Source organism: Triticum urartu, chromosome 7A, assembly GCF_056163025.1.
Source record: "Triticum urartu cultivar PI428250 chromosome 7A, HENAU_Tu73, whole genome shotgun sequence".
NCBI lineage: Eukaryota > Viridiplantae > Streptophyta > Magnoliopsida > Poales > Poaceae > Triticum > Triticum urartu.
The window spans coordinates 719,897,625-720,041,803 of record NC_141879.1 but is presented as its reverse complement, the minus strand read 5'-3'; the positions used below and the strand labels follow the sequence as shown (position 1 = coordinate 720,041,803).

General features: G+C 43.4%; 5 protein-coding genes, 2 long non-coding RNA genes and 2 pseudogenes across 13 annotated transcripts; 5 read left to right on the top strand and 4 right to left on the bottom strand.

Moving 5' to 3' along the window:
- Window positions 1–35,001: 35,001 nt before the first annotated feature.
- LOC147962200 (uncharacterized) lies at window positions 35,002–75,450 on the bottom strand (annotated as a pseudogene).
- Window positions 75,451–75,616: 166 nt separating this feature from the next.
- On the bottom strand, window positions 75,617–76,774 carry LOC147962199 (uncharacterized). Its single transcript, XM_087534083.1, has one exon. The coding sequence runs from the start codon at window positions 76,772–76,774 to the stop codon at window positions 75,617–75,619; it is 1,158 nt and encodes a 385-aa protein (XP_087390209.1).
- Window positions 76,775–78,932: 2,158 nt separating this feature from the next.
- On the top strand, window positions 78,933–79,840 carry LOC125521302 (basic leucine zipper 19). The gene has a single exon (XM_048686354.2). The coding sequence runs from the start codon at window positions 79,002–79,004 to the stop codon at window positions 79,587–79,589; it is 588 nt and encodes a 195-aa protein (XP_048542311.1). The 5' UTR covers window positions 78,933–79,001; the 3' UTR covers window positions 79,590–79,840.
- A 1,819-nt stretch (window positions 79,841–81,659) lies between these two features.
- Window positions 81,660–83,311, top strand: LOC125521188 (F-box protein PP2-B11-like). The gene is made up of 3 exons (XM_048686241.2): window positions 81,660–82,077; window positions 82,173–82,297; window positions 82,668–83,311. The coding sequence occupies exons 1-3, from the start codon at window positions 81,802–81,804 to the stop codon at window positions 83,212–83,214; spliced, it is 948 nt and encodes a 315-aa protein (XP_048542198.2). The 5' UTR covers window positions 81,660–81,801; the 3' UTR covers window positions 83,215–83,311.
- An 11,258-nt stretch (window positions 83,312–94,569) lies between these two features.
- LOC125523558 (DNA (cytosine-5)-methyltransferase 1A) lies at window positions 94,570–106,971 on the top strand. Of its 6 annotated transcripts, XM_087535360.1 has the most exons (15): window positions 94,570–94,740; window positions 95,441–95,582; window positions 96,809–96,892; window positions 97,581–97,621; window positions 100,459–101,908; window positions 102,084–103,569; window positions 103,737–103,901; window positions 104,011–104,203; window positions 104,301–104,412; window positions 104,500–104,647; window positions 104,738–104,935; window positions 105,027–105,305; window positions 105,403–105,564; window positions 105,691–105,909; window positions 106,433–106,970. In XM_087535360.1, the coding sequence occupies exons 4-15, from the start codon at window positions 97,588–97,590 to the stop codon at window positions 106,562–106,564; spliced, it is 4,578 nt and encodes a 1,525-aa protein (XP_087391486.1). In that variant the 5' UTR covers window positions 94,570–94,740; window positions 95,441–95,582; window positions 96,809–96,892; window positions 97,581–97,587; the 3' UTR covers window positions 106,565–106,970. The 6 variants fall into 6 exon arrangements, with proteins under 6 accessions (XP_087391486.1, XP_087391484.1, XP_087391485.1 ...); XM_087535358.1 differs by having other exon boundaries at window positions 95,441–95,497; window positions 104,301–104,647; window positions 106,433–106,971; XM_087535359.1 differs by having other exon boundaries at window positions 95,441–95,502; window positions 96,809–96,887; window positions 104,301–104,647; window positions 106,433–106,971.
- Window positions 106,972–110,703: 3,732 nt separating this feature from the next.
- Window positions 110,704–111,161, top strand: LOC125521990 (chaperone protein dnaJ 11, chloroplastic pseudogene; annotated as a pseudogene).
- A 4,539-nt stretch (window positions 111,162–115,700) lies between these two features.
- On the bottom strand, window positions 115,701–117,296 carry LOC125523667 (uncharacterized). Its single transcript, XR_007290339.1, has 3 exons — window positions 117,010–117,296; window positions 116,429–116,604; window positions 115,701–115,868 (listed from the first exon to the last, which is right to left on the bottom strand). It is a non-coding gene; the product is annotated as an uncharacterized LOC125523667 (long non-coding RNA).
- Window positions 117,297–117,582: 286 nt separating this feature from the next.
- LOC125545886 (uncharacterized) lies at window positions 117,583–123,124 on the bottom strand. Of its 2 annotated transcripts, none has more exons than XR_015611929.1 (6): window positions 122,483–123,124; window positions 120,050–122,336; window positions 119,767–119,966; window positions 118,785–118,813; window positions 118,508–118,662; window positions 117,583–118,001 (listed from the first exon to the last, which is right to left on the bottom strand). It is a non-coding gene; the product is annotated as an uncharacterized LOC125545886 (long non-coding RNA). The 2 variants fall into 2 exon arrangements; XR_015611928.1 differs by having other exon boundaries at window positions 117,584–118,001; window positions 120,082–122,336.
- Window positions 123,125–130,413: 7,289 nt separating this feature from the next.
- LOC125519439 (uncharacterized) lies at window positions 130,414–142,620 on the top strand. The gene is made up of 5 exons (XM_048684248.2): window positions 130,414–131,566; window positions 132,376–132,918; window positions 133,242–133,928; window positions 138,682–139,305; window positions 140,446–142,620. Exons 1-5 carry the CDS (start codon window positions 130,469–130,471, stop codon window positions 142,525–142,527), a joined length of 5,034 nt encoding a protein of 1,677 aa, XP_048540205.2. The 5' UTR covers window positions 130,414–130,468; the 3' UTR covers window positions 142,528–142,620.
- The last annotated feature ends 1,559 nt before the right edge of the window (window positions 142,621–144,179 follow it).

The following is a 144,179-nucleotide window of genomic DNA, read 5'->3' as shown; positions in this document are numbered from 1 at the left end:
TCCATGGATTATACGCACTCTCACCCTTCCATCATTGCTAGCCTCTTCGGTACCGTGCATTGCCCTTTCTCACCTCGAGAGTTGGTGCAAACTTCGCCGGTGCATCCAAACCCCGTGATATGATACTCTCTATCACACATAAGCCTCCTTATATCTTCCTCAAAAGAGCCACCATACCTACCTATTATGGCATTTCCATAGCCATTCCGAGATATATTACCATGCAACTTTCCACCGTTCCGTTTATTATGACATGCTCCATCATTGTCATATTGCCTTGCATGATCATGTAGTTGACATCGTATTTGTGGCAAGGCCACCATTCATTTTTCATACATGTCACTCTTGATTCATTGCATATCCTGGTACACTGCCGGAGGCATTCACATAGAGTCATATTTTGTTCTAAGTATCGAGTTGTAATCCTTGAGTTGTAAGTAAATAAAAGTGTGATGATCTTCATTATTAGAGCATTGTCCCATGCGAGGAAAGGATAATGGAGACTATGATTCCCCCATAAGTCGGAATGAGACTCCCGATGAAAAAATAATAATAAAAAAGGCCAAAGAAGCCCACCAAAAAAGGAGAAAAAGAGAGAAGGGACAATGTTACTATCCATTTCCCGCACTTGTGCTTCAAAGTAGCACCATGATCTTCATAATAGAGAGTCTCCTATTTTGTCACTTTCATATACTAGTGGGAATTTTTCATTATAGAACTTGGCTTGTATATTCCAAAGATGGGCTTCCTCAAAATTCCCTAGGTCTTCGTGAGCAAGCGAGTTGGATACACACCCACTTAGTTTCTTTCGTTGAGCTTTCATACATTTATAGCTCTAGTGCATCCGTTGCATGGCAATCCCTACTCCTTGCATTGACATCAATTGATGGGCATCTCCATAGCCCGTTGATTAGCCGTGTCAATGTGAGACTTTCTCCTTTTTGTCTTCTCCACACAACCTCATCATGTTCTATTCCACCCATAGTGTTATGTCCATGGCTCGCGCTCATATATTGCGTGAAAGTTGAAAAAGTTCGAGAATACTAAAGTACGAAACAATTGCTTGGCTTGTCATCGGGGTTGTGCATGATGAGAGCATTTTATGTGACGAAAATGAAGCATGGCCAAACTATATGATTTTGTAGGGATAAGCTTCCTTTGGCTATGTTATTTTGAGAAGACATAATTGCTTGGTTAGTATGCTTGAAGTATTATTATTTTTATGTCAATATTAAACTTTTTTCTTGAATCTTTCGGATCTGAACATTCATGCCACAATAAAGAAAATTACATTGACAATTATGTTAGGTAGCATTCCACATCAAAAATTCTGTTTTTTATCATTTACCTACTCGAGGACCAGCAGGAATTAAGCTTGGGGATGCTGATACGTCTCCAACGTATCTATAATTTTTTTATTGTTCCATGCCATTATATTATCTGTTTTGGATGTTTAATGGGCTTTAATATGCACTTTTATATTATTTTTGGGACTAACCTATTAACCAAAGGCCCAGTGCAAATTGTTGTTTTTTTGCCTATTTTGGTGTTTCGCAGAAAAGGAATATCAAACGGAATCCAAACGGAAAGAAACCTTCGCGAGGATCTTTCTTGGAACAAACGTCATCCAGGAGACTTGTAGTGGAAGTCAAAGACGCAACGAGGAGGCCACGAAGCAGTAGGGTGCGCCCAGGGGGTAGGCACGCCCCCACCCTCGTGGGCCCCTCGTAGCTCCACCGACCTACTTCTTTCGCCTGTATATACTCTTATACCCTGAAAACATCCGGGGGAGCCACGAAACCACTTTTCCACCGCCGCAACCTTCTATACCCGTGAGATCCCATTTTGGGGCCTTTTCCGGTGATCTACCGGAGGGGGATTCGACCACGGAGGGCTTCTACATCAACACCATAGCCTCTCCGATGTTGTGTGAGTAGTTTACCAGAGACCTTCGGGTCCATAGTTATTAGCTAGATGGCTTCTTCTCTCTCTCTTTGGTTCTCAATACAAAGTTCTCCTCGATGTTCTTGGAGATCTATTCGATGTAATACTCTTTTGCGGCGTGTTTGCCGAGATCCGATGAATTGTGGGTTTATGAACTTGATTATCTTTGAATATTATTTCGTTCTTCCCTGAATTCTTATATGCATGATTTGATATCTTTGCAAGTCCCTTCGAATTATCGATTTAGTTTGGCCTACTAGATTGATCTTTCTTGCAATGGGAAAAGTGCTTAGCTTTGGCTTCAATCTTGCGGTGTCTTTTCCCAGTGGCAGCAGGGGCAGCAAGGCACGTATTGTATTGTTGCCATCAAGGATAAAAAGATGGGGTTTATATCATATTGCTTGAGTTTATCCCTCTACATCATGTCATGTTGCCTAATGTGATACTCTGTTCTTATCAACTTAATACTCTAGATGCATGCTGGATAGCGGTCGATGTGTGGAGTAATAGTAGTAGATGCATAATCGTTTCGGTCTACTTGACACGGACATGATGCCTATGTTCATGATCATGCCTAGGTATTCTCATAACTATGCGCTTTTCTATCAATTGCTCGGCAGTCATTTGTTCACCCACCGTAATATATGCTATCATGACAGAAGCCACTAGTGAAACCTATGGCCCCCAGGTCTATTTTACATCATATTAGTTTCCTGTCAACTTGCCACCATTTATTTTACAATCTTTACTTTCCAATCTATACAACAAAAAAACCAAAAATATCTATCTTATTATCTCTATCAGATCTCACTTCTGCAAGTGGTCGTGACGGGATTGACAACCCATTATCGCGTTGGTTGCAAGGTTCTTGATTGTTTGTGCAGGTACTAGGTGATTTGCGTGTAGTCTCCTACTGGATTGATACCTTGGTTCTCAAAAACCGAGGGAAATACTTACGCTACTTTCCTGCATCACCCTTTCCTCTTCAAGGGAAAACCAATGCATGCTCAAGAGGTAGCACTTTCCTCCTCCCCTTTCCTTTCCCTCCCCTTAGGCCAACCCTATAGGGGGCGCACCAGCCCTTGTGGGCTGGTGTGTTCCCTCGCTTGGCCCATAAGGCCCATATCTTTGCCGGGGATGCCCAAAACTCCTTTCGGTGACCCGATAAATATCAGGTACCCTATGAAACACTTCCGGTGTCCGAATACAATCGTACTATATATCAATCTTTACCTCTCAACCATTTAGAGACTCCTCGTCATGTCTGTGATCTGATCCGTGACTCCAAACAAAATTCGGTCACCAAATCATATAATACTATAAGGTCAAGGAACGTTAAGCGTGCGGACCCTACGGGTTCGAGAACTATGTAGACATGACCGAGACACCTCTCTAGTCAATAACCAATAGCGGAACCTGGACAGGGCCGGCCCTGGGCCATGGTGAAGAGTGCGGTCTCCTAGAGCCCAGGCCAAGCAGGGGCCCATACCATGTGCTTATATGCGATGTAAAGCATAGGCAAAAAAACAAAGGATAGAAGCAGGCCCAGCCAATTAGGATAGACGCACCCAATCAGCCTATCACGCCGAGAAGGAATTGTAAGTCCTTAATTGCTTTGTTGTCTTCCCCAAAAAAGCACGCCGTTGTTGCCTCCTCTCGTATTTCTCCCAGTCTCCTTCATGTTTTTCTCGATTCATTGACCCAAGTCCCAAAAGGTCAGCACTCCAAGCGTTGCCAATCCATGGATTTTTTTTTCATTGTATTAATGAATTAATCTCTTTGTAATCTATGGGTTCTTCCATCCTATAATTCCGGATGGGCAAGGACCAGGAACACAACACCTCTGAGCTCTGATGTGTAAGGGCAGCGACCGAGCGGGCGGATCGGTGAGCTCGATAGGCCTGTAACATGCACCGGCGACACACCGATCGTGGTCGTGTGCCTTAAAATGAGGTTAGGAGTTTTCAATCTACAGCTGCAAGTCATCCATGCATATATTTCTTAACCAAATTCCTTGACAATTCTTTGTCTATTTCTATTCTGATGAAGTGATGATTGGCTTTTCTGTTTTTCGGGCAGCCGGGAGGGGGATAAGTTGATTGCTTTAAGCATTGCTTGAATTATGACTCAATAGTTTAAGTTTCTATTCCTTCTCTTGATAAAATGCTGCCCAAAAAATATTTCTCGTTGAGATAAATGTAGAAAAAGAAGACGTCTAGCTTTATTCATTTGGAGAAATGTCATTGCCCATGAGGAGTTAGATATTCATAGTGATGAACAGAGATTTCTTTGTTTATTTAGCCAGGGGCCCATTTTACCAAGTTTGCACAGGGGCCTTACAAATGCCAGGGCCGGCCCTGAACCTAGATGCCCATATTGGCTCCTACATATTCTACGAATATTTTTATCGATCGAACCATTATGACAACATACGTTATTCCCTTTGTTCATCAGTATGTTACTTGCCCGAGATTCGATCATCGGTATCTTCATACCTAGTTCAATCTTGTTAGCGGCAAGTCTCTTTACTCGTTCTGTAATACATCACCTCGTGACTAACTCCTTAGTCGTTTGCTTGCAAGCTTATGATGTGTATTACCGAGAGGGCCCAGAGATACCTCTCCGATACTCGGAGTGACAAATCCTAATCTCGAAATATGCCAACTCAACAAACACCTTCGGAGATACCTATAGAGCATCTTTATGATCACTCAATTACGTTGTGACGTTTGATAGCACACAAGGCATCCCTCCGGTATCCGGGAGTTCCATAATCTCATAGTCAAAGGAATATGTATTTGACATGAATAAAATAATAGTAATAAAATTGAACGATCATTATGCTAAGCTAACGGATGGGTCTTGTCCATCACATCATTCTCCTAATTATGTGATCATGTTATCAAATGACAACTCATGTCCGTGGTTAGGAAATCTTAACCATCTTTGATCAACGAGCTAGTCTAGTAGAGGCTTACTAGGGACATGGTATTTGTTTATGTATTCACACATGTATTTAAGTTTCCGCTAAATACAATTATAGCATGAATAATAAACCTTTATCATGAATAAGGAAATATAAAATAACAAATTTATTATTGCCTCTAGGGCATATTTCCTTCAGCTCTGACTCCACATTGAGTAGTCCGAGCGAGAGGCGATGAGGGTGGCAAAGCTGAAGCAGAAGAAGGATTGCATCATCCGGTGCTTGAAGGGCTAATTTGTCATCTCTTCTTCCTTCTCCGATGACGGTGACGACAACGATGGCTCTGACGATGGTGCACCTCTTGCCGCGGATGTCTACAGCAGTGCCGATGACCGAAAGGGCAAAGGACCGATGACCTAGCTTGGTCCTTTTTCCGTTTATATAATCTAGCTCCTACTAGCAAGTTAGAATTTGCCGGAGGGTTGAACTTTGTGAATTATGCCCGTTTGGTGATGTTTATGCAAATTATGCCCGTTTGGTTATATGTCCGGTTCCTATTGATTTTGGTTATTTGATGATCCACATAGTATGTTGCATGATCTTATATGGATATAGGTGGCGGATACGAGATATGTGGTTGTGGACATGTCAATTTGGGGAGTCACTGTCCGCAGACGCAGCTGAAACGCGCCGCGGGTGTATAGGGTGCCGGATTTGACAAGTCCAGTTGTAGATGTTCTAACTGTGTAGGATTTTTATTTCACAAAAAAACTGTGTAGGATTTTTGCCCCAGGACTCCACTCCGCCTCCTCGGCTCCTTGCCCGGGCGAAGTACAGTTGCATCAGGTGCTTCTTTTTGACAATAGAAAAATTCACTCCAGGTCTTCATACTCGTTGTGTTGGCTGATTTAGTCCTCGTACTTACAAATACCCAAAATACAGTCCTCGAACTTGTCTCAGGTGGTCATCTATAGTCCAATGTACATTTTCTTTGATGTACGTGCTGATTTGGCGGTTGACTGGCATGTCCACGCAGGCTTTGACCGCCAACTCATCACCAAATGCTCGGGGCCGATCGATTCAGGAAAATGTGGGTTTTTTTGCAAAATCGCCGAATTTACGTTCCTCCCCCCGCCTGGTCGGACCGCGCCTCACCTGGCTGCCAGACCTGGTTGGACCAAACCACACCTGGTCGGACCGCACATCTCCACACCGCACCACACCACACCTCTCCCCTCTCCTCTCCCGTCTCAAACCCTAGTCGTCGTCACCGCGTCCGCCTCCGCCGCCGTCGCCGCAACCACCACCGCCTAGATCTACTGCCACCTCACCGACGGCGTCGTTGACATGTCATCTGCGAGATCCTCCCGCTCTGGTCTGCGCTCTGGTCGACGTCGATCGGGAGGTTCTGATCACCCTCCTTCATGTCAAGGACTGGCGCCACCATCTGGACCTCCGGCTCCTCCGCCTCCTCTGGCTCGTCGATCTCATCGTCAGAGAAGACAACCACCGATATGTCCGCCTCGCCAGACGACCAAGACGAGTCGGCTGCGTAGCCAGAGTCGTCGTCGGAGCCAGAGTCGGACAACTCGGCGTCGGAGAAGTCGTCGTGCACAAGGATATCAGGCGGGAAGCGGTCCCAGTAGGCTGTGTTGATAGGGGACGGCCAGGACAACGTTGTCGGCGCGCTCCGTTCGCGAGCCAACATGGAGCGGATCCGGCTGCTGCGGCACGGTGGCGGACCGGTACATCTGTTGGGGAACGCAGTATTTCAAAATTTTCCTATGATCACGCAAGATCTATCTAGGAGATGCATAGAAACGAGAGGGGAGAGTGTGTCTACGTACCCTCATAGACCGAAAGCGGAAGCGTTAAGTAACGCGGTTGATGTAGTCGGACGTCTTCGTGATCCAACCAATCAAGTATCGAATGCACGACACCTCCGCGATCTGCACACGTTCAGCTCGGTGACGTCCCTCGTACTCTTGATCCAGTTGAGGCTGAGCGTGAGTTGCGTCAGCATGACGACTTGTTGACGGTGATTGAGGGAGTCCTGGATTAGGGGGTGTTCGGATAGCCGAACTATACCTTCAGCCGGACTCCTGGACTATGAAGATACAAGATTAAAGACTCCGTCCTCTCTCTGGAAGGGACTTTCCTTGGCGTGGAAGGCAAGCTAGGCGATACGGATGTTCAGATCTCCTACCATTGTAACCGACTCTATGTAACCCTAACCCTCTCCGGTGTCTATATAAACCGGAGGGTTTTAGTCCGTAGGACAACATACACATCAACAATCATACCATAGGATAGCTTCTAGGGTTTAGCCTCTCTGATCTCGTGGTAGATCTACTCTTGTACTACCCATATCATCAATATTAATCAAGCGGGACGTAGGGTTTTACCTCCATCGAGAGGGCCCGAACCTGGGTAAAACTTTGTGTCCCTTGCCTCCTGTTACCATCCGGCCTAGACGCATAGTTCGGGACCCCCTACCCGAGATCCGTCGGTTTTGACACCGACATTGGTGCTTTCATTGAGAGTTCCTCTGTGTCGTCGCCGTCAGGATCGATGGCTCCTACGATCATCGATAGCGATGCAGTCTAGGGTGAGACCTTCCTCCCCGGACAGATCTTCGTCTTCGGCGGCTTCGCACTGCGGGCCAATTCACTTGGCCACCTGGAGCAGATCAAAAGCTACGCCCCTGGCCGTCAGGTCAGATTTGGAAGTTTAAACTACACGGCTGACATCCACGGGGACTTGATCCTCGGCGGATTCGAGCCACTTCCGAGCGCGCGCACTGTCCCGATGAGCATGATCTAGCTCTGCCGCCGAACAGTGCCCTGGAGGCCGCACCCGCATCGGCTCTGATCCTTAATTCGGAGCCAATTGCGCCGATCGAGGATGGGCGGTTGGACGCCACCTCGGGGATGTGATCCCAATGGCGATTGAGCCGAACATCAGCCCCGCACTCCGCGAGACTCATGACTCCAAGGAGCCGGACCCCTTTCCGGACTCCGAACCCTCCGCGCCCCGGCCAATTGAATCCGATTCGGCGCCGATCGTGGAGTTTACTGCCGCGGACATCTTTTAGCACTCGCCTTTTGGCGGTATTCTGAAGTCACTGAAGTCTCTCTCTTTATCAGGAAAGCCCTGGACGGATTGCGGCCAGCAAGGAGGGGATTCGGACGATGAAGAAATTCAAAGCCCACCCACCACCCACTTTGTAGCCACTATCGACGATTTAACCGACATGCTCGACTTCGGCTCAGAAGACATCGACGATATGGACGCCGATGAAGGAGACGGTGAAGAACCAGCGCCTATTGGGCCCTGGAACGTCACCTCGTCATATGACATATACATGGTGGACGCACCAAAAGATGACGACGAGGAGCGGAAGGACGCACCGAAGGCTTGTTCCCTCAAAAAGCAGTCAAAGCGGCGACGCAAGCGCCGCCCCAAATCCCGCCTCGACAGAAATAGCGATCACACAGACCCAGCATTGGAGCAGGGCAAACCGCTGCCGGACAATGGCAATCCGGATAACCAAACCAAACAAACAAATCCTATCAAGGATAATGGTCCGGACGACATAACGCCGGACAGACACCCGGAGCAGCAGACTGCCCGTAAAAGGCTTGTTGCCACCGCGAGGAGTCTGAAAAAACAGAAGCAAAGGCTCAAGGCTGCGCAAGACACACTCCACATTAGATGGAGCAAAATACTCAACACAGCAGCGAGGTACGGCGACAATCGCCCCTCCAAGAGCTACCCAAAGCGGAAGCTGCTACCCGAATTCGATGAGGAGGCCCCAGACCCCCCACAACCAAATATCAAAGCAGCCACCTGGTCGGATAGACGACCCCTCTACCAAATGAAAGTGCGTTATATCAACTAGAGGGGGGGTGAATAGGCGATTTTTATGAAAGTCTTCAAAATGTGGAAGTTATGAAGACAAACGATAGAAATAAACCCATTACCATGCATCGGAAGGTAGACTACACTAAGCAAACCATAGTCAAGTATTCAATGGAGTGAAAGCACAATGACTAATAGCAGCAATGTAGTAAGGATCAGGTAGGAAGATATTATGAAGCCAAACAGAGCACGCAGTCACTCAGTGAAGACAAAAGATAGTGCAATCATACAATGATGTCACAAGGACCAACAGTAAGTAAAGGGAAGGGAAGGATGAAACCAGTGATTCGTTGAAGACAATGATTTGTTGGACCAGTTCCAGTTGCTGTGACAACTGTACGTCTGGTTAGGGCGGCTAGGTATTTAAACCTGAGGACACACAGTCCCGGACACGCAGTCCTGAACACGCAGCTTAGGACACCCAGTCCTCACCGTATTCCCCTTGAGCTAAGGTCACACAGACCTCTCCCAATCACTCTGGTAAGTCTTCAAGGTAGACTCCCAAACCTTCACAGACTTCGTTCACCGGCAATCCACAATGTCTCTTGGATGCTCAGAATGCGACGCCTAACCGGCTGGAGGATTCACAGTCCTCAAGTGTAATAAGTCTTCAGATCACACAGACAAGAAGACTTAAGTGATGCCTAACACTCTTAGGCTCTGGGTGGTTAGGGCTTTATCCTCGCAAGGAATTCTCTCTCAAAGGCTTCGAGGTGGGTTGCTCTCAAACGACAAAAGCCGTACTCTAACTCTGAGCAGCCAACCGTTTATGGTTGTAGGGGGTGGGCTATTTATAGCCACTAGGCAACCCGACCTGATTTGTCCGAAATGACCCTGGGTCACTAAGGAACTGACACGTGTTCGAACGGTCAGATTTCAAACTCACGCGGCAGCTTTACTTGGGCTACAAGCAAAGCTGACTTGTACGACTCTGGACAAGTTTCGCTCTCATAGTCTTCACTCGAAGACATAGGTTTTGGTTAAGCATCACTTCATTCATTCTGACTGGTTCACTTGGACCCCACTTAACAGTACGGTGGTTCCTATGACTCAACAAAGAAGAAAAAGAACTACGAAAGATCTAAGTCTTCGAGCTCCATAGGCTTCATGCGATGTCTTCTCTTGTCATAGTCTTCAATGTGAATATATTCATATACCACCTTTGACATCAATGTCTTCATACATTTTTAGGGGTCATCTCTGGTAGGAAAACCGAATCAATGAGGGACTTCTACCTGTGTTATCCTGCAGTTCTCACAAACACATTAGTCCCTCAACTAGCTTTGTCGTCAATACTCCAAAACCAACTAGGGTGGCACTAGATGCACTTACACCAACACAGAGCGGCATACAACGCTGCTCACAATACAACACGCGACCCAGGCGAGGGTTCGTACCCAAAGGACGGCGCAACAAGATCCATCTATGGACCATGCAAGCGCCCCCCGACATACAATGCAACACAACAAGTATCCGAACAACGCGGCACACCCAGCTACAGGGGTGCCGCACACCCCCTGTGTTTCACCGATGAGGTGCTGGACCATGAATTTCTAGAGGGATTCAAACCCGTAAACATAGAGGCATACGACGGAACAACAGACCCTGGGGTTTGGATTGAGGACTATATCCTTCATATCCATATGGCTCGAGGAGATGATCTCCACGCAATCAAATACTTACCCCTCAAGCTCAAAGGGCCAGCTCGTCACTGGCTCAAAGGCCTCCCCGAAAGCTCCATTGGAAGTTGGGAAGAGCTCGAAGACGCCTTTCGGGCAAATTTTCAAGGGACTTATGTCCGACCTCCGGATGCGGATGATTTGAGCCAGCAGCCCAGAGAGTCAGCCCGAAAGCTTTGGAATAGGTTTCTTACTAAAAAGAACTAGATTGTCGACTGTCCGGACACCGAAGCCTTAGCGGCTTTCAAGCATAGCGTCCGTGACGAATGGCTCGCCAGACACCTCGGCCAAAATAAGCTGCGAATGATGGCCGCATTAACAAACCTCATGACCCGCTTTTGTGCGGGTGAGGACAGCTGGCTAGCCAGATGCAGCACCAACGACCCTAGTACATCGGAAGTTAGAGATGGAAACGGGAAATCACGGCGCAACAGCAATAACAAAAGCCGGAATAAAGAAGACAGCACGAAGGGCACGGTAGTAAACGCCGGATTCAAAAGCTCTCGGCCAGGTCAAAAGCCACCCACTAAAGGCACCAGGGATGAACTGCCCAGCCTCAACAAAATTCTGGACCAAGTATGTCAGATCCACAGTACCCCGGGTAAACCTGCTAATCATACCCACAGAGAATGTTGGGTCTTCAAGCAGTCCGGCAAGCTCAACACCGTACACAAAGGGGAGGACACACCAAGTGAAGACGAGGACGAGCCCCCCAAGGAAGACACGGGGGGACAAAAGAAATTCCCACCAGAAGTCAAAACAGTAAACGTACTACACATGATCAAGGGAAAAAACAATGCGGCACCCCCAGGAAATATACCCAAGTGCCTGTCACCTCGAAGTCCTGCCAATGGTCGTCTCAACTGATCACTTTCGACCATCGTGATTACTCAGCAAGTATCCGACACGCAGGATGGGCTGCCTTGGTATTAGACCCAGTAATTAGCGGATATCACTTCACACGAGTCTTGATGGACGGCGGCAGCAGCCTAAACCTAATATACCAAGATACAATCCGCGGGATGGGGTTAGACCCAACACAAATTCGCCATAGCAATACTACCTTTAAAGGAGTAACGCCAGGCCCAGGGGCTCGTTGTACGGGCTCCCTCCTACTACAAGTTATATTCGGCTCCCCCGATAACTTCCGTCGCGAGCATTTAACTTTCCACATCGCTCCGTTTCAAAGTGGCTATCAAGCACTGCTAGGACGCGAAGCTTTCGCTCGCTTTAATGCAATACCACACTACGCCTCCCTCACACTCAAGATGCCCGGTCCACGTGGCATCATTACAGTGCACGGAGATATCAAGCGCTCTCTGCGCGCCGAAGAGAGTGAGGCTGCCTTGGCAGCCGAACATTAAAGACGTCCGGACCAGCGATCGAGTCTGGCGCCGCTATTTACACTGAATAAGTGATCACACCCCTATTCGTCAATACAAGGGGCTCAACGCGCGCAGACAAGTGGCAATTTCTTATCATCTTCAATTATACATGGTTTCTTTAAAAACTATCTTTTTGCACGACAACTCTTTCACTTAACTTCCTCTCTTTTACAGACAATCATCGTGCTACACCCGTCCAGGATACGGCACAACGGAGACACAGGCGCAGACGTGCAGCAGGGACCCGCTCAAAGGATTCTTTTTAGATTAAGATCATGTGTAAACCTTTTTTACTGTCTCTTGTTGATACATATCCACCGTTGTGAAGGATGCTGACGTCTTGGCATGTGGCCATGCCAGAACAATGCATGTACCTGGACACAAGGGGCTTCTTACAAAGGCCATTATTTAGGCCTGGTTTATACCACAAAGACCGAATACCTTAGGGAGTGTTCGGCGTCGTGAGTTTGGCCCTATATGCATCAGCTTCGAATCATTGTCTTTGGTCAAATGTTGGGTTTGCCCGGCTCCTGTGTTTTGGTGCCTTACGTTCCGCTTTACCGGCTAAGGTAGCACCAGGAGAACTACTGCGATTGTGCCCTAGTTCATCCGGATGAGCACCTTAGTAGAGAAAGACGAAAACTGACTGTCATGATATAGCGTGAGACTGGTCAACCACTCGATGACCTGTGGGAATGTTAGAATTCCTCTGCCTTAACGAAGGGCCGTTTTCCGGCCAGGCATATACGCACCCCGAGATCGAGAGAGTGCGGAGCCACCAGGGGCTATCTAGTATCCCCACTGTCAAACTCCTATGGCTAAGTGAAAGTGTTAAAGCATTATAGTCCGGTTGCCTCGCTCGCTCCGCTATCACCTCCTTAATAGGACCAAGACGTTGGGTTAAGTGTGAACGCGTGTTTTTGCTAGCACCTCCGCATTATATGCGTGGGGGTTGAAGCCGACGACTGCAATCTTTCAGGTTATACACACGTGTACAAAAACGGCCGCCCAGGAGGCATCATATTACTTTCAGGCAAAAGTATAAAAATAGCCTTATAAAACTCTATAAAAGCATTTCGCTTACAATGAGATTACATATCACTCAAACATAATATTTTTTGAGCACTGGGTCTCTATCAAACGGGCACCCTCAAGAACTTCTTCAAAGTAGTGCTCAGCAGCCTTTTAACCTATGGCCGAATCCCGCGCTGCAACACTGGTAGCATCCATCTCCGCCCAGTATGCCTTGACACGGGCAAAGGCCATCCGTGCACCCTCTATGCACGCCGACCTCTTCACCGCATCAATGCGCGGCATCACATCGAGTAACTGCTACACCAAGCTGAAATAGCTGTTCGGTTTTGACCCTTCCGGCCATAACTGATCCACAACAGACCTCATGGAGAGTCCGGACAACCTATTTAGTTTGGCCCATTCGGCTAATTGGTCAGTCAATGAAAAAGTGGATGCTCGGGAGTATGGAATTGTCTCCAAAACAGCTGGTCTACTCCACGGTCCGTCTGACCCTGGAAGTACTTGGCCGCATCGGCAGCGCTCGCCGCCAAATCCATATACACATCCTCCGAGCTCCACAGCCGATCCAGGGGGGCATACCGTGGATCTCTGAACTTCCTCCGCAACATAAAGGTTTTCCCAGCTACAATATCCTCGGCTTCCCGCAGCTCCTCCTTCTTTGCCCTCATAGCAGAGCGGAGGTCCTTCCTCGTCGCAGCAGCCTTCTCAAGGTCCGATGCCTTCGCCTGGTTTTCCTTTTCAAGAACCCGGCAACGGTCGGCGGCGGCTTTTAATTCTATAGCCATCTTGGCCATCTTATCTCGGCTCTCGCCATGTGCGGCCTTCTCGGCTTGCAACTCTTCGGCCGCCTTTAAAGCAGACGCATTACCCAACCTCGCTTGTTCCTTGGCTCGGGCAAGTTCTGCCCGCAAGGCTTCAACATTGGCAGCCCCATCTGCAGTCACAACAAATTAAAGATACTGGCATCATGCTACTCTTCCTATGTGACGTTCACCAGATAATGACACTTACCCTGTGCCTCGTCAAGCCTTTTGTTAACAAGCTCGATGTCGGCGTCTGCCGCATCCAACTACCGTTCTAAATGGGCAAAGTTGCTAGTCCGGCTCGCCACCGGAGCTTCCATCACCTGCACATCGAGGCAGTATGGTTATTACCTGGGAATATGATCCTCTCGTCAAGCCTTTTGTTAACAAGCTCGATGTCGGCGTCTGCCGCATCCAACTACCGTTCTAAATGGGCAAAGTTGCTAGTCCGGCTCGCCACCGGAGCTTCCATCACCTGCACATCGAGGCAGTATGGTTAATACTTGGGAATATGATCCTCTGTTCATCATCGTTTTCGACGACAACCAGTCTCAGGGGCTACTATCTTCACAGGGCACACCTAGTATGTGCAGGACTATCATACATTATTTTACGTACCTCAAACCCTGTCAGTAGACTCATAAAAGCTTTATGCAATCCGCTTTCGGTGGACGAGATTCTCTCCATCACCGTATTCATCAGCACACGGTGTTCATCTGAGATGGCCGCTCGCCCCACCAACTCCCTCAGAACATCCGACCGCACACTAGACGGTGTCAGACTCGTTTGTCTGCTCTCTTCGGGAGCTGGACACTGGGAACTTCGGGGGTCGACAGGCTTATCTTCTGGCCTTGCCGGACTCAGAGAGGCCCTCCGCGACGACACTTCAGGGTCGCCCGCTTCCGGAGCGGAGGAGTCCGGAGGGGGCGTTTCGCTCTCCATCATCTCTGGAAGAAGATCCCCCGAAGACGAGCTCATTTGAGAGGGGCTAAGGCCCGCACTGCAAAGATACATGCAGCGGTTATCTTCTCAGAAGAAAAGACGACATAACTGTACTATTAAGGTATTTTGGGTCACTTACGACTCGTGGGAGAATTGATCCCCTCGCGGACTTTGTGCGGCAACGGCGCCCCCCGAGGTAGGACCCTCTGTGGGAGACTTCTTCCCTCGTTTGGAAGTTTCGGCTTCTGAATCCCCGGGCGCAGTTCTTTTCATCTTCTGGTCGTCTTCCTTCATCGAGACGCTCGCTCCCTCGGCTAGAATGGGCAGCGTTGAGGGCCCGCGTCCGCCCGCATTACCATCCATAGTATTTTCCTTTAAAGGCTCCGGGCAGGGTGCGGTCTGGAGCATCTTCTCCAATACCGGATTTTCCAAACCCTCAGGGAGGGGGGCCGAACACCGAATCAACTTCGCCTTTGTTAGCCAGTCCTGGTCAAAAAGCAAACTCTCAGAAATAACTTCATAACAAAGGAGAGATAGTATGTTCGGTCGAAAGATGCCTTACCTGTTCGACGGTGCGGTTGCTACTCAGGCCCGCGTCCTCGGTGATTTCCGGACACTCCACCTGAGGTCCGAAGAACGACTTGTACATCTCCTCGTGCGTCAGGCCGAGGAAATTTTGAATGGCGCGCGGTCCCTCGTGATTAAACTCCCACAAGCGAAGAGGCTGGCGTTTGCAAGGCTGGACTTGGCGAACCAGCATAACTTGTGCTACCGCAACCAAACTGAAATCTCCATTAAAGAGATCTTGAATGCGGCTCTGCAGTATAGGCACGTCCTTGGCCGGACCCCAGCTCAATCCTCTGCTAATCCATGACATCAGTTGTGGTGGAGGGCCCGGGCGAAAGACAGGGGCGGCCGCCCACTTGGCACTTCTAGGAGCCATGATGTAGAACCACTCCTGTTGCCACAATTCAGGCACCTCTGGAATGGAACCTTTGGGCCATGCATCTCCCGTCATCTTGCGTATTGAGGCACCTTCACACTCCGCATGTTGCCCCTCGATCATCTTCGGTTTTACTTCAAAGGTCTTGAGCCATAGGCCAAAGTGAGGGGTAACCCGGAGGAAGGCCTCGCACACAACAATAAATGCCGTGATATGAAGAAAGGAGTCCGGAGCTAGATCATGGAAATCTAGCCCGTAGTAAAACATCAAGCCCCTGACGAAAGGATCCAGTGCAAGGCCTAGACCTCGGAGGAAGTGGGAGATGAACACGACGCTCACGTTGGGTTCAGGGGAGGGGACGGCCTGCCCCCGGGGAGGCAGCCGATGCAGAATCTCAACGGTCAGATATCTGGCCTCCCTCAACTTTTTGACGTCTTCTTCCGTGATGGAAGAAGGCACCCATCGGCCTTGAAGGCTAGATCCGGACATGACTGAAGGTTCGGAGCACCTGACCTGAACTTTGGGCGCTTGAGCTTGAGGTGGGGGAAGGATTCGATTGAGCATGGGAGGGGAAAATAAAAGGCCTCGTCCCTTTATAAAGAGGGTGGATATCGAGCGTCCTCCCCGTGTCCGTTTGGACTTGCCTATGATCTAGGAGTCCTAGAAGCGGTTGGGTTACCCACGCCCGTATTGATGAGAATCCTGGAATAAGGGGACACGATCTCTGCTTTGACAAGACGTGCCAAGGAAACCGCCTCGCATAACGCGCTAAGATGGGACAGTAAAACGGTTCGAATAAAAGCTTGGCCGTGGTGTGATGTCACACTATGGAATACGTCAACAGATTAGATTTGTATAAATATTATTCTCTCTATGGCAATATGTGGAAACTTATTTTGCAGAGCCGGACACTATCTTTGTGTTCAAAATCTTCTATGAAGTACTTGGAGGAGGAACCCGCCTTGCAATGCCGAAGACAATCTGCGTGCCGAGCTCGTCGTCATTGAAGCCTGGTTCAGGGGCTACTGAGGGAGTCCTGGATTAGGGGGTGTTCGGATAGCCGAACTATACCTTCAGCCGGACTCCTGGACTATGAAGATACAAGATTAAAGACTCCGTCCCGTGTCCGGAAGGGAGTTTCCTTGGTGTGGAAGGCAAGCTAGGCGATACGGATGTTCAGATCTCCTACCATTGTAACCGACTCTATGTAACCCTAAACCTCTCCCGTGTCTATATAAACCGGAGGGTTTTAGTCCGTAGGACAACATACACATCAACAATCATACCATAGGCTAGCTTCTAGGGTTTAGCCTCTCTGATCTCGTGGTAGATCTACTCTTGTACTACCCATATCATCAATATTAATCAAGCAGGACGTAGGGTTTTACCTCCATCGAGAGGGCCCGAACCTGGGTAAAACTTCGTGTCCCTTGCCTCCTGTTACCATCCGGCCTAGACGCACAGTTCGGGACCCCCTACCCGAGATCCGCCGGTTTTGTCACCGACAGTGATGATGAAGTTACCGACGCAGGGCTTCGCCTAAGCACTAGGACAATATGACTGAGGTGGAAAACTGTGGAGGGGGCACCACACACGGCTAAAGATAAACTTATGTGTCTATGGGGTGCCCCCCTCCCCCATATATAAAGGAGGGGAGGAGGAGGGCCGGCCACAAGGGGCGCGCCCAAAGGGGGGATTCCTAGTCCTAGTAGGAGTAGGTTCCCCCCTTTCCTAGTCCAAGTAGAAGAAGAAGGAAGGAGAGGAGAGGGAGAAGGAAAGAGGGGGGCGCCGCCCCTCCTAGTCCAATTTGGACCAGCCCATCGGGGGGTGCTACCTCTTGAGCACTTGCGTTGGTTTTCCCTTGAAGAGGAAAGGGTGATGCAGCAAAGTAGCATAAGTATTTCCCTCAGTTTTTGAGAACCAAGGTATCAATCCAGTAGGAGGCCACGCACGAGTCTCTCGCACCTACACACACAAATAAATCCTCGCAACCAACGCAATAAGGGGTTGTCAATCCCTACACGGTCACTTACGAGAGTGAGATCTGAAAGATATGATAAGATAATATTTTTGGTATTTTTATGATAAAGATGCAAAGTAAAATAAAAGGCAATAAAAATAACTAAGTGTTGGAAGATTAATATGATGGAAGATAGACCCGGGGGCCATAGGTTTCACTAGTGGCTTCTCTCAAGAGCAAAAGTATTCACGGTGGGTAAACAAATTACTATTGAGTAATTGACTGAATTGAGCATAGTTATGAGAATATCTAGGTATGATCATGTATATAGGCATCACGTCCGAGACAAGTAGACCAACTCCTGCATGCATCTACTACTATTACTCCACACATCGACCGCTATCCAGCATGCATCTAGAGTATTAAGTTCATAAGAACAAAGCAACACTTTAAGCAAGATGACATGATGTAGAGGGATAAACTCATGCAATATGAAATAAACCCCATCTTGTTATCCTCGATGGCAACAATATAATACGTGCCTTGCTGCCCCTACTGTCACTGGGAAAGGACACCGCAAGATTGAACCCAAAGCTAAGCACTTCTCTCATTGCAAGAAAGATCAATCTAGTAGGCCAAACCAAAATGATAATTCAAAGAGACTTGCAAAGATAACCAATCATACATAAAAGAATCCAGAGAAGATTCAAATATTGTTCATAGATAAACTTGATCATAAACCCACAATTCATCGGTCTCAACAAACACACCGCAAAAGAAGATTACATCGAATAGATCTCCACAAGAGAGGGGAGAACTTTGTATTGAGATCCAAAAAGAGAGAAGAAGCCATCTAGCTAATAACTATGGACCCATAGGTCTCAGGTAAACTACTCACACTTCATCGGAGAGGCTATGGTGTTGATGTAGAAGCCCTCCGTGATCGATGCCCCCTCCAGCGGAGCTCCAGAAAAGGCCCCTAGATGGGATCTCGTGGATATAGAAAGTTACGGCGGTGGAATTAGGGTTTTGGCTCCGTATCTGGTAGTTTGGGGGTACGTAGGTATATATAGGAGGAAGGAGTACGTCGGTGGAGCAACAGGGGGCTACGAGGGTGGAAGGCGCGCCCCCCTACCTCATGGCCTCCTGGTTGATGTCTTGACGTAGGGTCCAAGTCCTGTGGATCATGTTCGTTGCAAAAATCACGTTCCCGAAGGTTTCATTCCGTTTGGACTCCGTTTGATATTCTTTTTCTGCGAAACCCTAAAATAGGCAAAACCAACAATTCTGGGCTGGGCCTCCGGTTAATAGGTTAGTCCCAAAAATAATATAGAAGTGTATAATAAAGCCCAATAATGTCCAAAACAGAATATAATATAGCATGGAACAATCAAAAATTATAGATACGTTGGAGACGTATCAGGGGCGCGGCCTCCCCTTGTGGCCCTTCTCTCCATTCCACTAAGGCCCATGAAGGCCCAATACTTCCCCCTGGCCAATTCATGTAACTCTCCGGTACTCCGAAAAATACCCGAACCACTCAAAACCTTTCCGATGTCCGAATATAGCCTTCCAATATATCGATCTTTATGTCTCGACCATTTCGAGACTCCTCGTCATGTCCATGATCTCATCCGAGACTCCAAACAAACTTCGGTCATCAAATCACATAACTCATAATACAAATCGTCATCAAACATTTAAGCGTGCGGACCCTACGGGTTCGAGAACTACGTAGACATGACCGAGACATATCTCCGGTCAATAACCAATAGCGAAACCTGGATGCTCATATTGTCTCCTACATATTCTATGAAGATCTTTATCGATCAAACCGCATAACAACATATGTTGTTCCCTTTGTCATTGGTATCATCATACCTAGTTCAATCTCGTTACCGGCAAGTCTCTTTACTCATTCCATAATGCATCACCCCGTGACTAACTCATTAGTCACATTGCTTGCAAGGCTCATAGTGATGTGCATTACCGAGAGGGCCCAGAGATACCTCTCCGATACACGGAGTGACAAATCCTAATCTTGATCTATGCCAACTCAACAAACACCATCGGAGACACGTGTAGAGCATCTTTATAATCACCCAGTTACGTTGTGACGTTTGATAGCACACTAAGTGTTCCTCTGGAATTCGGGAGTTGCATAATCTCATAGTCATAGGAACATGTATAAGTCATGAAGAAAGCAATAGCAATAAACTAAATGATCATATTGCTAAGCTAACGGATGGGTCTAGTCCATCACATCATTCTCTAATGATGTGATACTATTCATCAAATGAGAACACATGTCTATGGCTAGGAAACTTAACCATCTTTGATTAACGAGCTAGTCAAGTAGAGGCATACTAGGGACACTCTGTTTGTCTATGTATTCACACATGTACTAAGTTTCCGGTTAATATAATTCTAGCATGAATAATAAACATTTATCGTGGTATAAGGAAATATAAATAACAACTTTATTATTGCCTCTAGGGCATATTTCCTTCAGTCTCCCACTTGCACTAGAGTCAATAATCTAGTTCACATCGTCATGTGATTTCACACCAATAGTTCACATCTTTATGTGATTAGTTCACATCTTCATGTGACTAATACCCTAAGGGTTTACTAGAGTCAATAATCTAGTTCACATCACTATGTGATTAACACCCAAAGAGTGATCATGTTTTGCTTGTGAGAGAAGTTTTGTCCATGGGTCTGCAAGATTCAGATCCGTATGTATTTTGATTTCTATGTCTACAATACTCTGCACGGAGCTACTCTAGCTAATTGCTCCCACTTTCAATATGTATCTATATCGAGACTTAGAGTCATTTAGATCGGTGTAAAAAGCTTGCATCAACATAACTCTTTACGACGAACTCTTTTATCACCTCCATAACTAAGAAATATTTCCTTAGTCCTCTAAGGATAATTTTGACCGTTGTCGAGTGATCTACTCCTAGATCACAATTGTACTCCCTTGCCAAAATCATGCTAAGGTATACAATAGGTCTGGTACACAGCATAGCATACTTTATAGAACCTATGACTGAGGCATGGGGAATGAATTTTCATTCTATTTCTATTTTCTGCCGTGGCCGGCTTTGAGTCTTTACTCAATTTCACACCTCACAACTCAGGAAAGAACTCCTTCTTTGACTGATCCATTTTGAACTCCTTCAAAATCTTATCAAGGTATGTACTCATCAGAAGTCTTATCAAGTGTCTTGATCTATCTTTATAGATCTTGATGCCCAATATGTGAGTAGCTTTAGGTAATTCTTTCTTTGAAAAACTCCTTTCAAATTCTCCTTTATGCTTTCCAGAAAATTCTACATCATTTTCGATCAACAATATGTCATTCACATATACTTATCAAAAAGGCTGTAGTGCTCCCCTCACTTTCTTGTAAATACAGGCTTCACCGCAAGTCTGTATAAAACTATATGCTTTGATCAACTCATCAAAGCATATATTCCAACTCTGAGATTCTTACACCAGTCCATAGATGGATCGCTGGAGCTTGCACACTTTGTTAACACTTTTAGGATTGACAAAACCTTCTGGTTGCATCATATACAACTCTTTTTTAATAAACCCATTAAGGAATGTAGTTTTGATATCCATTTGCCAGATTTCATAAAATGCGGCAATTGCTAACATGATTCGGACAGACTTTTAAGCATCGATACGAGTGAGAAAATCTCATCGTAGTCAACACCTTAAACTTGTCGAAAACCTTTCGCGACAATTCGAGATTTGTAGATAGTAACACTACTATCAGCGTCCGTCTTCCTCTTGAAGATCCATTTATTCTAAATGGCTCACCGATCATCGGGCAAGTCAATCAAAGTCCATACTTTGTTCTCATACATGGATCCCATCTCATATTTCATGGCCTTAAGCCATTTCGCGGAATATGGGCTCATCATCGCTTCCTCATAGTTCGTAGGTTCGTCATGGTCTAGTAACATGACTTCCAGAACAGGATTACCGTACCACTCTGGTGCGGAACTTACTCTGGTTGACCTACGAGGTTCGGTAGTAACTTGATATGAAGTTTCATGATCACCATCATTAACTTCCTCACTAATTGGTGTAGGCATCACTGGAACTGATTTCTGTGATGAACTACTTTCCAATTCGGGAGAAGGTACAGTTACCTCATCAAGTTCAACTTTCCTCCCACTCACTTCTTTCGAGAGAAACTCCTTCTCTAGAAAGGATCAACTCTTAGCAATGAAGATCTTGCCTTTGGATCTGTGATAGAAGGTGTACCCAACAGTTTCTTTTGGGTATCCTATGAAGACGCACTTCTCCGATTTGGGTTTGAGCTTATCAGGCTGAAACTTTTTCACATAAGCATCGCAACCCCAAACTTTAAGAAACGACAACTTAGGTTTCTTGCTAAACCACAATTCATACGGTGTCCTCTCAACGGATTTTTAGACGGTGCCCTATTTAACGTGAACGCAGCTGTCTCTAATGCATAGCCCCAAAATGATAGTGGTAAATCGGTAAGAGACATCATAGATCGCACCATATCTAATAAAGTATGGTTATGACGTTTGGACACACCATTACGCTGTGGTGTTCCAGGTGGCGTGAGTTGCGAAACTATTCGACATTGTTTCAACTAAAGGCCAAACTCGTAACTCAAATATTTCGTCTCCGCGATCAGATCGTAGAAACTTTATTTTCTTGTTATGATGATTCTCCACTTCATTCTGAAATTCTTTGAACTTTTTAAATGTTACAGACTTGTGTTTCATTAAGTATATATACTCATATCTTCTCAAATCATCTGTAAAGGTCGGAAAATAACGATACCCGCCGCGAGCCTCAACACTCATTGGACCGCATACATTGGTATGTATTATTTCCAATAAGTCAGTGGCTCGCTCCATTGTTCCGGAGAACGGAGACTTAGTCATCTTGTCCATGAGGCATGGTTCGCAAGCATGAAATGATTCATAATCAAGTGATTCCAAAAGTCCATCTGCATGGAGTTTCTTCATGCGCTTTACACCAATATGACCTAAACGGCAGTGCCACAAGTATGTTGCACTATCATTATCAACTTTGCGTCTTTTGGCATCAATATTATGAATATGTGTATCACTACGATCGAGATTCAATAAACCATTTATATTAAGTGTATGACCATAGAAGGTTTTATTCATGTAAATAGAACAACAATTATTCTTTGACTTAAATGAATAACTGTATTGCAAGAAACATGATCCAATCATATTCATGCTCAATGCAAACACCAAATAACATTTATTTTAGGTTCAACACTAATCCCAAAGGTAAAAGGAGTGTGCGATGGTGATCTTATCAACCTTGGAATCATTTCCAACACACATCGTCACCTTGCCCTTAACTAGTCTCTGTTCATTTTGCAACTCCTGTTTCAAGTTACTAATCTTAGCAACTGAACGGTATCAAATACCCTAGGGTTACTATGAACACTAGTAAAGTACACATCAATAACATGTATATCAAATATACCTTTGTTCACTTTGCCATCCTTCTTATCCGCCAAGTATTTGGGGTAGTTCTTCTTCCAGTGACCATTCCCTTTGCAGTAGAAGCACTCAGTTTCAGGCTTAGGTCTAGCTTTGGGCTTCTTCACGGGAGTGGCAACTTGCTTGCCATTCTTCTTGAAGTTCCCTTTCTTCCCCTTGCCCTTTTACTTGAAACTAGTGGTCTTTTCAACCATCAACACTTGATGCTTTTTCTTGATTTCTATCTTCACCAATTTCAGCATCGCGAAGAGCTTGGGAATTGTTTCCGTTATCCCTTGCATATTATAGTTCATCATGAAGTTCTAGTAACTTGGAGATAGTGACTAGAGAACTCTGTCAATCACTATCTTATCTGGAAGATTAACTCCCACTTGATTCAAGTGATTGTAGTACTCAGACATTCTGAGCACATGCTCACTAGCTGAGCGATTCTCCTCCACCTTGTAGGCAAAGTACTTGTCAGAGGTCTCTCATACCTCTTAACATGGGCATGAGTCTGAAATACCAATTTCAGCTCTTGGAACATCTTATATGCTCCGTGGCATTCAAAACGTTTTGAAGTCCCGATTCTAAGCCGTAAAGTATGGCGCACTAAACTATCAAGTAGTCATCATACCGAGCTTGTCAAATGTTCATAACGTCTGTATCTGCTCCTGCAAAAGGTCCGTCACCTAGTGGTGCATCAAGGACATAATTCTTCTGTGCAGCAATGAGGATAATCCTCAGATCACGGACCTAGTCCGCATCATTGCTACTAACATCTTTCAACATAGTTTTCTCTAGGAACATATCATAAATAAAACGGGGAAGCTATACGCGAGCAATTGATCTACAACATAGATATGCAAATACTATCAGGACTAAGTTCATGATAAATTTAAGTTCAATTAATCATATTACTTAAGAAATCCCACTTAGATAGACATACCTCTAGTATTCTAAATGATCACGTGATCCATATCAACTAAACCATGTCCGATCATCATGTGAGATGGAGAAGTTTTCAATGGTGAACATCACTATGTTGATCATATCTACTATATGATTCACGCTCGAACTTTCGGTCTCAGTGTTCCGAGGCCATATCTGCATATGCTAGGCTCATCAAGTTTAACCTGAGTATTTTGCTTGTGCAAAACTGGCTTGCACCTGTTGTATGTGAACATAGAGCTTATCACACCCGATCATCACGTGGTGTCTCCGCACGAAGAACTGTCGCAACAGTGCAAACTCAGGGAGAACACTTATACCTTGAAATTTTAGTAAGGGATCATCTCATAATGCTACCGTCGTACTAAGCAAAATAAGATGCATAAAAGATAAACATCACATGCAATCAAAATATGTGACATGATATGGCCATCATCATCTTGTGCCTTCGATCTCCATCTCCAAAGTACTGTCATGATCTCCATCATCACCGCATGACACCATGATCTCCATCATCTTGATCTCTATCAACATGTCGTCACATGGTCGTCTCGCCAACTATTGCTTTTGCAACTGTTGCTATCGCATAGCGATAAAGTAAAGCAATATAGCGTTTGCATCTTATGCAATAAAGAGACAACCATAAGGCTTCTGCCAGTTGCCGATAACTTTAACAAGACATGATCATCTCATACAATAATTTATATATCATCACGTCTTGACCATATCACATCACAACATGCCCTGCAAAAACAAGTTAGACGTCCTCTACTTTGTTGTTGCAAGTTTTACATGGCTGCTACGGGCTTAGCAAGAACCATTCTTACCTACGGCATAAAAACCACAAGGTGGTATAGTGATTGATTTTTTATCTTTAGAAAGAACCCTGTTCATTGAATCCGATTCAACTAAAGTTGGAGAAACATACACCCGCCAGCCACATGTGTGCAAAGCACGTCGGTAGAAACAGTCTCATGAACGCGGTCATGTAATGTCGGTCCGGGCCGCTTCATCCAACAATACCGCCGAATCAAGAAACAACTAGTGACGGCAAGCAATATGTATATACCCACGCCCACAACTCCTTTGTGTTCTACTCGTGCATAAAACATCTCTCCATAAACCTGGCTCTGATACCACTATTGGGGAACGCAGTATTTCAAAATTTTCCTACGATCACGCAAGATCTATCTAGGATATGCATAGCAACGAGAGGGGAGAGTGTGTCTACGTACCCTCGTAGACCGAAAGCGGAAGCGTTAAGTAACGCGGTTGACGTAGTCGAACGTCCTCATGATCCAACCGATCAAGTACCAAACGCACGGCACCTCCGCGATCTGCACACGTTTAGCTCGGTGATGTCCCTCGTACTCTTGATCCAGTTGAGGCCAAGGGTGAGCTGCGTCAGCACGACGGCGTGTTGACGGTGATGATGAAGTTATCAATGCAGGGCTTCGCCTAAGCACTATGACTATATGACCGAGGTGGAAAACTATGGAGGGGGGCACCGCACACGGCTAAAGATCAACATGTGTGTCTATGGGGTGCCCCCCCTCCCCCTTATATAAAGGAGGGGAGGAGGAGGAGGGCCGGTCACAAGGGGCGCGCCCAAAGGGGGAATTCCTACTCCTAGTAGGAGTAGGTTTCCCCCTTTCCTAGTCCAAGTAGGAGAAGAAGGAAGGAGAAGAGAGGGAGAAGGAAAGAGGGGGGGCGTCGCCCCCTCGTAGTCCAATTCGGACCAGCCCATGGGGGACACGGCCTCCCCTTGTGGCCCTTCTCTCCTTTCCACTAAGGCCCATGAAAGCCCAATACTTCCCCCGCGGCGAATTCCCGTAACTCTCCGGTACTCCGAAAAATACCCGAACCACTCAGAACCTTTCCGATGTCCGAATATAGCCTTCCAATATATCGATCTTTACGTCTCGACCATTTAGAGACTCCTCGTAATGTCCATGATCTCATACGGGACTCCGAACAAATTTCGGTCATCAAATCACATAACTCATAATACAAATCATCATCGAACGTTAACCGTGCGGACCCTACGGGTTCGAGAACTATGTAGACATGACCGAGACATATCTCCGGTCAATAATCAATAGCGGAACCTGGATACTCATATTGGCTCCTACATATTCTACAAAGATCTTTATCGGTCAAACCGCATAACAACATACGTTGGTCCCTTTATCATGGTATGTTACTTGCCCGAGATTCGATCGTCGGTATCATCATACCTAGTTCAATCTCGTTATCGGCAAGTCTCTTTACTCATTCCATAATGCATCACCCCGTTACTAACTCACTAGTCACATTGTTTGCAAGGCTCATGGTGATGTGCATTACCGAGAGGGCCCAGAGATACCTCTCCGATACACGGAGTGACAAATCCTAATCTTGATCTATGCCAACTCAACAAACACCATCGGAGACACCTGTAGAGCATCTTTATAATCACCCAGTTTTGTTGTGACGTTTGATAGCACACTAAGTGTTCTCCCGGTATTCGGGAGTTGCATAATCTCATAGTCATAGGAACATGTATAAGTCATGAAGAAAGAAATAGCAATAAACTAAACAATCATATTGCTAAGCTAACGGATGGGTCTAGTGCATCACATCATTCTCCAATGATGTGATCCCGTTCATCAAATGACAACACATGTCTATGGCTAGGAAACTTAACCATCTTTGATTAACAAGCTAGTCAAGTAGAGGCATACTAGGGACACTCTATTTGTCTATGTATTCACACATGTACTAAGTATCCGGTTAATACAATTCTAGCATGAATAATAAACATTTATCATGATATAAGGAAATATAAATAACAACTTTATTATTGCCTCTAGGGCATATTTCCTTCAACATCCACCACCGGGCTCGCTGCCTCGAGTCGTCGGAGTGTGTCTCTTGCATCTCGAAGCGGAGGACGAGCATAGGAGGGATACCTTTTGGGGTCGGTGATGGCCCGCTGCTTCTCATCATCGGTCATGATCTTGAGGAGGCCACGCGTGTGGTGACGCAGCATCCCAATGCTCGGGAACCACTGCCCGATCTCCTTCAGGTCCGCGCGCATCGCCTTGTCTTCGCATGTGAGGTCATCGATTACCCTCTGCCAGGCGGGGCTGTTGTCCATGTCAGCGGCGGCGGTGTGGTTGTCGGCGGTGAGGGTTTTCTTAAACGGTGCTACCTCTTGAGCACTGCGTTGGATTTCCCCGAATAGGAGAGGATGATGCAGCAAAGTAGCGTAAGTATTTCCCTCAGTTTTTGAGAACCAAGGTATCAATCCAGTAGGAGGCTACGCGCGAGTCCCTCGTACCTCCACAAAAACAATAGCTCAACGCAACTAACACGCTTAGGGGTTGTCAATCCCTTCACGGTCACTTACGAAAGTGAGATCTGATAAAGATGATAAATAATATTTTTGGTATATTTGGTATAGAGATGCAAAGTGAAAAGTAAAAGGCAAAGTAAAAAAGCAAAGCAATAATAAGAAAGAGACCCGGGGGCCATAGGTTTCACTAGTGGCTTCTCTCAAGAGCATAAGTATTCTACGGTGGGTGAACAAATTACTGTTGAGAAATTGACAGAATTGAGCATAGTTATGAGAATATCTAGGTATGATCATGTATATAGGGATCACGTCCGAGACAAGTAGACCGACTCCTGCCTTCATCTACTACTATTACTCCACTCATCGCCCGCTATCCAGCATGCATCTAGAGTATTAAGTTAAAAACAGAGTAACGCCTTAAGCAAGATGACATGATGTAGAGGGATACTTTCATGCAATATGATAAAAACCCCATCTTGTTATCCTCGATGGAAACAATACAATACGTGCCTTGCTGCCCCTTCTGTCACTGGGAAAGGACACTGCAAGATCGAACCCAAAGCTAAGCACTTCTCCCATGGCAAGAAAAACCAATCTAGTAGGCCAAACCAAACTGATATTTCAAAGAGACTTGCAAAGATAACCAATCATACATAAAAGAATCCAGAGAAGATTCAAATATTATTCATAGATAGACTGGATCATAAACCCACAATTCATCGGTCTCAACAAACACACCGCAAAAAGAAGATTACATTGAATAGATCTCCACAAGAGAGGGGAGAACTTTGTATTGAGATCAAAAAGAGAGAAGAAGCCATCTAGCTAATAACTATGGACCCGTAGGTCTGAGGTAAACTACTCACACTTCATCAGAGAGGCTATGGTGTTGATGTAGAAGCCCTCCGTGATCGATGCCCCCTCCGGCGGAGCTCCGGAACAGGGCCCAAGATGGGATCTCGTGGATACAGAAAGTTGCAGCGGTGGAATTAGGTTTTTGGCTCCGTATCTGATCGTTTGGGGGTACGTGGGTATATATAGGAGGAAGAAATACGTCGGTAGAGCAACAGGGGGCCCACGAGGGTGGAGGGCGCGCCTGGGGGGCAGGCGCGCCCCCCTACCTCGTGGCCTCCTGTTAATTGGCTTGACGTAGGGTCCAAGTCTCCTGAGTTGTATTCGGTGAGAAAATCACGATCCCGAAGGTTTCATTCCGTTTGGATTCCGTTTGATATTCCTTTTCTTCGAAACCCTAAAACAGGCAAAAAAACAGCAATTCTGGGCTGGGCCTCCGGTTAATAGGTTAGTCCCAAAAATAATATAAAAGTGGATAATAAAGCCCAATAATGTCCAAAACAGTAGATAATATAGCATGGAGCAATCAAAAATTATAGATACGTTGGAGACGTATCAAGCATCCCCAAGCGTAATTCCGCCTCGTCCTCGAGTAGGTAATTGATAAAAACAGAATTTTTGATGCGGAGTGCGACTTGGCATAATTTTAATGTAATTCTTCTTAATTGTGGTATGAATATTCAGATCCGAAAGATTCAAGACAAAAGTTCATATTGACATAAAAATGATAATACTTCAAGCATACTAACTAAGCAATTATGTCTTCTCAAAATAACATGGCCAAAGAAAGTTCATCCCTACAAAATCATATGGTTTAGTCATGTTTCATTTTCGTCACACAAGAATGCTATCATCATGCACAACCCCGATGACAAGCCAAGCAATTGATTCATACTTTAGTAATCTCAAACCTATAAACTTGCACGCAATATATGAGCGCGAGCCATGGACATAGCACTATAGGTGGAATAGAATATAATGAGGGGGTTATGTGGAGAAGACAAAAAAGGAGGAAGTCTCACATCAATGAGGCTAATCAATGGGCTATGGAGATGCCCACCGATTGATGTTAATGCAAGGAGTAGGGATTGCCATGCAACGGATGCACTAGAGCTATAAATGTATGAAAGCTCAACAAAAGAAACTAGTGGGTGTGCATCCAACTTGCTTGTTCATGAAGACCTAGGGCACTTGAGGAGGCCCATTGCTGGAATATACAAGCCAAGTTCTATAATGAAAAATTCCCACTAGTATATGAAATTTATAACATGAGAGACTCTCTACTATGAAGATCATGGTGCTACTTTGAAGCACAAGTGTGGCAAAGGATAGTAACATTGTCCCTTCTCTCTTTTTCTCTCATTTTTTTGGGCCTTTTCTCTTCTTCTTTTTATGGCCTTTCTCTTTGGGGGGGGGGGGGGTTCTCCTTTTTTATGGCCTTTCCTCTTTTTTTTATTCCTCACTTGGGACAATGCTCTAGAAAATGATGATCATCACACTTCTATTTATTTACAACTCAATGATTACAACTCGATACTAGAACAAAGATGACTCTATATGAATGCCTCTGGCGGTGTACCGGGATATGCAATGAACCAAGAATGACATGTATGAAAGAATTATGAACGGTGGCTTTGCCACAAATACTATGTCAACTACATGATCATGCTAAACAATATGACAATGATGAATGTGTCATGATGAACGGAATGATGGAAAGTTGCATGGCAATATATCTCGGAATGGCTATGGAAATGCCATAATAGGTAGGTATGGTGGCTGTTTTGAGGAAGATATAAGGAGGTTTATGTGTGAAAGAGCATATCATATCACGGGGTTTGGATGCACCGGCGAAGTTTGCGCCAACTCTCAATGTGAGAAAGGGCAATGCACGGTACCGAAGAGGCTAGCAAGGATGGAAGGGTGAGAGTGCGTATAATCCATGGACTCAACATTAGTCATAAAGAACTCACATACTTATTGCAAAAATCTACAAGTCATCAAAAACCTCGGTACTACGCGCATGCTCCTAGGGGGATAGATTGGTAGGAAAAGACCATCGCTCGTCCCCGACCGCCACTCATAAGGAAGACAATCAAATAACACCTCATGTTTCAAATTTGTTGCATAACGTTTACCATATGTGCATGCTACGGGACTTGCAAACCTCAACACTAGTATTTCTCAATTTCACAACTACTCAACTAGCACGACTTTGATATTATTACCTCCATGTCTCCAAACAATCATCAAGCATCAAACTTCTCTTAGTATTCAACACACTCATAAGAAAGTTTTATTATTAATCTTGCATACCAAGCATATTAGGATTTTAAGCAAATTACCATGCTATTAAGACTCTCAAAATAATCTAAGTGAAGCATGAGAGATCAATAGTTTCTATAAAACAAATCCACCACCGTGCTCTAAAAGATATAAGTGAAGCACATAGAGCAAAATTATAAAACTCAAAAGATATAAGCGAAGCACATAGAGTATTCTAACAAATTCCAAATCATGTACGGCTTTATCAAAAGGTGTGTAAAGCAAGGATGATTGTGGTAAACTAATAAGCAAAGACTCAAATAATACAAGACGCTCCAAGCAAAACACATATCATGTGGTGAATAAAAATATAGCTCCAAGTAAAGTTACCGATAGAAGTAGACGAAAGAGGGGATGCCTTCCGGGGCATCCCCAAGCTTTGGCTTTTAGGTGTCCTTAGATTATCTTGGGGGTGCCATGGTCATCCCCAAGCTTAGGCTGTTGCCACTCCTTGTTCCATAATCCATCAAATCTATACCCAAAACTTCAAAACTTCACAACACAAAACTTAAAGTAGAAAATTTCGTGAGCTCCGTTAGCGAAAGAAAACAAAAGATCACTTCAAGGTACTGTAATGAACTCATTATTTATTTATATGGGTGTTATACCTACTGTATTCCAACTTATCTATGGTTCATAAACTATTTTACTAGCCATAGATTCATCAAAATAAGCAAACAACACACGAAAAACAGAATCTGTCAAAAACAGAACAGTCTGTAGTAATCTGTAGCTAGCGCAAGATCTGGAACCCCAAAAATTCTAAAATAAATTTCTGGACGTGAGTAATTTATCTATTAATCATCTGAAATAAGAATTAACTAAATATCACTCTCCAAATAAAAATGACAGCAGTTCTCGTGAGCGCTAAAGTTTCTGTTTTTTACAGCAAGTTCAACAAGACTTTCCCCAAGTCTTCCCAACGGTTCTACTTGGCACAAACACTAATTAAACACAAAAAACACAACCAAAACAGAGGCTAAATAATTTATTTATTACTAATCAGGAGCAAAAGCAAGGAATAAAAATAAAATTGGGTTCCCTCCCAACAAGCGCTATCGTTTAACGCCCCTAGCTAGGCATAACAAGCAAGAATAGATCTAGGTATTGCCATCTTTGGTTTTCAACTTTTTAGCGGAATCAAGCTCGAATCCGGGAGGTTATTTACGTTTCCCTTCATATTCTGAAATTTTTAGATCTAACGAATCCAACCGCTTATTGCAAAGGGTAATCAACATGTTCATGCGGTGAATATTTCCACTAATGTTCTTAAGAGGTTCAAGAGATTTCTGCAAGATTTTAGTAACTTCACAATTTTTTTCAAAAACTTGTGTCTCTTCCTGGGTAGGATGAGGCCCCTTTTGTTGAGGTAGTGTTCCCACTATACCTTCTATATTTTCAAGCACAATATGGGGATCGATTTCAATAAAATTGCCTTTGGCAACGCAATCCAAGAGTTGTCTATGAGACATATTCAATCCAACATAAAAATTGCGAAGAAAAATTCTCACGTTTATTTCAGAGGTACAATTATGATAAGACTCCATTATTCTCAACCAGGCATCTTTTAAGTTTTCTCCTAGTCTTTGTTTAAAGTGAAAGATCTCGAACTCAGGGATCAACGGAGAAGATAAGGGACTAGCCATAATGACAAGCAAGCAAACTAACACACAAGCAAACAAAAAGAAAGCGGGCAAAAAGAGGCAAATAGAGAAAGAGAGGGAGGATAGAGAGAGAGGGGGGCGAATAAAACGGCAAGGGTGAAGTGGGGGAGAGGAAAATGAGAGGCAAATGGCAAATAATGTAATGCGGGAGATAGGGATTGTGATGGGTACTTGGTATGTTGACTTTTGCGCAGACTCCCCGGCAACGGCGCCAGAAATTCTTCTTGCTACCTCTTGAGCATTGCGTTGGATTTCCCCGAAGAGGAGAGGATGATGTAGCAAATTAGCGTAAGTATTTCCCTCAGTTTTTGAGAACCAAGGTATCAATCCAGTAGGAGGCTACGCGCGAGTCCCTCGTACCTACACAAAAACAATAGCTCAACGCAACCAACGCGCTTAGGGGTTGTCAATCCCTTCGCGGTCACTTACGAAAGTGAGATCTGATAGAGATGATAAATAATAATTTTTGGTATTTTTGGTATAGAGATGCAAAGTGAAAAGTAACAGGCAAAGTAAAAAAGCAAAGCAATAATAAAGTGATGGAGATTGATATGATGAGAAAGAGACCCGGGGGCCATAGGTTTCACTAGTGGCTTCTCTCAAGAGCATAAGTATTCTACGGTGGGTGAACAAATTACTGTTGAGCAATTGACAAAATTGATCATAGTTATGAGAATATCTAGGTATGATCATGTATATAGGCATCACGTCCGATACAAGTAGACCGACTCCTGCCTGCATCTACTACTATTACTCCACTCATTGACCGCTATCCAGCATGCATCTAGAGTATTAAGTTAAAAACAGAGTAACACCTTAAGCAAGATGACATGATGTAGAGGGATAGTTTCATGAAATATGATAAAAAAAACCCATCTTGTTATCCTCGATGGCAACAATACAATACGTGCCTTGCTACCCCTTCTGTCACTGGGAAAGGACACCGCAAGATCGAACCCAAAGCTAAGCACTTCTCCCATGGCAAGAAAAACCAATCTAGTAGGCCAAAGCAAACTGATAATTCGAAGAGACTTGCAAAGATAACCAATCATACATAAAAGAATTCAGAGAAGATTCAAATATTACTCATAGATAGACTGGATCATAAACCCACAATTCATTGGTCTCAACAAACACACCGCAAAAAGAAGATTACATCGAATAGATCTCCACGGGAGAGGGGGAGAACATTGTATTGAGATCCAAAAAGAGAGAAGAAGCCATCTAGCTACTAACTATGGACCCGTAGGTCTGAAGTAAACTACTCACACTTCATCGGAGGGGCTTGGATGATGATGTAGAAGCCCACCGTGATCGATGCCCCCTCCGGCGGAGCTCCGGAATAGGCCCCAAGATGGGATCTTGTGGATACAGAAAGTTGCGGCGGTGGAATTAGGTTTTTTGCTCCATATCTGATTGTTTGGGGGTACGTGGGTATATATAGGAGGAAGAAGTACGTCGGTGGAGGAACAGGGGGCCCATGAGGGTGGAGGGCGTGCCTGGGGGGGCAGGCGCACCCCCCTACCTCGTGGCCTCCTGTTAATTGGCTTGACGTAGGGTCCAAGTCTCCTGAGTTGTATTCGGTGAGAAAATCACATTCCCGAAGGTTTCATTCCGTTTGGACTCCGTTTGATATTCCTTTTCTTCGAAACCCTAAAACAGGCAAAAAACGGCAATTCTGGGCTTGGCCTCCGGTTAATAGGTTAGTCCCAAAAATAATATAAAAGTGGATAATAAAGCCCAATAATGTCCAAAACAGTAGATAATATCAACTGGCTGAGCGAGGAGAAACCGAGGGGACGCGGGTGGACTATGGCGAGTGGAGAGTGGAGAGCGGCGGGTGGGTGGGCTTAAAGACAGAGGAGGAGAAACCGAAAGGGCATGCAGACAATGCAGCGCACAGTCGCCGTACATAATGTGCAACGAACGCTGGACCTGAGGGCCACAACGAAATAATAAGATGATTGTTTAGTAGCATTTGGTCAGACTACTAGTACTATCCCACTGGCATTGCATGCATCTCTTAATACCAGAGGCCTGGGTTCGAGACCCAGACCAAAAAAATTTTGTTTTCTTTTTAATAAAAAAATCATTTTCACCTGGGTGCTGATCAGATCAAAACACCTAGTTACAATTCATTTGCACTGCACCTAGTTTTCAATCAAGGTATGAACTCAAACAATCAACTTGCATAAATTTCAGTCAAAACATTCAGCTGACATGAGTACTAACTTGCATAAATTTCAGTCTGCAGTTAACTGAATGAGCCAATGATTGAACTACATTTCAATAGTTTCAAACATTGAATGGCTGGTACATTTGAATAGTTTCAAACACTCGGATTTTAGTTTTTGACAAAAAATCAGATGACTACAAGTGCAACATCACTGATTCATCTAAACTCATCAAACATATTGACTCTTTTCTGCTTCTTGGGCACATGTCCACTTGGCCCTGCTTGCTTCTTCTGCTTAGCTCTTCTTCTCTTGGCCTCTTCTTGTTGTTTCCTCTTTGCTTCTTGACCTTCCTTCCTCTTCAGTGTTGCCTCGGCTCTTTGCTTCTTGTTCTTCTTTTCTTTTAAGTGATGCCTCTGCTTTAGCTGCAATTGCTTTTGCTTCCTTCTCTTGTTGCAATGCAGCTTTCCTTGCTGCTTTGTTGCTGTTTGCTCAGCCTTCTTGTCTTTTGCTACTCTTCTTCTTCTTGCTGCCTGCTCTGCTTTCCTGAGAGCAATTTCTTGCCTTTTTGCTTCTGCCTCCTCCGCTCTCCTCTTTGCCAACTCATTCATGGCCTCCGGTGTTGCATCTCTTCTGGCTGCCATCTACCTTTCTTTGTCCTTCTTCATCTTTAACAGCTTCATGGTCAGGCTCCCATTAGTTGTAGCTATCGTTGTATGTGTTGTAGCTTGAGAATTAGCTGCCATTGAGATAAATGTTGAATCCGGCACAGTAGTTTCATTGTAATCTATAGGCACTGGTCTAGCTTGTTGTATCCTGTGAAGCATTGTACATCCAAAGTCCTGCACCTGTTCAAAGACAAGAAGTGGACACAACTGATAAGCATCCTGTGAAGCATTCTACATTTTAATTGATTAGACGCAACTGATAAGAAGTGGAAACAAGATTAGCATTTGCCTGAAATAGAAATGGTGTATCATATTCTTCATCTTCTTGAGCAGCATCTTGAGCAGCATGGACCTCCTCCTGTGTGAGTTGGACATCATCTTGTGTTACATTGACCTCCTCCTGTGGTACTTGGGCATCATCTTCTGCTAGATTAACCTCATCCTGTGTGAGCTGGCCACTATCTTGTGTTAGACTGACTTCCTACTGTGGGAGTTGGCCTTCTTCTTGAGCAGCATGTGGTACTGATACGTCTCCAACGTATCTATAATTTTTGATTGTTCCATGCTATTATATTATCAACCTTGGATGTTTTATATACATTTATATGCTATTTTATATGATTTTTGGGACTAACCTATTAACCCAGAGCCCAGTGCCAGTTTCTGTTTTTACCTTGTTTTAGAATATTGCAGAAAAGGAAAACCAAATGGAGTCCAATTGACCTAAAACTTCATGGAACTTATTTTTGGATCAGAAGAAGCCCAGAAGACTTGGAGTGCGCGTCAGGGGATCTACGAGGAGGCCACGAGGCAGGGGGCGCGCCCACCCCCCGGGCACGCCCTACACCCTCGTGGGCCCCTTGTGGCCCCCTGACGTACTTCTTCCTCCTATATATCTCCATATACCCTAAAATGATCGGGGATCACAATAGATCAGGAGTTCCGCCGCCATAAGCCTCTGTAGCCACCGAAAGCCAATCTAGACCCGTTCCGGCACCCTGCCGGAGGTGGAGTCCCTCTCCGGTGGCCATCTTCATCTTCTCGGTGCTCTCCATGACGAGGAGGGAGTAGTTCTCCCTCGGGCTGAGGGTATGTGCTATGTCTTGAGCTTGTGTTGGTTTTCCCCGAAGAGGAAGGGATGATGCAGCAAAGTAGCGTAAGTATTTCCCTCAGTTTTTGAGAACCAAGGTATCAATCCAGTAGGAGGCCACGCTCAAGTCCCTCGTACCTGCAAAAAACGATAGCTACTCGCAACCAACATGATTAGGGGTTGTCAATCCCTTCACGGTCACTTACGAGAGTCAGATCTGATAGATATAATATTTTTGGTATTTTTGGTATAAAGATGCAAAGTAAAAAGTAAAAGCAAAGCAAGATTAAAGTGATGGAGATTGATATGATGAGAATAGACCCGGGGGCCATAGGTTTCACTAGTGGCTTCTCTCCAGAGCATAAGTATTCTAGGGTGGGTGAACAAATTACTGTTGAGCAATTGACAGAATTGAGCATAGTTATGAGAATATCTAGGCATGATCATGTATATAGGCATCACGTCCGTGACAAGTAGACCGAAACAATTCTGCATCTACTACTATTACTCCACTCATCGACCGCTATCCAGCATGCATCTAGAGTATTAAGTTAAAAACCAGAGTAACGCCTTAAGCAAGCTGACATGATGTAGAGAGATAAATTCATGCAATATGAAATAAACCCCATCTTGTTATCCTCGACGACAACGATGCAATACGTGCCTTGCTGCCCCTTCTGTCACTGGGAAAGGACACCGCAAGATCGAACCCAAAGCTAAGCACTTCTCCCATGGCAAGAACTACCAATCTAGTTGGCCAAACCAAACGGATAATTCGAAGAGACTTGCAAAGATAACCAATCATACATAAAAGACTTCAGAGAAGATTCAAATATTATTCATAGATAAACTTGATCATAAACCCACAATTCATCGGTCTCAACAAACACACGGCAAAAAGAAGATTACATCGAATAGATCTCCACAAGAGAGGGGGAGAACTTTGTATTGAGATCCAGAAAGACAGAAGAAGCCATCTGGCTACTAACTATGGACCCGAAGGTCTGAGGTAAACTACTCACACTTCATCGGAGAGGCTATGATGATGTAGAAGCCCTCCGTGATGACGGCCCTCTCCGGTGGAGCTCCGGAACAGGCCCCAAGATGGGATCTCGTGGATACAGAAAGTTGCGGCGGTGGAATTAGGTTTTTGGCTCCTGTTCTGATCGTTTGGGGGTACGTAGGTATATATAGGAGGAAGAAGTACGTCGGTGGAGCTCCGAGGGGCCCACGAGGCAGGGGGCGCGCCCTAGGGGGGCGCCCCCACCCTCGTGACCGCCTCTTTGACTCCATGGAGTAGGGTCCAAGCCTCCTGGATCACATTCGGTGAGAAAATCACGTTCCCGAAGGTTTTATTCCATTTGGACTCTGTTTTATAATTCCGTTTCTTCGAAATACTGAAATAGGCAAAAAATAGCAATTCTGGGCTGGGCCTCCGGTTAATAGGTTAGTCCCAAAAATAATATAGAAGTGGAAAATAAAGCCCAATATAGTCCAAAACAGTAGATAATATAGCATGGAGCAATCAAAAATTATAGATACGTTGGAGATGTATCAGGCATCCCCAAGCTTAATTCATGCTCGTCCTCGTGTAGGTAAATGATAAAAAGAGAATTTTTGATGCGGAGTGCTACTTGGTATAATTTCAATGCAGATCTTCTTAATTGTGATATGAATATTCAGATTCGAAAGATTCAAGACAAAAGTTTATATTGACATAAAAATAATAATACTTCAAGCATACTAACAAAGCAATTATGTCTTCTCAAAATAACATGGCCAAAGAAAGTTATCCCTACAAAATCATATAGTCTGGCTATGCTCTATCTTCACCACACAAAGTATTTAAATCATGCACAACCCTGATTACAAGCCAAGAATTGTTTCATACTCTAACTTTTTCAAAACTTTTTCAATCTTCACGCAATACATGAGCGTGAGCCATGGATATAGCACTATAGCTGGGATAGAATGGTGGTTGTGGAGAAGACAAAAAGGAGAAGATAGTCTCACATCAACTAGGCGTATCAACGGGCTATGGAGATGCCCATCAATAGATATCAATGTGAGTGAGTAGGGATTGCCATGCAACGGATGTTGGGGAACGTTGCAGAAAACAAAAATTTTCCTACTCGTTTCACCAAGATCATCTAGGAGTTCATCTAGCAACGAGTCATCGGATGCATCTACATACCTTTGTAGATGGCGCACGGAAGCGTTCAAAAGGAACGGTGATGATGTAGTCGTACTCGACGTGATCCAAATCACCGATGACCAGCGCCGAACGGACGGCACCTCCGCGTTCAACACACGTACGGGACGGGAGACGTCTCCTCCTTCTTGATCCAGCAAGGGGGGAGGAGAGGTTGATGAAGATCCAGCAGCACGACGGCGTGGTGGTGGATGCAGGGCGTCACAGAAGCAGGGCTTCGCCAAGACTATGAGGGAGAGACGTAACGGGGGGAGATGGAGGCGCCAGGGGCTGGTGTGAAATCCCTCCTCTCCCCCCCACTATATATAGGGGTGCCATGGGGGGGGGCGCCGGCCCTAGTAGATGAGATCTACTAGGGGGGGCGGCGGCCAAGGGGAGGATTCCCTCCCCCCCAAGGCACCTAGGGGTGCCTTCCACCACATGGACTCTTCCATGGTGGAAACCCTAGGCGCATGGGCCTATAGGGGCTGGCGCCCCAGCCCACTATGGGCTGGGTTCCCTCCTATTTCAGCCCATGGGGCCCTCCGGGATAGGTGGCCCCACCCGGTGGACCCCCGGGACCCTTCCGGTGGTCCCGGTACAATACCGATAACCCCGAAACTTGTCCCGATGCCCGAAACAGCACTTCCTATATATAATTCTTTACCTCCGGACCATTCCGGAACTCCTCGTTACGTCCGGGATCTCATCCGGGACTCCGAACAACATTCGGGTTTCTGCATATACATATCTTCACAACCCTAGCGTCACCGAACCTTAAGTGTGTAGACCCTACGGGTTCGGGAGACAAGCAGACATGACCGAGACGAGTCTCCGGTCAATAACCAACAGCGGGATCTGGATACCCATGTTGGCTCCCACATGCTCCACGATGATCTCATCGGATGAACCACGATGTCGAGGATTCAATCAACCCCGTACGCAATTCCCTTTGTCAATCGATATGTTACTTGCCCGAGATTCGATCGTCGGTATCCCAATACCTCGTTCAATCTCGTTACCGGCAAGTCACTTTACTCGTACCGTAATGCATGATCCCGTGACCAGACACTTGGTCACTTTGAGCTCATTATGATGATGCATTACCGAGTGGGCCCAGCGATACCTCTCCGTCATACGGAGTGACAAATCCCAGTCTTGATCCGTGTCAACCCAACAGACACTTTCGGAGATACCCGTAGCAAACCTTTATAGTCACCCAGTTACGTTGTGACGTTTGGCACACCCAAAGTATTCCTACGGTATCCGGGAGTTACACGATCTCATGGTCTAAGGAAATGATACTTGACATTAGAAAAGCTTTAGCATACGAACTACACGATCTAGTGCTATGCTTAGGATTGGGTCTTGTCCATCACATCATTCTCCTAATGATGTGATCTCGTTATCAATGACATCCAATGTCCATAGTCAGGAAACCATGACTATCTGTTGATCAACGAGCTAGTTAACTAGAGGCTTACTAGGGACATGTTGGTGTCTGTTATTCACACATGTATTACGATTTCCAGATAACACAATTATAGCATGAATAAAGACAATTATGATGAACAAGGAAATATAATAATAAAGCTTTTATTATTGCCTCTAGGGCATATTTCCAACAGTCTCCCACTTGCACTAGAGTCAATAATCTAGTTACATTGTGATGAATCGAACACCCATGGAATTCTGGTGTTGATCATGTTTTGCTCTAGGGAGAGGTTTAGTCAACGGATCTGCTACATTCAGGTCCGTGTGCACTTTACAAATTTCTATGTCTCCATTTTGAACATTTTCACGAATGGAGTTGAAGTGACGCTTGATGTGCCTTGTCTTCTTGTGAAACCTGGGCTCCTTGGCAAGAGCAATAGCTCCAGTGTTGTCACAGAAGACCTTGATCGGCCCCGACGCATTGGGTATGACTCCTAGGTCGGTGATGAACTCCTTCACCCATATTGCTTCATGTGCTGCCTCCGAGGCTGCCATGTACTCCGCTTCACATGTAGATCCCGCCACGACGCTTTGCTTGCAACTGCACCAGCTTACTGCCCCACCATTCAAAATATACACGTATCCGGTTTGTGACTTAGAGTCATCCAGATCTGTGTCGAAGCTAGCGTCGACGTAACCCTTTACGACGAGCTCTTCGTCACCTCCATAAACGAGAAACATTTCCTTAGTCCTTTTCAGGTACTTCAGGATATTCTTGACCGCTGTCCAGTGTTCCTTGCCAGGATTACTTTGGTACCTTCCTACCAAACTTATGGCAAGGTTTACATCAGGTCTGGTACACAGCATGGCATACATAATAGAGCCTATGGCTGAGGCATAGGGGATGACACTCATCTCTTCTATTTCTTCTGCCGTGGTCGGACATTGAGCTGAGCTCAATTTCATACCCTGCAACACAGGCAAGAACCCCTTCTTAGACTGATCCATATTGAACTTCTTCAATATTTTATCAAGGTATGTGCTTTGTGAAAGACCTATGAGGCGTCTTGATCTATCTCTATAGATTTTGATGCCTAATATATAAGCAGCTTCTCCAAGGTCCTTCATTGAGAAACTTTTATTCAAGTAGGCCTTGATGCTGTCCAAGAGTTCTATATCATTTCCCATCAAAAGTATGTCATCTACATATAATATGAGAAATGCTACAGAGCTCCCACTCACTTTCTTGTAAATGCGGGCTTCTCCATAAGTCTGCGTGAACCCAAACGCTTTGATCATCTCATCAAAGCGAATGTTCCAACTCCGAGATGCTTGCACCAGCCCATAAATCGAGCGTTGGAGCTTGCACACCTTGTCAGCATTCTTAGGATCGACAAAACCTTCCGGCTGCATCATATACAATTCTTCCTTAAGGAAACCATTAAGGAATGCCGTTTTGACGTCCATTTGCCATATTTCATAATCATAGAATGCGGCAATCGCTAACATGATTCGGACGGACTTCAGCTTCGCTACCGGTGAGAAAGTCTCATCGTAGTCAACCCCTTGAACTTGTCGATAACCCTTAGCGACAAGCCGAGCTTTATAGATGGTCACATTACCATCCGCGTCTGTCTTCTTCTTAAAGATCCATTTATTTTCTATGGCTCGCCGTTCAACGGGCAAGTCAGTCAAAGTCCATACTTCGTTTTCATACATGGATCCTATCTCGGATTTCATGGCTTCTAGCCATTTTTTGGAATCCGGGCCCGCCATCGCTTCTTCATAGTTCGAAGGTTCACCGTTGTCTAACAACATGATTTCCAAGACAGGGTTGCCGTACCACTCTGGTGCGGAACGTGTCCTTGTGGACCTTCGAATTTCAGTAGGAGCTTGATCAGAAGTATCTTGATCATTATCATTAACTTCCTCTCTAGTCGGTGCTGGCACCTCAGGAACATTTTCTTGAGTTGCGCCATTTTCCGGTTCAAGAGGTAATACTTCATCAAGATCTACTTTCCTCCCACTTACTTCTTTCGAGAGAAACTCTTTCTCTAGAAAGGACCCATTCTTGGCAACAAAGATCTTGCCTTCGGATCTGAGGTAGAAGGTGTACCCAATAGTTTCTTTTGGGTATCCTATGAAGACGCATTTTTCCGACTTGGGTTCGAGCTTCTCAGGTTGAAGTTTCTTCACATAAGCATCGCATCCCCAAACTTTTAGAAACGACAGCTTAGGTTTCTTCCGAAACCATAATTCATACGGTGTCGTCTCAACGGATTTCGACGGAGCCCTATTTAAAGTGAATGCGGCAGTCTCTAAAGCATAGCCCCAAAAGGATAGCGGTAAATCGGTAAGAGACATCATAGATCGCACCATATCTAATAGAGTGCGATTACGATGTTCGGACACACCGTTACGCTGAGGTGTTCCAGGTGGCGTGAGTTGTGAAACTATTCCACATTTTCTTAAGTGCGTGCCAAATTCGTGACTCAAGTATTCTCCTCCACGATCTGATCGTAGAAACTTGATTTTCCTGTCACGTTGATTTTCAACCTCACTCTGAAATTCCTTGAACTTTTCAAAGGTTTCAGACTTGTGTTTCATTAAGTAGATATACCCATACCTACTTAAATCATCAGTGAGGGTGAGAACATAACGATAGCCACCGCGAGCCTCAACACTCATTGGACCGCACACATCAGTATGTATGATTTCCAATAAGTCGGTTGCTCGCTCCATTGTTCCTGAGAACGAAGTCTTGGTCATTTTACCCATAAGGCATGGTTCGCACGTGTCAAATGATTCATAATCAAGAGACTCTAAAAGTCCATCAGCATGGAGCTTCTTCATGCGTTTGACACCTATGTGACCAAGGCGGCAGTGCCACAAGTATGTGGGACTATCATTATCAACCTTACTTCTTTTGGTACTCACATTATGAACATGTGTAGCATCACGTTCGAGATTCATAAAGAATAAACCATTCACCATAGGAGCATGACCATAAAACATATCTCTCATAAAAATGGAACAACCATTATTCTCAGATTTAAAAGAGTAGCCATCTCGAATTAAACGAGATCCCGATACAATGTTCATGCTCAAAGCTGGCACTAAATAACAATTATTAAGGTTTAAAACTAATCCCGAAGGGAGATGCAGAGGTAGCGTGCCGACGGCGATCACATTGACCTTGGAACCATTCCCGACGCGCATCGTCACCTCGTCCTTTGCTAGTTTCCGCTTATTCCGCAGCCCCTGCTTTGAGTTACAAATGTGAGCAACTGCACCGGTATCAAATACCCAGGAGCTACTACGGGCACTAGTAAGGTACACATCAATTACATGTATATCACATATACCTTTTGTTTTGCCGGCCTTCTTATCCGCTAAGTACTTAGGGCAGTTCCACTTCCAGTGACCGCTTCCCTTGCAATAAAAGCACTCAGTCTCGGGCTTGGGTCCATTCTTTGGCTTCTTCCCGGCAGCTTGCTTGCCAGGTGCGGCAACCTCCTTGCCATCCTTCTTGAAGTTCTTTTTACCCTTGCCTTTCTTGAACTTAGTGGTTTTATTGACCATCAACACTTGATGTTCCTTCTTGACTTCTACCTCCGCTGATTTCAGCATTGAGAACAACTCAGGAATGGTCTTTTGCATCCCCTGCATGTTGAAGTTCATCACGAAGCTCTTGTAGCTTGGTGGAAGCGACTGGAGGATTCTGTCAATGACCGCATCATCCGGGAGATTAACTCCCAGCTGAGACAAGCGGTTATGTAACCCAGACATAGTGAGTATGTGCTCACTGACAGAACTATTTTCCTCCATCTTACAGCTGAAGAACTTATCGGAGACTTCATATTTCTCGATCCGGGCATGAGCTTGAAAAACCATTTTCAGCTCTTCGAACATCTCGTATGCTCCATGTCTCTCAAAACGTTTTTGGAGCCCCGGCTCTAAGCTGTAAAGCATGCCGCACTGAACGAGGGAGTAGTCGTCAACACGTGTCTGCCAAGCGTTCATAACGTCTTGGTTCTGTGGGACGGGAGCTTCACCTAGCGGTGCTTGTAGGACATAATCTTTCTTGGCAGCTATGAGGATGATCCTCAGGTTCCGGACCCAGTCCGTATAGTTGCTGCCATCGTCTTTCAGCTTGGTTTTCTCTAGGAACGCTTTGAAGTTGAGGACTACGTTGGCCATTTGATCTACAAGACATATTGCAAAGATTTTAGACTAAGTTCATGATAATTAAGTTCATCTAATCAAATTATTAATGAACTCCCACTTAGATTAGACATCCCTCTAGTCATCTAAGTATTACATGATCCGAGTTAACTAGGCCGTGTCCGATCATCACGTGAGACGGACTAGTCAACGTCGGTGAACATCTTCATGTTGATCGTATCTTCTATACGACTCATGCTCGACCTTTCGGTCTTCTGTGTTCCGAGGCCATGTCTGTACATGCTAGGCTCGTCAAGTCAACCTAAGTGTTTGCATGTGTAAATCTGTCTTACACCCGTTGTATGTGAACGTCTGAATAAAACACCCGATCATCACGTGATGTTTTGAAACAGCGAACTGTCGCAACGGTGCACAGTTAGGGGGAACACTTCTTGAAATTAGTATGAGGGATCATCTTATTTACTACCATCGTTCTAAGTAAACAAGATGCAAAACATGATAAACATCACATGCAATCAAATAATGAACGTGACATGATATGGCCAATATCACATAGCTCCTTTGATCTCCATCTTGGGGCTCCATGATCATCTTGTCACCGGCTTGACACCATGATCTCCATCATCATGATCTCCATCATCGTGTCTCCATGAAGTTGCTCGCCAACTATTACTTCTACTACTATGGCTAACGCGTTTAGCAATAAAGTAAAGTAATTTACATGGCGTTTCTTAATGACTCGCAGGTCATATAAAAGAATAAAGATAACTCCTATGGCTCCTGCCGGTTGTCATACTCATCGACATGCAAGTCGTGATTCCTATTACAATAGCATGAACATCTCATACATCACATATAGATCATTCATCATTCATCACAACTTTGGCCATATCATATCACAAACCACTTGCTGCAAAAACAAGTTAGACGTCCTCTAATTGTTGTTGCAAGTTTTACGTGGCTGAATTAGGGTTCTAGCAAGAACGTCTTCTTACCTACGTTAAAGCCACAACGTGATTTGTCAACTTCTATTTACCCTTCATAAGGACCCTGTTCATCGAATCCGCTCCAACTAAAGTGGGAGAGACAGACACCCGCCAAGCCACCTTATGCAACTAGTGCATGTTAGTCGGTGGAACCGGTCTCACGTAAGCGTACGTGTAAGGTTGGTCCGGGCCGCTTCATCCCACAATACCGCTGAAGCAAGAAAAGACTAGTAACGGCAAGAAAGTTGACAAATCTACGCCCACAACTCATTGTGTTCTACTCGCGCAAGAAGAACTACGCATAGACCTAGCTCATGATGCCACTATTGGGGAACGTTGCAGAAAACAAAAATTTTCCTACTCGTTTCACCAAGATCATCTAGGAGTTCATCTAGCAACGAGTCATCGGATGCATCTACATACCTTTGTAGATGGCGCACGGAAGCGTTCAAAAGGAACGGTGATGATGTAGTCGTACTCGACGTGATCCAAATCACCGATGACCAGCGCCGAACGGACGGCACCTCCGCGTTCAACACACGTACGGGACGGGAGACGTCTCCTCCTTCTTGATCCAGCAAGGGGGGAGGAGAGGTTGATGAAGATCCAGCAGCACGATGGCGTGGTGGTGGATGCAGGGCGTCACAGAAGCAGGGCTTCGCCAAGACTATGAGGGAGAGACGTAACGGGGGGAGATGGAGGCGCCAGGGGCTGGTGTGAAATCCCTCCTCTCCCCCCCCACTATATATAGGGGTGCCATGGGGGGGGCGCCGGCCCTAGTAGATGAGATCTACTAGGGGGGGCGGCGGCCAAGGGGAGGATTCCCTCCCCCCCCAAGGCACCTAGGGGTGCCTTCCACCACATGGACTCTTCCATGGTGGAAACCCTAGGCGCATGGGCCTATAGGGGCTGGCGCCCCAGCCCACTATGGGCTGGGTTCCCTCCTATTTCAGCCCATGGGGCCCTCCGGGATAGGTGGCCCCACCCGGTGGACCCCCGGGACCCTTCCGGTGGTCCCGGTACAATACCGATAACCCCGAAACTTGTCCCGATGCCCGGAACAGCACTTCCTATATATAATTCTTTACCTCCGGACCATTTCGGAACTCCTCGTTACGTCCGGGATCTCATCCGGGACTCCGAACAACATTCGGGTTTCTGCATATACATATCTTCACAACCCTAGCGTCACCGAACCTTAAGTGTGTAGACCCTACGGGTTCGGGAGACAAGCAGACATGACCGAGACGAGTCTCCGGTCAATAACCAACAGCGGGATCTGGATACCCATGTTGGCTCCCACATGCTCCACGATGATCTCATCGGATGAACCACAATGTCGAGGATTCAATCAACCCCGTACGCAATTCCCTTTGTCAATCGATATGTTACTTGCCCGAGATTCGATCGTCGGTATCCCAATACCTCGTTCAATCTCGTTACCGGCAAGTCACTTTACTCGTACCGTAATGCATGATCCCGTGACCAGACACTTGGTCACTTTGAGCTCATTATGATGATGCATTACCGAGTGGGCCCAGCGATACCTCTCCGTCATACGGAGTGACAAATCCCAGTCTTGATCCGTGTCAACCCAACAGACACTTTCGGAGATACCCGTAGCAAACCTTTATAGTCACCCAGTTACGTTGTGACGTTTGGCATACCCAAAGCACTCCTACGGTATCCGGGAGTTACACGATCTCATGGTCTAAGGAAAAGATACTTGACATTGGAAAACTCTAGCAAACGAACTATACGATCTTGTGCTATGTTTAAGATTGGGTCTTGTCCATCACATCATTCTCCTAATGATGTGATCTCGTTATCAATGACATCCAATGTCCATAGTCAGGAAACCATGACTATCTGTTGATCAACGAGCTAGTCAACTAGAGGCTTACTAGGGACATGTTGGTGTCTGTTATTCACACATGTATTATGATTTCCAGATAACACAATTATAGCATGAATAAAGACAATTATGATGAACAAGGAAATATAATAATAAAGCTTTTATTATTGCCTCTAGGGCATATTTCCAACAACGGATGCACTAGAGCTATAAGTATATGAAAGATCATAAAGAAACTAAGTGGGTGTGATCCAACTTGCTTGCTCATGAAGACCTAGGGGAATTTGAGGAAGCCCATCATTGGAATATACAAGCCAAGTTCTATAATGTAAAATTCCCACTAGTATATGAAAGTGATAACATGAGAGACTCTCTACTATGAAGATCATGGTGCTACTTTGAAGCACAAGTGTGGTAAAAGGATAGTAACATTGTCCCTTCTCTCTTTTTCTCTCATTTTTTTATTTGGGCCTTTTTTCTTTTTTATGGCCTCTTTTCTTTCTCTTTTTTTTGGGCTTCTTTGGCCTCTTTTATTTATTTTTCGTCAGGAGTCTCATCCCGACTTATGGGGGAATCATAGTCTCCACCATTCTTTCCTCACTGGGAAAATGCTCTAATAATGATGATCATCACACTTTTATTTTTCTTACAACTCAACAATTACAACTCGATACTTAGAACAAAATATGACTCTATATTAATGCCTCCGGCGGTGCACCGGGATATGCAATATGACAATGATGGAGTGTGTTATAATAAACGGAACGGTGGAAAGTTGCATGGCAATATATCTCGGAATGGCTATGGAAATTCCATAATAGGTAGGTATGGTGGCTGTTTTGAGGAAGGTATATGGTAGGTGTATGATACCGGCGAAAAGTGCGCGGTATTAGAGAGGCTAGCAAATGTGGAAGGGTGAGAGTGCGTATAATCCATGGGCTCAACATTAGTCATAAAGAACTCATATACTTATTGCAAAAATCTAGAAGTTATCAAAGCAAAGTATTACGCGCATGCTCCTAGGGGGATAGATTGGTAGGAAAAGACCATCGCTCGTCCCCGACGGCCACTCATAAGGAAGACAATCAATAAATAAATCATGCTCCGACTTCATCACATAACGGTTCACCATACGTGCATGCTACGGGAATCACAAACTTTAACACAAGTATTCTTTAAATTCACAACTACTCAACTAGCATGACTCTAATATTATCACCTCCATATCTCAAAACAATTATCGTGCTTCAATCTTTTCTTAGTATTCAACACACTCAAAAGAAAGTTTCACAAATCTTGAATACCAAGAATATTATTATTAAGCAAATTACCATGCTATTAAGATACTCTCAAAATAATTTAAGTGAAGCATGAGAGATTAATAGTTTCTTTAAAACAAATCCACCACCGTGCTCTAAAAGATCTAAATGAAGCACATAGAGCAAAATTACTTAGCTCAAAAGATATAAGTGAAGCACATAGAGTATTCTATCAAATTTTAATTCATGTATGGCTCTCTCAAAAGGTGTGTACAGCAAGGATGATTCTGGCATACTAAGACACAAAGACAAAAATAATACAAGACGCTCCAAGCAAAACACATATCATGTTGGTGAATAAAAATATAGCTCCAAGTAAATTACCGATGGAAGTGGACGAAAGAGGGGATGCCTTCCGGGGCATCCCCAAGCTTTGACTTCTTGGTGTCCTTGAATTATCTTGGGGGTGCCATGGGCATCCCCAAGCTTAGGCTCTTGCCACTCCTTGTTCCATAATCCATCAAAAGAATTCACCCAAAACTTGAAACCTTCACAACACAAAACTTAAAGTAGAAAACTCGTGAGCTCCGTTAGCGAAAAAAACAAAAGACCACTTCAAGGTATTGTAATGAACTCATTATTTATTTATATTGGTGTTAAACCTACTGTATTAACTTATCTATGGATTATAAACTATTTTACTAACCATAGATTCATCAAAATAAGCAAACAACACACGAAAAACAGAATCTGTCAAAAACAGAACAGTCTGTAGTAATCTGTAGCTAGCACAAGATATGGAACCCCAAAAATTCTCAAATAAATTGCTGGACGTGAGGAATTTATCTATTAATCATCTTCAAAAAGAATTAACTAAATAGCACTCTTCAAATAAAAATTACAGAAGTTCTCGTGAGCGATAAAGTTTCTGTTTTTTACAGTAAGTTCAACAAGACTTTCCCCGAGTCTTCCCAACGGTTCTACTTGGCACAAACACTAATTAAACACAAAAAACACAACCAAAACAGATACTAAATAATTTATTTATTAAATAACAGCAAGGAATAATATTGGGTTGTCTCCCAACAAGCGCTTTTCTTTAAAGCCTTATAGCTAGGCATAATATTTCAATGATGCTCACATGAAAGACAAGAATTGAAGCACAAAGAGAGCATCATAAAACACGTGACAAACACATATAAGTCTAACATACTTCCTATGCATATGCATCTTATAGGCAAACAAATTATCAAGGAAAGCAAAAACTAGCATATGCAAGGAAGCGGAAAGAAACAATAGCAATCTGAACATAATGAGAGGTAATTTAGTAACATGAAAATTTCTACCACCATATTTTCCTCTCTCGTAATAGTTACATGTAGGATCATAAGCAAATTCAACAAAATAGCTATCACATAGAATACTTTCAACATGATCCACATGCATGTAAAGTTGACACTCTTCCAAAATAGTGGGATTAACATTAACTAAAGTCACTAGTCGTCAACCCGTGCATGCGCACGGGCTAGCCTACTTAGAATGTTAGCATATAACTTTTATATAAATACAATTAAGTTTTTATTATTTCTATGAAATTACTTAATCGTTTTATTGTGGAGCAAACATAAACTTTCATGTAAGGCGCAACATGGTTTTTGTGTACCCATTTATATTAGTACACGAACCATTGGATTTAGAGCACATCATCCAGTTTAGAACATTTGTGTCATAATTTATTTCACATCTGGAAAACTGCACAAAACAATTAGTAGCTAGTGAAAAACTTGTGCACGGTCTAGAACTAATACACATTAATGTTATTATAAAGCGTAGAAGCATTGCTCATCATACATGTTTTTGTGAACATGGAAATTCATGGATGTGAGCCTAGACAGGTGAGAACATGCTTGTGACCAACATTCCAACTGGTGGGATGACATCACTGCTTCATCATCAAAGGATGTCCGTAAGTGGAGGAGTGGGAGGCCCATCTATGCCGTATGGAATATATGGAAGGAGAGGAACATGCATATTTTTTCGGGCACCCATATAACGGATGTAACATCCCAAATTTTCAATTTGGAATGTTATACATTAGATCATCATTGCATATCATATTTTAATTGCTTTTGGTTTTGATCCTAGAAATTTTACGCAACTCAAGGACCCACGGAGAGAGTTGGGGATTTCGTTATTTTCATATTTGAGTTTTCTCAAAAATTGAGAATAGGATCATTTGATTTTCATTATTTATCATCAATTATTTCTATTACAAAAATATGAGAGAGGGAATAAAATGACTTTCCCAAAATAAAGAAATATTGAAGATTTAATAATAAAATCAAGTAAGATTTTATTTCGGAGTTTTACGGTATTTTATTTGAATTTAGGAAAAATGTGCATTTTTCAAAATTGCATTTAGGCCCCAAATAAATGTTCACCTTGTGCGGCTTGATTTTAGAAGCCCGGGAAAATTTACTTCGGGAATTTTGGAGTCCGTTTAGTATTTCTTTTTATTTTTCTTCTGCGGGTAATTATTTAAAGAAACGCGCACCGACCTAACCTGGCCGTGTCCGACTAGGACTCCTGGCCCGGCAGGCTTTATAAGCCGCAGCCCAGCCTCGGGCCAAACCCTAGCCGCCCGCCCCGCCCACCCTCGAGCCCCGCGCCGCCGCCGCCCACCCGCCGCCGAGGTGCCTTGATTTCCGCGCCGCTGTTTTTCTCGAAAAATCGTTCGGTTTTTCCGTCAGTTTTTTTTAGTTTCCGTTTTTTTATTTAGATCGGTTTTTTTCGGTTTAGGTTAAATAGCGAGCGTTCGCTCTTTCGTTCGTTTTAACGAATGTGTTCGTCGTTTAGATCCAGATAACGAACGTTCGTTCGTTAATCTGTTCATCGTTTTTCTTTTCTCGGATTTTTCCGCGATTATTTTCTGATCGCGATTTCTGATCCGATTTTCGTTTTAGTATAACTTTTCGCTCGTCTATCGGAATCAGGCGATTCAAGCGCCTGGAGTTTCGTCTCGAAACCCTCTATCCATCTAACCAACTTAAACAAGTTCTTGCCACTGTAAAAATTGCCTTAGATCCAGATTAGTAGAACGAAGTTGTTTTCTTTCGCCGTTTGACTTTCGTTGCTTCGTTCGATTTGATTCTTTTTGCAAACCGGAGTTCTTAAGTTGAACTTTCTGGTTAGATCTCTTGTTTGACTTTTACCTGTGCATTAGATGAGTACTTATTGTATGCTTGTTGTTTGTCTGCGATAGAATACCCGGAGTGCGCCGCCTGTTACTTCGAATCTCCAGGTTTCGCAGATCATCAGCAAGGCAAGTAACACTTGATCATACCTTTCCTACTACCCAGTTTTATTGCATTAGATCAAATCCTCAAACATTGCATGATTAGGATCTAATTAAATTGTGGGATGGGAACTAGTTGAGGTAGTACCTATTACCTGTTTATTATCAAACCTTTGGGAGTTACTTCTACGTTTGCTTATTATTGCTATGCTATGCAAGTAGACGTGGATTGGGTGAGTGATATCCATGACAGATGTGAGTTCGTTAATTAACGGTTTATCTAAGGTGGCAACTTAAACACACATCTGGGTGGATTGAGGCACCTGGGTAATCCAGGATTTGCCTGTTTTCTTTTGGACCGCCACCCAGGCTCAAAGGGATCATGAGATTTTTCATACTAGAAACTTCCGTGTGCAGCCACAAGCTATTATGGGCTCTAGCATAGTTTACTAAGTCGTGCAAACTCTTACAGTGGTAGACTAGCAGATGTAGGGGATGTAGGTGGTACGGTCTACCCGATCGTAAGGTGCTAGCACTTCTGAAAGACTATGTCTCGGTCATCCGTCTTCTCAAACACCATGTAGTGCGAGAAACCAAACGGAGGCGATCGAGTCTTGTGGGGAAAAGTGTGCAAACCTCTGCAGAGTGTATAAACTAATCATGTTAGCCGTGTCCCTGGTTATGGACATCTTGAGCATCTAGTACTTGGATTATCATGTGAATCGCAACATGTTACCCTAATTTAATTTGGTTGGGTTTTATTTAATGATATTTAATTGGGATTGAGAATGCTATCAACCATTCTCAAGGTTTAACAACCACCATGATAGTTAAATAAATTTATTCCTTTGCAGTAGGGAAAAATTGGCTTTTCGCAAAAACTGTAACCATAGAGCTCTCCACCAGCCAAATATGCATATAGAATAGCTGTTTCATTCCATTACTCTCTATGTGTTACATTGCCAGCATATTCCATGTGATGACCCATTTTCGGGCTGCAACATTAATGTTGCAGACTTTTCAGACGACGATTAAGGAGTTTTAGGGTCGTGGTTCTATACTCAATGATGCCGTTGGAGTTGATGGACTCGCTTATCTTCCAAGCCTTCAGTTGTTATCGTTATTAGATGGCCTTAAGCCATGTTTATTGTAATAAGATCTCTATTGAGACACTCGATGTAATAAGTGTGTGATTTCTACTCTGTTATAAATCCTCCGAGTATTGTGTGGTGTCAGCATTACTGATCCAGGGATGACACCGGAGCACAGAGATTGGACCGTTTGAGGTCTGGTCGCTACAGAGATGGTATCAGAGCACATGCTGACTGTAGGACACGACCACTAAGCTAAAGACCTAGATCACTACCTACTCCTTCTCTTCTGACTCCTCATCGTTTCTACTCTTTTAGGATGGCGGATGCAAGGAACAAGTTCACGCAACCGGATGAAGATACACCCTTTGGACGTCACTTGAAGGAAGTCACTAGATACCTGAACATAGGAGTACCAAGCTTCACCGGAACCTACAACACCACTTTACCTGAAGAAGAGCGCTGGATGATTCAAGTTCAAGTTCCAGGAAGGACGTTCATGCCAGTCACTGAGGCCATAGAGTTTTCTTTTGATGCACCAACTTGGAGTCTAGGAAAGAGCATGGCAGCTCACATCGCCATAGGACGCATTGGAGAAGTCTACTGCAATGATCTCAAGGATACTATCTACCAGATTTGTGGACGCCGAGATGAGCACTGGGAGATGATCAGCACCAGGAAGGATAGATCAATTGCAGCTTTTATCCAGGAGTTAAACCAGCACATTCGACGTCAGGAGAACCAGATGTGCGCCGACATGATAGACCTGAAGAAGGCAAGGACAAGAATCAAGGAACTGGAGGAAGAACTCAAGGCTACACGTGAAGATTATGAAGAAGAAATTGCAGTATTAGTGGACAAGAATGCCGACCTAACAATGAAGATCGGGATATTTATGGGAGGCCCTACACCAGTGGATGAAGACGAAGAACCCAAAGAGATATGCCCGGAAGACTACATCATCATCGATGACACCGATTCGGATCCAGATGATAGCGATGATGACTATGTTGATGAAGCCGGAGCAGATATCATGGAGTCTGCAACCGAGGAATATTTCTAGTAGACCACCTCATCAGTAGTAGTAGTCCACCATGTAAATATTATAGTTCGAGCACTTTTGCGATAGTTAGATCGATTGTATGCCCTTGTTTGATTGAATGAATGAAGTGAATTGTTTGATTTTGCCTCATGTGCATATGGGTAGTGTTTTCTCTTTAGACCCCCTCTATTCTTAAATCTCATCTTTTCTAAACCCTCAGATGCCTCCGAGACGTGACCCTGGATTTACCTTTCCACCGGAGCTCACTCAGTTGATCCAGTAGCAGAACACATTGATGCAGTTGCTAGTCCGGAATCAGAATCAGGGGAACAACAACAACAATCCACCACCACCACCTATTGATCATTTAGCCTGTTTTCTTAGGCTGAACCCGCCGGTGTTTTCCAGTAGCACCGAGCCAATAGTAGCAGATGATTGGCTCCGCAAGACAGCTAGAGAGTTGACCACAGCAGGATGGACGGATGCGGAGAAGGTGAAGTTTGCCGCACATCAGCTTGAAGGACCCGCAGCATCATGGTGGGAGAATTTCCCAGTCACTTTCCCTGTCGACACTGTCACATGGGACCAGTTTCAGCACGCTTTTCACACTGCCCATGTTTCAGTAGGAGCTATGGCCATGAAGAAGCGTGAGTTTCGCAACTTGCGCCAAGGAGGATGGACAGTTGGCCAGTACGTGGAGGACTTTAGTAAATTAGCACGTTATGCTCCAGATGACGTTGCTACGGATGCAGCTAAGCAGGAGAAGTTTCTGGAAGGACTGAACGATGAGTTGAGCATGCAGTTGATGGTAGCAACCTTCAACAACTACCAGGAGTTGGTAGATCGTGCTCTTATGATTGAAGGGAAGCAGCAGCAAATTGAAAGTCGCAAGAGGAAGTATGCACAAGGAAAGTACAATTCAGGAGATCAGCAAAAGCCATGTTTTACCCCTAGACCGGGAGGACATTTTCAGCATACCCATGGAGGAGGTAGCTCGCACAATCACAATGGCCCCAGGAATGGTAATGGTAATGGAGGAAGCAACGGCCAGAACCGCACCAACCCATCAACCCCAGCCAAGAAAGACCTGAGCCAAGTCACTTGCTTTAAGTGTTCGAAGATCGGACATTATGCCAATGAATGTCCTGAATTACAAAATGGAAATAGCAATGGAAGCTCTGGGAAGAAGCCGAACCCTTTCAACAGGGGACAGGTGAACCATGTTAGCGTGGAGGAGGTTGAAGCTCAGCCTGATGCAGTAATAGGTAAGTTTTTGGTTAAGTCATTTACTGCACTCGTTCTTTTTGATACTGGTGCATCGCATTCATACATCTCAAGGGGGTTTGTGGATAAGTATAACCTGTCAACCCAAGCCCTTAGGTCACCCATGTTAGTAACCTCGCCTGGAGCAGAATATATGGCTAGTCGATGGTGTGATCGGTTACTGTTAAGGATTGGTAACTATGTTTTTCCCTCAGACCTAATAGTATTGGAATCCCAAGGATTGGATGTGATATTAGGCATGGATTGGTTATCAAAGTATGAAGGGAATATTGAATGTGCTAGTAAGTCAATTTTGCTTACCACCCCAGAAGGGAGAAGGATCAAGTATGTATCCCGACATGTGCCAAAGAGGACTCAAGTAAATTGCTTAACAGGAGTTGTGCAGGAGGAAGTACCAGTGGTAAAGGAATTCCCTGATGTATTTCCAGAGGAGTTGCCAGGCATGCCACCAGATAGAGACATTGAGTTTTTGATTGAGCTATTGCCAGGCACAGGGCCAATATCGAAGAGACCATACAGGATGCCTGCAAAGGATTTGGTGGAGATTAAGAAGCAAATTAAGGAGTTACTGGATAAAGGTTATATTCGCCCAAGTTCTTCACCTTGGGGATCGCCAGTACTTCTAGTGGAGAAGAAGGATGGATCGTTAAGAATGGTTGTCGATTATCGAGGATTGAATGAAGTAACAATCAAGAACAAGTACCCACTACCGATGATCAATGATCTGTTTGATCGATTGTAAGGAGCTAAGGTATTTTCCAAGATCGATCTTCGATCAGGATACCACCAGTTGAAGATTCAAGAACAGGATATACCTAAAACAGCTTTTACCACCAGGTACGGGTTGTATGAGTATACCGTTATGTCATTTGGTCTGACTAACGCACCCGCATATTTTATGAACATGATGAACAAAGTATTTATGGAGTTCTTGGACAAGTTCGTCGTAGTGTTCATTGATGATATCCTAGTTTACTCGAAGAATGAAGAGGAGCATAAGGAGCATTTGCGTTTGGTACTTGAGAAGCTCAGAAAACATCAGTTATATGCCAAGTTTAGTAAATGTGAATTTTGGTTGAAGGAAGTTGGATTCCTAGGACACGTTATATCCAGAGAAGGTATAGCAGTAGATCCCACCAAGTTGACACTGTGACAAAACGGGAAGCCCCTACAACAGTTGGAGAGATCCGGAGTTTTCTTGGACTCGCGGGATATTACCAGAGATTCATTGAAAACTTCTCGAAGATTGCGAAGCCTATGACGGAATTGTTGAAGAAAGATACCAAGTTCAAATGGACTGAAGAATGTGAGGCTAGTTTCCAGGAGTTGAAGAAACATTTGGTTACATCACCTGTGTTGATTTTGCCAGATCAGACCAAGGATTTTGAGGTGTATTGCAACGCTTCACGTCGAGGACTTGGAGCAGTGCTTATGCAGGAAGGAAGAGTTGTTTCTTATACCTCATGACAGCTTAAGCCTCATGAGTTGAATTATGCCACGCATGATTTGGAGTTAGCAGTCGTAGTGGATGCGTTGAAGACTTGGAGACATTTTCTCATTGGAAACCATTGTGAGGTGTACACGGATCACAAGAGTTTGAAGTACATCTTCACGCAGAAGGAGTTAAATCTCAGGCAAAGGAGATGGTTGGAGCTCATCAAGGATTATGATATGAGATTGCATTATCACCCTGGAAAGGCTAACGTAGTAGCTGACGCGTTGAGCCGTAAAGAGTCATGTCAACACCCTAATGACGGGAGAATTACCAAGGGAGTTAGTCGAAAATCTTCGAGGGTTATGTTTAGAAATAGTCCCGAGAGGCTATGTAGCAGCATTGGAGATTCAGTCTACATTGATGGATAAAATCAGAGAAGCCCAAAGGACTGACAAGGAGATTGCTTCTATTAAGGAGAAACTTAGCAAAGGAAAGGCTAAGGGATTTCGTGAGGATGAGCACGATACCCTATGGTTTGAAGACCGTGTTTACGTGCCCAATGACCCGGAGATCAGGAAGTTGATACTGCAAGAGGCACATGATTCACCATATTCGATTCACCCAGGAAATACCAAGATGTATTTGGATTTGAAGGATATTTTCTGGTGGACCGGAATGAAGAAGGATATTGCGGAGTACGTAGAAGTTTGTGATGTATGTCAGAGAGTGAAGGCAGAGCATCAGAAGCCAGCAGGATTGCTACAACCATCGCCGATACCCGAATGGAAATGGGATAAGCTAGGCATGGATTTTATTACAGGATTGCCCAGAACACGTTCAGGCTATGACTCGATTTGGGTTGTAGTCGATCGTTTGACAAAGGTAGCTCATTTCATCCCGGTAAAGACCACTTACACCAGTGCTAAGTTGGCAAAGATATGCATGACCAGGATAGTATGTCTGCATGGAGTTCCGAGGAGTATCGTATCAGATAGAGGAACCCGGTTTACCTCAAAGTTCTGGAAGCAGTTGCACAAAACTTTGGGTACCAGGCTAGAATTCAGTACAGCTTTTCATCCATAGACAGATGGACGGACCGAGAGAGTCAATCAGATTTTGGAGGATATGCTGAGAGCTTGTGCGCTAGATTATGGATCTAGCTGGGACGACAATTTGCCATATGCAGAGTTCTCTTATAACAATAGCTACCAAACCAGTTTGAAGATGGCCCATTTCGAAGCCTTGTATGGAAGGAGGTGCAGGACACCATTGTCATGGGACGAAGTTGGAGACCGCCAGTTGTTTGGACCTGACTTGATTAAGGAGTCTGAACAGAAGGTGAAGTTGATTCGCGATAGGCTCAAGATAGCCCAGTCCAGACAGAAGAGTTATGCAGATTCTAAAATGCAAGGAGACAGTTTACGAAGTTGGAGATAGAGCTTATCTTCGAGTATCACCACTTCGGGGAACAAAGCGTTTTGGAGTTAAGGGAAAGTTAGCACCACGGTTTGTAGGACCATATCGAGTTTTGGAGCATATGGGAGAAGTGGCCTACAAGATGGAATTGCCCGAAGGATTGTCAGGAGTTCATGATGTGTTCCACGTTTCTCAGTTGAAGAAGTGCCACGCGGAGATGGCTGACATACCGTTGAGGGATACAGTGCCATTGGAAGCAATCCAGTTGGATAACAATTTGACCTATGAGGAGAAACCAATTAAGATTCTTGAGTTTGCCAGTCGAGTCACTCGCAGCAAGGTTATCAAGTTTTGTAAGGTTTAGTGGAGCCACCACACGGAGGACGAAGCCACCTGGGAGCGAGAGGAAGATTTGCTCAAGGACCACCCTCACCTATTTTCTAGCCAACCCGAATCTCGAGGGCGAGATTCATCTTAAGAGGGGTAGGTTTGTAACATCCCAAATTTTCAATTTGGAATGTTATACATTAGATCATCATTGCATATCATATTTTAATTGCTTTTGGTTTTGATCCTAGAAATTCTACGCAACTCAAGGACCCACGGAGAGAGTTGGGGATTTCGTTATTTTCATATTTGAGTTTTCTCAAAAATTGAGAATAGGATCATTTGATTTTCATTATTTATCATCAATTATTTCTATTACAAAAATATTAGAGATGGAATAAAATGACTTTCCCAAAATAAAGAAATATTGAGGATTTAATAATAAAATCAAGTAATATTTTATTTCGGAGTTTTTCGGTATTTTATTTGAATTTAGGAAAAATGTGCGTTTTTCAAAATTGCATTTAGGCGCCAAATAAATGTTCACCTTGTGCGGCTTGATTTTAGAAGCCCGGGAAAATTTATTTCGGGAATTTTGGAGTTCGTTTAGTATTTCTTTTTATTTTTCTTCTGTGCGTAATTATTCTAAAAAAACGCGCACCGACCTAACCGGGCCGTGTCCGACTAGGACTCCTGGCCCGGCAGGCTTTATAAGCCGCAGCCCAGCCCCGGGCCAAACCCTAGCCGCCAGCCCCGCCCGCCCTCGAGCCCCGCGCCGCCCGCCGCCGCCGCCGACCCGCCGCCGAGGTGCCTCGATTTCCGCGCCGCCGTTTTTCTCGAAAAACCTTTTCCGTCCGGTTTTTCGTCGGTTTTTTTTTAGTTTCGGTTTTTTTGGTTTAGGTTAAATAGCGAGCGTTCGCTCGTTCGTTCGTTCGTTTTAACGAACGTGTTCGTCGTTTAGATCCAGATAACGAACTTTCGTTCGTTAATCTGTTCGTCGTTTTTCTTTTCTCGGATTTTTCCGCGATTATTTTCTGATCGCGATTTCTGATCCAATTTTCGTTTTAGTATAACTTTTCGCTCGTTTATCGGAATCAGGCGATTCAAGCGCCTGGAGTTTCGTCTCGAAACCCTCTATCCGTCTAACCAACTTAAACAAGTTCTTGCCACTGTAAAAATTGCCTTAGATCCAGATTAGTAGAACGAAGTTGTTTTCTTTCGCCGTTTGACTTTCGTTGCTTCGTTCGATTTGATTCTTTTTGCAAACCGGAGTTCTTAAGTTGAACTTTCTGGTTAGATCTCTTATTTGACTTTTACCTGTGCATTAGATGAGTACTTATTGTATGCTTGTTGTTTGTCTGCGATAGAATACCCGGAGTGCGCCGCCTGTTACTTCGAATCTCCAGGTTTCGCGGATCATAGCAAGGCAAGTAACACTTGATCATACCTTTCCTACTACCCAGTTTTATTGCTTTAGATCAAATCCTCAAACATTGCATGATTAGGATCTAATTAAATTGTGGGATGGGAAGTAGTTGAGGTAGTACCTATTACCTGTTTATTATCAAACCTTTGGGAGTTACTTCTACGTTTGCTTATTATTGCTATGCTATGCTAGTAGACGTGGATTGGGTGAGTAATATCCATGACAGATGTGAGTTTGTTAATTAACGGTTTATCTAAGGTGGCAACTTAAACACACATCTGGGTGGATTGAGGCACCTGGGTAATCCAGGATTTGCCTGTTTTTTTTTTGGACCGCCACCCAGACTTAAAGGGATCATGAGATTTTTCATACTAGAAACTTCCGTGTGCAGCCACAAGCTATTATGGGCTCTAGCATAGTTAACTAAGTCGTGCAAACTCTTACAGTGGTAGACTAGCAGATGTAGGGGATGTAGGTGGTACGGTCTACCCGATCGTAAGATGCTAGCGCTTCTGAAAGACTATGTCTCGGTCATCCGTCTTCTCAAACACCATGTAGTGCGAGAAACCAAACGGAGGCGATCGAGTCTTGTGGGGAAAAGTGCGCAAACCTCTGCAGAGTGTATAAACTAATCATGGTTAGCCGTGTCCCCGGTTATGGACATCTTGAGTATCTAGTACCTGCATTATCATGTGAATCTCAACATGTTACCCTAATTTAATTTGGTTGGGTTTTGTTTAATGATATTTAATTGGGATTGAGAATGCTGTCAACCATTCTCAATGTTTAACAACCACCATGATCGTTAAATAAATTTATTCCTTTGCAGTAGGGAAAAATTGGCTTTTCGCAAAAACTGTAACCATAGAGCTCTCCACCAGCCAAATATGCATATAGAATAGTTGTTTCATTCCATTACTCTCTATGTGTTACATTGCCAGCATATTCCATGTGCTGACCCGTTTTCGGGCTGCAACGTTAATGTTGCAGACTTTTCAGACGACGATTAAGGAGTTTTAGGTTCGTGGTTCTATACTCAGTGATGCCGTTGGAGTTGATGGACTCGCTTATCTTCCAAGCCTTCCGCTGTTATCGTTATTAGATGGCCTTAAGCCATGTTTATTGTAATAAGATCTCTATTGAGACACTTGATGTAATAAGTGTGTGATTGCTACTCTGTTATAAATCCTTCGAGTACTGTGTGGTGTCAGCATTACTGATCCAGGGATGACACCAGAGCACAGAGATTGGACCGTTTAAGGTCTGGTCGCTACAACGGACCTTGGGGTGGCCATGTTAGCTCTATATGACATTATGCAGTAGGCTAGTATTTCAAACATGAGTAAAAAAACATAAACCACAATCCTGTATTTCGTATTTAGATTTATAGGAGCCGTATGTTTTTATTTCTACATTAAAATTTCAAATCAAAGATATTATGACAATAACAATGCGAACTGCAAAGACTTTGGACAACATAAAATTTCACAAATTTTAGCTCTATCATAGAGAACTATTTTAGAGGAGCAAATATCCCACCTAACCACAACAATAGGAAAATCGTTTAAGCACGTTGCAGTTTGATCACCTAATAAAACACAATAATTCCAGAAATATACTGATACATTTTCATAGATTGGACAATCATGGCGAATACAAAAATCTAATCTTTACGTTTCAATCATCATAAATGGCAATACTCATTAGTAGAATGATACTAACTTCTAATACTGAGCTTCTAGTACAATTATTTCCTAGCTATCAAATACATCACATATCAGTCATAGACAGCAAAACATATTGACATACAACATCTTACCTTAATATAATGGTCGTATTGATCAAGGGACGGAGAGATAATATCACCTAGCTTAATACAACTTAAATGTGCAAGGTAAATCCAATGAATGAGAAAGGAGGAGAATGAACACATTACAACGCAGCAACATATGTATCATGATGCTTACAGCCTTACATCCGAAGTAATTAATTTGAGAAATGTCAAAGTAGTTATATCCCCTTTCTCATAACCTAATCCTTTTGAAGTTTGGTCAAGAATAATGGTCTACTATTTTAGCTGAAAATGATGAAATCAGATAAATAACAACAATCAGGAAAACTTATAGCTCAACTCCAAATTGAACTTCAGTTGTTATAGAAAAAACATGTTGGAAAACTAATGATTGACAAAAAGGGCACTAAATTTGTCTCAACCTCACAAACCATTGTAACATGCACAACATTGAAGGTAAGTACACAGATTCTTAAATTAAATGCAAGGAAACATGGTAAAGAAACATAATTTCTTTGATCATCCATACGAAGTTGACACTATAAAATTTGGTGATTGATACCAATGGACGAAAAGTTATTCAAGCTTACAATTAGAATCTCACAAATGCAATAGAATAACAAAGGAAAAATGGATAATGTCTCTGCCTAGAGTCCATGACTGGGCTCTTGGCGCATACCAAAGCACTCGGCATATAATTTTTTTCCAGCAGTATATCAGTATATTTTCTGGATAAAATTATGTGTTGCTATAACCTGAAGATAATGGACATGCAGAGGCCTCTTATTTGTGAAGCTCACAACTACTATTAAAGAATAAATAGACATCCGAATTGCAGATCTTAAACACATGAAATGAAAAGGAGAAGGCAATCTAATGTACAATGCATGATAATTAACTAAATAAAGAATCACGGATGCAGCACAGATCAATGAAAGTGTGCATCTATAGGCCATTTGAGGTATCATTAGAAATAAGTAATCATAACAAAAAATATTACCTGAAGTCGTCAGTACTAAGGTCAGAATACTGGCAGACACGGACGTCAAACTCACTTCGGCCGCGCCATTCCGTGTAAACTGCTTTAGCCTAAAAGCTCTATTGCACGAGCAACAATAGGTGACATCACCATGGTTCTTTGCCAACTGTGCCGCTGCTCTGCTCGACTATGCCAGGCCACATGTGCCTTGCACGTCTCGCCCTACAACACAAGCTAGGCTGGCAGGATGTTTGCATATCATGTCGAGCATGCTTAGGAGGCATATGTCTGCTTAGCCTGCGGAGAAACGTGGGCAAATAAAAGCATAGACACAGACGTCAACTAATACTGCATTTTGATCTTATACGGCAGCTGCGGACACGTTGTCGACACATCTACGTCCAGACTATGAGCCAACGAATGAACCCTTGATACCCATTTCACATGCACCATATTTCTTACAATGTTGAAATTACACTAACAATGCTACCAAAGCTGCATCCTGCAGCACTGCACCTCTCAATTATCCTTGTAAAAAGTCAGTCTGAATAAAGTTAAGAAAAACTAATTCTGCTTTCATTTGTTAGATTACATGCAAGTTACCAATTGTTTAAAAAGAGTAGTAGTATATACTCAAGCAGTAACCAAGTTTTAGAAATCTACAAACCTTGGACAGAGAGAGATCAGCATCATCCAGTGGCTTTGATTTGCCATAAACTTTTCCTCTTTCCTGGAAGGAGATGTCAGCAATATCTTACATCTAATTCTCAAAACACAGCAATGGTTATGTGAGAAACAGAGCGGATGTAGGGTGGAATTGTACATATATATGTGAGGCATATATACCTAGGTGGCCTACAGGTTGTGCAGGAGAAACAGAAACGGCAATATGTTACTGTTACTTAGTGAGTATATCTTACACACATAGTATCCTAATTTTGTCAACATTGAACTGTAAATCTGCACGGTCCAGCCAAAAGAAATTAATTACCTAAAATCAGTGTTTTCCTAGGCAAGCATTCAAACACATGGTGAGCACGTAGATGGGGGAGGGATACTTGGACGATCTAGCTAGAGGACATCGGCATAATGTGAACACTTGGTGCGATGGTAGGACTAACATACCTGGAGGTTGATATTGTCCTCGTGGAAGTCATGGACCGTGAATTCAAGCTCCTGCTGCTTGGATGAAACATGCATGGTGGGCATCCAGCCTAATCGAACTTGAAGCTTTGTAGATTCAAAGGTTACAGTGGGAATGATCTTGGAGATGGTGGATCCACCATGGCTTATTTAGAGAGAGAGAGAGAGAGAGAGAGAGTCCTTGATTTTCTCAAACACTGCAGTGTCAACAGAGGATGAAGCTCGTCATGTGCATCCCAGCCACGCTTTTTTGCAAGATTAATTCAACACATACGGGAGAGAAGAACAACACGAAGAGGAGGCTTTTATGCGTTGCTGCTGGATCAATCGGAGGAGGATTCATGAGCCACGTGTGGTTTGCTGCCTGATTGAACTCATTGCCACACGAAGAGGAGGCTTCTATGCCTTGCTGCTGGATCAATCGGAGTAGGATTCATGAGGCACATGCGATTTCTGCCTGCGATTTCAAGTTTTTGTTTCCTTGGTTCCATAGGGAGGAGGAAGGCGAGGCAAGGGGGATCGGGTCTCAGAAGAAGTTTTACGTGAGGAGACAGGGCCTAGGTCACGTGGGGTGGGATTGGACATTTTTTCTTGCGGGCTTCCATTGATGATTATTTGTAGGGAATTAGATCTTCACTGCAAAAAAAACAAATTAGATCTGAACCACCAAATCAATGGCCTCTGTTTTATAAATTTCTCTAATTAACATAGGAATTAGATCTTCCCTGCAAAAAAACAGATTAGATCTGAACCATTATAATTCGGACCCACCAAATCAAAATTAAGAAGAAAAAAAGTCGAGGATTAGATAGATGGGTTGATCTACACTGTAGATAGATGGGTTGATCTACACCGTAATAACTCGGCCCCACCAGATTAACGGCTCCTAATTACTGATTAACGTGGTAATTTCTTGGGAGTCTGAAATTAGTATAGGTATATAGAGGTATAGATAGATATAGATAGATAAATAGATATAGAGGTATAGATAGATAGATAGATATAGATAGATAGATAGATAGATAGATAGATAGATAGATAGATAGATAGATATAGATAGATAGATAGATAGATAAATAGATAGATTGGTTCCATAGGGAGGAGGAAGGCGAGGCAAGGGGGATCGGGTCTCAGAAGAAGTTTTACGTGAGGAGACAGGGCCTAGGTCACGTGGGGTGGGATTGGACATTTTTTCTTGCGGGCTTCCATTGATGATTATTTGTAGGGAATTAGATCTTCACTGCAAAAAAAACAAATTAGATCTGAACCACCAAATCAATGGCCTCTGTTTTATAAATTTCTCTAATTAACATAGGAATTAGATCTTCCCTGCAAAAAAACAGATTAGATCTGAACCATTATAATTCGGACCCACCAAATCAAAATTAAGAAGAAAAAAAGTCGAGGATTAGATAGATGGGTTGATCTACACCGTAGATAGATGGGTTGATCTACACCGTAATAACTCGGCCCCACCAGTAATTAACATAGGAATTAGATCTTCCCTGCAAAAAAACAGATTAGATCTGAACCATTATAATTCGGACCCACCAAATCAAAATTAAGAAGAAAAAAAGTCGAGGATTAGATAGATGGGTTGATCTACACCGTAGATAGATGGGTTGATCTACACCGTAATAACTCGGCCCCACCAGATTAACGGCTCCTAATTACTGATTAACATGGTAATTTCTTGGGAGTCTGAAATTAGTATAGGTATAGATAGATAGATAGATAGATAGATAGATAGATAGATGACCTTTCCAAACGCACTTTTATCAAAAACTTCATAAGATTGAACATTCTTCAAATATGTGGGATCTAAAGTTGACATTATCAATATTATTGCAAACATTATAATCAATCTCATATTCATCATGGGGCTTAAATAAATTTTCAAGATCATAAGAAGAATCACCCCAATCATGATCGTTGCAACAAGTAGAGGACATAGCAAAACTAGCATCCCCAAGCTTAGGGTTTTGCATATTATTAGCACAATTTATATTAATAGAATTTATACTATCATCATTGCAATCATGCTTTTTATTCAAAGATCTATCGTGAATCACTTCATGAAGTACTTCATCACACTTTTTAGATTCACGAATTTCAAGCAAAACCTCATAAAGATAATCTAATGCACAAAACTCACTAGCAATTGGTTCAACATAATTGGATCTCTTAAAAAGATTAGCAAGCGGATGAGGATCCATAGATCTTAGGTTCTCTGTTTAGTAATAAATAAACGGCTATTCCAACCATACGAGCAAACAAAAAGCAAGCGGGCAAAAAAGAGGCAAATAGAGAAAGAGAGGGGGGATAGAGAGAGAGAGGGCGAATAAAATGGCAAGGATGAAGTGGGGGAGAGGAAAACGAGAGGCAAATGGCAACTAATGTAGTGTGAGAGATAGGGATTGTGATGGGTACTTGGTATGTTGACTTTTTGCGTAGACTCCCCGGCAACGGCGCCAGAAATTCTTCTTGCTACGTCTTGAGCTTGCGTTGGTTTTCCCCGAAGAGGAATGGATGATGCAGCAAAGTAGCGTAAGTATTTCCCTCAGTTTTTGAGAACCAGGGTATCAATCCAGTAGGAGGCCACGCTCAAGTCCCTCGTACCTACACAAAATGATAGCTACTCGCAACCAACGCGATTAGAGGTTGTCAATCCCTTCACGGTCACTTACGAGAGTGAGATCTGATAGATATAATATTTTTGGTATTTGGTATAAAGATGCAAAGTAAAAATTAAACGCAAAGTAAAAAAAGCAAAGCAAGATTAAAGTGATGGAGATTGATATGATGAGAATAGACCCGGGGGCCATAGGTTTCACTAGTGGCTTCTCTCAAGAGCATAAGTATTCTACGGTGGGTGAACAAATTACTGTTGAGCAATTGACAGAATTGAGCATAGTTATGAGAATATCTAGGCATGATCATGTATATAGGCATCACGTCCGTGACAAGTAGACCGAAATGATTCTGCATCTACTACTATTACTCCACTCATCGACCGCTATCTAGCATGCATCTAGAGTATTAAGTTAAAAACAGAGTAACGCCTTAAGCAAGCTGACATGATGTAGAGAGATAAATTCATGCAATATGAAATAAACCCCATCTTGTTATCCTCGATGGCAACGATGCAATACGTGCCTTGCTGCCCCTTCTGTCACTGGGAAAGGACACCGCAAGATCGAACCCAAAGCTAAGCACTTCTCCCATGGCAAGAACTACCAATCTAGTAGGCCAAACCAAACGGATAATTCGAATAGACTTGCAAAGATAACCAATCATACCTAAAAGAATTCAGAGAAGATTCAAATATTATTCATAGATAGACTTGGTCATAAACCCACAATTCATCGGTCTCAACAAACACATCGCAAAAAGAAGATTACATCGAATAGATCTCCACAAGAGAGGGGGAGAACTTTGTATTGAGATCCAAAAAGAGAGAAGAAGCCATCTAGCTACTAACTATGGACCCGAAGGTCTGAGGTAAACTACTCACACTTCATCGGAGAGGCTATGATGATGTAGAAGCCCTCCATGATGACGGCCCTCTCCGGCGGAGCTCCGGAACAGGCCCCAAGATGGGATCTCGTGGATACAAAAAGTTGCGGCGGTGGAATTAGGTTTTTGGCTCCTGTTCTGATCGTTTGGGGGTACGTAGGTATATATAGGAGGAAGTAGTACGTTGGTGGAGCTCTGAGGGGCCCACGAGGCAGGGGGCGCGCCCTCCACCCTCGTGACCGCCTCTTTGACTCCTTGGAGTAGGGTCCAAGTCTCCTGGATCACGTTCGGTGAGAAAATCACGTTCCCGAAGGTTTTATTCCGTTTGGACTCCGTTTGATATTCCGTTTCTTCGAAATACTGAAATAGGCAAAAAACAGCAATTCTGGGTTGGGCCTCCGGTTAATAGGTTAGTCCCAAAAATAATATAAAAGTGGAAAATAAAGCCCAATATAGTCCAAAACAGTAGATAATATAGCATGGAGCAATCAAAAATTATAGATACGTTGGAGACGTATCAGTATGTACCAGTAGCTATGTGTTTGATCTCTCTCTCTCGTGTTCTTGATTTGGCACGATTTTGATGTATCGCGAGCTTTGCTATTATAGTGGGATCTTATGATGTTTTCTCCCCCCCTCTACTCTCTTGTAATGAATTGAGTTTCCCCTTTGAAGTTATCTTATAGGATTGAGTCTTTAAAGATTTGAGAACACTTGATGTATGTCTTGTCGTGCGTATCTATGGTGACAATGGGATACCACGTGATTCACTTGATGTATGTTTTGGTGATCAACTTGCGGGTTCCGCCCATGAACCTATGCATAGGGGTTGGCACACGTTTTCGTCGTGATTCTCTGGTAGGAACTTTGGGGCACTCTTTGAGGTTCTATGTGTTGGTTGAATAGATGAATCTGAGATTGTGTGATGCATATCGTATAATCATACCCACAGATACTTGAGGTGACATTGGAGTTTCTAGGTGACATTAGGGTTTTGGTTGATTTGTGTCTTAAGGTGTTATTCTAGTACGAACTCTAGGGCTGTTTGTGACACTTATAGGATAGCCCAACGGATTGATTGGAAAGAATAACTTTGAGGTGGTTTCGTACCCTACCATAATCTCTTCGTTTGTTCTCCGCTATTAGTGACTTTGGAGTGACTCTTTGTTGCATGTTGAGGGATAGTTATGTGATCCAATTATGTTATTATTGTTGAGAGGACTTGCACTAGTGAAAGTATGAACCCTAGGCCTTGTTTCAACACATTGCAATACCGTTTATGCGCACTTTTATCATTACTTACCTTGCTGTTTTTATATTTTCAGATTACAAATGCCTTTATCTACCATCCATATTGCACTTGTATCACCATCTCTTCGCCGAACTAGTGCACCTATACAATTTACCATTGTATTGGGTGTGTTGGCGATACAAGAGACTCTTTGTTATTTGGTTGCATGGTTGCTTGAGAGAGACCATCTTCATCCTACGCCTCCTACGGATTGATAAACCTTAGGTCATCCACTTGAGGGAAATTTTCTACTGTCCTACAAACCTCTGCACTTGGAGGCCCAGCAACATCTACAAGAAGAAGGTTGTGTAGTAGACATCAAGCTCTTTTCTGGCGCCGTTGCCGGGGAGGTGAGTGCTTGAAGGTATATCTTTAGATCTTGCAATCGAGTATTTTAGTGTCTTGTTTTATCACTAGTTTTGTTTATAAAAGAAAACTATAAAAAATGGAATTGAGTTTGCCTCATACGCTTCATCTTTTTAATATCTTTCGTGAGTATGATGGTAAGGAAAATTATGAAAAAGTGTTAGAAGAAGAATGCATTAAAATATTTGGCACTAAATCTTTGAATGATGAGCATGATTGCAATGTTGTTAGTATGAACTTTTTGAATATCCATAGTACTAATGATAATTGCACTAGTTATGATGAAAATGTCTCCTATAAACATGTCAATTTTTGTGGAGTACATTGGGTTTGTAAGTACACACCAAATAGGGAAGATAGATATTGCAAGAGGCATAAGTACTTAGAAACTAAATTGTTGCAAGAAAGTCTTGATGATTGTGCTGAAAAATTCAATATTTTTCGCAGGCCTTGTGAACTTTGCAATGAACATGGTCATTCAAATCTCCAATGCAAATTATTTCATGACCAAATCATATCCAAAAATTGTGATAATTTGATTACCCTTGAGCATCATAAAGAGCTTAGTCTTCTTTTGGGGTATGAGGAAATGAAACGTATAACTGAGGGTGTTCCAAAGTTTAATCTTGATAGATTTCTTGATTTTGATCTAGAGAAGATTTATATGTATTGTGCGGTGAATTGCATTGAAAATTCTTATATTGCCAACTACATAAAGAAAAGAAAACAAATAGAAGATGAAGAGAATACTAATGAGAGGGAAGAGACTTCCCAATACCCTCCTACTATTTCTTATGATGAATCAGGTAACGAGGAGGAGCCTCCTATTCAACCAATCTCATTAATAAGGAGCTCCAAAAAGAGGATTGAACCCACACATGATGTGGTGAAGAAGAAGAAAAGAAAAAGGAAGAGAGGTAAAAAGATATCTCTCCCAAATAATGCAGCTCCTATTACTATTGTGCCTCATGAAAATATAATTGTGGAAGATAATGATAGTTCTTATGATCTTGAAAATCTTTTTGGCACTTGCTTGGAAGAATATGATAATTGCTATACTATTGGTGCTATCTATACTATTAATGATGAGAGTGATTATGCTTATGATATGAAAAGCCCCAAGCTTGGGGATGCTATGTTTGATGAATATGATGTTTTTTAGAATACATTTGCTGCAATTAATGTTTTTCCCAAGATTGGGGATGCTACGCTTAATGAAGATGATATTTTTAGTCTCCCAAGTTTTGATATGCAAATTTATAATGATGATAGCATGCCTCCTACTTATGATAATTATTGTGATGATACATATGCTATAAAAAGTAGTGATGATTATATTTATAAAACTTGTCATGATTATGATTACCCTTTTTCTGAACATTACTCTTTTAATGTGGAAACAATTTTTAGTATTTGAGATTCTTATGATACTCACACTATTCCGAATGAGAAGAATTTTGCTTATGTAGAGAGTAATAAAATTTCTATGCTTGTAGATCATGAAAAGAATGCTTTAGGTGCTGGTTATATTGTTGAATTCATTCATGATTCTACTGAAAATTATTATGAGGGAGGAACATATGCTTGTAGGAATTGCAATAATATCAAGTTTCCTCTCTATGTGCTTAAAGTTTTGAAGTTATGCTTGTTTTACCTTCCTATGCAAGTTGATTATTGTTTCCATAAGTTGTTTGCTGACAAAATCCCTATGCATAGGAATTGGGTTATACTTAAATGTGTTAGTCATATTCTTCATGATGCTCTCTTTATGTTACAATTCTTATCTTTCATGTGAGCATCATTGAAATCACCATGTCTAGCTAGGGGCGTTAAACGATAGCACTTGTTGGGAGGCAACCCAATTTTTTTCGTTCCTTGATTTTTGCTCCTGTTTAGTAATAAATAATTTATCTAGCCTCTGTTATGATTGAGTTTTTATGTTTTAATTAGTGTTTGTGCCAAGTAGAACCTTTGGGAAGACTTGGGGAAAGTCTTGTTGATCTTGCTGTAAAAAAACAGAAACTTTAGCGGTTACGAGAATTGCTGCCATTTTTTATTGGAGAGTGATATTTAGTTAATTATTTTTGCAGATTATTAATAGATAAATTCCTCACTTCCATAAATTTATTTGAGAATTTTATGAGTTCCATAAGTATACGTTTGATCCAGATTACTACAGACTGTTCTGTTTTTGACAGATTCTGTTTTTCGTGTGTTGTTTGCTTATTTTAATGAATCTATGGCTAGTAAAAGAGTTTATAAACCATAGAGAAGTTAGAATACAGTAGGTTTAACACCAATATAAATAAAGAATTAGTTCCTTACAGTACCTTGAAGTGGTGATTTATTTTCTTAAACTAACAGAGCTTACGAGTTTTCTATTAAGTTTTGTGTTGTGAAGTTTTCAAGTTTTGGGTAAAGATTCGATGGATTATGGAACAAGGAGTGGGAAGAGCCTAAGATTGGGGATGCCCAAGGCACCCCAAGTTAAATCCAAGGACACCAAAAAGCCTAAGCTTGGGGATGCCCCGGAAAGCATCCCCTCTTTCGTCTTCGTTCATCGGTAACTTTACTTGGAGCTATATTTTTATTTACCACATGATATGTGTTTTGCTTAGAGCGTCATTTTATTTTATTTAGTTTGCTTGCTGCTTGAATAAAATACCAAGATCTGAAATTCTTAAATGTTAGAGAGTCTTCATATAGTTGCATGATTATTCAACTACTCATTGATCTTCACTTATATCTTTCGGAGTAGTTTGTCGTTTGCTCTAGTGCTTCACTTATATCTTTTAGAGCACGATGGTGGTTTTATTTTGAATAAATAGATGAACTCTCATGCTTCACTTATATTATTTTGAGAGTCTTTATAACAGCATGGTAATTTGCTTTGGTTATGAATTTAGTCCTAATATGATGGGCATCCAAGAGGAATATAATAAAACTTTCATATAAAGTGCATTGAATACTATGAGAAGTCTGATACTTGATAATTGTTTTGAGATATGGAGATGGTGATATTAGAGTCATGCTAGTTGAGTAGTTGTGAATTTGAGAAATACTTGTGTTGAAGTTTGTGATTCCCGTAGCATGCACGTATGGTGAACCGTTATGTGATGAAGTCGGAGCATGATTTATTTATTGATTGTCTTCCTTATGAGTGGCGGTCGGGGACGAGCGATGGTCTTTTCCTACCAATCTATCCCCCTAGGAGCATGCGTGTAGTACTTTGTTTCGATAACTAATAGATTTTTGCAATAAGTATGTGAGTTATTTATGACTAATGTTGAGTCCATGGATTATACGCACTCTCACCCTTCCACCATTGCTAGCCTCTCTAGTACCGCGCAACTTTCGCCGGTACCATAAAACCACCATATACCTTCCTCAAAACAGCCACCATACCTACCTATTATGGCATTTCCATAGCCATTCCGAGATATATTGCCATGCAACTTTCCACCGTTCCGTTTATTATGACACGCTTCATCATTGTCATATTGCTATGCATGATCATGTAGTTGACATCGTATTTGTGGAAAAGCCACCGTTCATAATTCTTTCATACATGTCACTCATGAGTCATTGCACATCCCGGTACACTGTCGGAGGCATTCATATAGAGTCATATCTTGTTCTAAGTATCGAGTTGTAATTCTTGAGTTGTAAGTAAATAAAAGTGTGATGATCATCATTATTAGAGCATTGTCCCAGTGAGGAAAGGATGATGGAGACTATGATTCCCCCATAAGTCGGGATGAGACTCCGGACGAAGAAAAAAAAGAGGCCATAAAAAAAGAGAAGGCCCAAATAAAAAATGAGAGAAAAAGAGAGAAGGGACAATGCTACTATCCTTTTACCACACTTGTGCTTCAAAGTAGCACCATGATCTTCATGATAGAGAGTCTCCTATGATATCACTTTCATATAGCAGTGGGAAATTTTCATTATAGAACTTGGCTTGTATATTCCAATGATGGGCTTCCTCAAAATTCCCTAGGACTTCGTGAGCAAGCGAGTTGGATGCACACCCACTAGTTTCTTTTGTTGAGCTTTCATACATTTATAGCTCTAGTGCATCCGTTGCATGGCAATCCCTACTCACTCACATTGATCTCTATTGATGGGCATCTCCATAGCCCATTGATACGCCTAGTTGATGTGAGACTATCTTCTCCTTTTTTTCTTCTCCACAACCACCATCCTATTCCACCTATAGTGCTATATCCATGGCTCACGCTCATATATTGCGTGAAGATTGAAAAAGTTTGAGAATATCAAAAGTATGAAACAATTGCTTGGCTTGTCATCGGGGTTGTGCATGATTTGAATACGTTGTGTGGTGAAGATGGAGCATAGCCAGACTATATGATTTTGTAGGGATAACTTTCTTTGGCCATGTTATTTTGAAGAGACATAATTGCTTAGTTAGTATGCTTGAAGTATTATTATTTTTATGTCAATATTAAACTTTTGTCTTGAATCTTATGGATCTGAATATTCTTGCCAAAATGAAGAGAATTACTTAGAGAAATATGCTAGGTAGCATTCCACATCAAAAATTCTGTTTTTATCATTTACCTACTCGAGGATGAGCAGGAATTAAGCTTGGGGATGCTGATACGTCTCCAACGTATCTATATTTTTTGATTGTTCCATGCTATTATATTATCAACCTTGGATGTTTTATATGCATTTATATGCTATTTTATATGATTATTTGGAGTAACCTATTAACCCAGAGCCCAGTGCCAGTTTCTGTTTTTACCTTGTTTTAGAATATTGCACAAAAGGAAAACCAAACGGAGTCCAATTGACCTGAAACTTCACGGAACTTATTTTTGGATCAGAAGAAGCCCAGAAGACTTGGAGTGCACGTCAGGGGATCTACGAGGAGGCCACGAGGCAGGGGGGCGCGCCCACCCCCTGGGCGCGCCCTCCACCCTCGTGGGCCCCCTGGCGTACTTCTTCCTCCTATATATCTCCATATACCCTAAAATGATCGGGGAGCACAATAGATCGGGAGTTCCGCCGCCAGAAGTCTCTGTAGCCACCGAAAGCCAATCTAGACCCATTCTGGCACCCTGCCGGAGGGGGAATCCCTCTTCGGTGGCCATCTTCATCATCCCGGTGCTCTCCATGACGAGGAGGGAGTACTTCTCCCTCGGGGCTGAGGGTATGTACCAGCAGCTATGTGTTTGATCTCTCACTCTCTCTCGTGTTCTTGATTTGGCACGATCTTGATGTATCGCGAGCTTTGCTATTATAGTTGGATCTTATGATGTTTTCTCCCCCCCTCTACTCTCTTTTAATGAATTGAGTTTCCCCTTTGAAGTTATCTTATCGGATTGCGTCTTTAAAGATTTGAGAACACTTGATGTATGTCTTGTCATGCGTATCTGTGGTGACAATGGGATACCACATGATTCACTTGATGTATGTTTTGGTGATCAACTTGTGGGTTCCGCCCATGAACCTATGCATAGGGGCTGGCACACGTTTTCGTTGTGATTCTCCGGTAGGAACTTTGGGGCACTCTTTGAGGTTCTATGTGTTGGTTGAATAGATGAATATGAGATTGTGTGATGCATATCGTATAATCATACCCACGGATACTTGAGGTGACATTGGAGTATCTAGGTGACATTAGGGTTTTGGTTGATTTGTGTCTTAAGGTGTTATTCTAGTACGAACTCTAGGGCTGTTTGTGACACTTATAGGAATAGCCCAACAGATTGATTGGAAAGAATAACTTTGAGGTGGTTTCGTATCCTACCATAATCTCTTTGTTTGTTCTCCGCTATTAGTGACTTTGGAGTGACTCTTTGTTGCATTTTGAGGGATAGTTATGTGATCCAATTATGTTATTATTGTTGAGAGGACTTGAACTAGTGAAAGTATGAACCCTAGGCCTTGTTTCAACACATTGCAATACCGTTTACGCTCACTTTTATCATTAGTTACCTTGCTGTTTTTATATTTTCAGATTACAAATACCTTTATCTACCATCCATATTGCACTTGTATCACCATCTCTTCGCCGAACTAGTGCACCTATACAATTTACCATTGTATTGGGTGTGTTGGGGACACAAGAGACTCTTTGTTATTTGGTTGCAGGGTTGCTTGAGAGAGACTATCTTCATCCTACGCCTCCTACGGATTGATAAACCTTAGGTCATCCACTTGAGGGAAATTTGCTACTGTCGTACAAACCTCTGCACTTGGAGGCCCACCAACATCTACAAGAAGAAGGTTGTGTAGTAGACATCAGGTACTTGGCCAGCAGCTTGTTGGCCATCATCTGACACATCATCAGGTATAGCCCTTGGCCCCCTTCTCACTTGTTTCTTTGGCAAAATGCCAGCCTTTCTCTTATTGCATCCTTTGATGTTAGGGCAGTGTTCATGGCAGTAGGAGCATGTTATTGTGCCTCCATGTCTGGTCATTACCTTTGTTCCATCTTTCTTTTCAATCTCATAAGGATGCTTTCTCCTACTCTTGTTTGAAGGCCTCCCTACTCTTTTTTTCATAGGCAGGTGGCTTGATTTCACACCCATTCATCTTCTTCCACTCTCTCCTATCTCTGCAAGGCTTGATAATGGGTTTGTATGCTAGCTTGAATGCCTCAATACTGTAGCAGGAGTGCACCAAAGTCTCGGGGTCAATTCTTTCATGTCTGCAGCATGCAACTGCATGGTGACATGGAACTCCACTAAGATCCCACCTCTTGCATGTACAACTCTCTTCCTTGATGTCAACAATGTATGTCATGTTCTTGTTGTCAACCTAGAAAATACCATCACCAGCCCCTAAAACCATGCATGTAACTGACAACTCAATATTCTTTTCAACTCTTATCATATTTTTGGGCATATAGAGCTAGGCCAGTTCTCTGCCTCCTTTCTTTTATTGTAGAATCTGACCATGAGCTGGGTTTTGATCTTGTCAATCATTGATTTGATCAGCATCTCCCTAGCCTCAAGGATATATTTGTTGAAAACCTCACAGTTGTTGTTCATAAGGATATCACACTTAGGCAATTCTCTTTGGAAACCCTGGCCGAAGTGTTTGGTGGTAGTTTCTCAAGCCATGTGTAGGCTTCCAAGCTCATGGCCTTTAGTTCCTCCATGTTTGCAGCCCACAGTTCAGGTGTTGTGCTCCTTGCACACTTCCATAACCGGTTCTTCAGTACATCTCCTTTGTGTGTTTGTTGAAAATTCTGCCATATATGCCTGACAAATGTCTGTGCTCTGAATCAGGAAAGTGCAGCCTCACTCCCTTGATCAGCCCCTTTTGCTTGTCTGACATAATAGTCCATGGCTCTGTATTGAGTATTCCCAAGTCACTCTTCAGGTTTGACAAAAACCATTTCCATGTATTAGTGTTCTCTACCTCCACAACTGCAAATGCTAGAGGGTAAATGCAGTCATTGGGATCCATCCCAATAGCACACAACATAACACCTCCATAATTGCTCTTCAAGTGGCATCCATCTAAACATATCACAGGCCTGCAGGCTTGCATGAAACCCCTTTTGCAGGCATCCAGAGAGAAATAGCAACTTCCAAATATGCCATCATTGACACCCACATAGAAAGAGCTACCTGGGTTTGATGTTCTGAATTCTTGTGCATAATCCCACATGTTGCTATACCGCTCTAACTCATCTCCCTCAAGGACCTTCTTGACTAGTCTCTGAGCCCTTCTAAGTTTGCTCCTTGTAGCTATCATGTTCCATTCCTTCTGAACCACCCTTGCAAAATTCTTCATGTTCATGTTTTCATCTGCTCTGAAAGAATCAATATATTTTCCTGCCATGAAGGGAGCAGTGAATGACTTCATGGACCATTTATTTATGCAGGTATGCTTTGGGTTGTATTTCTTGACCGTCAAGCATTTTGTTCTGCCATCAAATGATGCAAACAAAGACCAAGGGCACCCTTCTTCACAAATGGCTTGCAGTCTTTTCCTATCATTTCTGGGGCACTTAATGTCAACCCTTTCCCTACAGCTGTACTCTTTGATACCTTTCCTCAGTAACTCAACACTTGCAAATGTCTGACCCACTTGGAACTCTGGTTTAGACAGGTCTTCTTCTCTGAAACATTTGAAATTCAGCTTAACCTTGTCTTCATCAGAAGAAGGCAAACACATGTCCACATCTTCAACAGGATCATCAGGTTCTTCTTGGACTGCTAAACCTTTACCTTTATCACAATCAACATTTATGTCAAACAAGTCATCATCATCTTGCAGATCAATATCTGAATCAACAAGTTGTGGATTGAAATCTTCATCAGAATCATGAAATGCTGAATCACCAACTCCATCTTCTGCATCCATGTTTAAAACCCTACAGGTTTTCCTTCTGCCCCTGAACTCAAATTGAAATGTATGAATATATTCTCCTAGCTGAGGAGGACCTGGTATGTACTCCTCTTCTTCTGACTCTTCCTTACTTTCTACCTCATACAATTGATCTTTCTCAGTCTGCTCCTGTAACACTTGCACTTGCTCAGCATTTTCCTCTTGCACTTGGAGTTGAAGTGACTGGTCCTCTTACACTTGGTCAGAATGATCCTCTTGCACTTGCAATTGATGTGACTGCTCCTCTTGCACTTGCTCCTTCTTAGGCCTCAAGCCACTGAATTTGGCCAAAGGAGGATCCTCATCATCATAATGAACTGGAACAGGGGAAATATATGACCTCATGTTGTCATCATGATTAAGAAATATCTGCTGGAAATGGTTCCCATTCAGAACACAATCCTTCATGTTCTCTGTCATTGTGTTGTCCCCTAACTTAATTTCTCTTAAAACATTCTTATACACTGTCAGTCCAGGAACACACCAGTAAGCCCTGATCCTGCCCTCAAACTCATACCCAATTTCCTCCATCAGACTGGCAACAACTGTAGGTGTCCAATTATCTATATCATAGTTTTCATACCAAATGGAGTGGCCCTTATGATAATCCCTATGCTTGCCTGAACATAGGAAATAGCCACCATGTATGACCTCAACGGAGAAGTGGTTGCTTAGGGGTCCTGGAAAACAATGGAAATGACAAAATGTTCAGACAAACAGTAATAACAGAGGGGAAGAGACAACGTAACTACACAATGACACAACCATGCTATTTGAGAGCATCTGAGCTAGGAAACTGACACAATGTAACTGCACCAGTCCAAAAAATTGTCAATGTTCAGACAGTAATAACAAAACTGTCAATGTTCAGACAAAAATGTTCAGCCACTTGAAGACATGACCCAACCATCCTATTTAATAGCATCTTTGCTACAAATAGCTCAGTGTAACTGCACCAATCTAACCAAAATGTCAATGTTCAGACAGGTTCAGAAATAGATAATTTAGACAGGTTCAGACATTGAAAGTTCAGACATTTCCTGAACAAAAGCATGGAATTCATGGCATATCCAGTAAACAAATGTATGATCTTTCACGTCCAAAAGCATGTTCTTTTAGGGGATCTGGCAAACAAATGATCATCTCATTAACAAAACAACATATGGTCGATGCATGTAACCTAATTGAAGCTAGCATTTTCCGCCAAAAAAACAGGGCATACCCTTTGCCTAACAATTCGAGCAATCAAAACCTTAATTACCTCTGTACAACCATAGTTCATCTACAAAGAACCTATCGAAAGGCCTCATGAAACCCTAATTTGGATTTGCCACTAACTTCACCATCCACGGCTAAAAGCCTACATGCGCACCCCATCCATGACCAAAAAGAGGGCCAACAACCCTAAACCCTACCCCATATGCGCAACTGAGTAGGACGTGCACTCTTTCCCGGAGCTAAAATGGACAGATCGAGCAGAGAAGGTGGTGACGACGGCGACGTACCATACAACGGCGGCGAGGCATGCTCATCACAACGGGTGGGAGCGAGAGGGACGTCACGCATGCCCCTACCAAACGGAGCAGACGGCGGCGGCTCGGTGGCCGATGACGAGCTCATGGCGGTCGTCGCCACAGTCGGCCACGCCGGCGAGCTCGAGGTCGCACCTCGGCAGCGACGACGAACGGGGGAGCAGAGCGACTTGGTCTGGTCGGTCTGGTCCGACCAGGTGGGCTAATGTTTTATTCCCTGGTGATTTTGCAAAAGACCCCCCCCCCCTCCCGCATTCCCCCGAATGGATCGGCCCAGAGCGTTTGGTGATGAGCTGGCGGTCAAAGCCCGCATGGACATGCCAGTCAACCGCCAAATCAGCACGTACGTAGAAGAAAACGTATATTGGACCGTAGATGACCACATGAGATAAGTTTGAGGACTGTATTTTGGGTATTTCTAAGTACAAGGACTAAATCGGCCAACACGACGAGTATGAGGACCTGAAGTGAATTTTTTCTCTTTTGACAAGCAAAAATAGATGAATAAATCGCTGGCGTTTTTTTTTTTGAACGGTAGTGGCTTCCTCTGGTCCACGTTGAAGTATTTCCCATCATGTCGACACTTTCTGCGAAAAAATAAGAAACAAATGCAAGCGTCACGTGAGCACGCAGGCTAATTAAGCGTCTCCTGGTCGCTGCAAATCGCGGCCATGGACGACGGGGACCTGGACTTCTCCTCCATGTCCATGGGCAGCTACTTCGACGACTTGCTCGGGGGCACGGCGGAGCACCTCGCGTGCTGCACCCACACCCACACCTGCAACCCGCCCGCCCACGACCTCCCCCACACCCACACCTGCCACCACGTCCACTCCAAGTTCGCCGCCTCCGCCTCCTCCGACGCCGCCGCCGACTCCCCCACCGAGCCGGAGGACGCCCACGCCACCTCCCGGAGCAAGAAGCGCCGCCCCTCGGGCAACCGGGCGGCCGTGCGCAAGTACCGCGAGAAGAAGAAGGAGCACACGGCGGTGCTGCAGGAGGAGGCGGCCCGTCTGAGGGCTATGAACGAGCAGCTCACCAAGAAGGTCCAGGACCACGCCGCGCTCGAGGCCGAGGCGGCCAGGCTCCGCTGCCTCCTCGTCGACGTCAGGGGCAGGATCGAAGGGGAGATCGGCGCCTTCCCTTACCAGCGGCGACCGGCCAAGGGCGACGGCCCGGGCTCTGCTGGCCCGGTCATGATGAGCTCATGTGGCTTCGTACGAACCTGTGAACAGCCTCCTGTTTGTTTTCATCATTAGTAAAAGAGTAGCAACAGAATTTTACTTTGGATACGTTGCCTTCTGAGATAAATTTTATGCCATTGTCGTTTTCTTTTTATAAAAAGCCTTCTTGGCTAGCTTTATTTCCATTCAATCATAGTTACTCCTTCCGTTCCATAATATAAGACGTTTTTTAACACTACATTAATATCAAAAAACATCCTATATTATGGGACGGAGGGAGTGCATTTGATGCTAACTCAGAAAGAAAAGTCAATTGGGACCAACAATATCGTACTAATTGTTATTTAGAGTAATGCTAGAGTCAGGGAGGAATTGATTATGGGGTTCACGGATTAACAGACGTGGGCGATTGGGATTGGACAAGAGGGGAGGATGGGGTCCATCCCCGCTGAAAATCGGCGGAAGAGAGATTAGTTAGAAGAAAATCACGTAAAAGCCTGTAAAGGGTCCGTGTGTGTAGGATTATCGTGTTATTTAAACTTATTTTGTAAAAATGACAGAGAGTGCAAACCTGGGAACGGGTACAAATTAAACAAATTTGCCAAAACCCGCCAAACCAAAAAATCATACCTCTAAAGTCAAAGCCTAGGCATTTTTTTCTTTTAGGAAAGAAGGACTGCCCCCGGCCTCTGCATCAGAACGATGCATGCGGCCATTTATTAAAAATAATCGTACAATAAAGTCTCGATAACAAAAAGGCTTTCACAGAGCTAGAAACATGAGAAGGATAGCCACAACCGGCGGAAAATAGAGAAATAGGCAACTAAACACCTATCCTATGGCATGACCGACATCCAAACCGGTTGAAGATAGTCCGCGCTACCATTTCCCATCGGGTAGACCCAGTAACCAAACGCTCCCTAGCCTTCGTCGGAGTGAGTAGCGACCACATACAGATTAAAGCAGTGGCCAGTTCAGGGGGGTGTCAGTGCACGGAAATGGCCACGACGGGGACTTGGGGAATGTATTCGAGTCATTCAATCCAACCGAGTGGATTGAACCTGTGGGTGAACACGTCAACTAGAACCATTTCAGTATGTGCAGTTTCATCTGCTCAATTTCTTTTCGCCCCCTAATTTTGCTCAACCCGCACCGCTCTAGTCCAATTTGTTTTCGAGTCCATCACACAATTCATAATGAAACCATGTAAAGACCCGCACCGAAAAACCCATATAAACCGACACCATTTTCAGGATGGTTTTTTTTTCTTTCTGAATGATAACAACAAACACTATTTACCGAGCTAAAAATACATTGTTTACCAAAAATGTCACTATGAAAGGTGAAGAGTATAAGAAGGCTAGCAGGGACCAGAATCCACAATATGCCCTCATAGTCGTCCATTGGAGCCCCTGGCCGAGGAGAAAGGTACAACCGCCGAGGGAGAAGATTGCCAAAGGAGGTACCACAACCAAAGACAAACCAATCATGTAATTTGTGTTAGTTTTTAAGCCAAAAATGTTTTGTGCAGATTCCACTCCAACAGCTTTTCTTATAAGCTATGAGAACAAAGTTGCGTCTGGAAAATTGACAAGCAGTCATACTCAGCGGAAATTTTCATCTCTATATATTTTCCCCCTATGTCAGCCGTTTTCTCAACCTGAAGTTGCACCTTTTTCTTTTGGCTTGTTCTTCCATTCATGGGGGAAAGTGCAAGTTTAACAGCATACATATGCACGTAGGTAGTATGTGATGTAGTTATATCTCAATTTGCGATAAACTACATGTCTCCATTTCACTTTTTTGTTTACAAGGTGACTATGATCCAACAAATACAGCATATATTTCTTCCCAAGGTACTCGAATTATAAAGATACAAGAGAGCTAGTTAGACAGATTCCGCAAAAAGTAAGTTATAAATTAGACAGGGTAATTAAATATATTTTGCATCTCTCTTCTTTCCCTTTCCCTTTTCTTTTTCTTTCTACCCCAATTAAAAAATAGAAGACAACTTTTCTTTTTTAAGAAGGAAAAAAATAGAAGGGAACTGGTTCACTAATTACATGTTCTACCCAAGTTGGCCTGAGGAATGTCGTCATTATGTGGCCATACCCACGGCATGATCACCATGTGCTCACTCTCGCATCCGGAGCAAGAAATGTTGTCATCGTCGCAACACCATGTGGTGTGACCAGCAACGTAGTACGGACGCGTCCCTGTCCAAAGTCTTTATCGTCGCTCCCCTCCACTCCAGGATCGACCAAAGCAAATTAATCAACGCGTATGCATGGAGACGGAGACGGGCATCTGCGACCTCCCGCCGGACTGCCTGGCCCTCGTGGCCTCCCTGACCTGCCCCGGCGACGCGTGCAGGCTGGCGGCCACCGCCAGCGCGCTCCGGGCCGCCGCCGACTCCGACGAGGTCTGGGGGAGCTTCCTTCCGGCGGACTGGGCCGACGTCCTCGCGCGGTGCAGCACCGCCGGCAGCCGCGAGGGTGAAACAAAGAAGGAGCTCTTCTCCCGCCTCTGCGGCTCCCCCGTCCTCCTCGACGGCTGCAACCTGGTAATCTTTGCTGTTGCAGACTTAATTGTTAGTAGTACCATTCGAAAGATCGATCACGAATGACATTGGCATCGATCCGCCGGCCGGGCGAGAAGAGCTTCTCGCTGGACAGGCGTAGCGGCGGCAAGAAGTACATGATACCGGCGAAAGCTCTGTGCTACGGGTGGAGTGGCTACCCCTACGGAGGCCTCGCCTGGTCGCACTGCCACCCTCACTCCAGGTTTTGCTTTCGTCCCATTTCGATAATTTCCGGTTGAATTTCTGTAGATTTAGGCAAGTACTGTGGAATTAGGTGGTCGAGATCTAGAAAACTTTAATCACATGATGTTTCCTAGTTAAACAGGTAAAAGATTATTAGGAAGTAAAGAAAATAATTTAGATTGAGTTGGACATTCCGGACTTCGGGTGGATTATGAGAATCCTGTCTGCCCAATCTATACACTTATTTTGTGTGCATATTTTAGTATTTGTTTGATCTGCTTTGCCTGCTTTTGAGGCTAATTTCTGCAGCACATTATAAATTAAGCGTAGCACTAAAACACAGTTCAACAACCCGTAAACTAAGAATTACCCTTTCTTTTGTCTTGTAGATTCCGTGAGGTGGCTGTTCTATCGCACCTGTGCTGGCTGGACGTGTATGGCATTTTGAACACCAAAAACCTCCCGGGCGTCGGTAGAGGCTATGCCGCCTATCTAGTATACAGGGTGCATTGGTTGCCAACTCCAAACACCGCTCAAAAGCAACGCGAAAAAGCTACAGCATCCTCTGCCGCCGCCATCTGCAACCATGAGTGCAACCATCTGGTGCCTCATAACTACTCGCGGTCTCCGTTATGGGACTGGGATTGGGAACTCGATGGATCATCGTCGTCGTCTACGTTGGTAGCCATGACCGAGAAGAATCAAAGTCGGAAGCGGCGGCTGAAACCTGATGGTGTTTGCGTGAGGAGCGACGGACGGTGGGTAGAGCAAGAGATCAAAATAGAGTTGGACGAGCAGTGTGTGGAGGGAAAAGAGAGCAATATTTCCGTTGAGTTCAGAGGGTTGACAGGGTCGCATGGGTGCCAGATTATCATAGAGGGGATCGAGGTAAGACCGAGAGCAATGGAGAGTCGAAAGCATGTAGATGCTGCTTAGATAGATAAATTCAGTCGTATTGTGAAGTTTGTTTGCATCAGTATTGCAATTTGCAACTATGTTGTAAACTTGATATCTTAATTAATTTTGTGCCTTATGTTCGACTAGTGTTTTGACAACAAAGATCCAGAACAAAGCCCTCATTGCATCATCTAATTGGATAGTTATTAAAGAGCATAATTCTTTGGCTTTTGAGGTTTGAAGATAAAATGTTTTCCTAGTTCATCTATCCAGAAAGGAAACACATTTCTCCCCTCTAGTGAACTTTTTCCAAATCCACAAACTTTTTTCAAAAAAATCGAACACTCTAGTGAAATTTTTTCAAATCCATGAACTTTTACAGTTTACATGAAACTATTTTTTCAAAACCCATGAACATTTTCAAATCCAGGAAAAAAAATTCAAACTCATGAATATTTTTTTTCTAATTATCGACTTTTTTCACAGAAAACCTGCCTCTTTTTCTTTTTTGGTTCATAATTTGTTTCTTTTTAGTTTTTTTTGCTTTTCCTTTTTTTCGTTTCTTTCTTTCCCAAAAATGCTTGTGCTTTTAAAATTTGTCAACAAAATGGTTGCCTTTTAAAATTTTGTTCAAAAAAATAATCATATTTTAATAAATTGTACATAAATTCCCAAGGAAATGTTCGTGTCTTTAAAAGTTGCTCAGAATGACAAAATACAAACATTTTTAAAAAAGAGCGAACAAAATTTTGACCGTGAACTTTTTTTAAAAGCGCTAACAAATTGGAATTTCATAAAAAATTGAAAAAATGAGAAAAATGAAACCAATTTTTGAATTTCCCCGAACTTTTTTGTATTTGTGTAAAAAGATTCGAAAACAGGAACATTTAATAAACCCCAAATAAATTTTGAATCCGCGGGCATTATTTGAAACTTCTCAATTGTTTCTCAATTTTTGATTTTTTGGAAAAACGGAAAGATTTTATGAATTTGTGAACAAATTTTGAAAACAGATACATATTTTGAATAGGTGAACTTTTTTTAAAGCCACGAGCTCTCGGCCAGCCGAAGAGGCGCCTGATGGGAGCGATGTCATCGCCTAGTTGGGCCGAGGCCTAAGCATTTTTTCTTTTATATTATTTTGTTTATCTTCTCTTTTTTCGTTAATTCATTTTCTCCATTTTGAACTTTATTTTTATTTTTGAAACCTGTTAAGAAATTCGAAATATTTTTTGAATACCAAAATAATAATTTTAAGTCAGTATTTTAAATTCTTTTTTCCTTCAATTTTTTATTAAATGAATGCTTTTTAAAAAATCATTTACTGCTTAAATTCTGGTTTAAAATACTTTTTTATTCAAACTTGACATGGATGTCTACCTTCTTCCAAAAAATCACTGGTTGAGAGGAGTGTGCTAGACTAGGCCAAACGGATGTATCCATGAGCTTTTATAATTTGAATGCTTTGGTTATTTGCTATTTCCATCATTATCAATCAACATGAAATTTTTCTTATATCATAACCATTTTTTGAACTGTAAATTTTACAAACTTGAACACTGTTTTCCGAAATAGTTAAGAAATTCCCGACAGATTATGTTGAATACAAATTGCAAACCAAGTATTTTTAAAAAAAATTATGAACCTTTTCTAAAACACAAACATTTCTTAAATTTGTGAAAAAAATATATAAAGTGGGAATGTATACATATATTTTTTGCGGGAAAAACTTCCAATCTATTCATTTTCAATCATGATAGTACAAGGAAAAGTAGAAATAATGAAAATTACATCTAGATCCATAAACCACCTAGCGACGACTACAAGCACTGAAGCGAGCCGAAGGCGCGCCGCTGTCATCGCCCCCCGCCCCTCCCCCCTCACCGGAGGCGGGCAAACGTTGTTGTAGTAGACAGACGGGAATTCGTCGTGCTAAGGCCCCATAGAACCAACGCACCAGAATAGCAACCGCCACAGATGAAGAGTGTAGATCAAAATGATACAACATGAAGACACATGAACGAAGACGAACGACAAACAGATCCGAGCAAATCCACCAAAGACAGATCTACCAAAGACACACCTTCACACGTCCACCGATGATGCTAGACGCAACACCGGAACGGGGGCTAGGCGGGGAGGGGCATGTATCCAGTGCACCAACACTTGTGGTGCTACCGGTGCACCGGATGCCGTACAACATTTTAAAAAATCCGGAAAAAAATTGAGCACATTGACATAACATCAATGTATGTCGTCACAAAATTCCGTATCAAAATTTGAATATTTTTTAAGATACAAAAATGACATCAGTGTGATAATGGGTCAAATCTAAAGCCCAACCTATATTATGTACTATCATTGTTGAATTTGCCATTTTTGTTTTAGGAGCTTTGTTTCGAATTTTGACTTAAAATTTTGTGACAATCTACATTAATATTGTGTCAATGTGCTACAATTTTTTCAGAATTTTTCAAACATTTAAAATGTGCGACTTGAGTTCGGTGCGCCGGTAGCACCACAAGTACCGGTGCACCAGATATTCTCCCAGGCGGGGAGACCTTTATTCCATTTTCAGAGAGCTGCCGCCGTCTCGCCTTTCTGAACAGGACACAAGTCCTAACAAGACTTGAAGAAAGATCTAAAAACAAAGCCCCCCACCGGCAAGAACCGAGATCCACTCCGCCTCCATGGCCCTAAGGCCACCGGAGACGAGACGGACCGGCACTGACGCCGGCGGGAGGCAAAGAACCTTAGCTTTTTGGAGGCAGCGGCTGGCTAGGTCAAGTCCGCCTCTAGGGAACATATACATACATGACACAATGGCTGTTCTGGGGACACATACACATGGACCAGACAAAAGGCATGAACCTATTACGAACAAATTAGAAGAAATGACATGTGCGCACAGATCGATATGAGATTTGCACATACATCCACGTGGGTAGTTACCACGTGCCTTCACACAACAAATCTACACACACAGAAACGTTGAACAACTTCACTAGTACAAAGTACAAGCTACACACACAGAAACGTTCAGAGGTGAAAGGAGTTGTGGGCATGCTGAATGAGCAAGGGAAAAATCTTTCAGTTTTGGATCCTGTGATCGAAGAGGTGAAAGAGCTTCTAGCCTTCTACGCACGAGGCAGGAATACAAAGTAGGTTGGGCGCTCAGCAAACAGCGCAGCGCATGCACTTGCTAGGGCAGGTGTTAGTAATAATCAGTGTCAGATCTGGACGCTTCAGCCTCCTGATTGTATTTTCAGTATTGTAGCTTCAGAAATCCCTGGACCTTTTGAATAAATTGCATGCATGTGGTTGACGTTAATAAAAAAAAACAACGATGACCGCGACATCTACAGGCAACAACTAATAACATATTTCGTGCTTTGTATAGCAGTAGCGGTGGTGTAGCCTGAGGTTTTTTTTTTTGAAACACAAATGTATTCCATTACCCAGGCAAGCTGGACTCGCCAGCGACAAGTTTTTTTACATGGCTCGGAAACGGATCAAGCCAAATCTGATAGCTCTTCCGCTTCATACATACACCATGAGCAGCTAAACAGTGTGCAGAAATATTACATGCCCGTGGGCAGGTTTCTACTTTACAAGATTGAAAAGCTGATTGCAACACTGCTCTTATCTCTTTAAACAGCACGCCTAGGCTTGAGTAGTCGTACAGGTCGCTTGTGATTGCCTGCTTTAGAGCAACTGCATCCGTCTCTAAGATGACTTTTTGGCACCCCATTCTTGACGCTTCATTCACAGCATAGAGCATGGCTAGAGCTTCAGCTTGTAGTGGTTCAGCAACATTTTCCAAACTCCCTGCTCCTGCAACTAGTGCAATTCCATGATTATTTTTTATGGTAAAACCCCACCCTCCTGATTTAGTTGATAGCCTAAAGGCTCCATCAGTATTAATTTTAAGAAAATCATCAGGCGGAGGACACCAAACCTGGTTTACAGCCTGCACATTTTGCTCCTGTCGCTTGATGTATTTTTTGTATTCCAACAAGTGCAGCTGAACTGAATATATAATTTCCTCTTCAGTCCTAATCCTTTCTCCTTGATTAGCTCTGTTTCTTTCAGACCACCATAACCACAAAAGGATGCATACTTTCAGACATTTTTCCTCTTCCATGTGCAAGATATCCTCCACCATCGAGATGGCATTTGGGCAATTGAGAAGTTGCATCCGACTTTCTTCCAACAATGCAGTTCTCCAAACGGCCTTGACAAATTTGCACTTTAGGAAACAATGACCTCCATCTTCATCCATTCGATGGCATACTGGACATCTTGTATCCACTTCCATTCCTCTATTCTGTAGTTTCATTCTTAGAGGTAAGCTATAATGGGCCAGTCGCCATAGGAAGTGCAGGATCTTGTTGGGCAAGGGCAACGTCCATAGTTTCTTCCAAAATGTTATCCTATGCTGATCATTCTTACTTGATGACGAAGCTCCACCATGTGCAGAGTTCCTGGCTTGGTTTTCCAACACTACTTGATATGCAGATTTTACTGAAAATATACCCTTTTTGTCAAAATGCCAGGCAGGAGTGTCCTTAGCACCCTCTCGGATCGGAATTTGGACAATTACCTCTACATCTTCTTTGTTGAAAGTTTGATCAATCAGTTGTAAATCCCATGTGCCAGAGGTAGGGTCAATCAAATCTGAAACCTTTGTGATAACATGGCTGCCTTGCTGAGATGTTACTCTCCTAGAAACACCCCTTGGTAGCCAAGGATCTGCCCATATATTGATATTGCGTCCATCTCCTACTCTCCATATGATTCCACTTTGCAACACCTGCACTCCTTTCAAAATGCTTCTCCAACTATATGAAATGCCATCTCTTGGCCTCGCTTGTAACAGATTCTGATTTGGATAGTATTTAGCAGCCATCACTTGAGCGCATAGGGAAGATGGGTTTTGTAGCATTCTCCAAGCCTGCCTTGCCAACATAGCTAAGTTGAAAGAATATAGGTCTCTAAATCCCAGCCCTCCATCCTTTTTTGGTTTTGTGAGCTTGTCCCATCCAACCCAGTGGATTTTATTTTCTTTATCCAATTGACTCCACCAAAACCTCGCAATAAGAAATACCAAGTGGAGCTTACTATAAACTTGGGTTTTGTGAGCTCCACCAAAGCTGGGTTTTGGTGACTGGAGCTCCATCTTTAGTCGCACGTTGAAATACCAAGTGGCCCGCCACCTGGTGGGTTGGCCCAATACCGACACACTCGGCCATACACAGCCCATGTATCGGAGGTCTCGTCGCTGGTCATGTCCTTTCAAAGATGACCATCCTACCCTTTATTATAAAAGGGTATGGGGTAATCTTAACCATTGATATGTTTAGGGGTGTATCAAAGCAGAAGTGTTGTCGTTTATTAGTGTAAAAAGATTTCTCAAATCTCCTTTTTTTTATTCTTTTGGTTCCATGTACAAGCTTCTTGTGAAGGGGCGGGTGTCCAATTTATATAATTAATCTTCACCAAATGGAGATATATGGATAGCATATATTCTTAAAAGAGAAAATCATAACAAGACAACGCCCCGCAGATATATGGATAGGCATCTTCTTAAAAGAGAAAATCATCACAAGACAACATCGAGATCAGACTAATTTTTATGAAGGGATTTGGTATAATCCTCGCAAAAGGATTACCATCTAGTCTTAAAGACGTGGTAAGAAAAATTGCTTGGTTTGTGGAGATAGTTCAAGCAATATGTTATTTCTTCCTATAAAAAGAATAATACTGTTGATTGATTTATAAATGTAAGAGAGCCTAAATGTTACTCGTCTCATAATGTAAGACGTTTTTTGACACTACACTAGTGTAAAAAACGTCTTACATTATGGGACGAAGGAAGTAAAAGGTAAATTTCTAACTTAAATAATTATATAATTTAATTTTTTTTATATTCACTTGATATTTTGATGTGAACATTGTTATTGAAATTTAATGTATTTGCACGTTGTGTACAAATAGGTAAAGTATACCAATATTTTTCATTGATATTTTCTTATTTGCTACTTTTCATAGCAAAGAAAATTTATTATAGTGTATCCTGTAATTGATGGTAGAAGATATGAAACACACTTCTATTTAGTACGATGTTGCTTGAAAAATTTACACCATTTTTCTTTTTAAAAATACACAATATTGAAGTTGGTGCATCAGGGCGACTTAAGCTCCAGCTTCGCCCCTGGCTCATGTTGTAGATTTTAATCTAACTATGCTAATTGTGTCCTACTAACCACTAGGGCAATGATGAAACTTGTCACATTCACATTTTTTTATAGATAATGCTTATAAAAATCCGTTAATGCTTTACCATGCTAGTAGTGTTGCACTAGCCACACTAGCCCGATGATGAAACGTGTTACCTTCATAAATTTCTATAGGTGATGTTTATAGAATTATGTTAATGCTTTAGATTTTAGTCAAACTTTTTATTTCTAATAGTGTCTAATAATTACTAATATTCTTTAACTCATGCTACCAGAGCTAGACACATCTATTAAGGTTTTAGATTACATATCTTACTTGATATAGTAAGGACAAGTCAATTTTGTTTTTTACAATGTTACCCTAAATGTCAAGGCGGTGATAACATTATATTTTAGTTGCACTACACACACAAAATCTGAAAAGAAAGGAACGGCCAGGAGAAAGCACCTGCTAGTCCAGATGATTAAGTTTGCCTTCAAGACTTATAGGTTTACCTTCACGTTTGCAACTTCTTGTTTCGGCCTATCAACTTCTTATCTAGAGGCAGTTATTGATCATGTAGATATAGACGTTGTCGATAGTATGTCTTAGAAGCTATAATTATTCTAAGCAATCTTCATTTACTTCGATCGTACTCATGTCTTGTTATTATAAATCATAACTTGCTTGCTAATTTGTTTCTCGACATACCATATTTTAATGTCACTACACAAAATGACCAAGTCTCATTTCCTCTACCATGCTCCTGCACTAAAGTAGAGACAAGTGAATTACTCGGGGAGGACGACATAGTATGAGCACATCACAACAAAACTTATATTTGTAGGTTTTACAAGCAAGTTCAATACATTGGCTACGAATTGTGTTCAATTTAATGTACTTGTTGGCTGTGAAGTATAATTATATGCTTGTTTGTTATGAAAAGTAAAGTGCTTTGTGCAAAATGCATGATGTGTGCGTGTATATTTTTTGTATGCCTTTTTGTCAATTGCAATTCTATGGCTTGCAACAAAACAGAGGTGAAGGCCGGCAATGAAAAGAAAAGGGGGATGCTATCACTCACCAACCAGCGGTCTATGTTCAGAGGTCATCATTGACTGTCCAGTTGGCCCGTCCGTGTTGAAAAAGCCATCACTGACACCTAGCCACTGACAGGCAAGAAGTGTGTCAATGATGATACGATTTGTAATATACAGTTGGTGACATTCGGACTACACGGTGGGAGGAGGAAGATGGCATGAGGAAAAGGGGAGGGAGAGAAGGACGACGAGGAGGAAGAAGGGGGAGGACACAAAAGAGGAAGGAGAAGGGTGACAAGCAACGATACGATTTTTTGGCCTGGTTTTTCGTATAAATTGGGCAACTCTGTTTTGTTTTTCTCTCAAATGAAATTGGCAGTGCACCTGCGTTGCCCCAAAAAGAGAATAATAGCAACGATAGCTTTGCTTTGCTGAGGGCATGCACATTGGTATCTACTCAACCGTCTATAACCCAGGCCATGTAAGATTTTTGTCTGTGTGGAGGAAAGATATTTACAAAAAGGATACAGTCCGTCTGTAGAATTAAAGATCGTCTATTCCCGTAAAAATCACCCCTTGACGTCGTGCTTTCTCCCGTTATACGAGGGGAGTCTGTAACAAACTGTTTCTCTCTTTGGAGAAATATATTTTCTATTTTTTAATCACTCGCTTCGGCCGGCCGCCACGGGCCAACCACCGCCCGTATTAGTTTGTTATAGACAACTAGACAGATGAAGCGTTGTAAGGACATGTCCAATAGTTGATAAAATAATTTTATCTTAAGTCTTGTATGTAATTTAGATATGACAAAAAATGTCTACAATGGGTCATCTATTAGTCTTATTTTCAATAATTGGTTATTCCTAAAAACATGATGAGACATATTGTGCTAAGAGATCATCTCTTGTCTTCTCTTAAATAAAAGAAGACAACTCTTTTCTTATGAGTTATCTCTCCTCCACCTCATCATTTATTCTACGTGACACTCTTAAGATAGCACCATTATACATGCCCTAACCTGCGTCGATAGTACAACCTATATATGATGTGGCATGGTATCATAGACAGACCTTGAGCATGATTGGTTTGATGCCAACACTTGGCAAATGACAAATATTGGCTATTACTTGGTTGGTTACCATGTCTACTTGCCAACATCACAAGAAGTTGTCTTTTTTTTTGGCAATGCTAAATGTTTGGCATCAAGCCAATTATCCTCCTTATTGTCTAAACAAGTGTATGTGCCCTGCGACAAAATTGCAACGACAACTACCACTGTCACAGGAAGGTTCACCGCGATGGCTTAGATGGACTGTCGGTCGAATGTGGTCCAAGCAGGAAAAGCCCACCCGGAGCAGAGGAAAGCGGCGTCCCTCCCGCGCAAAGGGAGCCGCGCCAAAAATCGAAACCCACGCGCTTTCCGCCCCCGACCACGCCCACCTTCCGTTTATATACCCACCCCGCCCGCCACCCCCACTCTCTCTCCCTACCCCCCCCCCCCCCCACCCCACTCCGCCCACGTCTCTTCGCTTCCTCCCACCCACACCCCTACTTGCTTGCTAATTTGTTTTTGAGGTAATAACACCAGTGGTGCTTGAACTTATCATAGATGTTCACTTTAGTGCCTAAACTTGAAAAATACGCCAAACTGGTTCTAAAACTTGTAATGAACGCGCAAATACGGTGCTAATCCTATTCGTAGATGTAAAGTGTGATGCCATGACACTGTATTTTGCTGACATGGCATGTGTCCACTTGTAGAGATGAAACATGATTTTAGTTGGATATACTATGTCTCTATGACTGATAAGTGGGCCCTGTATGCGAGGGCAGAAGAAAACTAAAATAAAAAATGGTGAACACCAGGGTTCAAACCTGCGAACTGAAGAGTGCGGGCAAGCTATGCTAGCCACTACACGAGATAGATTAATATGCGTACTTTGCCCCCTTAGATTTAATGTACAGTGGAATTAAAAGCTTGTGCTATTTAAACTGATTGGAGCTATTGCGGCCCATTTAGCACATTGTTCATTTAAAGAAACTGGCACAAGTCTGTAAAATACAAATCACAGCAATACCATTAAAGGTCAATTATTTGTGTGGTATTAATAGTTATAAATATTATACATATAACTAAAATAACTATTTTCTAAAATGTTCATATACCTTTTAGAATATTCATGTATCATTTAAAAAATATTAACACAATTGAAGTAATAGAGATGAATTATAACAATATTTGTATAATATAATATACTACAAATATTTTTCAAATTATACTTCATAAATATTATTTTAATCATTCAAACATTTGAGTAACTATACAACAATTTTATATTTCATAAGTATGTTGTTTAAGAAAATGTTTCTATAATCAAATATTATTCATAATTTAAAATTTAAAATGTATATATGAATATTCACTCGTGGATTATATTTAAATTATATAAAAATTAATAATATAATCCATGAGCGAAATTATGCACTAGTGAATATTTTTAAGTATTTAGTAAATGTTGTTATCCTTAATTTCTTCAAAATAAATATAAGCCATCCATGTACAAAAATGTTTGTATTCACTATATTTAAAATATTATTTTATAAATAATATATTAATATTTCTTAAACTTACATGATCATTTTTAGTAAGTTAGTTTATTGCATACATTTATATATTTATTTTGTGTGCACACGAATATTTGTGTACCACGAGGTTATTATTTATGTACCACAAATATTTGTAACACACGATATGGCATGGGGCTTAGTTTATAGATTTTTTTAATTATATATGCACACAAATATTTGTATACCACGAGGTAACTATTAATACCCCACAAATATTTGAATCTAACTTTATTATTACGAGTATAATCTACAGACGTTACCGTGTGTAAAATGCAGAGTGGTAGCATGTGTATTGGTGTGGTTATAATTTACAGATATTTTCCCAAAAATAATATGTGCTAAACGGCAGGTACTGATTGCAGCTCACTTAAGTAGCACACGCATTAAAGCTGAGGGGCAAACATTGGCTACATTAAAGCTGAGGAGCAACATTTTAAACATGACGTAACTGGGTGGAGTGGCTGGCGCAACCTGTATTTTCATTTCGGTTCTCTTTTGTACTGACAGACGGGCTCCCCAGTCATAAAGACATAATATTCAACTAAAATCCTATTTCATCGCTACAAGTGGATCCCATGCCACATCAGCTAAATTCAGTGTCATGTCGGCATACTTTACGTCTACGAATAACATTAACACCGTATTTGTATGCTCGCGCCATGTTTTAGAACCAACTTGACGTATTTTTCAAGTTCAGACACTAAAATGAACATCTGTGGCAAGTTCAAGCACCACATAGCTCTTTGTTTTTGGACAGATTATATAATATTCTAATGACACTACACAGAAAGACCAAGTCTCACTCCCTCTACCATGCGCCCGCACTAAAGGAGAGACGGTTGTATTACTTAGGGAGCATTTGGTTCTTGGGCAAGGGCTCGCTCAACCTGACCCGGCAAGGAAGAGGTGGATTTGGTTCCTAAGCGGGCTTACCTCGTTGCCCACAGTTTCCAGGTTTTTCTATGCCGGAGCGAGCGGGCCAATTTGGCTAGCCTTCATCGGCAAGGCTAGCCTAGATAGCAAGGTAAAACGGCAAAAAGAGATCCAAACGCTCCCTTAATTGCTCGGGACGACGGCATAGCATGAGGGCATCACAAACAAGCTTATATTTGTAGGTTTTATTACAACAGTAACAGCAACGATAGCCCTTTTTCTAGACAAAGTAGCAATGATAACTTTTTTTCATTGCCAAAAAAAAGCAACGATAAACTTTTTCTTAGACAAAGTAGTATTTCCTCCGTTTCAAAATAAGTGTCTCAAGCTTAGTATAACTTTGTATTAAAGTTAGTACAAAATTATCTCACAGGAGAAAGATTCACCGCTATGGCTTAGATGGAGTGCAGGTCGAATGTGGCCCAAGCAAGCAAAGCCCACCGGGAACAGAGGAGAGGAGAGGAGTGGAGAGCTTTGTCCCGCGCAAAGGGAGCCGCCCCAAAAATCGAAACCCGCGCGCTTTCCGGCCCCCCGACCGCGCCCGCCTTCCGCTCATATACCTCCCACTCTCTCACTCTCTCTTCGCATTCCGCCCGCCACCTCCCACACCCACGCCCACACCCCTACGAGCTACCCTACTTCCGTACGATCGAGACCGCCCCTCTCCCTCTCCCCCTCCCCGCATCTCGCCGCCGGTCGCCGGAGGCCGGAGGGAGCCCGCCCGCCCGCCTGCCCCCGCAGGCAGGTAATCGCTCGCCCGCCGGCCGCCCCAGCATTAGCTTGCTTTATTATGATTTTTTTTTTGGGGGGCGAGGGTTTCGATTTGGGCCTTTTTGGGGAAGGGGATTTGCTTCCTTGCTTTTGGTCGCCCCGCTCGCTGATCGCCGGCGCGCGATCCGTGATTTGGGGACATTCGATTTCCCCCAATTTCTCCGAGAGTTCCGGTCGGTCGGCCGGTGATTTTGCCTCCCCGGCGGGGGCACGTAGACGGCCGATGTTCCGCCGGAGCTCGACCTGGGCACGCGAGCAGGAAGATCGGCCGCCCTCGACCAGGCCCTCCATCGCTTCCGACCGGGGGGCGGGTTTTCCGCCTCGCCTTGTCTGCGCGCCTGCGTGCTTGCTCGTGTCGCCTCAGATGGATGGATGGATGGATGATTACCGGCCTGGCAGGGCTGGAATGGCGATGCGGGTGTGTGCGTGCTTTCGCTTCTCTTCCGTGTAGCCGTGCGCCTCCCCGCATTTCCGTCGCTCGGCCCAGCTACTAGCCCCGCCCGCTTTGTGTACTCGGCGTCTTGGTCGTCGCCCCATCTGGTTCGAATCCAGACGGGTGTCCCTGCTTCCATGTTCGGTCTATTGCGGCATCGCTAGCTGTGTTTGCGTTTCCGCATTTTGACTTCTGATTCTGATGTTTCTCTGATGGCATATCCCGTGGTTTTCTTGCGCAGGTGCTGGATCTGTGAGTGCGTGAGCCTCCCTAGCTTGCTGGGGTCTGGATTGCCCCGGTGAGGTGGCTATGTCCTTACTCAACCGTCAATGAACTAGTAATTGGATTGTTGTTGTGATTGCTTGCAATCAAATCAGCCATAAGTTATTGCCTTTGCCGCCTCCTGTGTGCTGCTCTACTTATTAACTGTGGTTATGGTGCCATCGTGGCGCTGTTGCTTAATTAGTGCCTACTGTTGCTAACTAGTATGTGATCTCTTGGAGTAAAATCAGCTGGGAGCCTGGGAGCTGTTGCCCTTGCTTCCTTTGTGCGCTGCTCTCCTTGCCAGCTGTGCTTACTGTTTCAATGTTGCTTAGTTGCTTAATTTTTTTTGCTCCAATGATGAGATCTAGTTGCCTGTCGGCAAGTTGGAGACATTGTTTTTGTCGTTGCATATTAATGCCGGTGAATTTGCTTGCCTTAGCATGTTATGCGGAATGTGCTCCCACATAGTTGCATAGGATAAACTTATATTGTTCAACTGCTGCCCCTTTCATATTTGGCGCACTCATTGTTATGCCCCGTAGATGCTTTCATTATCCTGTAGGCTTATACATCATTACGTGTCTCTTCAATGTTTGCTTAGTGACTAATTTTGTTTGCTCCAGTGATGAGATCTAGGCGCCTGTTGGCAAGTTGGTGACATCATTGTCGTCTTTGCATATAAATGATGGTGAATTTGTTTGCTATAGCGTGTCATGCACAATCTGCTCAACTTTTATTGCATAGGATGAAACTGATATTGTTCAACCATTGCCCCTTTTATATTTGGCACGCTCATTGTTACATCCTGTAGATGCTTTCCTTATCCTGTACGCTTGTACATCATTACGTGTCTCTTCAATGGTTGCTTAGTGGCTAATTCTGTTTGCTCCATTGATGAGCTCTAGGCGCCTTGGCGGTGTTGTCATTGTCTTTGCATATCAATGCTGGTGAAATTTCTTGACTTAATGTTTTATGGAGAATGTGTTCCTACATAGCTGCATAGGATAAAACTCATATTGTTCAACTGCTGTTACATTTAGTGCACTCATTGTTATGTCCCGGAGATGCTTTCATTACCCTATTGGCTTGTACATCATGTGTCTCTTAAATGATTTCTATAAACTGGATGTCATTAGTTGTGTCCAAGTTGTGTTAATGGGCTGCTGCTTTGTGATGGGACCACCAAACTCCTGATTTTGCAGTTTGATTGCTACATTTATCTCAACTTCTAGTTGACATTTCTACTTGATTATAGAATTTTACAGGGGACTTATGCCGAAATTTCTGAATCTGATTCTGACTATGATGCTTCTCTAATGATATATCCTGTTGTTTTGTTGCACAGGATTCTTGATCTCGGTCGTGGATCTGTGAGTGTCAGTGTGTGACCCTCCCTAGCTTGGTGAGATCTGCGGATTCCACCGGTGAGGTAACCATGTCCTTCCTCATCCATTGATGAACTAGTAGCTGAATTGCTGTTGTGATCACTTGCAATCGAATCACCCTGGAGTTGTTGCCCTTGCTGCCTCCTGTGCGCTGCTCTCCTTATTAACCGTGGATGTGGTTGCACCTCAGCAGTGCTGTTGCTTAATTAGTTGCTACTGCTACTAACTAGTATTTGCTCACTTGGAATCAAATCAGCTGGGAGCTGTTGCACTTGTTAACTGTGATTACTGTGTCAATGTTGCTTAGTGCCTTAATTTATTTGCTCCAATGAGGAGATCTAGGTGCCTGTCGGCAGGCCGGCGACATTGTCGCCGTCTTTGCATATTAATGCTGGTGAATTTGCTTGCCTTAGCGTGTTATGTGGAATCTGACTGTTCAACTGCGGCCCCTTTTGTGGCGCGCTTATTTTTACGCCCTGGAGATGCTTTCATTGCCCTGTAGGCTTGTACATCATGTGTCTCTTCAATAGTTGCTATAAAAACTGGATCAGATGTCATTAACTCTGTCCGATTTCATTGTTATATGTGTCAATGAACTAGGTCCTTTTTTGTCAATATGTTAATGAACTGTTGCTTTGTGATGTAACCGCCAAACTCCTGATTTTGCAGCTTTATTGCTACATTTATGTCAACTTCTAGCTGACATATCTGCTTGATTATGAAACTTTACAGGGGAGTTATGACGAAATTTCCGCATCTCGCTTCTACTGCAGGTATGTTTGCCTTGCTATTTCTGTTCCTACATTTTAGGCATCAATTTATTAGTTCATGGCTTCCTGCAATATTGCACGTCTCCGCATTGTTAGACTACGGCCTGTTATTGTTCTTTTTTTATGAGTTCAATATGTGGTGTTATATTTGGTCTAAAAAAAGTTGTGTAGTATATGAAGCAATGAATGCTACCATTGTGAAAACTGTTCCCCCTGAGCCACTCCCGCGAGCGGACGGGGAACCAGCGGCCGCCGCCACCCCCTCCCCTCCGCCCCCTCACTCACCGCCGCCTAGAGGCGCCGCCGGCGAAGCCTAGCCGGCGTAAGTGGCGGCGGGGCTTCTCCTTTCCCTACCGCGTGGAAACTCTAGCGGGTGAGGGATGGCTGGCCGCTGGTGGCGCTGGGCTATGGCGGGGCGCGGCGTCGGGCACGCGAGGAGGCCGTGGCGCCGTCTGGTGGTGGCGCGGCCTCTTCCTGCTGCTTGGCTGTGGCTCGGCGGCAGCTGGTGCCTCAGCCCAGGTTGGTGATGCAGGCAGCCTTCTTCGGGTGGATTTGTGCGAGACGGGCCGGTCAGATGGGCCTGATATGCTGCTGGCGGCCCGTCTGGTGGAGAGGGCCGAGGCCAGCAGGGGCCACGGGCGACCGGTGCTGTCGTGGGTCGTCTGGCCATGCTGGTGGCGTGGCTGCGGTGGTGGAGGTGCGTATGCGCCCCAGCGTCTGGTCAGGCCTCTTCCCCGGCACCTGGACGACGACATGTGGCGTTGGAAGGCTTCCCTTGGGTCCATCCTTGGCGGCTGTGGCGGCAGTCCTACCCCCCCTCTTCAGCGGACAACTGCTTCGGGGGGAAAGGCCAGTAGGAGGCATGGGGGCTCCGACGTGGTCGAGCCGCCTGTCACCGGCGCAGGGGGTGCGTGGCCGTGTGCCGCTCCTCCCCCTTCCCCCTTCCCTGGCATGGTGCTCGCTGATTGCTACCTGGCGATGCTTGAGGCGGGACGGTCGCTGGCGGTTCCGGCGATGGTTGGGGTTGGCAGTGCTGTCCAAAGCCTTCCCCTTTGATGTTCTTGGGGCAGTTTGGAAGCAGGGCGGCGGCGGAAGGCGCGTTGGTCTTAGCAGATTGTGTGGCTCGGGTGCGGGTGAGCAAACATGGCCACTCGGGTGGTATGGATGTGGGTGGTTGACGGAGTGGGGGTGTGTTGGAGGGGTTGGAGCAACGGGGTACATCACTTGCCCAGTCTTTGGACTGGCCGACGGTGACGGCGGCCGTGGGCGTGTTTCCTCCTTGCAGGAGGAGTCGCGGTGCTCCCTCTCCCTTCGTGTTGCTCCGGGTGAAAACTTGATCCGCGGGACCGGACGGTGGTGGCTATTGTGGTCGTGCCCTTCTTGGAGGCACCGTTTTGGTGTCCCCGCTACGAAGTTGGCCGTCTCACTTCTCCTCGGCTCAAAGTGGTTCTTCTTTGCTCATTTGTAGTGTCCTAGTAGTCGTTGGGGTGGTGTGTTGGTGCCCGACACCTTGTATCTTGCCTTGGGTGTGTTTGTTGAGTGCGGTCGTGGCGTGAGTTTGTATCAGTTCTCTCGGATGTATGCGGTGGTGGTTGCTTTATAATATAAAGCGGAGGGAAACCCTTTTTCGTCATAATGATACCATTGTTATTTATTGATAAGTTTGCCATCTCAGGCGTTTAATTGATCACTCGCCAATATATTTTACAAGGCCGCTATGCACTGGGAGTCTTAGCTAGAAGCCTAGAACTACTTTTTCTATCATGAGTTAGTTGAAGCTTGGCTAGAGCATAATTAAATTGGGTGGACGATCAAATAATGTGTAGTTAACCATGAGCTTCCAGCTGGAGGAAAGTATAGATGATATCAAAGTAAATAAATGTAACTTCTAAATCACATAGCAAGTAACTGTCGTTCACCAGTTAGTAACCAACCAAATATGTATAGGATATGCACGACAACAAGAGAACTGAGTGCCACTCCATTGGCTAGTTGCATGAATGCATGCCCGGCCCACCATGTTTGAGGCTTGGCCTCCGTGTGGTGCCTCATGGGTTGTTTCTTCTTACTATAAAACTCCACATAGGGTCGAGTTTTGTATAACCTAAGACAACTTGAGAACCGAGCATCCCTTAGCAAGTGTGCCCAACCCACCCGTGTTCGATGCTAAAAAGGTCACATGGTGCTTCCTCTGCGGGGTGCCTCATGCGTTATTTCTCTTACTAAAAAAGTCACAGGGTGATTCCCCTGTTGGGTTGTACGTCTATGTTTTCAATACAAGATAACTTGTCTCGCGCCCTAGCAGAATTTATTCATTTGTGATACACAAGTGTAAGCTATTAGTTTTCGCTAACTAGCCAAGTAGTTCTTGTTTAGTCTTCTTATTTGTTTTGGCTTTCTGGTTTGTTGCTTTATTTTGATTTTGTTGTTGTAAGTTCTGTGTCATCTTGAAGTTTTCCTAGTACAAGATGACACACATATGTGTGTGTTCGACGAAAAGAGCTTAAGTTATTAGGGAGTAATCTGCTCAGATACATATGATAGCCACATCTTGATTTGATTAGTGATAGCACTTAATATGCCATGCTCCGAGTTTTGTGCTCAGTGCCACATCTTGATTTGATTAGGCATAGCACTTAACACGACATGCTCCGAGTTTTGGGCTCAGTGCAGAATCCAAGTTCATATTGATAATAATAAGTATTAAATATTGACCAGCATTTATTTTCTCGTCTTTTGAATGCACTCCATTTAATATTCTTATGTATGGGGTTCATCTGATGTTTATATTCTCGCATCTTGTTCAGTTCTTAATGTGTCTGTCATTTTCTGCTTTTCAGGAACAAAGAGGCGCAGACCTAAGCTTCATAAGACGGAAGATGAGACCGAGGATGACAACAATATTAATAAAGAGAACAACGGTACCACTAACAATGGTCATGACACCATTGTCTCCAAGAGACCAAAGAGAACAGCTGCCTGTTCTAATTTCAAACAGAAGGCAGTTTACTTGTCTGAAGAAGATATGCTTGTCACAATCAAGGACATTCGGATTGAAGAGGAAACAGAGGCTGTTAGGTTGACAAAAACAGGGCCTGAAGATAAGAAACCTCGCAGAAAACTCTGTGATTTCATCCTGCATGATGGAGATGGTAATCCGCAACCTTTTGAAATGTCTCGAAGTGATGGTATCTCCATAACAGCTGTTGTCATGCCCTTTGACGCTGATATGAAAAAGCCCAGGGAAAAGGGAATACGCTGTGAGAGATTTGGGCCAATCAAGGACTGGGCAATTTCTGGCTATAAAGAAAACACTGTGATAATTTGGCTCTCAACAGAACTAGCTGATTATGAATGTGTGAAGCCAGCAAGTAGTTACCGGTCTTTTTTTGATCTTTTCAGTCAGAAGGCCCATATCTGTGTTGAAGTTTACAGAAAGCTAGTCAGGTCAGTTGGCGGAAATCCTTTGCTGGGTCTGGAAGAGTTGCTTGCTAGTGTTGTACGTTCCATTAATTCAGAGAGAAGTTTCAATGGAACAGTGAGAAAGGACTTTGTAATCTCAATTGGTGAGTTTATCCATAACCAGCTTACTGCATTGGACCATACAGCAAACAACGATGATGAGATACTGTCCACACTGCCTGCTCTTGTTGCCCTAAGAAATGGATGTAAATCTAGGGTGGAATTCAGCAGGTTGGCAGCTATGACCTCAGATGGAACTCTGACGATCAAGGATGGGCAGTGTAAGGAGGCGACTGAAAACGAGGATGAAGATGAGAAATTAGCAAGACTGTTGCAGGATGAGGAAGAGTGGAAGATGAACAAGAAGCAGAGAGGCAAGCATGAGAATTCACAGAAAAATGTCTATATCAAGATCTGTGAAACAGAGATCGCGAATGACTACCCAATGCCAGCATACTATAAACCATCTAGCGTAGAAATGGATGAGTACATGCTTGACAGCGAAGATGCCATGCTTGTGGAGGAACTGCCAACAAGAATACTCAACAATTGGGCTCTGTATAATTCAGATGCCAGACTTATCCCTTTGGAGCTCATTCCTATGAAGGCAGGTGCTGAAAATGACATAGTGATCTTTGGGTCTGGTTTTATGAGAGAAGATGATCATAACTTCTGTTCAACAGCCGAGTCAACACAGTCATCTTCTTCCTCAAGTAAATCTGACCAGGAAGATAAAGGGATTGCAGTTTATCTAAGTCCAATCAAGGAATGGGTTGTAGAATTTGGTGGTGAAATGATCTGCATATTAATTCGAACTGACATAGCTTGGTAAATACTCCTGCAACTCCAGTTACCTCTGTATTACAAGCACACTTGCTCAATAGCTTGCCATGCATTTCGGATCTTCTGTCTTGAAATTTGTATTTTATTTTATGCACAGAATCTTGCAATTTCTTCCGATGAAAGCTCCCTCTAACTTACATATGGATCTCAATTATTTCAGGTACAAATTACGCCAGCCAACAAAGCAGTATGCGCCATGGTGTGACACTGTCCTTAAAACAGCAAGGCTGGCTGTCAGTGTCATCGCCCTTCTAAAAGAACAAACTCGCGCTTCCAAACTTGCTTTCGCTGATGTTGTTAAGAGAGTAGCCGAATTTGAGAAAGGGCACTGTGCATTTATTTCAACAAATGCAGCGCTTGTTGAAAGATATGTTGTGGTGCATGGACAGATAATTCTTCAGCAGTTTGCAAGTTATCCAGAAAGGACTATTCAACAAAGTGCCTTCATCACTGGACTTCTTGCAAAGATGGAAGAACGAAGGCACATAAAACTAGCGATGAAGAAAAAAAATCAGGCAACAAGGGGAGAGAATCTGAACCCAAGTGCAAATATGGGCCCAATACTTAAAAGAAAACTTATGCGTGCGACAACTACAGGGTTGATCAGCAAGATATGGAGTGATTACTATGCAACTCATTTCCCAGAGGATTCCAAGGAGGGAGATGAGAATGATGACCAGAAGGAAATTGAGGAGGAACAGGAAGAGAATGAAGATGATGATGCTGAGGTGGAGGTTAAAGTTGACGAGGAAGCTGTTTTTAGGACCCCACCATCAACGAGGTCTAAAAAGTCATCAACAAATGCTTGTAAAGAAATTGAATGGGAGGGCCAAACAGTTGGGAAAACACTCTCTGGAGAAGTTCTGTACAAATGTGCTAGAGTTCGAGATCTCAGTATTGCTGTTGGTGGGGCAGTCACACTAGAAGATGATTCAGGAGAAACCATCATGTGTTTTGTTGAGTATATGCATGAGAAACATGATGGTACACAAATGATCCATGGAAGAATTCTGCAAAAGGGTTCACACACTGTCCTTGGCAATGCTGCAAATGAACGAGAGGTTTTCTTTACTAATGGTTGTTTGGAATTCGAAACAAGTGACATCAAGGAATCAGTGTCCGTCAATTTTCAGCAGGTTCCTTGGGGCCACAAGTGCAGAAAGGAGCATTTAGAAGCTATTAAGATGGAGAGGGCCAAGGCAGAGGACAGGAAGAGGAAAGGTTTGCCTGTGGAGTATATCTGCAAAAGCTTATACTGTCCTGAGAAAGGTGCCTTTTTCTCCCTCCCTTCTGATAAACTGGGCACTGGAACTGGCCGCTGTAGTTCTTGTGAGGAGCGAGAAGCAGTTGGTGATGAATTCAAGATATTATCAGAGACCAGCTTTGTCCTCAAGAATGTTACATACAGTGTTCATGACTTTCTGTACATCAGGCCTGAGTTTTTCTCTGAAGTCGAGGGTCAGGGGACCTACAAGGCTGGAAGAAATGTAGGCCTGAAGCCTTATGTGGTGTGTCACCTGCAGAGTATCAAAGCTTCTGCTGGATCGAAGAAAGCTAATCCAGAATCAACCAAAGTCAGTGTAAGAAGGTTATACAGGCCAGATGATATTTCATCAGCTAAAGCTTACTCTTCAGACATCAGAGAGGTTTGTTGCTTTTTGCCTTGTTGTTTAAGGTCTAGTATTCACTTCAAAAATATTCACTTCATTGTTGTTTATCTGCATAGCGATCGTCATACGCCTGTTATTCCTCATAACCTTTTGGTTTGTACATTTGGTCTTTAATATTTATTCTTTGTTGTTTGATGATCCAGGTTTACTACAGTGAAGATGTAGTGAGTGTGCCAGTTGTGATGATAGAGGGGAAATGTGAGGTTACAGCAAAGAACGACCTTCCAAACCCAAATCTTCCAGTAGTGGTTGATCATGCCTTTTACTGTGAATATCTTTATGACCCTAAGACTGGAGCTCTCAAGCAGGTTAGTTATTGCCAAAATTCAGCTTTTGATCTTCACCAGTTACTTTGCATTTATTTTGTTGAGAAACTGCTTCAGATAGTTGACTGAGCCTGTCTTGTCTTTGAACCAGCTACCGACCAATGTTAAGCTCACGATCCTGACAAGGAAGGCACAGGCTGTAAAAAAGAATAAAGGAAAGCAGATTTGTGACGTTTTGCAAGCTGATTCTGACAAACAGAAGAATGTGACACCAGAAAACTGTCTTGCAACCCTTGATATTTTTGCTGGCTGTGGAGGTTTGTCTGAAGGGTTGCAGCTATCTGGTAATTATATTTCCATCTGCATGTTTTTTATTAGATGCTTGCTGGAAGATAGAACAAACTTGGCCTCCATATACTTTCTGATCATTTGACTTTACAGGCGCATCACGTACAAAATGGGCAATTGAATATGAAGAACCTGCTGGGGATGCATTTGGTGAAAATCATCCAGAGGCAGTGGTATTTGTGGAGAACTGCAATGTGATTCTGAAGTATGCAGCCACCTTTCCCCCCTTTGGACGCACTAAACCTATTATTCCTGTATCTCCCAACTCACATGTGACCATTTGCCTTTGCAGGGCAATAATGGACAAGTGTGGTGATGTTGATGATTGCATCTCAACTACCGAGGCTTCTGAACGGGCAGCTAAACTTTCAGATGAAAAGATTAAAAATCTCCCTGTGCCAGGTGAAGTAGAGTTCATCAATGGTGGCCCTCCATGCCAGGTTGGTTGTTTCATCTATATGCCAGGAGAATGCTCGATGCTTTGTTAATCTTCAGTGCTGCTGCTTGACACTCTGTCCATCTTTTCTCAGGGGTTCTCTGGAATGAACAGATTCAACCAAAGTCCATGGAGCAAAGTTCAGTGTGAGATGATTTTGGCATTCCTGTCCTTTGCGGAGTATTTCCGGCCTAGGTTCTTCCTTTTGGAAAATGTTAGGAACTTTGTTTCATTCAACAAAGGCCAGACCTTCAGACTGACACTAGCATCACTGCTGGAGATGGGATACCAGGTGCTTGACACTTGCTCTCCTCTGTTTTTGCTTGTACTATATGGCATTCCTTCATTCCCACATGTTCTAAACTTCTCTGCATTTTTTATAGGTTCGGTTTGGGATTTTAGAGGCAGGTGCTTATGGTGTTGCACAGTCCAGGAAAAGGGCATTCATCTGGGCTGCTGCACCTGGGGAGACCCTTCCTGATTGGCCTGAACCGATGCACGTCTTCTCCAGCCCTGAGCTGAAAATCAATCTACCAGAAGGGAAATACTATGCCGCTGCTAAGAGCACTGCTGGAGGGGCTCCTTTCCGCTCTATAACAGTCAGGGATACAATTGGTGATCTGCCGCCGGTGGAGAATGGTGCCAGCAAACCAACAATACCGGTAGGTGTATAGTACATCCCTACTCCCACTTCAGTCCGTTGTGTCAGTGCTCTTGCTTGATATGCACAAGCTGAATTTTCTCCCTTGTGTGCTGTAGTATGCAAGTGAGCCTGTCTCCTGGTTCCAGAAGAAGATTCGAGGTGATGCATCTTCGCTGAGTGATCACATAGCTAAAGAAATGAATGAGCTCAATCTCATAAGGTGCAAGCACATCCCGAAGCGCCCTGGCTGTGACTGGCATGACCTCCCAGATGAGAAGGTAGCATTCTGCCATTTTCTTTTTCATTCGACGCAAATCCTTTTCTGCTGCTTTCTACCGCCTTGTTTGTTGGTAGCCAATCATGTGATGTACTGATAGCTGATTTTCATCATGCTGTGCGTGCAGGTGAAGCTATCGACAGGGCAAACGGTGGAGTTGATCCCTTGGTGCTTGCCGAACACGGCCAAGAGGCACAACCAGTGGAAAGGCTTGTACGGGAGGTTGGATTGGGAGGGCAACTTCCCCACATCTGTGACAGATCCCCAGCCAATGGGCAAGGTCGGCATGTGCTTCCACCCTGATCAGGACAGGATCATCACTGTTCGTGAGTGCGCCCGATCCCAGGTAAAATACTTTGCCAACATATATACTCCCAAAAATGATACCACTGCATAGATTACTACACAGTAATACACCTGCTGGTGCTTTGAAAATTACACTTGACTAAAATGAAGCATACGGTTCAGACTTCAGAGTTCACAGTAGTTTTTGTTCCCCATCGTTGCTTCTACCAGGGTTTAAGATTGAGCTATTTTATGAGAATCAGATCGTAGTGCTAATATTGCATAGACTCTAGTAGACAGTAATATACCCCTGGTGCCTGGACATTTACGCTTGACTAAAATGAAGCATATAGTTCATACTAGTTTTTGTTCCCATCAATGCTGCTACTAGAGTACTAGACTGAACCATTTTATCAAATAATTGGATCATAATTATGCATTTGTACAAGCACAATGGCCTTGTCCGTGATCTGTAGGCAGATCAGAACCTAATGCATTATGCTATGAATCGAATGCATCTGCTGATATATTCTGAAGATCTCTGATCCAATCCCATGACATGACTGACATGAATGTGCTCGCAGGGCTTCCCTGATGGATACCATTTCGCTGGCAACATCCAGAGCAAGCACCGGCAGATCGGGAACGCTGTGCCGCCTCCCCTCTCCTACATGCTAGGGAGGAAGCTCAAGCAAGCCATCGACGGCAAGCCTTGACTGGCTTAAGTTCACTGCATGATACAAGGCTCGTCATTTTTTGGTTGGTCCGAGTGGGACTTAATTTATCATTGGCCCCTATATGTATGTTCTGGGAGTAATTGACTCTGAAGCTATTACAGGCTGGCCGCCTGAGCTGCCTTTTGTGTATCTGATGTGCTCTTCGTAAGAGGAGGATTAAAAGCATCAGATGCTATTGGATGGATGGATGAAGTTTATAGAGGGAACAGACTCTTAGCACCGGGGGCGTAATCTTTTTGTAAACAACTGTGATGCCAATTTTCCGTTCCTGCAACTTTGCAAGTGTCTTCCAAAGTTGTGAAGGGAAAATATAGCATCAATCTTACCTTTCGTATTGGCCACCTGAATGAAACCAACTCTTGAGCTCACTTTGTCACCTTGTCTCCGTTTCATGCATTGACTTTTGTAAGAATCAATCTCCTTTGCTGACCTGTTGCTGTGGTGTTTTCTGGATGGATGCAGTTTTCTGTTGGCATCAGAATCAACTGTTGTTTTCCAAAGTTGGGAGGAAAACTGCATAGCAGCAACCTACCTTTTGTAATCGCCACCATGAAACCAACTCTTGGGCTCGCTTTATTGCCCAATCTCTGTTTCATGCATCAACTTTCCTAAGAATCAATCTCATGCGTCGACCTGTTACTCTGTCAGTGCATTCATACATAAGAATTTACAAAAGTGAGGATTTCAAAATTCATGTGCTGTTTCCAAAGTTGTGAAGGGAAACTCACCTGATGTCTTCTTTCCATCCATGTATCGACTTCTCCAAGAATCTTTGGCGTCGACCCTGTTAGTTTGTTCAATCACACAGTACATGCATGATAATAACATAAGATACATTGGACTTCAAAATCTTTATTATTTGTACCATCAGGCAGCAGGGAGATTGATTTACACACTTGCTTGCTCCTTGGAGCTACATCTTGGTACAAAAATTTCCCCGGAATTTCACTTGAGAAGCTATCTCCAGAGTACATACAGCATTGGAACTACCAAGATTGGTACTACTACTACTATCTGAGATCTTTCGATATCAGAGAGGAAGAGCACGCCAAGAACTGAAGAATCCTCTCTCGGCAAGAAGAAACGCCCTTGAATCGAATGCGTCGCCTCGGGGGCGTGTTGCTGTAGCCGCAGGTGCGGTGCTCGCCATCCAAGCCTAGCCGCGCCCCTCCTCCCCGCCGCGCCCGAAGCAGAGCGCGGGCGGTGGACGAGGCCGAGGAAGAGGAGCAGGAGGGGGGCGGCAGCGGCGAGGGATGCCGAGCGGTGCGTGAGTAGTATTCCACTACTCCGATGTCACTACCTATTTCTTTCACTACTCCCTCATGTCCTTTTTACTCTGTATATAAAAAAAAATTCGTATATAAGAATTGCCTGAAGTCAAACTTTATAAAGTTTGATCATATTTATATTAAAAAATATCAACATTTATAACGCGAAAGTTATACATTATGAAAATTAAAGTCATGACGCATCTAATGATACTGATTTCACGTTGTGATGATTGGTATTTTTTCTATAAAGTTGGTCAAACTTAGAAGATTTGATTTCAGACAAATCTTATATGCAAACTAAAAATGATCGAAGGAAGTATAATAAATGCATAGTAAAAGGACGCCAATATGGTCCCTAAATGTTGAGAGGCCGGTGTTACTCTCTTCTAGTTGGACCAAAAGAAGGTCCAGTTCATACCCAAAAAAGTCCAGTTTATACAAATTTAACATATCTATAAAATTAAATTCACCTAAAAAATATATAAAATTTTAAAAATGTCTATAAAATTAAAGTGTTCACAAAAATATATAAAAAATTAAAAAACGTTGTATGCACACAAAAAAGTGGGTGCGATGTTTGTACCTAAGTTTTTACATTAAAAAACACTATATGCTAAAAAATGCCATGTTCAACTGCCACCTTATTAATAACGAAAACTGCCATCATCTTAACAATAAAACTACCATGGTCAGGCTAATAAAAATGACATGGTCTAACGAGTTAAAATGTCATGGTCTAAAATAGGTAAAAATACCATGCTACCTATACTGAAATTTAAACATGACAACATTAGCACAAATTTGTTATAAAAACAACGATTTGCCATATTAAAGAACATTATATGCCATGACAACTCTATATATTTGTGATGTAAAAAAATACAATTTCTCATGGGACATTAAGAAAAACTCTAGAAAATTGTCATGTTAAATAATTATTTGCAATGACAAGCTCTAATAATTAGCCATGTGGACATTGTATGCACATGTGAACTTGCCATAAACCTAGTACAAATATTTGTATCCAAAAATCTTCATAAGTTGATACTATCTCGAAACAAAAAATAATTGACAAGAACTTATTGATGCATGATAGTTTTGCCATTCCACTTCACACAAAATACGCTATGTGACCAAAAATAATAATTTGCTCTAAAAATCTGCCATGTTCCACTAAACAAAAACTTCCATGTTTTTGAGTTTGTCATATGATTTTTCTGCTATGTTTTGAATTTGCCGTATGATCTTCTTCAAAAAATTGCAATGTCACTTCACACATAAATGCCATGTGACCAATACAATTTGTTATAAAAAAAGCCATGTTTAACTAAACGAAAACGGATATGTTTTCAATTTGCCATATGATTTTTCTGCCATGTTTTGAATGGTCTATCTAAATAAAACTGCCATGGTGTTATAATAAATTGCCATGCTACCCTACAAATATATTTGACATGGTAAACCTAGTTTATTTCCCATGGTAATTATAGTTTACTTGCCATGGTAAGTATAGTATAAATTTTTGTGGTGCCTATAACAAATTTGCGCATGGCAAAAATATCATGAATCAAATATTTATATGATGTTGTGGTGATTACCTACAGAGTTGGCACGAGAAAACACATTGTCATGTGAATAAAACAAACACAATCATACAAAGAATGTCATGTGAAAAAGTTTTAGTTGCCCACACCATCTGGGCTTAAAAACATTTCTACAATTTCCCTAGAAACTGCCATACATCTTAAGTAATGGCTACATGTTAATCACCACCCAAACTTCATACAAACTGCATACATCTTAATCATTTCTAAAATTTCCCGTACAAACTACCATACTAAAATTTGTACAATTTCCTACAAACTGCAATGCAAACTGCCATGCACGAATCAAAAATCCATCTTCATAGAAAATATATATGGACAAACAGGGGGTGTAGGTGGGTTCATACCCGCGCGTGAGCAGACACCATCGGTGCTCTCTACTGGCATGTGCCCGGCCGCCCCAACTACAGCCGATGTGCCGTCCAGGACGCACTGCTCCCGCATTGGTTGCAGTTGTGTCGCGTATGGGGCCTCCATCGATGAGCTTCAGTGCCGCTCTCAAACGCGCTATAAAGGCCACTATCTATACATCATTTCATCGAGAGGTATTTGCATGAGCTCCAAGATCTCCAGCCATGAACCAAGGTTCCAGACCCACTAGAGCTCCGGCGACGGGGCACAGTACGTCATGGATTCGGCCAGCAGCGGGAGAGGTAAAGATGAACATTGATGATGCAGTGGCAAAATCATCCAACACCGGGCGGTGGGCATAGTTTGCCGAAATGAGACTGGCTTATTTTTGGGTGCCTCGGTCCATCTCGGTAAGTATTGCATGGTCTCGAAATGACCCGAAGAACTCGGTCCATCTCGGTAAGTATTGCATGATCTTACATGAGATCAATGACAGGAAGCAGAAGTTTCAGAGCTGTGAGCTCGTCGACGAGCAACCCGCAAGCAATGTTGATGCACATAGATTAGTTAGAATGCCCGCTACCCGGAATGTCGCGCAAGTTGGTTGAAGAGACTGAGTTTTTAATGATGGAGAGTCCCTTTCCGCCTTGTTGGGGGGAAGAGAAGAGAAGAGAAGAGAAGAGAAGAGAAGAGAAGAGGAGGTGCAGCGGCAACCGGACCACGACGGGTGGCGCGAAAGCAACAGGCTGGGCACTAGGAGAAGAAGCCACTGGTGGCTGACTCAGCAGCAGGAGCTCACACATAATCGTAATCTTCTTCTCGAAGCAGATAAGATCCAGTGCTGAGTAAGCTCCTCAACCCCTGCCCAGAGCCCCTATAAATCCATCGCCGCCTCCCTTCTCCTGGACGAGGACGGACAACAGTGCAACGAACAAGTACTCTGCTTTTGGATCAAGAAGTACAGAGAAGGAACCATAGATGGCTACGTTCGCTTCTGCAGCTGTGCCCTTTCCAGGTCGTGTCGCCGGAGCCCGGCGGTGCGTGCTGGCGCGGGCTTCTGCGGCTAGGAGGACGCACTACGAGGTGCTCGGGGTGGGCGTGGGGGCCAGCAGGGGCGAGATCAAGGCGGCGTACCGGCGCCTGGCGAGGGACGTGCACCCGGACGCCGCAGGCGCAGGCGGCGACGAGGGGTTCATCCGGCTGCACGCGGCGTACGCCATGCTGGCCGACCCCGACGAGCGCGCGCGCTACGACCAGGATGTGGCCAGCCGCGCCGCGGTGATCACGACGCGGCGGGCGGCGGGGCCAGCGTTCCGACGCAGGACGTGGGAGACGGACTAGTGCTGGTAGGACGGCCGGACACACGCATGCTCTGCTTTCCCGTTCGCCAGGCCGCCGGCCGTTTGGTTCAGACACGGCACCATGTTGTGCTCGTGGTCGCCGGAGGAAAAACCGCGTCAGCTGCTGCGCGCCGTTCGATCCGTCTTGGACGGCCCAGATCAGGTGATGCGTGTAAACTGCGGCACGGCGGGAGACGTTTTTATAGAAGATCTCATGTGCGTTCGATCATTAGCAAGATGCAAAATATGTACTACTAGATCGATTAGTCTACTGTAAATTAACGGCTTAAAGCCCAAGGGACATGTATAGTTCCTACGAATCACCATAGATCAACATACTGATCTTTCCGTGCGCATCCACCGTCTCAGTGGTCGTCATGTTTTAATCAGATGGATTAAGAGCAACCTCACTACAGTACTACAGTACATGTTTGCAACTTGGCTCTTGTTGCGATCGTAGAGCGGTAGCAGCATCGACTAGAGCCCGCGGCTTCTGGATATGGCGGCAAGGGGTCGTGTCCGCCTTGGCCCGAAGAACGGATGGACAGGACGACGCGGGGAGGGCGAGGGCGCGCTGGCCACCAGCGGAAGAGGCTGGCGATAGGGCAAGCCGTGCGCAACATGTAGTGGGGTTGGGCATGGCTGTGGTGGTGACGAGCTGTGACTGCCGGAAGAAGGTGGGTGTGGGCAGGGAGAGCATGAGAGGATGGAGGTGGAGAGAGGTGGGATGCGTGGGTTGGGTGGTGGGGTAGAAGGTGGCGGTGTAGAAGACAACCCCGACAACAGACACGTCCATACGTAGAGATGTTTTTTTTTTTTTGCAACAAAGAGCTTCAAAAAATGAGTAGCCTCCCCAAAAAAGTAATGTTTGCAATTTACAACAAAGGGCATGTCGCAATTGCAACAAGGCTCTTGTTGCAAAAGAGTCATATATACAGCCGTCTCGCAAAAAAAAAAAAAGCCATCTCATAAAAACAAATTCATGTTTTTGCAATTTGCAACAAAAGGTTTGTTGCAATTGGAACGAGGCTCTTGTTGCAGATCATCATAGATCGGCGGCTCACGACCCAACAGATCTTTTAAGAAAACCAGCCAATGGATGCGTAGCACGCCCGATAGTTCTTTTGGTTCTGGAGGAATCACTGGTTACTACAATTGTCCATGCGCAGTGTTGGAGCCAGTAAAATTGAACTGGAGGGAGGGGGCGAGTGATGTTAAATCAGTTTGGGAGAACCAAGTCATAGAAAATTAGGCTTTTAGCAGCAACTAATGACTAGTTTTGCATTGTAAATCGATGTGAGGGGGAGCCAGGGTCCCTGCTGCCCCGTCTCCGCCACTATACATGCGATCATTTTTTAGATACTCTCACATCATTACTTTGAAAACATAAGGAAAGAGTATTGTGATCATATTACCAAAGTTATCTCTCGACGAGGAGATAATCATGTCTGGCGATGCCACAGATCCACATCAAAATAAGATAATCGTAGTAATGACAAGGTGAAGAAACGATGATTGATTGGTGCTTTTCTTTGCATAGAATTATGCCTTTTCTGCCCTTGAGGTACCGAGTTAAGAAGCAAACAAAACTATCGACATGCATGTCTTTGTCACCGAGTTCATATCGTTTAGAGAAAAGAAAAAAAAAGTATAAATAAGCTTGAAATAATTAGTAGGTTTAAAAAAGAAGAACCACTCACTAGATTCTGCAACCAAATTAATGACAAGGGGAAGTGCAAAAAATTGATAACTGGAGGTGCTTCCCTTGGCGTAGAGGTATGAGCTAAGAAACAAACTATAGACATGCATGTCTCTATCGTAAGCTCGCATGACTAAATAATAATAATAATAAGATATGTAAGCGTGGAATAATTGATACTCCCTCCTTTCGGTTTATAAGGCTCAATTCAAAAATCTCACCAACTAAGGTAGATGATGAGTGGTGGAATATTTTTTGTAGTTTGCAAAAGCACCCAATTAATGCTCTTGTTTTCCTCAAAAAATTATGTTTACGAACGCATTAATTGCAATGGATGCATGCATAAAGTGCATGCATTGGTCAGTTTTCTCTTCATACACCTTGAAGTCTGAACATGTGATGGGAAACAATCAAATTGAGCCTTATAAAATGGAAAAACTAAAATTTTGAGATAAGCCCTATAAACCGGAAAGGAGGGAGTAGATTTTGAGAAGAAGATTCACTTCCTCGGTTTTGCAATATCTATCTGGTCCCATGCATGTATGTTGAAGACAAAAATTGTATGACATTTCATTGGATTATACCATTGTTGGTCTTTTTTTCTTTTGAAGAAACTTTTGATCTATTCATCAATTATCATGGTAGTACAAAGAACATCAGAATGAACTGAAATTACATACAGGCTCATGGACCATATATCTATGACTACAATTATTGGAGCGAGGCGAAGGTGCGCCGTCGTCATTGCCCCTACCTCGCCGGAGTTAGGCAAACCTTGTTGTAGTAAACAGTCGGAAAGTCGACGTGCTAAAGCCCCACTGAACCAGCACACCAAACCAGCAACCAGCCCTGATGAAAGAAGTGCAGATCGAAAGAATCTAACATGTAGACACACCAACGTAGACGAACGAAGATGGGATCAGAACAGGCCCATCGAAGACAAACACCAATAATATCATGTGAGATTCTTCGGAGACACACCTCCACACACCTTCCAACAACGCAAGACACACCGCCGGGATGGGAAGTAGGCGGGGATAACCTTATTCCATCTTCAGGGAGCCGCTGCCGCTTCGCTTTGTTAAGCAAGAAACCCTAACCAAAGTCAAAAATTACCTAAACCAGAGCATGAGCCCTCCCACTGTCAGGGTCAGGATCCACCGTGCCTCCATGGTCCTAAGATCACGAGAGACGAGGCAGGCCAGTGGCGGGGGTGGTGGGCAGGCCCGTCGATGAGGGCGGCCAAAGTGGCCAACCGCACAGGCCCCCCAAAATCTTGGGGCCCCCGACCGGGGAGAAACTGTCGTGCACGTATATCTGCAACCCGCCCGAGTCTGACGCGAACGCCTTCTCAATCTCTGCACAAGCCTGGTACTGTCCCGATCCCTAGGCCGCAGCGCCCAACCCCATCCCCAGTCGTCTGCCATGCACGCTCGCGCCGCCTCAACCCATCTCCCACCCCGCAGACAAGTCGAGGACTGCTCATCTGCTGCAATCCGTCGTCAGCCTTCTAGCTCCTCCGCACCGTTCCCACAAGTTCCTAACGTATGCCAGACTGACCAAGCCCCCGTATTGCTGCTGTCGGGCACCTTCGTCTGCCTCCCCTTCGCCCTGGACTGGATGCGCCTTCGAAGCCGAGAGCAAACTATTCGGTAATTTCTTGGACTGAGACAAACCTATAACAACAGCAGATGCATTTGAACTAACATGTTGTATCTGCTGATTTCCAAATTGATGTTGTATGTGTTGATTTGTAAATAGATGCACTTGAACGTCGAACAAAAATTGAAATGAAAACAAATCATTAATCCATTGAACTCAAATTGCCCCCATTTTTATTTCAATTTCAAGATGAACATATTTTTTTTCGTCGATGCCCGCAACAGTAGTGTGTACACATATAGGCACGGACGAAGCAACCTATTCATCAGGTCTCTTTTATATCCCCACGCTTTTTTTGTCATGTCTCTATTTTGTCCGATCGTTCCACATCAAGTTCTAGTTCTACTCATATTGTGTATTTGAGCAAAAGAATATGCTTTACCATGAGGTATTTCTTGGGTAGGTATGCGACTTTTTAGAAATAGTTCCTCAGTTATATATTTTTTTTCCAAAATTTGAGCCAACATTTTGAATTCCGCCCCGGGCCCCCAAATTACCGGAGACGGCCCTGGTGGTGGGTGACATGAAACCCTCGTCACTTTTCGTGAGGAGGAAAACATTTTGCATCTAGGGAACGAATTCAAGTGTTGGTCTTGTTAGACGTATGACTACTCTATCTAGCATTAGCAAATATGATAAAATTTCATCAAACATAAGTTTTGTTTTGCGCCTTAATGATTAAGAACCGAAGAGTATGCGTTGATGGATTGGTTATCATAACTAGTAGAGTGCCTGTGCGTTGCCACGGGCCTTAAAAAATCAAGAACGTTTTGTCGATATTATTATCAGTATTCGATATTGGGTTATTCATTACATTACTATGCCTTCCTACTCATTGCAGGTTAGTTGTTACTAATTGCATATCAAATTTCACATGTATAGAAAAGATAGCTGATAACATACAAAAATATTGAGATCCACTTTACTTACAATGTAATTCGGTAACATATAGGATCAGATCTAATGCACAAAACACAAAAACATAGAACTCTTTATTATGCATTACAAATGATAGGTGGCACATGGATGCCCTTCTATGCTTAAGATTAATCATCTCATGAAAGCATGTCTGTTGTTATTATCCATTAATTAAATATATGACACATGTAGGATTTTGTTCCCTTATTTCAAGATTCTACAATCAGAATTCCCTAGCAAACTTTTACACATGAAATTTGGCATTTGAAACCGTACAGGTTACTACATATACCTCCTACCATTTACAAACCATGGAAACACAAAATATTTCAACACTTTCCCATCTACTATTCATAGCTTGGACATGCCCCATCTACTTTTCTTGGCTCAAAAGGACTGAGGCCCCTCCAACTGCACTCAACTTCTAGGATATCTCTTCTTTGAAGGCCATGAAAACAATCATCCGGTAAGATCGTTTGTGATCATAAATGGCATTTATAATTACTTGATATTTTCATATACATTATCTAAATAGTAAAGTTTATAAATGCAGTACTTTAAAAGAACTAATGCTACTGGTATCCATAGCTAGAATACATAAATACAAATAATTAGAGGCATGAAACTCTAACATTAGATAGACCCATGTAAATTGCATACATGTAACCCTTACAAACTCCGTGTCTAATATATTTTGTAGTAGGCTTTTAACCTATTCAGCAAGTCAAACTCTGGGAATGAAATTATGTCTTGGGTCTCGCTTAACCTATTCAGCAAGCTACCATCGACCATATTGCAGTCCATATGAAAAAGAGACAAACATCATATTCTGCTGAAAAACAACAATGTGAAGTTTATGGATATATGATATTCTCATTGCCATTAATGTCACTAAATTTATTGATCCATAAAAACCATGTAAGTGCAAAAGAAAAAGAATCTGAGTTGAGGGGAATAAGGAAGGATCAAACGAAAGAATGAATGGATCGCGCACATACCGTTCATAAGTTCTTCTCTGGATGGAAATGGAAACCAATATGTGCCGCTGCAGCATCCTTCTTGTCGGCTCCGAGGAACCCCATTTGGCCATTTCCTCCGGTACCGCCCGCAACATCTTCTATAACATCTCCGCTTCCACCACTGACATCTTCTCCGCCAGCTCATTCACGAAGCCCTATCCACCATGTTTCACTTCATATTACATTATTCTCATGTATCACACATACTACAATTCAACCATGCATATAGTCAGCGGGCAACAAGGTACAAATATGTTCTTCTTTCATCAGTTGTTATGTTTGTCTACCTCAGGCCTGTAGAAAATACGGTTTTGTTAGCCTGCACTACTACACTGATCTTTTGAAATGATAAATTTTAGAACTATGTCAAGAGTACTAAATTGTAGAAAAAAAGATGAACAACTTCAACTTTAGCTTCACAGAAATTTCCTCAATAAGTAGGAATAAAACAACGGATCTCAGCTACTTTTCATAAGCCATGAAAATATGTAGAAACTTTATTTTTTCAACCGAAATAACACAACGGTACATTGAAATGGAAAAAGAAGCACATAAATTACCTTCCTCGTGTAGTAGAGAAAGACCATCAATGAATAGTCTCAATAAATCTTCTGGATGTTTCAGTCTTCGGACGTAATATTTAGTTCAGAGATGAAATCCCCGTGTAGTAAGGTATGTTGTGTACGCCGGCAATGTCGCCGGAGAGGCATGCCCCAGGAGTGGCACTGCAGATGCACACCTTCCGCCCCCGTCCCTCGCCACGCAACAGAGAAGCGCCACTGCAGCTCGCCCGCCACCGGCAGGGAACAACAAGGTGCGGCGCCGCAGACCATGCCTTGTACCCCCGTCCCTTTCCCTGCAAGGCAGCCCGTCATCAGGATCGACACCATCTTTAATGTAATCTTTTCCAATACAAACCGCATCTTTAAAATACAGCAACGCAACACATTTACAGACCAAAGTACTATAAAGTGATATTTTCAGATTAAAAGTTTGGCTTTGCTAATTTCAGTATGTACATAGAACAAAGCCTTTAACAGAAAAACATCAATGGATTTAAGATGGTGACAATATTCTAGATAGTTGGCCTCACTGGATATAAGAGGAGTTCGGTTGTGCTCGATGCGGATATGATAGTAAGATAGCGAATAAATCACAATTTTATTTCAGGTATGAATTATTAGGAATTGGATGCCACCTTAGAATTAACATATTGCATTTATATTTGTAACATCTAATTGCAGGTTGGTCATCAAGTGGCTCAAGCTGTATGGTGTAGTTACAGATATACAAAGATCACGATAATGAGTAAACATACAGTCTGCATTTATTCTGAAAGCCATGCCTCTGGACATAACAAATTGAGTCTCGTGGAAAACATACCATAATGCTCGATAATCAGTATACATGAATTTTCATAGCTTTGAGTTCGTCTCCAGGATAAGCTTTGCCACGTCCAGTTCACATGTAAGCTGAGCAGCCCATCGACACGCCCAGAGTTCAGCAAATTCAGGGTCCATGGTGAAGGAGAAAAAATGGCATGTGCCCCCGCCTGGGAAAAATGTTATTAAAACCAATCAGTAGTTAAATGATTAGGATAGTGGTGGTACTGGCCATGTGTGAGTGCATGTGTGTATGGATGATGTGCTTACTGTTATCCATATTTCTTTAAACTTCTATCAATACACAGAAATTCAAATACAAACCCATCAAAAAATCTGGAGTTCGTGGGCTATTCTCATTCCCTGCCGGTCGGTTTTTCACGGGGAGTACTAATGCACAGTTCCTAATATCTCAACGTTCCAACCTTGTAGACATGAACCTTATTGTTAACTTCTCCCCCAATTCCAAGTTAATTGAAATCCAAAGCAAAACAAAATTATGTACAATGCCTAGCTTTGCTACTTAAGACCTATATAGAATAGTAGACAAAATATTTGATTTAGAATAGTTCAGAATTACAAGATCTTACACAAAGTAAATATAATTCTTTGTGTAGTCAAACTATTTGATTCAAAATTACAAGATCTTAGCTAGGCATTTAATTACAGAACCAACCTGGTTGTGTTGACTATTACTCCCTCCGTATGAAAGTATAAGATATTTTTGCAGTTCAATTGAACTGAGAAAAACGTCTTATATTTTGGTACAGAGGAGTATATCTGATCACTTTTGCAACCAAGATCTTCCTGATATACTTTTGCAACCAAGATCTGCCAGATATAAGCAGGCACACTTTAAACCAGATTCGCACACCAAATGAAACAACCATTTCTCCCTTTTTCATTCTTCTAGAAATCCAGCAATGGAATTATGATATAAACTGCTCTGTTACCTTTAGATGTAGGGTCCTCCTTGAATTAACTACAAAAAACGACAAGAGAAAATAATTAGATTTTTAGTACGTGTCATCTCCAAACCTACATAAAGAATGAAAATTATTAATTGTACCCAAGAAAAATGTGTGAACATCCTGAATAGTAAACTAAGTAGTAATTAACTATAAATCTAACACCTGGAAGGGTCCTGTTATATAAAAAGTTGCACTCTTATAAAATGAGAACAGATGGGAGCGGGTTTCACATTACATATTTCAGTGGCACGATAATTGTGCAGCGAACTGAAACTCTAAGTAGGTAACTGGGCAAAGAGTGCATGAAATAAGAAAGGCACATGGCCTTCATTAGTATTCATTGCATATGCAAGATCCAACATTAGTCAAGTATTTGCATTACGAATTAGGAAGGGTGGTGAGAATCATGTTTATACCTACGCACAAACATGCTTGTAGAAAGATAATATCCCTATAATCGTGGTTATCTTTAGTTGAACAGAATGAACATGCATGTAAGCATTTAACAGGGTAAGGTTAAATCACTATGTGTTCTCAGATTCCTCCATTCACTAAAGCATATCCAACGCATCATTACCATGAAACAGAAGGAAAGAAACACTAAACTTTACATCAAGCATGAAAATGAATAAAACCAGTGGGAGGGGGACGAATAAAAAATCAACGAAAAAAACCGACGAAACTGGGAGGTGGGATCGTTACTGCGGGGGAATTGGGAGGTGGGAGGCAGGACGAGAAAAAACCAGGGGAGGGGGACATATATTGTTTTCTCAGATGCTCCGACTAACTTAGACTGTCGGCAGATTATCAGAAGTCTGTGAAGTATCATATCGTCAAACCTGGGTAAATATCTAACTATGGAGCTCCCACTTTTATAAACAAATGCGAAATTGCTGCAGTTCCCACTTACGTAACGAGGATCATAAGATAAATGTCCACAGGGGACGGGACAAGAGACACCAACCTTGGAAGGGCACCATTTTTCTGCAAGCGCAATGGATATCCAACCATTGCCACATCCCAGCTGTGCGACGATCTTATTCCTGAAAATGGAATCTGGATCTGGATGATGATTTATGCCCTCGTAGAGAGTGATGGACCTATCTCCGGGGCCGAAAATGCTAGGTATGTCCATCATTATTAGCTTCCTTCTTTGCTGGGATCCTAAAAGCATCCGATAAATTCTTATGCAACCAGAACCAAAATCACAAATATTGAAAGTTCACACATGAATAATGACACCTGACCTGAGATAGCGGACGGGACAAGAGACACCAACCTTGGAAGGGCACCATTTTTCTGCAAGCGCAATGGATATCCAACCATTGCCACATCCCAGCTGTGCGACGGTCTTATTCCTGAAAATGGAATCTGGATCTGGATGATGATTTATGCCCTCGTAGAGAGTGATGGACCTATGTCCGGGGCCGAAAATGCTAGGTATGTCCATCATTATTAGCTTCCTTCTTTGCTGGGATCCTAAAAGCATTCGATAAATTCTTATGCAACCAGAACCAAAATCACAAATATTGAAAGTTCACACATGAATAATGATGCTTAGAGGCCATGGAAACTATTGTGAAACAACAACCCGTACTACACACGCATGTAATAAAATACTCCTCTAAATAAATCGCTTGATCAATGCCCTACTGTATTCTGATCTCATATGAATTTTCCTTGACCCTTTCTGATTATGGATTTTTTAGAAGCTATCTCAGGTCAGGTGCTTAGGACAAGAAACCTCGAGCCTGCTTTTGGTTCACTTTGTCATCCGCGTTTTTTTACCTAGTAATAATAGATGTTTTTCCTTTGTTCCCTATTGAGAAATGCATATGCATAATGAATTCCATTAGAGGGCTGTTAGGAATCAGATGCCCTAAGAAAGTGATGCTCACAGAAAGTAAAATTTTGAAGCAAACCTAACAGCTGAACCGCGGCCGAGTAAAATATGTCAAGACATATTCCAAATTTACGCAAACCAATTTCAAAGTTCAGTAACAAACAAGTACTACTACCAATTGCAGACCAAGGTTTATACATATATGTGTAGTTTGCTAGCTATAATAATCTGAAAATTTAGTGCCTTGTAGCAAAGCAGCCCTGCCCACCTCCTATCATTTAACACCCTTTATATTTCCCCCTCAAGCCATTAACTAAGCAACTGGCCTAGCACGTAAAAGGCCATCAGACCAGAACTGCAATTCCCCCGATTGATCAATGGGTTCCAGAGTGAGCAACAATTTTTTTCTCTATAGCTCGAGCATACGCACATGGCTGGGTACCCCTCAAAAGAAAAATGTGCGTGTCTAGTGGAGTTTTTTTTTCTTTTACTCTTTACACCCCAATTCAGGATCCTACATATGCCGCTGCCTCCATAGAGCAGAGGGAAACATCGGCAATAAGCCAATAACCCCAGCTGAAGCAGAACCAACCAGATAGATCAAAGTCTTGTGCAATACTGAAGAAACCCTTTGCCCCTTCGCTCTTTCAGGAGAACACCAAAAACGGAAGAGATGCCACAGCAGATGTGGATTTTCTACCAAAACTAATGTACAGAAACATAAAACATTCCAATAAAAAAGGGACTACAACATTAACCAACCGACTTATCACCTAAAATAGTCTACCCTTTCCTAGTGTGGCCAAAAGAGTTAAATACACCCGCAAAGTAGCCGCTGAGCTACAAAGTTCAGACTATTCAAACCGAAAGAAAGTGTATGCTATTTGTTGAACCAATTACAAATTTACAAGCTCTTTCAGTGAGGTGGAATGACAAATCAGAACATAAGAAAAGTCTACGACTGTACTACCTCATAAAATACATCTTTTATTATTGGGAAAGGACTATTGTCTTTAAATCTGAGTTCATTAAATAGAAATCTGAGTACTTAATAAGATGGCAGAAATGTATCTAGCCTATAATAGACACGAGGGGTAAAATAACATTTGAAAACCTCAGCCCATTGGCCCACAGGTTATGTGCTATGCCCTCCAATAGGTAGAAACAGATAATTACATGACGAGTTAAGTTAAACTATAAATGACACAATTTATGAACAAAACAAGATGACTTCTGATTGAAAATATGTAAACTGGACAAATTGATTTTACAATTTGAGAGTTTAGCTATGCCCAGAACAAATAAATACGGGAACAATATCAAACTGAATACACTATGCTTTTGCCCTGCATTAGGAAACTTAATCTGTTTAAATTCAGCTAATGTAATTTATTACAAATGAAACTTGACACACATGCATGTACCATATGGCTACGAATAACAGTGACTTTTCTAAAAGAAAGAACAGGGAATTAAAATAACCATACACCCTTTTTTCGGGAGATAACCATAGACCTTAGTTTGCTCTGGTTTCACCGAACCCCGTCCTTTGACTGCAAGAAAGTAGGAATAAGCGGGAGGCCCTGCACCTGTTCAACAGGCAAAGAGGCCTCACCTCTCGATCACATCCCACAGTGAACAGCCATGGGACAACTTGTGGACATACAGGTCGCCGACCTTGACCTTCAACCCTGCAACACAAGAACACCAATCAAGGTGAGTGAGGACGAGGATGGCAGGTCAGGGACGGGAAGGAGAAGAGGGCAAGGATGGCCACCAGCACCTTCAGTTATTGAAATCACGAGATAGATGCGTTGGGAGGAGCAGAGAGGCGAACCAGAAGTGAAGCGGCAGAGATGACCTTGTGCGGCTTACAAATCTGGAGCTACAAATGGCATGGCGATGCAGCCGTCAGCCCCTTTTCAGTGCTCGGCCGAAGAAAATGGCTGTGTCACGTCGCATGCGCCCTGATCTACATGATCAATGCAGTGACGGCGTCCAGGTTATGTCGACGTGCCTACATGGTCGAGGGAGGCGACACAGGAGGAAGGGGAGGCATCGTCGGGCAGTGGGGAGGATGGGGGGCCGACCTTGTAGGACGACGTCGTGGATGCGGAGGTTGAAGGCGTGGAAGCATTCCTCCTGCCCGGCGGCGGGGTCGTCGGCGAGGCGGCGACGGATGGCGCCTTGCCCCGGCGCGCGTGACGGGGGCCTGGAGGCGCTCGAGCACGGCCCTGGCTGCGCCGTAAGCGTCGTCGCCAGACACCGCGCACGACGCCAGGAAGGCCTCCACGCCGCCGTTCCTGCTGCCGACGTCCTCGCGCGCCTCCATCCCCGGCTAGGTGGGGATCGATTGTTCGGGCGGCGGCGGCGGAGGAGGAGCCCGGACGCGAGGGAAGATTGTGGCTACGAAGAAAAGATGAGGAATCGGCGGCGCCGGCGGCAAGGAAGGCTGGCGGCGACCGGTTATGGGGGCGAGAGGTGGCCGGCGATGGGGGAGGAGGCAACCAACGCACTGGCGGCGGCGGATGCTAGTGCAGGAGGGAGGGTGAGATGCGTGAATCGGGGAAGCAGGGGCGGCGGCGGCGGAGGAGCAAGAGATGGGGGCAGCGCCGCATCGGGAGGAGAGGGGAAGAGAGCGGTCGCACGAGGGGTGGATCGAGCGGAGGGTTTTTCCTGCTTAACCTACGAAATTTCGCAGATTTTTTTAGGACGAAAAAAAACCAGTGGAGGTGGGACGAAAATTGACCGGCGGAGACTACCAACTGCTCCATTAGGAGTAGAGATATGTTTTGCGCCTAAATATGTGTAAGAAGCTGTAAAATGCTTAGGAATAAATACTTTTGGAGATCGTATCAATACCTACATGGATAGTGTATGTGTTGATAGATTGGTTATCATAATCTGTTTTTTAGATGGTTTTTCTTATGGATTTTGGGAATGTTTTTTTAGGACAATTGGGATATATTATTCTCTTTGCGAGACAGAACATCGTCTCGCCTCTCGCGCTGCACTACTGGCCCGACCCAATAAGGTGCATTCCTGTAGCTTCTTGGAGTGGTTTTGAAAAGATTCTATGGAGCGGTTTTAGAAGCTTCTGCGTGGTTTTTTATTTTTGTTTTCTATATCAGTTTTCTTTGATTTCTCCCCAGCTTTTTTTTTGTTTTCCTTCCTTGTTTCAAATGCATTTCAAAATTTTTAGTAAGTTCAAAATTTTAAGCATACATGTGAACATTTTTTAGATACACGTTGAACATTTCAAACATATGTTGATCATTCTTATCCGAATACATGTTGAACATTTGTTAAATGCACATTCAACGTTATTTTTATATACAGGTTGAACATTTTTCAGATAGAAGTGGAACATTTTGCAAATACACATTGATTTTTTTTGAATACATGTTGACATTTTGTCAAATTCACATTGAATATTTTTAAAATACACGTTGAACATTTTTTAAGCATGCAAACATTTTTATATTTTAACACATTTTATTGAATGGTAGGGAACATTCTTATAAATTATGCTAAGATTGTTTTGCACTGCATAGTCATTTAAAAAAATGCCACTAATATATTTTTGAAACGTGTGAATACTTTTACATGTGGTGGAAAATTTCATGAATGATATAAAACTCTTTATAAACTATGTGAACAAATATTTACAATTGCACGCACATTTTTTTGACATCACATGGAATTTTGAAAATATGTGAACCTTTTCTCAATGGCACGAATATTTTTTTGGATGGCACGAATATGCCTTTATAAATGCAGGAACATTTTTTTTACACAGCATTTACATTTTCGAAATGTGTGATGAAAGCTATTAAATATTTCGGCAAATTAATTTTTGGAACATATGTATTTAGAATTTTAAAAAATAGTTTTTCAGAAAATCAAACAAAAAAGTAATAAAAATAAATAAACAAACGAACTAGAGATAAACAGAAATAAACAAACAAAAGAGCAAAAATGGAACGGCTGATACTGGGCTGGTCCACTATGGAGGCTGCTTGTGGCGAGTTGTAAATCCGTCGGGTGAGTTTAAGTTTGCTGATATGCTCCTGGCCGAAGGAGGCCTATCAATTCTTCTCCTCAGAAAAAATCTAATGGTTCAATTCATATCTACAGACTTAAACTATTCATCAATTATCATGATAGTATAAAGAATACAAAATATAATCAAAAATACATCCAGCACGGTAGACAATCTATCAGATTGCAATCACGCCAAAGGCACGTCGTTTTCAACACCCCTCCCTCACCAAGGCCGGGTTAACCTTATTGTAGCAGACAGTCGGAAAGTCATTATGATAAGGCCCTGCTAGACTAGCACACCAGAACAACAACTATCGTCAATGAAGATAAGTGTAGATCGAAAGAATCCAACTAAGTAGACATGCCAACGTAAACGGGCGAAGATTGAATCAGAGTAGATCTGTAAGAGAGACACCGACTGAATCCCATGAGATGTGCCAGAGACACACCTCCACATGTCCTCCGATGATGCTAGATGCACTGCCATAACGGGGGCTAGACGGGGAGAACCTTATTCTATCTTCGAAGAGCCATCGCCTCACATTCCTGAGCATGACACAAACCCTAACCAAACTCAAGAAAACATCTAAAACCGGAGCAGAAGCCCCCCACTGACAGGGGTCGGGGTCCGCGACGCCTCTATGGTCGTAAGGCAACCGAAGACGAGGCGGACCGGTGGCGGTGGCGGTGGGAGGCAAGAAACGCACGTCACCTGGGGAGGCGCGTTTCGTGTGGAGGAAACCGTTTCGCATCTAGGGCACGAATTCCATTGTTGGTCTTGTTAGACATATGACTAATCTGTCTATCATTAGCAGATATGATACAATCTCATCGAACATAAGTTTTGTTTTGTGCCTTAATGATTATAAGAACCGAAGACGCAAAGCAAGAGTAACAAGCTGTACAAATGTTTAGGAATAAATACTTTTGGAGATCTTATCAATACCTGCATGGACTGTGTATCTGTTGATGCATGGATTGGTTATCATAATCCGTTTTTATATTGCTCTTCTTATGGATTTTGGGAATATTCTTTTTTGAAATTGGGATAGATTATTCTCTTTGCGAGACCAGACACCGTGTCGCCTCTCGCGCTTCAGCTACCGGGCCGGCCCAACAAGGTCCATTCATGTACCTTCCTAGAGCAATTTTGAAAAGATTCTATGCATTGGTTTTAGAAGCTTTTGTGTTTGACTGAAAAAAAAGAACCTTTCATGTGGTTTTTTCTTTTCGTTTCATGCATCAGTTTTCCTTGATTTTTCCTGTTTTTCTTTATCAGCACGGCAAGATCAAGAGAACAATTCTTTGGCTGCATTCTGCTTGTCTCTAGAAGAGGAGTTGCATATGCCAAGCTACAAGCCACATGTACGTTAAGATACGAAGAAGAATTAGTTGGTTTCTTAATTTTCCTTTGGTTTCATCCAGAGATGGTTGGCGAGTCAAAAGCAAAGAAAGCATCGACGGGAAGTTGTGCCAAAGAGCAAAGGATGCATAAGGCGTGAAGATCAGAGGAATCCTTTGCTTGGCCCCATTTCCTAGGCGAGGAAGGTGGCAATACATCAAAAGCATTACTAAAACATCAATTGCAGGAGATGGATATGCCAGGAAGCAGCAGCACGGAAGAACCTTTGCTTGGTTCTAGGTGCAACGATGCTATACACACGACACATGTGCATGATTTATGGACGATGTAGTTAATCAAGCCGTTGGTTTGTGGGAATAAACTGCAGGACATCGTCTGATTTTGAATCGTGCATGAATCGGCCACGCAGGCGTCGTGCGCAAAGCAGTTTCGTTCTAGGTGAGATGGCATCAGAGGTTAAGTTATGCCAAGGAGCAGCAGCACGTAAAGGTTAAAAAAAAAGAACTCTGGTGGGTCATGTAAACACGCTGAGGGAGCTGACGACATGTGTTGACATCCAGGCGGCTCGTACTCGTTTCTATGATCTTGCTTGGCGTCTTCATTCTAACACAGTATGCATAGGGCCGACCCCGACAGCGGCGTGGGGCCCTTTTATATGAATTATCAAAGCACTCACATTTTTTATTACCACAATAACATTCAGTATATACTAGTATATATATATATATCACATTACACAAAGACTTCTTGTTGATAGTAAGAAAACTGTGCAAATTATTTTGCGTTTGCGTTGGTTGATAGGCAACAATTAGATACTGTAAATCTAATAAGCATGTTAAGAAATCTAAATAATGGATACGAGCCCATGCATGTTTAGAAAATATTGGAGAAAGAAATAGTAGAACTGTAAAAGCATTAAAGCACTAATAAACATTAATTGGAGGAGTTACGTATGCCCGGAAGCACTGGCCCAAAAAGATAATGAAAGAATCCTTTGCTTGGTTCTAGGAAAGAACCAAGCATCATCCCACGTGGTGGTGATGGGCAAATCACATCACGTTATCTCTTTAGGAGTTACATACGCCTCTCTGCTTGCTTTATCAAGATACTGGTGAAGACGGTGGCATGCTTTTCAGCAAGCTTTTGGTTTCAATAGTCTCGTGTTTGCTACGATTTGGTGTGGATGTTAAGCTGAGGAGCAGCATCGCTTTTGGGAATGTCTTGTGCCGTTGCCTTACTATACTTCTTATTTATTGTCATGATGCTTGGATAGCTTTATTTATAAACTGGCAAAAACCTATTTCAGTTATAACCGGTGTTACCTCCAAACTAGGACGAGAGGCTTCACGCATGGTGTCTACGACAAAGAATCTTTGAACGTCAAAGTTGCGGTCCTGTATATGAAGCGCAAACTAATTGAGTATACACGTACGACACTCATCAGTAACTGGTCGTAAAGACAACAGGACCTCCTCCTCCGCTGTATCCATTTTTCTCCCGGAAAGTTTGTGTCTTTGCCGCAGTCTAGTGCATCAAAAACATACGAGACATTTGTATTCCTCAGTGTGGTTTACCAGAAACAGCATTCAAACTAAAGCTGCATGCCAATATGCTGTCCCACGCGCGCACAACATATGCTGTCTCAGACCAAGCTGTATGTCAGTATACTTTTTGCATGGCTGATGTACGTGAAGCGGTGGCAGCACGGCAAGATCAAGAGAACAATTCTCTGGTTGATTTTTGCTTGGCTCTAGGCCAGGAGGAATTGCATGTGCCAAGCTACAAGCAGCTCATGCGCAAAGATCAGAACAAGATTCTTTTGGTTTCTTTACCCCCCTTGTTTTAATAAATCAGACGAGAAGTGATTGCCCAGTCAAAAGCAAATCAAAGCATGGACGGGAAGTTGTGCCAAAGAAATAAGCATCGGCATACGGCATACGTGAAGATCAAGAGAAGAATCCTCCAGTTGCTCATTGCCTGGCCCCATCTCCTAGGCAAGGAAGGTGGCAAGGTATCAAAAGCATTGCTAAAATAAACATCAAATGGAGGAATTATATATGCCAAGAAGCAGCAGCATTTTTTTCATAAAAAGGAATTATCCCGGCCTCTGCATCACATGATGCACACAACCATAAGAAGCAGCAACATGGAAGAAAGAATCCTTTGCTTGGTTTTAGCCTTTTAGGTGAGACGGCTCAGAGGTTAAGTTATGCAGCAGCATGTTTAAGATTGAAAGAAGAATTCCAGTGGCTCATGTAAACACGCTGACATGTGTTCAAGTTAGACGGCTCATGTTACCAAATGGTGGGGAGCATCACCCTGTGGATGTAAGCTTTGCCCCTGGTTAACAAACACCATGTTCTCCCCGCAAAAAAAGAAGAAGAAGCAAACATCGTGTACTGGGTTTATCTATGATCTTGATCGACGTGTTCATTCTACCACAGTATGCACAGGGACGATCCCGAGTCCCGACATATCAGAGCTCTAGGGCAAGATAGTGGGTGCGTACTGGTTTTATATATTATCAAAGCACTCACATTTTTTATTGCCACAGTAACATTCAATATATAGTATATCACATAGCACTATTGTGTTGCGTTGGAGATATAGTTAGAAAGTTGTGCAAAATATTTTGCCTATTGTGGTTGATAGGCAAAAGCACAATACTGCGAAACTAACAAACATGTTAAGAAATCTATATCAGAACAATATTTGAGAAGTTACATATGCCGGGAAGCAGCGGGACAAAGAGATGAAAGAAAGAATTGTTTGCTTGGTTCTAGGCAAGAACCAAGCATCTCGTCGTGGTCGTGGGCTAATCACATCACGTCATGCTAGTCTACCTCTTTTACTCAAGTGTCAAGTGAAGAGTTACATATGCCCAGGGGCGGATCCAGAACAAAAATGTCCCGGTGTCCACGTGCACATCATATATACAAGGATGTACACTAAGCAATAATACCCTCTGTAAAGTAATATAAGACTTTTTAGATCACTATCTTGTATTACTTTACCAAGGGAGTATATATAAATAACACACCCAACAACACAAATTATATGGCAACAAGATTTCTGATCAAAATAAATTGTTCACTTCCACTTAAAATACTAATTGATTATGTAAATTTGAACAATTAAGCATAAGAACTCCAAACAATGAAAACAAATATGATCAGATGACGACATATGTCAATATATTCTGAATGTGATGGGCTAGTTATATCATCTTATGCCGAGGTCTTCATTTTTTTAAAAACATTTCCATAAATTCTCCTGTGATTAATTATTATTGTATTAGCAAAGATGTACGAGTTACATTATTTGTGTTTGCATATGCAAGAATAGAAACAATAAACAAAACGTATTGATTGAATGATACGATTAGGGACCTAAACTTACTCGACATTGTGCCTCATTGCTGTCACAAAAATAATCCTCCCCTAGTTATATATGAATCGCAGCGAATTGTCCCCAAATACCTTCAAATTTTAAGACCCTAGCCTTACAATTAGAAAAACAGAAATAAAAAAAATGAAATTCCTACACACAGTTGAATAGAGATTTCAGATTTAAGAGAGATCGGCAATTACCAAGTGCTGAGTTGAGAGTTGAGACCTACCCCGAATTTCCAACAATCCCTGAGTGGGGCGAAGGTAGAGGTGGCCGGCTAGCGATGCTTGAACAACGGCAGCTCGGCAGACCGGCGGCTGGCCGCGTGACGGAGAAGGGCTGAGAACGGCGGCGCTGGGTTGAAGCGCAGAAACCGAGCGGACGAGCAACCGAACAGGCGCACCTGCAGGTAGGGTACAGCCGTATGGGGATCGATAGTTTTTTTTCAACACGCGCACGTACAGGACCAGGGATCGATTAATGTATAGCTGGGCTGCACTGCCTCGCCTGTGTTTGTCTGGGCTGGCCGGTGTCCCGGTTCAATAATTACCGGTGTCCAGCCCAAAAATCAGGACTATGTAGTATAAGGTAATTAAGCACGTACTTTACCCGGTGGCAGTGACACCGGAAGCGATAACGTGGCTCCGCCCATGCATATGCCTCTGCTCGCTTTATCAAGATAGTGGTGAAGACCGTGGCATGCTTTTCGGCAAGCTATTGATTTTATTTATCTCTTGTTGCTACATTTGGGTGGATATTAAGGGCCCTGGGATTCGTTGCTTGTTTTGGGGGTTGAGCTGTAAAGCTGTAGTACTGGTACTAATCATTTCTCTAAACAAAAGCAGCTGCCAAAGCACCTAGAATATTGGGTGTCTTGATTGCAGCAACCAGATCTCCGATTTATATGTAGTTCCATCTCCAGCAGCTAGCTTCTGCGAACCGCAATACTAAGTAGACAACAAACACACAAGCCAGCAACCCTGAGTAGACACAACACACAAGTGAGGCAGATCGAGATCAGCCAGAATGGCGGAGTTCGCGCTTGGTCTGACCAAGACGGCGGTGGAGGGGACGGTGAGCAGGGTGAAGTCAGCCATCGATGAGGAGGCGAAGCTGCGGATTCGAGTGCAGAATGATTTGGTGTTCATCACTGGCGAGTTCGAAATGATGCAATCATTTCTCAACGCTGCCAACAAGGAACGGGCAAACACCCAAGTGGTGAGGACCTGGGTGAGGCACGTCCGTGACCTGGCCTTCGATGTGGAGGATTGCCTCGAGTTTGTTGTCCACCTTGACAACAAGTCAACCTGGTCCTGGTTGTGGCGCGTGCTGCCGGACTGCATGGCACCGGTGCGGCCTCTGGATGTGGCGGTCGCGGATATTCAGCGGCTCAAGGCGAGGGTGGAGGATGTAAGCCAGAGGAACACCCGCTACAACCTCATTGGTGACTCTGGCTCCCACTCCAACTCAAAGCCTACAGTAGTTACTACTGTCTCATCTTTGACGACGGAGCTTATGCCTGATTCTGGCCCAGCAGCGGCATTCCGCATCCTGCACAAGGTGTGGGAGGCCACAGATAAGATACGGCCTGATATGGGTGACCTCAGGAAGTTGATCACCAATGAAGGTAGTGACCTTGAGGTTATCTCTGTATGTGGAAGCCCAGGAGCATCTGATCTTGGGGTGACACACGTCCTCAGGGAGGCTTACAATGACCCAAAAATCTGCCAAGAATTCACAAGCCGAGCCTGGGTAAAGCTGACGCATCCTTTTAACCTCAATGAGTTCATCAAAATCTTGCTCACTCAATTCTATGCTAGCTCTAACCGAGCAAGTGTAGGAGTAGCAGGCTTCCGAAAAAATATGAAAGAAGCGGTGGCCAAGGAAGATGAGCTCATGCAGCAAGTGAGCCAGCTGAGGTATCTCGTTATCGTGGAACAACTATCCTCTGTGGTAGAGTGGGATGCCATCAGAATGTACCTACCGGAAAGTAAAAACGGCAGCCGGATTGTCGTGACGACAAAGCAGTTGGGTCTTGCTTTCTCGTGCACGGGGAATCCCTATCAAGTATCGAACCTCAGACAACTCTCCGGTGGCCAATCTCTTTGTGCCTTCTTCAACAAGGTGCGTAAACCCCATATGTGGCAACACAGCAAATCAAACTACCTCCTTAATTTCATAGTCATCCGTACAAGGTTTATTTCTTACTCAGTACTACTAGCTAGTACCACTACTCTTCATTCGGAAATAGATGCCATCCTATAAATACATAGTCAAACTTCTTAAACTTGGACTACTAACAGGTAAACAAATTACTTGGACTTTTATTCATGAAAGTTAGAGTATAGTGAATTTAGTGTAATGAACACCTAATAATGTATCATAAGGTTCATTCTTCTTTGACCACTGATTTTCCAACGTAATTGTAGACATAAAAAGCTACCACTATTTTGTCTACTACATCCTTTTTGCAAGTACATATACTAGTATTTATTCTTTCAGAACTTCATATAGTAATCATTTGTTCTACTTTTATAAATACATACGCACTTCCTTGTGATAAGGAATTATTCTCAACAAGTAGTGAGATGCCAAGTTGATGACATGGCGGACATGCATGATTTGTTTATGTAGAAGGGTTGCATGCACAGAAAAAATAGGTATTGCTACTTGCTAGTACTATTTTAGAATAGAGAGTTAGCTTATTCTACCATTTTAGCAGTCTTTTAGGGAGTGTCATTTTCGCAGTTAATCATGCATTATGGGGGTTAAAAAAATTGGCTTCGCTAACAGACGTAGTCTCATTGACCCAGGTGTGCTTATGAATTATAATTAATTTAAAGAAAAAATGTTTGGGGAAATGCATATTAATGGAGACCGGTTTGTTCTGATCCTCGCATTCTAGTTAAACTATCCAATTTTCTTACGTGCAGGTCTCTGAACGTCGTAGTGACATGGGTGAACTCATTTGGCAATTAAGACATGTTGTTGGTGTGATCTCTGTGCAGAAGCATCCTGATCTAAGGTCATCAACTCTTATTGATAAGGTGTACGCAGGCGTAACAAATAAGTCAAAAGAATTTGAGGAAGTTAAATTTGAACGACACAGCTGGGTCGATGTACCTTATTCCTTTAGTTTGGGTGTCTTTGCTCGGCATTTATTTTTGAATTTTCATTCAAATGATCTTCGAGCCAAGAAAATTATAGCAGCTGGTACAATGGGAGACACAGGCGTCATTCAAGGGTGTCATAAGTTTCTCAGGGAAGACAGGTGCCTCGTGGTTATTAATGGTCTGGACTCGACAGATAGTTGGGACCAAATAAAAGCTGCCTTTTTATCAGAGCCTACTAAGAGTTGTATCCTTGTCATTACAAAGGAAGCAAGTGTGGCCAGATACTGTGTAGGCGAAACTGATCGTCCAGCGCTCAACACCAAAGATTTGGAAGCCGACGTGGTACTTCGTCGCTCAATGAAGGTATACATACATTATTACTATTGTTGTTGCTGCTGCTGCACTAGATAAACAGTAGCAGTGTCTTAACCCTCAAACATTCATGCGTTTCCAGCTTAATTAATATTAGTATGACCCCTAAAGTTAACTCAAACCCAATTGGAATTCGACCATAGATATTAGGTGGAGGTTTACTCTAGTAGCTGCTGGCCTGGCCCGGAATACCTCACGTGTTTGTATTTTGTTTGATTGGCTTTCTAGTAGTATAAGTTTCCTAGCCCTTGTTCTAATTAACCTAATTTAAACAAATGCTTTTACATATATCTTATACTTGTGGCCATGCGCAGGGTTGTGAGTATAATGGACTTGGAGCCAAGGAGGCCTCTAGCAGGGGCCGATTTTTCTGCAACAGAAGGGAAGAAGCGCATGTCTGGACTGGTAAATTTAAACTTATTGTAGATCCACATAATGTGTATTACCCATGCCTCCGGCATTGTTTACAACAACATGGTACAATTTCCTTGTGTGGGGACGAAGCTTGGAGATCGGCTCTTGCCAGGAAAATTTACTACAACCAAATGCTTATTGCACATGAAGATGGTATACCACCCACTGTACGGGTAAAAGATGGAAAGAAATTGGATTCCGGATTTACAAAGTTCAGTTGGGTTGATGTACCACACCCGTTCGATTTGATGGACTTCTCTTGGCGCTTATCTTTGGATTTTCACTCAGATGATCTCAAACCAAAGCAAAATGCGGTTTTCGGTCTGATGGAAGGGCGCCATGACCCAATTGAAGAGTGCCTTAATTTTCTTCGACACGACAAGTGTTTGGTTGTTATTGACGGTCTACAGTCGAAAAATGATTGGAACCTCATAAGAGATGTATTATTCTCCAAGCCTACAAATGGATGTATAATTGTCAGTACGGGCGAAGAAAGTGTTGCAACACACTGTGTACATCATGAAAATCGAGTGTTCCTTGACAATGGTCGAGCAGCCGACCTTGCAGCCCATGTTCAGTCCAGAAAGGTACGTTTACTCTAATAATCTACCTGCCCTTAGTTATGCATGGTGTTCTCTTCTTACAATCTTCCCTCCGTTCCTAAATATTTGTCTTTCTACACATTTCAAATGACTACTACATGCGGATGTATATAGACATATTTTAGAGTATAGATTCGCTCATTTTGATCCGTATGTAGTCATTTGTTGAAATGCCTAAAAAAACAAGTACTTAGGAACGGAGGGAGTAGCTAGCTGTATATGTGCATAAAAATTTATTACAGCAAAACAATAACGAGTGGAATACTCTCTCTCCCTCTCTCCCGAGTCCTCTCTCGCTCTTCCTCTCCCTCTCTCTTCCTCCCCCCTCTCTCTTCCTTCTCTCCCTCCCTCTCTCTATCACTGTCTGTACATAGTGCGATTCAGCAGGCCTTCCGTCTTCAAAGATGGCGACTTGCCAGTCTCCCACCCCCTAGCGTTGCTTCCCGTTGCCTCCAACGAGGTAGTGCAGTGGTTTCTCTAGTGGGGTGTGGTCAGCCATTTGACGGCGACCATAGATAGATAGGCGGCATTCCGTGTTAGAATAAATCCGAAGTATACCGTTGATCATCTAAGGATCAAGCAATCATATGAGCACGACACCGAGACTTGTTAACGAGGTTCACCGATATGGCTACATCCCCGGGGCTTGACTACGGGCGCTCCTCCCTGTGACACCATCACAATACCACACCCAGTCGCCCTGGACACAGGCACATGCCGCCGGCTTCCCCTGCGTTTCGGTGCTATTATGTTGGCATAGATTACATTGTGTGTCTACCCCCGCTATATATGAGAGGCCTAGGATACAAGTGTCCTATTAGGACACGACTCCATATTATATCTAAACACAATACAACTCCTAGTCCAACTGTAACCTACCTTGTACACAATATTCGACACAACTCTAACAAACTCCACCTTGGCGAATATTCTCCACCACCTTGAATTTGTCAATGCGTCAAACTTCCATGTACATTGGACTTGAGCTTATCCCATGAGTACCGCTGCTACTCCAAAGACTCCATATGACTCCACCTGCAATTTGTAGTCCCTTCTTTTCTTGACCAGAGTCAACACTCGAACGAAATTAAGTTCCACATTACTCTAGTTTGCGCTCCCAACTTTCAGAGTATCAGTCTAACGCCATCACACGCTGATCACTGACCTGCGTGAAATTGAACAACTCATATATTGGGTGTCACACATAAGAGTTACCTGAACTTAATATCACCGCTCCTTCCTTGACCGCCTGTCTGAAACTTGAAGAAATTTCACCATTGCTTGTAGTCATCCCGAGTCAAATTCACAGTTGTCTCACCACATGTATGACCACCAGAGCCTTGGCCCGTCTCCATGTCCCGTGCGTACCGCACACCTCGCTGCTATTACTGCGTCGAGCCTCCGCTGTCCCGGTCGAGTCTCAAGGGCCGCGAACCCACACCACTCAACCCCACTGCAGAGTACCACCGATCATCACCGACCGATGACGAGTTTCACGCTTCCATCAGACCACTGGACTCCAGTCCAAACTACATGTCACTCGCTTTTCCTCCTTGTTGAATAGGCTTCGATTCCCTTGATCCTTACACCGTAGCCCCTCAATCCAGCTCCACCTTCAACATGACTCCATGGTAGATGATCAGCCCACCCTCGCGCCCCGTCGACTTCAAGCTCCATGTGTGCACCACCTTGAATCAACCCCACGCCATAGTCTTGTCGAAGCCACACAAGCCCTCGGGGCCTGCACACGTGTTTCTACGACCAGAAGTCGGTCACCATCAGCATCACGCTCATATGTCACTGTCGCTGATCCCACCACCGTCTTCTGTTCCAACCGACTCACGTCGATCCCGTCAGACTGTCCTATCCGACCCAGCCGAACATGTCCGGCTACATGACACGCTCCAGGCTCTCAAATCGTCTTCAGCGAATTCTAATCCATCACATGATAATTCCATCTTAACTGACATGACTTCCCGCAATGCCTTCAAGCATCTCTGTTATGCCAACAAATCTTTCATCTATGTCTACCATAATCCAAGGTTTTCAGTTCCGCGAACTTCTCCACCTCAAACCTAATACCCATTGGCGTCACAGTTCTTCATACGGCTAACTCGATGGAAAATAACTGAGCTCCCACGCGATGCCTAAGTACACAACCGTGTACATGCACCAAATCCCAGCCAAAGAAAAAACCTTTTGGCCTCTTCACGTGGTGTGCTCCCTTTACACAACTTCCAATGCTGCCTTTGCCTTGCCACAACCTCTGCTAATTCCTGACGGATGCACAACACAATAGGTAGTTTTCTTCCGCCGAATCGATCTGATCTGCCTCTCTCCGTGTCGTACACGAGGACTCGGTCCTCTTCTTTTGGTCCAAAACAAAACTCATGTCTGCACGCATCCACGAACCAGTCTGATTGGGCCTTCGTGGGGCTTCCGCTCAGCTCAGCTCTCCGGATGGGCCTCCAATCTGCGTCTGCTATACGTTCCATCAATCACGATCGTTCTCGCCGAGACCGAATTGATTTCGAACGCTGCACGTTGCCTGCCTGCCTGCCGCCGCCAAACCGATCCGCCACTGCATGCGCTGTCTCTCTGATCGCCTCAAGAAGATTACAACCGCTGATTCTGCTTCTTAGATCGCCTCAAGTCGATTCCCGCTCTAACGACTGCGATCACTCCCTGCAGAACTCCAACAATACCTTCCGGCTCCGATCAACGATCCACCTTCGTCCAACCTAGCTCATGATACCACTTGTTAGAATAAATCCGAAGCATACCATTGATCATCCGAGGATCAAGCAATCACACGAGCACGACACCGAGATTTGTTAACGAGATTCATCGATATGGCTACATCCCCGGGGCTTGACTACCGGCGCTCCTCCCCGTGACACCGTCACAATACCGCACCCGGTCGCCCTGGACACCGGCACATGCCGCCGGCTTCCCCTGCGTTCCGGTGCTATTATGTTGGCATAGATTACATCGTGTGTCTACCCCCGCTATATATGAGAGGCCTAGGATACAAGTGTCCTATTAGGACACGACTCCATATCCTATCTAAACACAATACAACTCCTAGTCCAACTGTAACCTACCTTGTACACATTATTCGACACAACTCTAACACCCCGGCCTCAGATCTGCGAGCCAAAAAGGGTGCGCACTACGGAGGCAGGCACCCATGGCGGGCATGGCGACTCCACATCCTTGTTCATGGTGGCGGATGCATCAATCTCTCTTCCCGTTGACTCGCTTCTCGTCGCCTCCAATGATGCCATGTGGCGGCGAAGTGACGCATTTGCTTGCAGCCACGGGCATGAGTGTGCCTCTCCGTCGAGCCTGCCGGGCGGCATAGGTAGTTGTGCTGCAACGCACCACGACGGTGATCCTGGCAACAATGGGTATTGGGGACCGTGTTTGCTTTGGTGCAACAGGCAAGCGGCAGGTCCGGTGCTGTGCGAGGCTGCGGCGATGGCCCTGCACGAGGCTAATCTAGCATCCGTCAAGGCCATGGCCGCATTTGGCGGTCATCAATGAGCTTCCGGTGTCGCCTCTGTGTGGCCCTCCTCCCCAACCCCGGACTAGCTAGCCAGATGGCGTTATCAAGGTCCTGCAGATAGCGGGCTTTGGGCGATGGTGTGCCAATGGCCGAGGGCATACATTTGTCGTCTGGTGTGTGTGGGCAGTGGCATATGCACGTGGAGGTTCCCATATGCAGCGACTGACTTTGATGGGGCACAAGGGCGCACCGAGTGCTCCTAATCGGCATCAAGCTCGGTTACAACGGTCTCTGCTAATATGAAGGACGCTGGGGTAGCGTCCCTAGGGTCGTAGCGGATGTTGCATGCCTATTCTCACAGATGTGGAGCGGCTGTGGTTGGATCCACGCCGCATCATGGACGACCCCCAACGGCCGGGTGATGGTCTATGCCTCTATGGTGAGAAGATGCCCCATCCATTTGCTAGTGCCATTCTGGCCTGGCATGCAGTACATGTTGGCGTGACTAGAGGAATACCTGTCTTCAAGATGATGTTTGGAACACCACTTCATGTTTGGGGTGAAAACTCTTGTTCTACCCTTAATTGGTTGGGCTCAATAGTGAAGAACTTTCATCATTACTTTGTTGAAGGTGTTGTTTCCTTGCTGATGTGTTGGTCTTCGGTGGTTAGACTCGGCAACCAGGATGAAAATCCTTTTCTTGGTTGTCTTCGGCCGGACACAACGACGACGGCGCGAGTACGCCTATCCCTTCTTGAAAGCGTTGATGTGAAAATTTTGACTTAGCTGTAGATGTTTATTTCATATATCTTGTAATGGTTTAGCCGTGGCTGGCTTTGTTTTGTACTCTGCTTAATAATTAATAAGATTGTGTGCATCACATCAATGATGCAAACAACGAAGGTTAACCTCTTTTTCAAAAAAAGTACATACAATCACAAACTTGTCCTAATGTGTTGTAATAGAATTTTAGAATGCTTCAAATGTGCATTTCACATCTACCATTTTTAGCATCATTTGCGCATACTCCAGCTATATGCATGTAAAGTGAAGAAACGGCACGTAGGTTGCCGTGCAATTCTTTATCCTTCTGGTGCCACATCCCATCAATGGGAGCTTAGCAAGCATACTAAAGATATCAGAAAACTTTTCACATAAGATTTTAGTGGACATGTTTAATTTGTATGGATTAAGTTATGTTATTTATAGTTATATGTGTCTTTGTTGCAGAAGAAAGGGTACTCAGATAAGGACAAGAGTAACGCATTCTCTATCAGAATGGTAGAGGCACGTGATTGGATCAACAAATTTGAAAGTATTAAGGATTATAGTGGATGGAATCCTATTTTGGAATTTGTCCCAGATGGCAGTCCTCCTCATGGTGTTACTTCCGTGTGGGGGATTGCAGGGGTCGGGAAATCAGCTCCAGTCAGAAGCTTTTATTACAAGAGTATGATTGGTGATCTTGAACCGGTCAGGAAGTACAGCTGGGTGGATGTTCCCCAACCATTCGATTTGACAGACTTTTGTAGACAATTATATATGGATTTTAATTCGGATGATCTTGAAGAAAAAGAAACTGCAGCAGTTCGTATGATAGAAGGCCAGGACCCAATTCAAGGGTGTCGTAAGTTTTTGCAGGAAGACGACTACTTTGTTGTTTTTGATGGTTTATGCTCCATACATGACTGGGATCAGATAAAAGAAGTGTTATTATCTGAGCCAATTAAAGGCAGTATATTTGTCATTACAAATGAAAAAGGTGTCGCCACACATTGTGTAGATGATCGAGAAGATAGAGTGTTTAATGTGAAAGGTCTTGGTGCTGACACGGCCCTTGCTCTCTTCACAAAGGTATTCTCTTCACCAAGGCATTTTTATTAATTGATTTGCTCTAGTGCAAGAAATTTGGCTACGTACATTTGTTTATGAATATTTCTATGTGCAACAAGAGTAACAAATGATACATATGTTAGTCTATGAATAGCTATAAGTTAATTTAGAGCTATGTCAAATTTGTACATCAAGCATCCAACATTAATTACCCGTGTTGTCAACTTGAAGTTGCATTCAAATTATTGATATGTAGACATGACACGCTGTTGCCAATGTATAAATGTATGATATGAATAGTGATAACCATTCAATTTTGGTCCTTCACTGGCATGCATTCATCTACACTACCTTGCAATAATCCGTACATTTTATAGTACTATATGCATAAGTTTGTGACAAAATGTGATGAACCAAGCCTTTTTTTTCCTGAGACATTCCAGGCCAGTCTTTACTTATAATTAGGATTTTGGCATACAGTTCAAGAACGCAAGCCCCCCCCCCCCCCCCCCCCCCCACCCACACACACACCCAACACACCTTGAAAAATGCATGATGTAAAACCTTTTACAATATTACACCATATAATATTATTGTTTGAAACACAAGGGTGCATCCGGACAATAGCACGTGCTCGACCCCAAATGAAAAATAACTAGTTTCAGATGTTGAGAAATATAAAAGTCACTTGAAAGTATTGGTCAACTTGTGTTTGGTAACTTACTTTTCTGATTTTAGAAATAACAGTTTTTGTAGATAACTAAAAGAAATTATTTACAGTAAAGTGCAGATAGCTTATACATCACAATTAAATTTCAACTTCAAGTTATTGTAGTTTGAAATATGTTAGATGCTCATATTTTAAACATTATAGATGCAGTTTAATTTTCATCCAAATATTTGATTTTGGGTCAAATTAAGTTTGGTTTCAACTTCAAGAAAATAAATTCAAATATATAGTTCATTTTCTCAAAGTTGACTTTAAATGAACTACCCATTAGATAGTTACAAACAAAATTTTGTTTTTGTGATAAATTCAACTTAATTTCCAAATGTAATTATAATGCTTAAGTTTGTATGGTTTCCAAACTGATTTTGTATACATTTCTGAATTTAGCATATTTATATTTATTGGAAAAGTAACTTATTTCTTGATAGTAGATGGCTCGGAGTGGCAAGCTGATCAAGACTTCCAGAGAGGAAGAGCTTTCAAAACTGATCATTGCCAAGTGTGGCGGGCTACCCAAAGTAATAGCTGCCATAGGCGAGTCCTTGCAGGCACCCTACAAATGGGATAAAAAGTTGTTAGAGAGCCTAAATGCTAAATTCATGATCATGTTGGAGACAGACCCAAGATTCCAATGTTTAAGGGGTCTATTTACTAGGATGCAGTCCTATTTTGATGATTGTCCAGATTCACTGAAGCCATGTATCTTCTATCTGTCAGTATTCCCTTTAGGCCACATTATTAGGCGAAGGCGTCTGTTAAGGCGGTGGATCGCGGAGGGTTACTCCAGGGGGACTAATGGCAGTACTGCAGAAGAGAATGCGGAGAAGTACTTCTCCCAGCTTGTAGAGTTAAGCATAATAATCCAGCAGCAGCAAGAACCACCAAGCAGTGCAGACGTATGGAAAGTCAATGGATTCTTTCATGAATACATCATTTCACGTCCAATGCAAGATAATCTTGTGTTTGCACTAGAGGGGCGTCGCAGCCATAACTGGCAGCGTGCTGGAACTGGACAACACCTGGCCATAAGTAGCAGCTGGGATGGAGACAAGATTGTATTTGAGAGAATGGAATTGTCACGGCTCCGGTCATTGACGGTGTTCGGCAAGTGGAGGCCATTCTTCATCTCTGCCGATGTCAATATGGAATTGCTCCGGGTGCTGGATCTAGAGAATTCAACAGGTGTCAGAGATGCTGATATTGAGCAAATTGGGAAGCTACTTCTTCGCCTCAAATTCCTCTCCCTACGAGGTTGCAAATATATTACCTGTTTGCCGAGATCATTGGCTGGCCTGAAGCAGTTGCAAACTCTAGATGTAAAAGGCACCTCCATAGTCATTTTGCCATCTTATGTTATGAAGCTACATAAGCTACAATACATTCGTGCTGGTGCCATACTACCACCATCAGTTACGGAAGACCTACCAGCAGAAGAAGCAGGAGCAGCTGATGAGGACCACATGACATCAGCAACCGCTGGAGATGACCATAGTGATGCCATGGTTACAAGCCAATTAGCAGGAGAAGCAACAACACCAGCAGAAGAAGAGCCAGTCCAGACCACAACGCCATGGAGCAGTCGGGGACGAGATATGCTGGTATCTTCCAGCTGGTTGTCCAACAAGTTTAGATGCAAACGTCGACGATGTAGTGGTGTTAAGGTTCCTGTTGCGGCTGGGATTGGTAAGCTGATCGCTTTACATACACTTGGTGTTGTCAATATCACTATTAGTGGCAAGGCCATCCTCATGGAGCTCAAGAAGCTTACCCAATTGCACAAGCTCGCTGTGTCCGGCATCAACTGGAAAAATTGGAGTGAATTTTGTTCTGTCATCTCAGGCTATGTTCATCTTGAGACCTTGTCAGTGAGACTCGGTGATAATGATGAGAAGCAGAAGGAGCGGGAGGATTTGTGTTGTTTGGATGACATCTCCAAGCCGCCAAAAACACTAAAGAGCCTCAAGCTGTACGGGGGAAATGTACACGTATCGGTAGTCTGGATGAAGCAACTTGGCAAGAATCTCAAAAAGGCTCGCGTTCAAGATCTTGAGTTGGCAATATCAACGCAGGAGAACATAGACAGCCTTGTACAATTGCCTTGCAAGGATATGTTCCGTCATCTTTGTCTCAAGCCGATTGAAGATGGCAAGCTCTATTATGATAGTCTGGTGGCCCCGTGGACTAGGGATTTCTTCCAAGCCCCAGACCTTAAGATTGACTGTGGCAGCTACAAGCTGGTGATAGTTTTTGGAGGTAGGATGCCTGCAAATGTGGAGGTGCTGGTTGTTCACTGCTCTTCTACCGAGTCGTCTTTGGAGCTTTCTGGGTTAGAGAAGCTAGAGAATCTCAAGGAAGTGTGGCTTAAGGGTTCATACAGCGACCAAGTCAAGGAACACTTGCAGCAGAAGGTTGGCGAGCTTGTGAAGAAACCTGTGTTGAAGCTGGAGGACCAACACACCCAACAGTCAGCTCCACCTACCCCTTGTGCGTGCCTGAAATGCCTACTTAACTGAATTGTAGTTTTAATTTGTGATGTGATGGAGTATGAACTGTATTCCAAAGAGTTGGTTTAAGTATATACTATTTTGCCAGTTTGACACCTGATGTTGTCGTATGAATGTACATGAAGCTGACTGCAACCTTTGGTACTGATTCCTGCTTTGCTGATGATTACTTTGCGTAGGCTCGTCGTGTTACAACGGAGAATTCATAGAGAATATCTATTTATGATAATGAGAATGAAGAGAAGATCGGTTACTCACTGAATTGTCGACATGTACAACTTACAGTTTCAGGGAGCTGGCATTCACCACTGCAGGGTCGCTCAAGAATGCAGAACGGATGGTCAAGCAAGGAAGCAAGGGGAAAGGGAGGGGAACGGGGGACCTGGGTGGGGATGAATTTGGCCTGGTTCGTTCCTCGCCGACCACGCGCGCCAGAGCGTCACCGTGCGATCCCCCTCTACGGCCGCAGCATCTCCGCCTGGTTCTGCAGCAGCAGCAGCAGCTCCCGTCTTGGCCACCACCGCCGCGGACCTGTACGGCGATCTATTCCACAGACCGTACTTCTGCTGCGGGTGATGGTGGTCATCTCCGGCGGCCGCCGCCGCAACGGCCATTGGTGCTGCCGCGAGGGAGAGACAAGAAGGGAGACGATGATGGATTGGGCTTGTTGATTGTTTGTTGCTGATATTAGCAGTCTAATAGCCAGGTCCAGGCAAGCCCGATAAGCGAAGGTGGGCTACTCACGGGCTAAATTGACAAGTCCCTTTAGCGTGTTATAAACGGACTTATAGATGTTGTCCGTTTATAACATGGACATAGGGTCAGTTTGGTTCGCATCCTCGCCGTTGAGTGCCTGGCCTGAAGCCTGCCTGAGATGTGCCTGAAGGGTGTTTGTTTGCTGTACTGGAAAAGCCTGATGCAGCCTGGCCTGGACACACTATAATTTGGTTAGCCTGGCTTCTAAACCAGGCAGGTTCACTAGCCTGGACCTAGGAACGCTAATCATGCAAATAGTACTTGATGTGACCTTTTCTATTAGAACTAGTAAACGGTTTTGTTTTTCACCAAGCAGAAATAGCTATTTTTCAGGTTGCTTTTAAGCACTGGTTTTTGTCAGGCATGTGACCTAGGCCACCAACCAAACATGCTCATACTACGCGTCGGCCGGTGGATCTTTTAAAAAGATTCGCCGAGTTGCGAGCCATTAGATTCGGTATTTTCTCATGGCTCGACCCAATTTTGCAATAGAGGGCGTGTTGTAAGTTTTCTTTTGCAACACAAGTCTTGCTACAAAAATATTTACAACAAAGATAGTGTTGCATATATATTTTTACAACAGAGTTCTTGTTGCATTTTTTGCAACAGAGATATTGTTGCAGAGTTTCTTTTTGCGTTTTCACTTTTTTGCAAGATCGGTGTTGTTGCGGAAGAAACTTTTGCAACACAGATGTTGTTACATAAAATATTACAACAAAGATGTAGTGGCCAGCGAGATAAGGGAAAATAAAATGGCGTGCAGGCCACACATCACGCCTAGGAGGCGGCTGACGCCCGGTGCTGGATCAGCCGGCTGTTCCCGAGCTTTTCCCATAATTATAGGAATTATAGGACACCAATATCTGACGACCTGCTCCGGGATATAGTGCCAAAAAACTAAACGT

Bases quoted from the DNA above. Each gene is read 5' to 3' on its own strand.
- LOC125519439 (XM_048684248.2), top strand. From the start codon at position 130,469: ATGGCGGAGTTCGCGCTTGGTCTGACCAAGACGGCGGTGGAGGGGACG. The intron at 132,919-133,241 runs GTATACATACAT...GGCCATGCGCAG, and splicing joins TACTTCGTCGCTCAATGAAG to GGTTGTGAGTATAATGGACT. The intron at 133,929-138,681 runs GTACGTTTACTC...TCTTTGTTGCAG, and splicing joins CCCATGTTCAGTCCAGAAAG to AAGAAAGGGTACTCAGATAA.
- LOC147962199 (XM_087534083.1), bottom strand. From the start codon at position 76,774: ATGGATGCAGAAGATGGAGTTGGTGATTCAGCATTTCATGATTCTGAT.
- LOC125523558 (XM_087535358.1), top strand. From the start codon at position 97,588: ATGACGAAATTTCCGCATCTCGCTTCTACTGCAG. The intron at 103,902-104,010 runs GTTAGTTATTGC...TCTTTGAACCAG, and splicing joins AGACTGGAGCTCTCAAGCAG to CTACCGACCAATGTTAAGCT. The intron at 105,565-105,690 runs GTAGCATTCTGC...CTGTGCGTGCAG, and splicing joins ATGACCTCCCAGATGAGAAG to GTGAAGCTATCGACAGGGCA.
- LOC125521188 (XM_048686241.2), top strand. From the start codon at position 81,802: ATGGAGACGGAGACGGGCATCTGCGACCTCCCGCCGGACTGCCTGGCC. The intron at 82,078-82,172 runs GTAATCTTTGCT...CCGGGCGAGAAG, and splicing joins TCCTCGACGGCTGCAACCTG to AGCTTCTCGCTGGACAGGCG. The intron at 82,298-82,667 runs GTTTTGCTTTCG...TTTGTCTTGTAG, and splicing joins CACTGCCACCCTCACTCCAG to ATTCCGTGAGGTGGCTGTTC.
- LOC125521302 (XM_048686354.2), top strand. From the start codon at position 79,002: ATGGACGACGGGGACCTGGACTTCTCCTCCATGTCCATGGGCAGCTAC.